General features: G+C 43.3%; 2 protein-coding genes across 2 annotated transcripts; both read right to left on the bottom strand.

Moving 5' to 3' along the window:
* Positions 1-4,992: 4,992 nt before the first annotated feature.
* ACAT1 (acetyl-CoA acetyltransferase 1) lies at positions 4,993-29,770 on the bottom strand. The gene is made up of 12 exons (XM_056561644.1): positions 29,593-29,770; positions 25,289-25,336; positions 23,645-23,762; positions 23,168-23,263; positions 22,988-23,088; positions 19,583-19,726; positions 18,686-18,836; positions 7,810-7,905; positions 6,950-7,063; positions 6,690-6,754; positions 6,248-6,405; positions 4,993-5,716 (listed from the first exon to the last, which is right to left on the bottom strand). Exons 1-12 carry the CDS (start codon positions 29,644-29,646, stop codon positions 5,596-5,598), a joined length of 1,266 nt encoding a protein of 421 aa, XP_056417619.1. The 5' UTR covers positions 29,647-29,770; the 3' UTR covers positions 4,993-5,595.
* Positions 29,771-43,531: 13,761 nt separating this feature from the next.
* On the bottom strand, positions 43,532-119,664 carry CUL5 (cullin 5). The gene is made up of 19 exons (XM_056561643.1): positions 119,520-119,664; positions 101,636-101,745; positions 99,509-99,608; positions 96,154-96,330; positions 95,865-96,006; positions 84,150-84,295; positions 83,987-84,067; positions 81,136-81,229; positions 79,644-79,774; positions 79,162-79,269; positions 76,381-76,445; positions 69,712-69,844; positions 59,713-59,844; positions 57,457-57,580; positions 57,126-57,301; positions 53,780-53,941; positions 53,530-53,648; positions 52,258-52,381; positions 43,532-51,780 (listed from the first exon to the last, which is right to left on the bottom strand). Exons 1-19 carry the CDS (start codon positions 119,541-119,543, stop codon positions 51,586-51,588), a joined length of 2,343 nt encoding a protein of 780 aa, XP_056417618.1. The 5' UTR covers positions 119,544-119,664; the 3' UTR covers positions 43,532-51,585.
* Between the last annotated feature and the right edge of the window lie 24,515 nt (positions 119,665-144,179).

The following is a 144,179-nucleotide window of genomic DNA, read 5'->3' as shown; positions in this document are numbered from 1 at the left end:
TCGGGCAGCAGCTTCCTGGAGAGATGCTCTGCTCATAAAATGCTTGTCAATGATAGCGCTACCGGGAGCTTATGATTGCGCTGTGCGGGGGACATATATACAATTTACCGTGCAACACAATTTCCAACCCGTGGGACACAATTATTTTCCCCATGCGACACATTAGTAAATCAGGGAGAAAAATACACAGAGTAAATGAAGAAACACTCAGAGATAAACCCGACACTCTTAGTAAATGACGGCCATTGAGGCAGTCAATTTAATTTAGTAAATTTTAATTCCTACCACTGAAATTCAGCAGTGTTCTTGGCGCAGCAGAATGCCATTAAATGCAATGGGAGGCTACTGCATTGGTATTTCCGAGCACCCTATGGCTATGTTTACGCTTCCGGAATGTCCACATGGAAAATCTCTGTGCAGACATTCTGGAGAGTACAGGCTCCAGCATATGGCAGCGCTAAGACCACACAGGAATGTGCCATCTCAGACAGCTATGCATTCAGTGCGGTGTCCACAGAAAGAATGAACAGGTTCATTCTTTGTGCGGACATGGAAAATGGAATTTCGAAATTCTGGCCATGTGGTAGAATTCTGCATGTGTGATCATAGCCTAAGGGTATCATTAACCAAAATTAGAAACCTAACTGGGCCCCACTGCAAAATCTGTAACAGGACAGATAAGCATTAGGGTCTCTTCAAATATGAGAAATACTGCTACCTCTGCACAACCTGTAGCTATACCCAATTGAGGGGGGGGGGGGGGCAACCTCTGGGGCACCCAGCGGGACAGGACATCAGGGCTTGATGATGCCTGAGAACTGTACTCTGGTCTTTTCAGCACTCCCATAGGAATAAATGGAGCCCAGACTCGTCTGTCTCGTCTTCGCAAAGAGACCTAAGGGGTTATTTTACCCGTTCCCAGCCACGCAGGAGCGCATCCCTACCTACCAGCAAGATGGCGGCTTCCTCCGTTCCAGGGCTGCACCTTGCTATGCGGCCTGCTGGAGGGCCACGGTCTCCTCTGCACTCTGACCCGGCTACAGTCCCCGTCACTGGCTCGCTGCCTGCTGTCACTCGGCTTGCTGTGACCGCTGCTGCTCCTCTGCCCTCGGGGCCTTTGGCTTGTTCTCCTCTGCAGCCACGGTTAGAAGATTCCAGGGTGCACTGTGCTGGGCAAGATGGCTACACTGGCCAGTCCCCAGCTCCCTGCATGTGGACACGGAGGCGCCATGGCTGAAGAAAGTCCCAGCAAACAGCAGGTGATCCGGAAGCCTTCACTATGGGCTACAATGAGCCCTCTCTTCAGTGGGTCCCTGCCGCCCCTACCCATCTGGCTCCTGCTCCACAGACTGCCTCAGCCTCCCCCCGGAGGGGGGTCCCACCTTGGTCTCCCCAGGCACCACATGCCCCTGTAGGCCCCACTATTAGGCCTTGTCCATGCACCACTGGAGTGGGCTCCCATCGCTGTGCAGAGCCCCTCACCGGCGGTGGCTTTCAATGCTGCCTTCACCCTGCTAAGGGCATCAGCTCACCCTGGCACCTCCATCTCCGCAATGGTCCTCCGGCTCCTCCTGGGATCCTCCTGTCCAGTGCCCTGCTTTTTCTCCAGCTTGGGGGTCTGCTACCCCTCTCTAAACTGCCTTCGTCAGCTATGGGCCCTGTTGCGGAGGCGCCTCTAGTTATGATGGGGGACCCTCCCCTAAGCCTTAGGGGGGCACCCATCTTCAGGACCCCTTCTCCAGACCCTTTGAGTCCTCCTTCACTGGTGCCCTCTCCGATGGGTTCCTCCTCAGCTGCTCACGCTTCCTTGGCTGTGTCAGACTGCCCGATCAATCTGGAGGACATCAGTTCTTTGATTACCTACTAAAGAGGACTTCTCTCCTATGGCTAAACAACTGGTGGCGGAGTGCAAGCAAGAATTCGCTCAACTCCACTCGGAGGTGTCCACATTATCATCTAGGGTGGATGCGGTCTTAACTGCCCAGGACTGTTCTGCTGCTTCTGTTCAAGCTCTTCAGGAAACAGTGCAGAGGCACAGTGACCAGCTTTTCCGTTTAACGTGATTTTTATTGGGTTTTTAGCTTTTCATATTATAGCAGCACTTGAATGAGAGGAAAGTCGTAACAACATTTGCCTGCGTGGTTTGCCTGAGTTGGTTGAACCAGATGAACTGTACCCTGCTTTTTTGGTGATCTTCAATGATCTCTTGGATAGGTCCCCAGATCTGGTCTGCCTAGCTTTTTCTGGGGAGTCAGGCTCCCCTTTTGTTTTCCTGTTTCCCACCTCCCCCTAATAGGTTGGAGACTCCACCGGGTTTCTTTCTCGGTGCTCGTTCTTCTTGGTCTTGGACCATGTCTTGTTTAGAATGTGCTGCGGCAGTAGCTCTGCTGCTACTTTTATGCCTTCTATGTCTTATCCTGTGTTTCTTTTTGTCCCTTTTTGCTTGCTGTCTTTCTTCCAGAGACTCCTGGAGCTCAGTTTGGTATCTGATGGGGAGGAGACTGGCGTACACAAGGGCGCTGGGCTTCCTGACTCTCATGGCGGAGCTTAACATTGCATCCTTTAATGCGAAGGGACTCAACACACCAGCAAAGCGGACGCAGATCTTGCATCATCTTCATAAACGTAAGGCACATATCGCTTGCTTTCAGGAAACCCATTTCAAAGAGGGTCATGCCCCTGTCCTTAGTAATAGACACTATCCGGTTTGGTTCTGTGCCAATAATCTGGTGGCGTGCACTAAGGGGGTTGGCATTGCAATTCATAGGTCCCTTGCCCATCAAGTCATTAGTGTTCTTTTGAACCCACAGGCCAGATATAAAGTCCTGTCCCTATCCCTCAGGGGTAGAACGTTCACTGTTATTAACGCATATGCCCCTAATCAGGGTCAGATTGACATTATGGTTGACCTTGTTGATTTGGCCCTGCCTGGGACACCGGGGACTGTGGTCCTGTGTGGGGACTTGAATTTGACTCTGGATCCCACCCTGGATAATTACACGGATCGTTCCAGTTGGTCCTATGCTGCCTTTAAGCATGTGAAGGGTGCTCTTGCAGTTGACTGATGTCTGGCGCTTGCAGCATCCCTTCGATAGGAATTACAGCTTTTTGTCCTCCCCACACGGATCTTACAGTCGTCTGGATTATGTATTGGTTCTACATAGCGCTCTTCCCTGGGTGATGTCCTCTTCAATTGGAAACATTCACAGTATTCACAGCACTGACCTAATGGCAATTTTCCAATGGTCAAGTGCACCTGCAGCGTGCACTACGCTCAATAGTAAACTAATTGTGGATAGTAGTGCATATTAAAATCTGTATGTACTGCTACATCCTACATGTTTTGCAACGTGAAGTGGCTTTCTCAAGGATGACAAATAGCAAACTCTTTACTGCAAAGATTTTGGCCCTTTACCACTACCCAGCGGCCCGTTTGAAAATTAATGGCTCCCAGTCAGATTCCTTCCCCATATGCAACGGTACGTGGCAGGGTTGCCCCCTCCCCCCCCCGTCTGTATGTCCTGGTAATTGAGCATCTTTTGGCGGAGATTAGTGTGGACCCCAATGTCCATGGTGTGGTTGTTGGTGGCCGCGAATATAAATGTTCTGCGTTTGCGGACAACCTGTTGGTCTATCTTAAGGACTCCATAGTGTTGTTGCCTAATCTTCATGGTATGTATTCAGGAGTTTGGTGCAGCGAGAGAGGGTTTGTTGTCCCTTCGAATTTATCTACATTCCCATTTTCTCTTTCCTAGTGGTGTGTCTTGTGTTTGTGTCCTCTTCTGTTCTTTTTGCTATTAGTGTCACGTTTCGTTTTAGTCCTTTCGTAGTGGTGTGGCGCTATTTTAGTGAATTTCCTATTTGATTATTTCAGGATTGCTTTTCACTTTTCTCTCTAACTGCTGTACATCCCATAGGGCCTTGTGTTGCTCGCTATACCTGCTCTGTTCTCTCCGATGCCACTCCTTTTGGTTCCATTTTGACTTGACTTTTGTTCTGCATGTGTTGAATTTTATAAGCATTTGACGGTTATTATTCTGTTTTATTATTGGCCCACTCTGTTCTTCCTGCCCTGACCCGGGCCAAAAGGGCCTTTGTTTACTTTTTTGCATTCATCTATATGTGTGCTATTGTTTTTCCTTAATAAAACCTTTTGAATTTGAAAAAACCCAAAACAGGAAAAGTAAATAATTCAACTTGGAAAGTCCATTTCAGCAGAGTCCCACTGTTTTTAATGGGATCCTGATGCATTAACGGCTCAAAAATATGACGAGGTATTTAAATTTTTCATATTGAATGACAAAGTAAATAGATAGAGCTATATAATATCTGACATTCTTTTTAAATTAGCCGATACGGCCACTAATTATCGCTGCTTTTTTTTTTTTTTTTTTTAACCTCATTAACGGGGTACTCCGCCCCTAGACATCTTATCCCCTATCCAAAGGATAGGGGATAAGATGTCAGATCGCCGTGGTGCCGCTGCTGGGAAGGCCCGGGATCCCCGCTGCGGCACCCCGCTATCATTACAGCACAGAGCGAGTTCGCTCTGTGCGTAATGACGGGTGATACAGGGGACAGAGCCGCGTGACATCACGGCCCGTCCCCTTAATGCAAGTCTATGGCAGGGGGAGTGACGACCGCCGCGCCCCCTCCCATAGACTTGTATTGAAAGGGGCGGGCCGTGACGTCACGAGGGGCGGGGCCGTGACGTAATGATGCTCCGGCCCCTGTATTGCGCGTCATTACGTGCAGAGCGAACTCGCTCTGTGCAGTAATGATAGCGCAGTGCCGCAGCGAGGATCCTGGGGCTCCCCAGCAGTGGCACCGCGGCGATCTGACATCTTATCTCCTATCCTTTGGATAGGGGATAAGATGTCTAGGGGCGGAGTACCCCTTTAAATGCTCCGTGTGAACACAGCCTGATGCTTGAATCTTCTAGGCATATTTTACTCCAGTTAGTGATAAATTATAGGAAAATAAAAGAGTCTGTTCATTCTTTAAATTTTATTACAGAAACTGCAAGAATATAAATATGGTGACAGTTATAGAAAAAATGGAGGCTGGCTCACAAAATATACATTTTGCTGTTTTGAGTTTCATTTTCCCTTATTGTATTGTAGATTGTTTTTTGATAAACTATTAGCACTTCTATAAAAGCGGTTCAATCTAAAGCAATGGTCTGCAAACTGTGGACCTCAAGCGGTTGTAAAACTACAATTCCCAGCATGCCCGGACAGCCAACGGCTGTCCGGGCATGCTGGGAGTTGTAGTTTTAAAACAGCTGGAGGCACCCTGGTTGGGAAGTTTTAGTTTTACACAGCTCAGCCCCATCCACTTGAATGCGATTAAGCTGTAATACCAGCCAAATTCCATGTACAACAGGTTATTTTTATTTTTTTTATATTATGCTAAGAACAAGCACAGGCCAAGCCCAGGTTCAACTAAGTTCCAATCAGTGTTCCTTAAGCTTGATAGGAGTATAGATAGGTTTCCCATTCCTGGAAAATAAATGTAACAGACACCAAACTGAGGATTATAAAGTGCACAGATTGCGGATGCTCCAATTTACTGTTTGGAATGCGGCGTGCGGTTCTATAACTTTTCGATCAGGATTGCTGAGGCGCCTCCTCCACCATTACAGATACTAGCTAGTCCGTACTGTCCCTTCTTCAATGCGTGGGCCATGTGAGCGACAAGTCTGGCACCGGACATTCTAGAGGAGGAAATATAAAGAGGACAATTAGCCATAAAAAAATAAAAATAAAAATTATATGGCAGGAAAAACACTAGGGTTGAGTAACATGCCGTATTTTGCTGCTGTGCATTTTTCCTACGTAATTAAACAGCATAAAATTCTATTGCAGATAGCACTCACAGCACACCACCTAGCTAGTGGGACACAGCAACATTGACGCGTTTCGAGCGCATGTGCACTCTTGAACACCAAGCGTGCTCAAGAGTGCGCGTGCGCTGGAAACGCGTCCATGTTGCTGTGTCTCACTGGCTAGGTGGTGTGCTGCGAGTGCTATCTGCAATAGAATTTCATGCTGTTTAAAAACAAATAAAAAAATTGATGTTTTACTGGATCCAATTCGAATTCCTTTATAAATTACATATCAAGCTGGGCCAGGCTGAGGATCCGTGCAAGACCATTGGGAGGTGAGCTGAAGATTTTCTTTTCACTGCATTTTTACTACCCATCGAAGTTTAAGCCACAATTTATATAGCCATTTCCTTCACATACCCAATGGGGTGGCCGAGAGACACTGCTCCACCATTGACATTGACTTTTGCAGGGTCAATATCCAGCATTTTTATGTTGGCCAGTACAACAACACTGAATGCTTCATTGATCTCCCACATGGTTATATCTTCTTTCCGTAATCCAGCAGCACTCAAGACCTGTATAAAAAATTTTTTTCAATAAATTATATATTTTATTTATTATATTTTATTTAAATTATATACTATATTATAATATACATTTTATATTGTTATATATATATATATATATATATATATATATATATATATATATTATATATATATATATTATATATATATATAATATATATATATATATTATATATTTATTTATTTATATTGATTAGGACATTGTGACAACTAGGATTGGAGTTTGCAATTAAAAGCAAATGTTTACAATGGAGTCAATTTGAAATGCTCACCTTAGGAACAGCATAAGCCGGTGCAATAGGGAAGTCAATTGGAGCTACAGCAGAGTCAGCAAAAGCTGCAAAAGGGGAGGGAAAATACCAATACTTTATTCAATGTGACACATGAGAACGGGAATTCATATATAATATATAATATAATATATCATATAATATAATATATTACCACACACACACACTATAATATATTCATACATACACACACACACACACACTGTAGCTATTTTTATGCCACATTGCATTTTGCTAAATACCTAGGATCCGTGCCAGAGGCTTGACTTTATATTTGTCTGCTGCTTCTGCCGTCATAAGAACCAAGGCTGCGGCCCCGTCGTTCAGGGTGCTGGCATTAGCTGCAGTAATCGTGCCTGGGAAGAGAGGAAACACAACTGAAGAGCTAGATGCTTCTAGCAGCGATTTAGAGCAGGAATCATATCTCCCTTTGTATCTACACAACACATCAATGCCATCGCAGATCACAATCTGATTAAGTTACAGAAGCCTCCATACAGCGACCGGCTTAGAGACGTGTTGTACGTTTTTATGCAATATATTCCATCCAATTTTATGAAGTTTTTGGGCAGTGCTCTTTTATCCTCCGTGATGGTGAAGTGTGGGATTGAAATCCTGGTTCCTTTAAATGGTCTCTGTACTGTTTAACAAGTTGCAGAAGCAACTTAGAGTAAGAAGCCTACTTGAGTGATCAGGTGACATGCTGCCCACAGCAATTTATGGAAGAGGGGAAGGGAGAGGCAAGTGGTAGCTGGCTGCAGAGTGACACAAAGACTCTAGAAAAGTCTGTGAATCCAGAACTGGAATGAAGTAGGCACTCTATAGTGTCCTCCATGCTGCTTCTGAGGGTGTACTATAGAGATATATGAAGCATAACCTTGTCTGCGTGTTCTGTGCTAATTAAAATTATAGATTGAGAGGGGAAAAAAAAATCCCAGTAACAGTGCTTCTCCTCATGTACAAAACAGCACATCTTATCCTGAAATGCTAATGGAAATGACAATTATTTAAGACTACATAGGAAAGGAAATGTTGCATCATCTCTCTATACATCCATCTCAAATGTACAACCCTCAGTCCCATACTTTGGAGCAGTGCTCACCATTTTCTTTCTGGAAAACAGTCTTTAGTTTTGGAAACTTGCTGAAATCTACCCGCCTGTACTCCTCATCTTCTTGTACCACAACATCAGGTTTCCCTGCAAGAGAAAATTATTCTGAAGATTTACTGTATATCCTACAATGCTTACAATACAATCAATACAGATTGTTAGGACACTGCTTTAAGTTAAAACTTTAAGAAAAAGTAGCAAATATTTTAACAAAAAAATTAAAATAAAATAAATCAAAAAATTAAGATGTGGCGCATTTTAGCCTTAAAAAGGCTTTTTCTAATACACTGCTCAAAAAAAAGAAAATAAAAAGGGAACACTTAAAAGGGGGACATTTTTTTCCCCTTTCTTTCTAATCAACTGGTGCCAGAAAGAAACAAATTTGTAAATTACTTCTATTTAAAAAAAAAAAAAAAAAAAAATCTTAATCCTTCTAGTACTTATTAGCTGCTGAATACTACAGAGAAAATTAAAGATATTAAAGATTTTTTTTTTTTTTTTAATAGAAGTAATTTTACAAATTTGTTTAACTTTCTGGCACCAGTTGATTAATAAAAAAATAAAAAAAAAGTTTTCCACCTGAGTCCCCCTTTAAAACAACACAATGTAACTCCAAGTCAATGACACTTCTGTGAAATCCCACTGTCCACTGAGGAAGCAACACGGATTGACAATCAGTTTCACATGCTGTTGTGCAAATGAAACAGACAACAGGTGGAAAATTATAGGCAATTAGCAAGACACCCCCAATAAAGGAGTGGTTCTGCAGGTGGTGACCACAGACCACTTCTCAGTTCCTATGCTTCCTGACTGATGTTTTGCTCACTTTTGAATGCCGTCGGTGCTTTTACTCTAGTGATAGCATGAGACGGAGTCTATAACCCACAGAAGTGGCTCATGTAGTGCAGCTCATCCAGGATGGCACATCAATGCGAGCTGTGGCAAGAAGGTTTGCTGTGTCTGTCGGCGTAGTGTCCAGAGCATGGAGGCGCTACCAGGAGACATGGAGGAGGCCATAGGAGGGCAACAACCCAGCAGCAGGACCGCTACCTCTACCTTGTGCAAGGAGGAGCACTGCCAAAGCCCTGCAAAATTACCTCCAGCAGGCCGGTCAGGAACAGACTCAATGAGGGTGGTATGAGGGCCTGACTTTTTTTTTTTTTTTTTAAATCAAATATTTTTATTAAACATTTTACAGTTCACAAACAAACGGCAAAACTATAAACCGCAACCCCTCACCCACCCCCCAGCCCCAGGTCCCGTGTCACACCCTCATAGAAGAATAAAGTATAAAACTCCAAAATATAAAAATAGTGCAGGATCTGTCCATTGGGTGCATATATTCAATACAATCCGAACGGAAGAGGTAGAAAAAGAGTAGGGAAAAAAGTGGAGAGAGGCCACAACAGTAGCAAAGGGAGGGTCGCCACCCTTAGAGAAGGTAACAAGAGAGCAGAAAGAGGACTCCACATAGAAACATAAAAAGGGTCGCACAGCAGGAAGATATAATAGCGCACCAGACATATACAGGACCACAAGACATGTAGAACAAAAAAGATAAAGACAATATAGAGCAGAAATAGGCAGATTATCTCGCTCCCCCTAACACTTCAACAGGGGTTCTCCGCAAATATGTGGAAGGCAGACCCGGAGTGTCAATCCAGGGCCCCCAGATAAGCTCAAATTTATGTATGACTTTCCGTTTAAGATATACACCCTTCGCCAACCTAATAACATGGTTCAATTTAGTAATAAGCTTGGATATAGTAGGTGGAGAGGCTCGCAGCCAATGAGAGAGAATTCGACTGGTACCAATGTATAAGCCACCGTCCTCATCCAAACCATCCATATACCCCAAAACACACGACAAGGCAGAAATGGGAAACAGACAACCAAACACTCTCTCGAGCAACTGTCCCACATCAGCCCAAAATTGCGATAGAGCAGTGCAGTCCCATATCATATGAAACAGATTGGCATCAGACATGGAGCCCCTGGGACAACAGGAATCTGGGCGCACCCCAATTCTATGTAAAAATGCTGGGGTGCGATACACCCGATGGAGCAGAAAAATTTGAGATACCCGGTGGGCCTCTGACACAGCAAGGCGCGGGGTCATAGTCAAAATCTGTGCCCATTGTTCATATGATAGGGGACCCACGTCTGCCTTCCATTTTTCTTTAGCATGTAGCGGGATAAACTTCATGGTAAGAAAATAACAATTCCCTATAGAGCATGGATATCACTCCTTTAGTAGAAACCCGACTGAATAATTCATTCACCACTGCCGAGGAACCGATAGTCAATGCACCCGCTCGTGACTGCACATCCAGTGCATGCCGTAGCTGCAGATAAAAAAAATAAGAAAAGTAGTGCGGTAAATGAAATTCCTCTTGCAGCTGAGCAAATGACTTCAGCACCGGTCCATCATACAGTTGGGAGAGGTACAATATCCCATAAGAGTGCCATAGAGTGATATCAGGCAGGGAGTTCAGTTCAGGAAGACCCGGGTTATACTACAACGGTGAGTATGTCACAAAAGCAGGATAATGTAAGAGAGACAAACTTCAACCACACCTTACGGAAGAAGAAAGGTAGGAGGGAAGTCTGGGGGGGCGCGTTTGTGCCGCCATTTCCAAGAGAGAGAGCGGGGTCATGCCCCCAATATGCTGTGCGACCAGAACCCCTGTACGTCCCATGGTATCCAGCCGTGCCCATCCCTTCAGCTGCTGGACCTGTGATGCTAAGAAATAGAACCAGGGGTTAGGGACAGATAAACCACCCGCCTCCTTACCACGTTGTAACGTTTCAAGGCGGATCCTATTTATTTGCCATTCCAAATAAATTCCCGAAATAAGGACTGAATCTTATGAAAATATTTCATGGTAATCCAGATAGGAGTGTTATGCAAAATATACAAAAACTGGGGCATGAGAACCATTTAAGTTACACCTGCCTATCATAGATAAGGGGAGCTTGCGCCAGGTAGCCACCTTTTGGGAACTACGATCTAACAGTGGCACTAGGTTGAGAGGAACATAATCAGAGGCGGAGGCCGTTACACACCTAAATATTTAAAGGAGTACTCTGAAGCAAACTTATCTTATCCCATTGTAAAGCCAGCAATAAGTTATATAACAACCTCAATTACCTCAGTTGTCTTACTTCCACGCATCCCCGACTTTTCCGAAATCCGGAAGTACAGGCTGTCCGTCACAATTATGAATTTCGTTCCCGGGCCGCAGCCATCTTGGTAACGAAACGTCACCTTGTTCAGGATCCTCCCCGCTCTATGCCGGCCCCCCTAGCCACGACTCGATCACTCCCACCATTTGCATATTCATACAATCTTCGTTTGCACAGCCGTCATTCGCTGGGCTGTGCAAACACCTCACTATGCCCCTAGCCTATCAGCGCGAGCCAGACGCGCCTGCGCACTAATCCTTTCCCGGGACCGGACATGTGATCTCTTTAGGCCAATGATATCCCTGATAGTTACGCTGTTGTAACTACCAGGGATATTCTCAAAAATACTTAGTTAGTTTTACATAGCGGGCAAGCTCCTGTGCCAGACGCGCCTGCGCACTGCGCATCCCGGGATCGGTCATCTGTAGTCCAATGATATCCCCGATAGTTACGCTGGTGTAACTACCAGGGATATTCTAGTAGCAAGTTAGTTATCTTCATATTGTAGCCAGGGAATGGAGGGGGAGGGAGACACAGATGATTGGGGTGGGGTTAGGGGCATGGGCGGCGTTACTATTGACATTATTAGGGAGGGGAGAGCAGGAGGGAGGAGAGGGGTTGCGGAGAAGGGAGGCACAGGAACTTGCAGCAAAGCAGCATGGGGGATGACGATTTTTACGTCATCCTCCACACCACCATAACCAGGAAGTGCCATGAAATACCGAGCACCACACCGGGAGAAAGGCTTGACCGATTGGAGTAAAAAGTACATGGCCAGACAGGTACAGCCATGGGGGACATTTGGGGGGTATACATTTTTAAATCAGAGTACTCCTTTAAACCCAGAAACTATGGGGAGCCCAACCCTAGTAATTATAGGCATCAGAGGGAGAGGATCCAGGGGAAGTAGCGTGGACTTATCCCAGTTAATAGCCAGGCCCGAATAACTACCAAAGGATTAATTAAGATTAAATTAAACTGGGCAGTGATTGCGGAGCATCGCCCAAAAAAAGGAGCATGTCATTCGCATACAAAGCAATACGCTCTTCCAAGGTCCCGTAACAAAAGCCCCGGATATCAGGGGAGACTCTTACCAACACCGCCAAAGGCTCTATACCGATGGCAAATAAGAAGGGGGATAACGTGCACCTCTGGCGAGTGCCACGTCCCAACGGGGAAGAACGGGATAACAGGCCATTAGCTCTAATTCTAGCACAAGGGGCAGCATAGAATAATTGAACCAAATTTAAAAATACCGGTCCAAATCCCATGTGACGCATTACACCCCATAAGAAATTCCATTCAACGCTGTCAAAAGCCTTGGCAGTGTCGAGGGAGAGCACAGCCCTGCGAGAAGCATCATCAGGGTGCAGCTGTAAATTTAGATAAAGCCTCCTAATATTATCAGCAATGGACTTATCCGGCATGAATCCCGTCTGATCCCCATGACTCAAAGTCTTAATTACCCTCAATCTATTGGCCAAAACCTTAGCTAGTAGTTTAACATCTGAACACAAGAGAGAAATTGGCCTGTATGAACCCGCAAACAGCAGATTTTTACCCGGCTTCAAAAGCAATACAATAATAGCCATAGGCGTGCGCAGCCTATTGCATTAGGGTGTGCACCCTAAAGCACAAACTCACACCGCGCGTGTATAATTATATATATATATATATATACACACATACACACAGTACAGTTTCCCCCACATTAGGTGTGCAGTACAGTCCTCACTCAGTGCGGTAATCCTGCGAGCCGCGTACCGTCACGTCACGCTCTGGGGCCGGCGTCCTTGAATACAGCGTGACGTCCTGATGGTCATGTGATGGCAGTAACGCGCGGAAATACAAATCCGGAACCAACTGAAGGTGAGCCAGAGCGGAGCGGGGCACAAAAAGGAGCAGGAGGCAGCGCTGTGCGGTACGCCTGACGGACAGGCGCACGGCACAGCGGGGGAGGGTCTGGGCTGGTGAAGGACGGTCGGGCACAGATGGGGGGGTGCTGCGGAGCGTCTTGGTGTCACCCCATTAGGTTGGTGTCACCCTCTAACATAGATCTCGGTAATCCCGCCCCCACAAACTGGTCAATATCAGCAGAGCTGTACGTCAATTTAGAGGAATAAGTCTCCTCATAAAAAAGGAGACTAAAGTAGAATAGTTTGATCATCCTGGAACATCTCCCCGGCAACATCACAGAGACACTGAATACATGCCGAACCAGACTGAGCCCTAATGGTACGAGCTAATAATGGACCCGTACTCTCCCCACTTTCGAAGTAACGTTGTTGAAAAAAAGCGCCTATTGTCCGCCATTCCAATAGGGCCTGCGAAGACTGCCAGTTCCCTCTATTTAAATCAGAGGGGTCGTTGAGGAACTTTCATTCCTCTAGGAGCACCTGTCGCTGTAGGGAGGTTTGAATAGCCCTATTCTTTGATTTACAGGTCGAGATATCTCTAATAAAGATACCCCCGACATACGCTTTTAGGGAATCCCAAACCGTACACATGGAAGCGCTCCCCACGTTAATCTCGAGGAAGGCAACGATGTCAGATTGAATAGTGTCACCCACTGCGGGAACCTGAAGCCAAAACGGGTTTAAGCGCCACAGAGAGCCTCTCGATCTGGGATGGGGGTCAGGAGTGTAACGTATAAGGATTGGAGAGTGATCAGAAAAGGAAGATATTCCACCAAGCTAACTAAGGTGAGAAGCAAATAGTTGCCCAACGCAAAATCAATGCGTGAGAGCGTACCATGAGAACTGGAGTAGCAAGAAAATTGCAAGTCGTTAGGGTGTCTTCGCCTCCACAAGTCTACCCACCCCACCTCCTCCAAAAATTGAGCCAAGCCTGTAGCCCCAGCGGTCCCAGTCCGGCCTCCAGCAGGAAGTCTTTCTATAGTAGGGTCTAATACATTGAGATCCCCCGTCACCAGGAGTGGAGCATCAGGAAGAGAAGAAGTAAAGGACACCGCTCTGCGAAAGGCATCACCCGAGTACGGGGGAGGAATATACAGGGCAACCAACACACAGAGAATATGATTAAACGCGCCATAAAGACACACAAACCTGCCCTCAGGGTCAAGCAAACTGGAAATACAAGAAAAGAAAATGCTGTTATGGATAAGCACACTAACACCCCTAGCATGTGAGGAGAAGGTGGCGTGGAAAGTATGACCGAACCATGGTTTGTTCAGCAAATGGGTAGTATCAGTAGTCAGGTGAGTCTCATAGAGACACAATATGGCCGGCTGATATGGCTTAAGTGCCTGAAAAACTGCTAGACGTTTAGTAGGGTCATTCAGACCCCGTACATTCCACGCCACCAAAGTAAGGTGATTAGCCATAACTCCACCTAAGGAATATAAATGACAACCAAAAGGAGAGAAATACTTAAAGCAAGCAACAGGTAGGTCAGCAAAAGAACCAGGAGGAGACCAGGAAGATACAAAAAGGGCCCAGAACAGGAGCAACAACACTGAGCACAGTCTGCAGTAACAGAAAAGAAATTGGAATCAAAAGTACAAAAGAAAAAAAAGGGCAGAGACCAACAGGAACGGACAGAAACCAAACACACATTAAAGGAAGACATCAGTGCACAAAAAGTCGAGAGGGAACACCCCAGACAAACGACAAACCAAATGATTGAAACTTGCGACAACAGAGGCAAAACAAATAGCCCATGTAGAGTGAGCAGGTAGCATAGGGAACAAATAGGTCACAATTCCAATATTCCTCACTCAGGGCCGAGCATAAAAACCCCTTCCCCTCCCACGAAAAAATAAAAGGGATATTTGGCAACAACATAAGGCACCTAAAGACAAGGAACATATTAAATCCAGCAAAAATAATGAAAATGTCAATAAACAGAAAATAACAGGATTATATGAGGGCAGTCTCATAGTGTCACACCAGACACGGGTCAGTGTGCAGTCTTCAGGAGATCCATGCACGCCCCCTCAACCAGGAGGCCAGTAGAGCAGCCAAGAAAGGATCTCCAGGTCCAGCACGTCTGATCTGGGCCTCATGTCCATCCAGCCACTCTGCAGCCGCCATGGAAGTATCGAACATATGAGTAGTTCCTAGAGCAACCACACTGAGGCGTGCGGGGTAAAGCATAGAGTACATGACATTCAGTGCACGCAGGCGACATTTGACATCAGTGAACTTAGCACGCCGTTTCTGAACTTCCGCTGAAAAATCAGGAAAAATGGAGACACGATGAGCATGAATAGCAAGAGAGTCCATATCCCTGGCCTTGCGTAAAATAACGTCCCGGTCTTTATAGTGGAGAATCCGGATAAGAACAGCCCTTGGCGGAGCACCAGGTGGAAGGGGGCGGGTAGGCACTCTATGAGCGCGCTCTACAGCAAATATAGGGGTCAGAGTCTCCCGGCCAACGTTGTTAAGGAGCCAGCTTTCAAAAAAAACTCCCCATGATTACGACCTTCCGCTTTTTCGGGAACGCCCACCAAGCGTACATTATTCTGTCTGAGTCGGTTCTCCGTGTCATCAGATTTAGCGGCAAGAGCAGACAGTTGAGAAATCACAAGGTGCATGTTCCTCTTTAGCAGTTGTACTTTATCTTCAATATCACCCACCCTCTCCTCCACCGCACTGACTCGCTCAGACACTTTCTGCATGTCATGACGGATGAGATTAACATCCTCACGTAGACTACCAAGCAGTAGTTTGACATCTGCATTGCATTTAGATACGGCCAGGAATACATCCTTCAAGGTAGGACTGGAAGGAGGAGAGGAGGATGCAGGAGCAGGCACACCATTCACACCAGCAGAGGAGGGGTTAATATGGAAAGGAGAGCAGGCAGCAGTGGTATGGGGCTCCAGGAGGGAAGCAGCAGCAGCAGCAGATGAAGGCTGGGGGGGGGGGGGGGGGGGAGAAATGGGAGAGGGGTCCCCAGGTATAGCAAGCAGCATCCCAGCACTGACAGGGTTAATGCAGCAGCTCTGAGCCACGGCAGGCGGTCCAGACCCTCTACTCACTGCGGGCACCGGAATCGCCAGGGGATCCATCTCTGTAGCTGGCCAGTCAGTCCCCTCGCTGTCCGCAGCGCTCCAGGGGCTCCCCGGATCAGACTATATTCATCCATTATATCAGCCGGCTCAGCAGATCCGCGCGCAAAGCGTTGTAGGCACTCTGCGACTGAAGCTGGGCTAGATGGCGCCGGTCCACCCTGTCCCTCCGTCTCCCCGCCCCAGCGATCCCAGGGTCTTCTTATTACGTTTGCGCCCTGTCATGAGGATGGCTGCAGGCTCCAGGCGAGTGCACAGGAGGAAAAAAAAAAATTGCCAAATATCAGGATAACAGAGGATATCCGCGGAGCCCTGAGCTGGTGCGTCCTCTCACATGCCGTGCGTAGCCACGCCCCCACACATCCGACTTTAAACAAAAAGTCGTCAAACACCTGTGAGGTGTTAAGGCTCACTGGACCCCTTGTTACGTGCCTTGAGGGGTGTAGTTTCCAAAATAGTATGCCATGTGGGGGTTTTCTGCTGTTCTGGCACCATAGGGGCTTCCTAAATGTGACATGCCCCCCAAAAACCATTTCAGCAAAATTCACTCTCCAAAATCCCCTTGCCGCCCCTTCCCTTCTGAGCCCTCTACTGCGCCCGCCGAACACTTTACATAGACATATGAGGTATTTCCTTACTCGAGAGAAATTGGGTTACGAATTTTGGGCGGCTTTTTCTCCTATTACCCCTTGTAAAAATTCAAAACCTGGGTCTACAAGAACATGCGAGTGTAAAAAAAGGAAGATTTTGAATTTTCTCCTTCACTTTGCTGCTATTCCTAAAGTTTCTGAATGTCATTTTGAATACTTTGGGGGGTGCAGTTTCTATAATGGGGTCATTTGTGGGGTATTTCTAATATGAAGGCTCTTCAAGTCCACTTCAAAGCTGAACTGATCCCTGAAAAATTCAGATTTTGAAAAATTGCTGTAATACTTTGAAGCCCTCTGGTGTCTTCCAAAAGTAAAAACATGTCAACTTTATAATGCAAACAAAAGTAGACATATTGTATATGTGAATCAATATATAAATGTATAATGTCCATTTTCCTTACAAGCAGAGAGCTTCACAAAGCTGCAAAATTTTCAATTGTTTCATCAAATTTTGGAATTTTCCACCAAGAAATGATGCAGGTATCGCCAAAAATTTACCACTAACATGAAATAGAATATGTCACGAAAACACAATCTCGGAATCAGAATGAAAGGTAAAAGCATCCCAGAGTTATTAATGTTTAAAGTGACAGTGGTCAAATGTGCAAAAAATCAATAAGTAAATAAATAAATTAAAAAACGCTCTGGTCCTTAAAACATACCGTCAGATCCAACAATTATTATTTTTTTATAATATATAAATCACCTAATCCTGACCATGTGCATCAAATTTGTATGTGTCTAGCACCTTTATTTATTTTATTACACTTAATTTAGCTCACCAGTCTATATTCCTCTCAAAGGGAGGGGGCGTGGCCTCACTGTGCAGGTCTCCGCCCCCTCCCTCAGTATGTTGTCTGCTCACATCTCCCCTAGCATTAGCAAAACTACAACTCCCAGCATGTCCTCACTGACAGTAGCGGGACACAAGCTGACAGTGGGAGGATTTTTCCCTGCAGTTGTCTGACTGGCTTGTTTGTATGAAATACTGAAACATTTCTAATGAAAGCGATTGCACTACCTATTGGTTATACATGCTTTACAACATATCACAAGTTTTTGTATCTGACAGTGGCCATTTAAGGTGAAAATGGGCTTGGTCCTAAAAGGGGTTAAAGACTGAATAAAATGTTTTTAGCCACAAAGCTACAGTCAACCCATGTATCAAGTATTGCTGAGGATCAGCATGCCACCCTTCTCCCTCCCCCACCCCTCCCTGCCTTGACTGACTGGCTTCCAGCACAGAACCCTGGACATCATGCATTGTAGGGAAGAGAGGATGAGCGCATGCTGAAGGTGTAGCGCTGCCCCCTTACACTTGAGTTTGAAAGGACAATGCCATTTAAATGACTTTGAAAACAGCCACCACAGCTAAGAGACAAGTATCATTAGACATAAAAATTGTATATTATATAAATAAACACACACACACTTTCCGTGTGCGGAAATGTCTAAACTATTAAAATATGTTAATGATTCAATACGGTGAACAGAGTAAAGTTAAAAAATACTAAAACACCAGAATTGCTCATTATACGTCTCAAAAAAAAAAAAAAAAAAAAAAGAAGGGTCACATTGCACCCCAATAACCTAATATTCCAATTCTGTGAACAGGACATAAATTATTAGTGAGAAAACTCAAGTAGCACAAGGAGTCCACATTTTGGACAGTTAGATCAGCTGGAGAGAATGAGGGTTTTCTCACATGGTGGAATGTCCGGCCGGAACGCCACCAGCTGCCAGCTCCGACACAACAACCTGGTGCTAGGACCATCCTAAAATACGATGTCTCCATAGAGGACAATCCATTTCTGGGTAGATTGCACATAATTGACATGCCAATTCATTCTGTGGAGTCTGGAATAAGACTTTCTGATACAGATGTTTCTGCTGCAGCAATTCTGCCATGTGCACGTGCAGCAGAATCCCATTGAAAGCTACAGAATTTATGAACGGCACCCACTTATTACAATACACAGATTTACCATTACATTCGTACCTTTTTGTGGTATAGTAACTGGTACAATTTCATCTGTCAGTAGCCCAGACTCCCAGGAGGCTTTACTCTTCGTGTACGAACTGATCGCAAAATTGTCCTGTTCTTCCCGACCAATGTTTAGCTTCTGTGCTGTGTTCTCTCCACAGCTTCCCTGCAAGAAAACAGGACACGAGTCCGTATGTTACATAAAATGACAATTGGGCTTTAGCATAATAAAGTCCATGTTCACACACAGTTTTCATGCAAAATTCTAATTGGAAATTCTGTTTTTAATGGAATTCTGCTGCACTGTGCAAATGGTGGAATTTTCGTGGTGAAATTCTGCTGTGTAAACTTGGCCTTGGGTAGTGTAACCGGGAAAAAAAAAAAAAAAAACACACACAAACAGGTCAATCTTAAGTAAAAGAAAAGTCATTTGCTATAATAAAACATGTTTGTAAATGGAAACTGTATTGTATAATTGCATATCATCATATTAAAGGGGTACTCGGCCGAAAAAAAAATCTTATCTCCTCTCCAAAGGATATGATATGATGTCTGATCGCGGGACCAAAGAGATCTCCGGCGGGGTACCCCAGTCATCCGTGCACGGAGCCAACTCTGTTCTGTGCTGGATAACTGGCGACTACAGCCTCCCCCCATAGACATGAATGGAGGGGGCTTGGTGTGACGTCACAAACACGGACGCTCCAAGCTTCAGTGTTCCGGCCGCCGCCACTGCAGACTCCCAGCGGCGGGACCCCCGCAATCAGAAATCTTATCCATTGGATAGGGGATAAGCTGTTTTTTGGCGGAGTTGCCCTTTAATAACCAATGTGAGCTTTGTGATGACCAAATACAGATGGTGCAGTGTGGTCACTGTAGACCATGTACTATATACACTGTACAGCCACCTACCATATGGATTTTGTTGTAGACATCAGTCAGTCCATCTTTCACAATCAGATCTTCCAATTTTACTCCACCATACGGGGTGGCTCCTCTGGTCATGCAGTACGGTACGTTAGACATGCTCTCCATCCCACCAGCTACCATCACATTCTGTAGGGGCAATAAAACAGTTAGAATATAGAATTATAGTTCAAGCGTGTAAAGCTTTCCTGACATGGACAGAGGTGGCAGCAGAGAGCACGGTGGTCAGACTAGAAACAACTACACAACTTCCTCTGGAGCACACAGCAGCTGATAAGTACTGGAAAGATTAAAAGGAGTACTGTGATGCAGGATGAGGGTCTAATCGTGGAGCGTCTGTCCGCTGGGTCAACATCGCTCCTTTCGTGGGGAGAGCCTGGATGCCATACAGGAGACTGGGGGTGGGGGTGTTTGGGTCTAAGCAGTTGGGCTTTTATTAGCTCAAAAAACACTTATATGCAGCCACTGACAGTCTGATAGGCGTTCTCAGGGGTTCGCTATGCCCCGCGGCCGTCACGCCTATCCCATATACATCAGCGCTGGGACCACTGTGATTGACACACAGGTCCCAGCGCATGCGCCCCTTATCTTTCGTATGCGAAGACATTACAGAGCGCTCTGTCTGACACCTCCGTGCGTCCGGGCAATACTGGAGGCAGAGAGTGAGCGCTCTCCGCCTCTAGGGCAGTGTTCTTCAACCTGCGGACCTCCAGATGTTGCAAAACTACAACTCCCAGCTCACATATGAAAGGTAAGGGGCACATGCACTGGGACCTGTGTGTCAATCACACAACGGTCCTAGCGCTGGTGTCCAGGGATAGTTGTGATGGCCGCAGGGCATAGCGAACCCCTGGTCGTGCCTATCTGTCAGTGGCTGCATGTATAAAAAAAAAAAAAAAAAAAAAAAAAAAAAAAAAGGTTTTTGGAGCTAATAAAAAAGACGCAATAAGAGGAAAATAATAATAATAAATAATAATTAAAAAAAATATATACAATAATAAATAATAATAATTTTACAAAATATATATAATAAAAAAAATATAAGAATAATTAATAAAAAAATAATAAATAATAATTAAAACATATATATAATAATAATAAATAATAATTAAAAAAATATATAATAATTAATAATTTAAAAAATATATATAAGAATAAAAAAATAATATAAGAATAATAAATAATAATTAAAAAAAAAATTTATATATATATATTATAATAATAATAATAATAATAATAATAATAATAATAATAATAATAATAATAATAATAATAATAATAATAATAATAATAATAATAATAATAATAATAATAATAATAATAATAATAATAATAATAATAATAATAATAATAATAATAATAATAATAATAATAATAATAATAATAATAATAATAATAATAATAATAATAATAATAATAATAATAATAATAATAATAATAATAATAATAATAATAATAATAATAATAATAATAATAATAATAATAATAATAATAATAATAATAATAATAATAATAATAATAATAATAATAATAATAATAATAATAATAATAATAATAATAATAATAATAATAATAATAATAATAATAATAATAATAATAATAATAATAATAATAATAATAATAATAATAATAATAATAATAATAATAATAATAATAATAATAATAATAATAATAATAATAATAATAATAATAATAATAATAATAATAATAATAATAATAATAATAATAATAATAATAATAATAATAATAATAATAATAATAATAATAATAATAATAATAATAATAATAATAATAATAATAATAATAATAATAATAATAATAATAATAATAATAATAATAATAATAATAATAATAATAATAATAATAATAATAATAATAATAATAATAATAATAATAATAATAATAATAATAATAATAATAATAATAATAATAATAATAATAATAATAATAATAATAATAATAATAATAATAATAATAATAATAATAATAATAATAATAATAATAATAATAATAATAATAATAATAATAATAATAATAATAATAATAATAATAATAATAATAATAATAATAATAATAATAATAATAATAATAATAATAATAATAATAATAATAATAATAATAATAATAATAATAATAATAATAATAATAATAATAATAATAATAATAATAATAATAATAATAATAATAATAATAATAATAATAATAATAATAATAATAATAATAATAATAATAATAATAATAATAATAATAATAATAATAATAATAATAATAATAATAATAATAATAATAATAATAATAATAATAATAATAATAATAATAATAATAATAATAATAATAATAATAATAATAATAATAATAATAATAATAATAATAATAATAATAATAATAATAATAATAATAATAATAATAATAATAATAATAATAATAATAATAATAATAATAATAATAATAATAATAATAATAATAATAATAATAATAATAATAATAATAATAATAATAATAATAATAATAATAATAATAATAATAATAATAATAATAATAATAATAATAATAATAATAATAATAATAATAATAATAATAATAATAATAATAATAATAATAATAATAATAATAATAATAATAATAATAATAATAATAATAATAATAATAATAATAATAATAATAATAATAATAATAATAATAATAATAATAATAATAATAATAATAATAATAATAATAATAATAATAATAATAATAATAATAATAATAATAATAATAATAATAATAATAATAATAATAATAATAATAATAATAATAATAATAATAATAATAATAATAATAATAATAATAATAATAATAATAATAATAATAATAATAATAATAATAATAATAATAATAATAATAATAATAATAATAATAATAATAATAATAATAATAATAATAATAATAATAATAATAATAATAATAATAATAATAATAATAATAATAATAATAATAATAATAATAATAATAATAATAATAATAATAATAATAATAATAATAATAATAATAATAATAATAATAATAATAATAATAATAATAATAATAATAATAATAATAATAATAATAATAATAATAATAATAATAATAATAATAATAATAATAATAATAATAATAATAATAATAATAATAATATCATAATCAACTGGTGCCAGAAGTTAAACAGATTAAAAGTAAAGCGCTAAAGTTTTGAAAACATGACATTACATTTTCCCATCCATGTCACACCCCCTTGTTGGGCAAGACACATTTCCTTTTCCTTTTGGGGCACTATGCATAATAAACTTGTCTCAATAGCACTGTACTGTACTTGTAGCCTAAATTGAGGTGAACCGCCCCCCCCCCCCCATAGAACATCTGGCCCAGTCTTACCTGGTGTCCACACATCAGGCTCTGTGCGGCTAACATAACGGACTTCATCCCAGAGGCGCAGACTTTATTAATGGTGGTGGTAGGTGTAGAGACGGGCAGGCCTGGGGGGTCAGCCAAGAATGACAATCATTATATATGGTTAGCGATTACTGGGAAAGTAAGCATGACTGGGAAATGTACCTGCGCCAAGTGCTGCCTGCCGTGTGGGTGCTTGCCCCTGCCCTGCCTGCAGGACATTGCCCATGTACACCTCATTGACCTCCGCTACAGGAATACCTAGAAGGTTTAGGAAAATAATAATAGTAATAATAATAAATAAATCTCAGCTCAAAAGGCACAAAAGTGAGTAGTAGAGATGAGCGAACTTACAGTAAATTTGATTCGTCACGAACTTCTCGGCTCGGCAGTTGATGACTTATCCTGCATAAATTAGTTCAGCTTTCAGGTGCTCCGGTGGGCTGGAAAAGGTGGATACAGTCCTAGGAGACTCTTTCCTAGGACTGTATCCACCTTTTCCAGCCCACGGGAGCACCGGAAAGCTGAACTAATTTATGCAGGATAAGTCAGCAACCGCCGAGCCGAGAAGTTCGTGACGAATCGAATTTACTGTAAGTTCGCTCATCTCTAGCTACTAGAAAAGAAAGGCCGTGTACATACCCGCTCTGTCAATTGCGGCTTTGATGGCAATGGAGCCGAGCTTTGTGGCGGGAAGAGATGACAGGGACCCCTGGAACGATCCTATTGGGGTTCTAGCCGCACTGGCGATCACCACTTCCTAGAACAACACATAACAGGGGGAGATTTATCAAAACCTGTCTAGAGGGAAAGTTGCTGAGTTGCCCATAGCAACCAATCAGATCGCTTCTTTCATTTCTGAAAAAGGCCTCTGGAAAAATGAAAGAAGCGATCTGATTGGTTGCTATGGGCAACTCAGCAACTTATCCTCTGAACAGGTTTTGATAAATCTCCCCCTCATAAAATAGGTTAATGGCAAAAGGTAGATTTTGGCGATTTTTCTAAATCTTGGGCAGGATGTGAGCACTAATAGAACGGCGTTATCGGGAAAGCTGCGGACGCCGAGCAGGATGTGTGCAGAGATTGGTTAAGAAATGGACGAAGCTGTGAGCGTAAGAGGAGACACAGCCGACCGCTTATGTCAGTGTTTCCCAACCAGGGTGCCTCCAGCTGTTGCAAAACTAAAACTCCCAGCATGCCCAGACAGCCGAAGGCTGTCTGGGCATGCTGGGAGTTGTAGTTTTGCAACAGCTGGAGGCACCCTGGTTGGGAAACATTGGCTTAAGTGAAGTGGACATATGGAACATCTATAGTTTACAGCTACTCACTAATGCCGAGATCGCCAATCTGTGGCAGCACTACAATTCCCAGCATACCATGGATGCCTGTGGTTGTCAGAGCATGCTGGGAGTTGTAGTTTGGCAACAGCTAACATATTTAAAGGAGTAGTCGAGTAGTCCAGTGCTGAAAAACTTATCCCCTATCATAAGGATAGGGGATAAGTTTCAGATCGCGGGGGGGGGGGGGGGGGGGGGGGTCAACACGCCCCCTTCCCGCTGGCTGCCGGGGCCCCGTGCAGGAGATCACGGGGGGCCCCCAGTGGTCGGACCCCCCCCCCCCCCCGCAATCTGAAACTTACCCCCTATCCTTAGGATAGGGGTTACGTTTTTTCAGCACTGGATATCTCCTTTAAACATAATGCAGCAAAGAGCTGCTGTCATTCATGTTCGATAGAGACCAGTCTTTCCAGTAAACCGACCGACGACCTACTTAAAAGGTCATGGGTCAGATGAGGGAGCATAACGCGCATATTCTTCATACCCAGCAGGTACTGGCTGCTATCTGCAGCCGACACCTGCCAGCAAAGACTGACCTCCGATCTCTCTGAGGTCTGTCATATAAGCGCCGTGCAGGCTGCGAGTTGGCAATTGATACAGCTAGCCTTATGGCAGGCCGAGCAATAGAGTGCCAAACTCATAGATCAATGTAATACTTATGCATAACATTGATCTATATAGGCAAAGGGGGCCAAAAAATTAAGTGTTTGACATTATTTCGCCCCCCCCCCCCCCCAAAAAAAAAAAAAAAACATTACTTTATAACATTCCTGATCTCGCGGGGCCAACAGAATAAAAACAAAACATTTCGTTCAAAATGAAATATTTTTGGTCAGACCATTTGAAAAAAATCCTGGCTCCTAGTTTTTTTTTTTTTTTTCTCCCTTCGCTGGCTCCTAGAATGAAAGTCAATTTTCTCAAACCTTGTAATAAGCTAAAAAATACTCACATGTAAGGAGCGCTGTGATGCATAAGGGCGGTGGGTATATTTCAGCACCTAGAAAGGGAACAAAAAAAAAAAAAGAAAAAAAAAACATTTACTAAACAGAACACAGGAAATAAAATAAAGCAACAAAACAAATGAGCATTCAGCAGTGTAAAAGCAAATAGAAAAGAGGAGACTGAAGATCTGTTCCTATGTACGGCTACGTGCACATCTTACCGACACAAACAATGGAGCTGGACGTTCTGTGTCGCAATGGACGCCAACAAGTTCTGACCAATCCTATTGACTTAACCCCTTAAGGACTCAGCGTTTTTCCGTTTTTTTTTGCATTTACATCTTTTCCTCATCACCTTCTAAAAATCATAACGCTTTCAATTTCGCACCTAAAAATCCATATTATGGCTTATTTTTTGCGCCACCAATTCTACTTTGCAGTGACAGTCATTTTACTAAAAAATCCACGACGAAACGGAAAAAAAAATAAATCATTGTGCGACAAAATTGAAGAAAAAAAATGCTATTTTGTAAATTTTGGGGGCTTCCGTTTCTGCACAGTACATTTTTCGGCAAAAATGACACCTTATCTTTATTCTGTAGGTCCATACGGTTAAAATGATACCCTACTTATATAGGTTTGATTTTGTCGTACTTCTGAAAAAAAAAAATAAAATAACTACATGCAGGAAAATTTATGCCCCTATAACTTTTATTTTTCCGCGTCTGAGGGCTCATTTTTTGCACTGTGCCCTGAAGTTTTTAGCGGTACCATTTTTTGTATTGATAGGGCTTATTGATCGCTTTTTATTCACGATATAAAAAGTGACCAAAAATACGCTATTTTGGACTTTAGAATTTTTTGCACGTACACCATTGACCATGCGGTTTAATTAACAATATTTTTTATAATTTGGACATTTACGCACGCGGCGATACCACGTATGTTTATTTACACTTTTTTATGGCAAAAGGGGGGTGATTCAAACTTTTATTAGGGAAGGGGTTAAATTATCTTTATTCACTTTTTTTCGCAGTGCTGTGGCTCCCATAGGGACCTATAACGCTGCACACACTGATCTTTTACCCTGATCCCTCCAAAGCCATAGCTTTGCATGGATCAGCATAATAGTGGGTTGATTGCTCAAGCCTGTAGCTCAGGCTTGGAGCAAGCAAACGCTGACTGGACGTGGCAGAGACAGGTAAGGAGACCTCCCCTCATGTCCTAGCTGATCAGGACATCGCAATTTTATTGCGATAATCCCGATCAGCCTGACTGAGCTGCCGGGAAGCTTTTACTTTCGTTTTGGACGCGGCGATCAACTTTGATCGCCGCGTCTGAAGGGTTAATAGCATGCGGCACAGATCGTTGTGGCTATCATTAGCAGCTGGGATCGACCCGGAGTGATGCGGGGTCATGGCGTGACCCCGTTTTAAATACCGGTAACGGGCGAAGGGCTTACAGGTACGCCCTGCGTCCTTAAGAGGTTAGAGGGGAACAAGTGGAAAACAAATGTTTTCAAATCAACTGGTTCAATTCAATCTAAATTCTTCCAGTACTTATCAGCTGCTGTATGCTCCAGAGAAAATTGTGCAGTTCTTTTCAGTCTGACCACAGTGCTCTCTGCTGACACCTCTGTCCATAGCAGGAGAGTTTTGCTATGGGGACTCTCTTCTACTCTGGACATTTCCTGACATGGACAGAGGTGTCAGCAGAGAGCACTGTGGTCAGACTGAAAACAACTCAACTTCCTGTGGAGCATACAGCAGCTGATAAGTACTGTAAGGATTAAGATTTTTAAATAGAAGTAATTTACAAATCTGTATAACTTTCGGGCACCAGTTGATATGAAAACATCCCCCCCCCCCCCCCCCAGAGTTCCTGTTGAAAAGGAGAAGTCTCAAGCATAAAAACGTATTCCCTACCAGCATGGATCGTAAGGGGGTCCGACCACTGGGAACCCCTGCAATCTCCTGCACGGCCCTCTGCTCTCCTTGGGAGCTGTGCGGACCTTCCCCGTATGAAATTAGCCTAAAACTGCAAGCACTATTTAATTTTCTACGCCATTTGAACGGATTTTAACAAATGGAGCTCAGAAACACCGCAATGTGCACTGCGCAGCAGAATCCCACTGATTTCTACAGGAATCTGCTGCTGCGGAATCTCCTGGTGTCAACACAGCCTTAGGCTAGATTCACACCACGTTTTTGCCTGCGGTCGGGAAACCGCATACGGCCGAAAACGAAGCCGACCGGAGGCTGCGGTTCACTCCGGTCGGCTCATAGACATACATTAAATACGGTTCCTGAATACGGCTGAGTGTGGGCGCCACGATTAAGCCCCGCCCACCCCTCCTCCCAGCTGTATACGGGAACCGTAATTAACAAAACGTAGTGTGAACACAGCCTTAGAGTTCTTTGCACCTGAACCCAACAAGCCGGCCGTCATCTTGTTTTGTAAATAAAGCTGCCAAATTTTTAAACATTTGGCGCAGAAAGACAAAAGCACATTTCACCAGAGGAGAAGGTGGCAGAAAAGTGTCGTGTTTGCGTAAAAAATCTTTGCGCAGCAGGATTTAACACACTTTGGCAATTTTAACAAAAACCATAATGCAGGGTTAAAAAATGATAACCAGACGCGCACGCGGTGACCGATTTATCTCGTGACGAATCGGTCACATGAGCAACAATTCACATTCCAAGAACTTGTCGATTATTTATACTACCCATAGACTTTGTATTAGGGCAGGAACACACGGTGCAGATATTCTGCAGGAAATGTGCCAAAGGCAGAAGTGGATTCAGCTGAAAGCGGAGAAGGTGGGAGTATGACACCTTCCTTTATATTTCCCTATTCCAGTTGCATCCACTTAAAGGGGTACTCCAGTGGAATTTTTTTTTTTCTCATCAACTGGTGTCAGAAAGTTAAACAGATTTGTAAATTACTTCTATTTAAAATTCTTAATCCTTCCAGTACTTAGCTGCTGTATACAACAGGGGAAGTTGTGTAGTTCTTTCCAGTCTCTGCTGACACCTCTGTCTGAGTCAGAAACGGTCCAAATCCCCATAGCAAACCTCTCCTGCTCTGGACAGTTCCTGACATGGACAGAGGTGTCAGCAGAGAGCACTGTGGCCAGACTGGAAAGAATTTCACAACTTCCTACCAGCTGATAAGTGCTGGTAGGATTAAGATTTTTAAAATAGAAGTACGGTAATTTACAAATCTGTTTAACTTTCTAGCACCAGTTGATTTGAACACATTTCTTTTCCTCTGGAGTACCCCTTAAGCATGTTCATTCTTTCGTTGCTAAATTCTGGAATACATATATTTATATATTTTTTTATTTTTTATCATTTTGGCCATTTTACCATGGAACAGAAGAGATTTCAGCAAGGGAAACGTTCTCACTGAACGTACCCTATAGAGCTACTTGATACCATTGTGGTCCCATAAGGCTGGGTCCATAGAGCAGTGTTTCCCCACCAGGGCGACTCCAGCTGTTGCAAAACTACAACTCCCAGCATGCCTGGACAGCCGAAGGCTGTCCGGGCATTCTGGGAGTTGTAGTTTTGCAACAGCTGGAGGCACACTGGTGGGGAAACACTGCTACAGGCACAGGAGTATAGCTGAAGGCTGTCCGGGCATTCTGGGAGTTGTAGTTTTGCAACAGCTGGAGGCACACTGGTGGGGAAACACTGCTACAGGCACAGGAGTATAGCTGAAGGCTGTCCTGGCATTCTGGGAGTTGAAATTCAGCAACAGCTGGAGGCACCCTGGTTGTAAAATCACTGCTCTAGGCACAGAGTATAGCTGGAGGCTGTCAAGACATGCTTGGAGTTGTAGTTTTGTAACAGCTGGAGGCACACTGGTGGGGAAACACTGCTACAGGCACAGGAGTATAGCTGAAGGCTGTCCGGGCATGCTGGGAATTGTAGTTTTGCAACAGCTGGAGGCACCCTGGTTGTAAAAATACTGCTATAGGCACAGAGTATAGCTTAAGGCTGTGAATGCATGCTGGGAGTTGTAGTTTTGCAACAGCTGGAGGCACCCTGGTTGGAAAGACTGCCATAGTGACATGGTTACTCCATAACTTCTAAGAAGAAACTACAACCCCCAGCCTGGAGCTGTCAGGAGTTGCTGGGAATTGTAGTTCCCGACAGTAATACACTGATCACACATCTGCCATACCCCTACAAGGCCACCAGGGCTCATAATGACACCTATCGCCTTCTCTTTATGCAGCAGGTCTATAGACGCCATGTTTCCCGCGGAGCACGGTGCCCACTAAGGCAGCGGCGGCGGAAACACTCACCCGGGAGGCGCCGGAGGACAGGCGGGCGGCAGGACGCGGGATACAGAAGGCCATGACTGCATACACGCCTGTCACACGGAGAGTCACCTTTACAATACGCCAGGACACCGCCCACTAAACTGACCAATCACCGCCCGCGTACAGCCCTGCCCCTGGAATCTATTGGAGCAGCAATGGATGGAGGGCGTGGCTACAACTAAAACGGAAGATGATTGGCGGACGTTTGCCGGTCGTCATGGAGATGGTATCGCTTGGCGGCCATATTTATTACTGGACAACCTTGAACGTGGAGAATGAATGGAGGATCAGGTGACAGTGTGATATAGCAGAGAAACGCATAGTGTGATTTACTACCAGCAGGGACATGGCTACTTGGAGTGATTGATCTAGAACAGTGTTTTCCCTACCAGTGTGCCTCCAGCTGTTGTAAAACTTCAACTCCCAGCATTCCCAGACAGCTGTTGGTTCTATATCAATGTTTTCCCACTAGTGTGTCTCCAGCTGTTGCAAAACTACAACACCCAGCCTGCCCAGACAGCTGTTAGTTCTATACTGAGGCTCTATAGCAATGTTTTCCAACCAGTGTGCCTCCAGCTATTGCAAAACTACAACACCCAGCATGCCTGGAGAGCTGTTGGCTCTATATTGAGGCTTTATATCAATGTTTTCCAACAAGTGTGCCTCCAGCTGTTGCAAAACTACAACTCCCAGCATGCCTGAAGAAGCTGTTGGCTCTATACTGAGGCTCTATATCAATGTTTTCCAACCAGTGTGCCTCCAGCTGTTGTAAAACTACAACTCCCAGCATTCCCAGACAGCTGTTGGCTCTATATCAATGTTTTCCAACCAGTGTGTCTCCAGCTGTTGCAAAACTGGAACACCCAGCATGCCTGGACAGCTGTTGGCTTCTCTACTGAGGCTCTATAGCAATGTTTTCCAACCAGTGTGCCTCCAGCTATTGCAAAACTACAACACCCAGCATGCCTGGACAGCTGTTGGCTCTATATTGAGGCTTTATATCAATGTTTTCCAACAAGTGTGCCTCCAGCTGTTGCAAAACTGCATCACCCAGCATGCCTGGACAGCTATTGGCTCTATATTGAGGCTCTATATCAATGTTTTCCAACCAGTGTGCCTCCAGCTGTTGCAAAACTACAACTCCCAGCATGCCTGAAGAAGCTGTTGGCTCTATACTGAGGCTCTATATCAATGTTTTCCAACCAGTGTGCCTCCAGCTGTTGCAAAACTACAACTCCCAGCATGCCCGGACAGCCAACGGCTGTCCGGGCATGCTGGGAGTTGTAGTTTTGCAACAGCTGGAGGCACACTGGTTGGGAAACACTGATCTAGAACGCATTGAGCCCTAAAATATAACCAGGATTTGGGCACAACCTTGTTAAAGGAGTCATCCCACTATTAGAACCTATCCGCAGCATAGTAGATCAGGTTCATACTGTGTTTTAGCTGTCCATCAGTGGTATCAGGTGTCATCCCACAAAAAAAATGGGATGCGGGCATATACGGTAACGGAGAGCAGTGGGCGCCATTCATTTCAATGGCCCGAACGAAGTCACCTAGATCCTGCGGGGCCTCAAAACAGTCCTGGGACCTGACTGGTCAGAAGAACATGGCTTCAACAGTGTCCTTCTCAGCTCGCTGTCATTCTGCAGAAAAGTATTTTTCTTGGCGCCTGCTGTGACGCCCGCCGCCTCCCCTCCTGCTCAGACCGCGGCGATTGAAAACCTCGGTACCAGGTTGTACCCTCATAACAGTCAGTGCCATACATGGGGCTTATTGAAATAGGTTATAATGCACATCGTGCATCCTAATATGTTCCCTCAAAAGTAGACAATTTTTTCTTTTTTAAAGGGGTACTCCGTTGGAAAACTTTTTTTTTTTTTTTAAATCAACTGGTGCCAGAAAGTTAAACAGATTTGTAAATTACTTCTATTAAAAAAAAAAAAATCGTAATCCTTCCAGTATTTATTAGCTGCTGAATACTACAGAGGAGATTCTTTTCTTTTTGGAACACAGAGCTCTCTGCTGACATCACGAGCACAGTGCTCTCTGCTGACATCACGAGCACAGTGCTCTCTGCTGACATCACAAGGACAGTGCTCTCTGCTGACATCTCTGTCCATTTTAGGAACTGTCCAGAGCAGCATATGTTTGCTATGGGGATTTTCTCCTACTCTGGACAGTTCCTAAAATGGACAGAGATGTCAGCAGAGAGCACTGCGTTCCAAAAAGAAAAGATTTTTTTTCTGTAGTATTCAGCAGCTAATAAGTACTGGAAGGATTAAGATTTTTTTTTATAGAAGTAATTTACAAATCTTTAACTTTCTGGCACCTGTTTATTTAAAAAAAAAATTGTTTTCCACCGGAGTACCGCTTTAACTTTACAAATCACATAATTCATTGAACATCTAATTCAAGGATTTCTCTTGACAAAAAAATAATTTTTATTATAGCAGAAAAACAAGAAAAATGGAGGTCTATGGGATGGAAATGACAATAACTGTTGCAGTTTCATATAGATAAGGAAGATTTATCAAAAGTTGTGTAGAGAAAGAGAAGTGCAGTTGCCCATAGCAACCAGATTGCTTCTGTCTTTAAAAAAAATAATAAAGATCTCTAAACAATGACAGAAGCATTCAGATTGGTTGCTATGGGCAACTGTCACATGTTATGCTTTGAAGTGAAAACTGTAGCAGGTAGTTAAAGTGGTATAAAAAAAATATCAACTGGAATATCAACTGGCTCCAGAAAGCTAAACAGATTTGTAGATTACTTCTATTGAAAAAATCTTAATCCTTCCAATAATTATCAGCTGCTGAAGTTGAGTTGTTCTTTTATGTCTGGAAACAGTGCTCTCTGCTGACACCTCTGCTTGTCTTGGGAACTGCACAGAGTAGAAGGGGTTTGCTATGGGGATTTGCTTCTACTCTGGACAGTTCCCGAGACAGGTGTCATTAGACAGAAAAGAACAACTCAACTTCTGCAGCTCATAAGTACTGAAAGGATTAAGATTTTTTTTAAATAGAAGTCATTTACAAATCTGTTTAACTTTCTGGAGCCAGTTGATGTATAAAAAAAAGTTTTTTCCTGGAATACCCCTATAAGTATATGGATCAACCTCATTCTTTGGGGCTAGGTGATAGGCTGAGTGCACTGTCATGTAAGAAGCCGGCTTCTTACATGACAGTGCACTCAACCTATCACCGGCCGAGGCGAACATCGCTGCAGCCAGTGATAGGCTGACGGCTCTCCGACGTTCACGTCCCAGGAAGCAGGTCCGGACCGACGGGGAAGGTGAGTTAAAGTTTATTTTGTTTATCTTTTGCAGCCTGGGCATAGGGATACACGGTGCAGTATATAGTGTCAGCGCCGGCAGCCTGCAACAAACAGGAGGACGAGGAGGGCAGCGCTTGCGGGTGATATGTGAGTATTTACCTCTATGGGGACAGCGCAGCGCTTGTCTGATAATTAAACCCCTTAATGACCAAGCCGATTTTCACCTTAAGGACCAGGCCAATTTTATTTTTACGTTTTCGTTTTTTCCTCCTCGCCTTCTAAAATCCATAACTCTTTATATTTCCATCTACAGACCCATATAAGGGCTTGTTTTTTGCGTGACCAATTGTACTTTGTAATGAAATCTCTCATTTTACCATAAAATGTACGGCGAACCCCCCCCAAAAAAATTTTTAGAGAGGAAATTTAAACGAAAACCTAAATTTTGCACATTTGGGTGGGTTTCGTTTTCACGCTGTACACTTTACGGTAAAAATGACATCTGTTCTTTATTTTGTGGGTCAATACGAATAAAATGATACCCATGGCTAGATACTTTTATATTTTTGTACCGCTTAACAAAAATCTAAAACTTTTTGTACAAAATCAGTAGTCTAAAATCGCCCTATTTTGACCACCTATGCCTTTTTCATTTTTCCATATATAGGGCAGTATGAGGGCTCATTTTTTGCGCTGTCATCTGTACTTATTTTAGATACCACATTTGCATATATAAAACTTTTAGATCATTTTTTTATAATTTTTTTTTTGAATAAAATGTGACAAAAAAGCTGCATTTTTGGACTTTTTTTTATTTTTTACATTTACGCCATTCACCGTACGGGATCATTAACATTATATTTTGATAGTTCGGACATTTACACACGCGGCGATACCAAATATGTTACGCTTTTTGGGGGCAAAATGGGAAAAACTGACAATTTTCATTTTTATTGGGGGAGGGGATTTTTCACTTTTTTTTTACTTTTTATTTTACACTTTTTATGTCCTCATAGAGGACTATCTATAGCAATCCTTTGATTGCTAATACTGTTCAGTGCTATGTATAGGACATAGCACTGATCAGTATTATCAGTCATCTTCTGGTCTGGTCTGCTTGATCTCAAACCAGAGCAGAAGACCCCGGGAGACGGCCGGAGCCATGTGAGGGGACCTCCGTCCGCCATGCTGGATGATCGGATCGCCGCGGCAGCGCTGTGGGCGATCCGATCATCCAATCAAAGTACCGCACTGCCGTGATCTGTATTGATCACGGCATCTGAGGGATTAATGGCGGACATCCGCACGATCGCACATGTCGGCCATTACGGGACCCGCCCTTACGATGCTCGCGGTCATACACAGGACGTACATTTACCAAGCGAGGACGTACATTTACGTCCATGGTCGTGAAGGGGTTAATCGGGGGGGGAGGGGGCAGAACAGCGCTCGTGGGTCACATATGATTAGTTTCCCAATGTGAGGACAGCGCAGTGCTGGGCTGATAATTCATTCATTCCCAAGGGGGAGGGGCCCAACCGGTATTGCGGTATGGGGAAAAATTCAGAACGTGCAGGACTAAAATTTCGGTATTTGGTATGAACAAGTATACCGCCCAGCCCTAGTGTGAATGCACCCTTAGTGAGGAGCACGTGTCATCTACCGCTAGACTGCACGTGCTCCATTCATTTCTATGGGAGTGCCGAGTGCTGGACTCTGAGATAGCGGTGGGTCCCAGCGGTCAGACCCCCCGCAATTAGTGAGCAGTTCATTTTGGCTGCAGTACCCCTTTAACCCCTTAAGGACCAGACCAATTTTATTTTTGCATTTTCGTTTTTTTCTCCTCGCCTTCTAAAAATCATAACTCTCTTATCTTTCCATCCACAGAACCATACGAGAGCTTGTTTTTTGCGTCACCAATTGTACTTTGTAATTACATCACTTATTTTACCATAAAATGTACGGCGAACCCAAACAATTATTATTTATGTGGGAAAATTGAAAAGAAAACAGCAATTTAGCACATTTTGGAAGGTTTTGTTTTCACACTGTACACTTTCCGGTAAAAATGACATGTTTTCTTTATTCTGTGGGTCAATACGATTATAATGCCAACCATGTTTTATCCTTTTATATAATTTTACCGCTTAAAAAAAATTGCAAACCATTTTAACAAAATTAGCATGTTTGAAATTGCCCTATTTTGACCACCTATAACTTTCTCATTTTTCCGTATATGGGGCGATATGAGGGCTCATTTTTTGCGCCATTATCTGTAGTTTTTATCAGTACCACTTTTGCTTAGGTTTTACATTTTTTTATACATTTTTTTAATAAATTTTTTTTGGAATAAAATGTGACAAAAAAGTAGCAATTTTGGAATTTTTTTACGTTTACGCCATTCACCGTATGGGATGATTAACAATATATTTTAATAGTTCAGACTTTTACGCACGCAGCGATACCAAATATGTGTATTAATTATTTTTTTACGCTTTTTTGGGGGTAAAATGGGAAAAACGGACGTTTTACTTTTTTATTGGGGGAGGGGATTTTTCACATTTTGTTCCTTTTATTTAAATTTTTTAACTTTTTTTTTTTATGTCTTCATAGGGGACTATTCATAGTAATTAGTTGATTGCTAATACTGTTCAGTGCTATGTATAGGACACAGCACTACTCAGTATTATCGATGATCTTCTGCTCTGGTCTGCTCGATCTCAGACCAGAGCAGAAGACCCCGGGAGACAGTCGGAGACAGGTGAGGGGACCTACGGCCGCCATGCTGGATGATCGGACCACCGCGGCAGCGCTGCAGGCGATCCGATTATCCATTCAAAGTACCGCACTGCTGCGATTTGTATTGATCACGGCATCTAAGGGGTTAATGGCAGACATCCGCGCGATTGCGGATGTCCGCCATTACCGGCGTGTCCCTGGCTGCTGATAGCAGCCGGGACCTGCCGGGCATGACGCGAGCACCGCTCTGGTGCTCGCGATCATGGTGGCGCGTAAATGTACATCATGGTGCGCTAAGTACCACTTCACCATGACGTTCATTTATGTCCATTGTCATTAAGGGGTTAAAAGGCAAGAGTTCCTCTTTAATACAGTCTATCATAAATTCCCTGGAAGAAAGCAAAACTTTTGTCTGCTGTGACACCCTTTAGAAAAGTAGGTGAATGGGTGTCTGAAACCACATGCAAAAAGGCACAATACAAAAACAGCAACAACAAAAAAAGTCTTCGGACACAAACTGGCTAATATATATATATATTTTTTTATTTGAAGGAAAATAAATTATACAACTTTAAAAATTAAAACTGAAATATCCGACAGCACTGCCAGACATACCTGCTTCATGTCAAGACTGCACAGCATTATCCATCAGTTTTATGGCGGCAGACCTTTATAATGGTATATACCAACACACGTATATACTGTAGAAAGTCAACAATCTAAGGACTGCTCCACACGCCAGATTACGTACAGTGCGTATTACAGAGAAAGGGGTCATGTTACTGATATTTACAAGGTCACCTGGGAACCATGAACAAAGACTGTGCCCCCCTCCCCTCCTCTGACAGAAAATACAATTTTTTTTCTAGATACATGAACCTGCACTTTGAGAATCTTGCATTCTATCTGGGGGTTGCAAGGAGTTGAAAAGTTTTAAAATAAATAAAGCGGAAGACAAGTGCTACAATACACTATTCGAATAAAAAAAATAAAAATTATATATATATATATATATATATATATATATATATACATACACACACACACACACACACATATATATATATCTGTATTGATTTGTTGCTGTATTTCAGGGGTTACTTATTTAAAGGAGTATTCCAGCGAAAATTAACTTATCCCCTATACACAGAATAAGGGATAAATAGCGGATCACGGGGGGTCCGACCGCTGGCCCCCCAATCCAACCCCCCCGCGATCACCGGGACAGGACCTCGGCGCTCTCAGTGAGCAGCGCTTGTTGTCTACCGCTAGATGGTAAGCGCTCCATTCATTTCTTTGGAAGCGCCGATTACGCCCGAGAGCTGTACTCGAGTCTTTTTGGCGCTCCCATAGGGATAAATAGGGTGCGTGCTGCCCCAGCGGTCGGACCCCCCGCAATCAGCTACTTATCCCCTAATCTGAGGACAAGGGTGGTGCAGTTTTGCCTGTGACGTTTGACACAGAGACATGTCCAAGATTTTGATTGGTCGGGTTATAGTGTTGCGACCCCCATAGTCATTAGAACGAGAGGGGAGAAGCACAATGTAGCGCGCTTTACAGCCTGCTTCACTGAATGGCCCTTTAGACTTGGGCCAGGACAAGTAGCTGCAATCTGGGGAGTGAAGCACGCTACTGTGTGATTCTCCCCACTTGTTCTAATGATAAGGGTCAAAACACTGAGACCCCAACCAATCAAATTTTTTAAACATCAAGAAGATCACACCCTATAATATTAACAATAGCTTGACTAAGGGCTCGTCCACACCTCGTCGCAATCGGCAAATGCTGTGGACATTGCCGTCTCCATAGATGGTAATGCAGTCCCGACGGAATTCTGCCCAAAGAATGAACATGTTCATTCGAGTGGACATACATGTCAAACAATATGTCTCCAGCTGTTGCAATACTACAACTCTCAGCATACCCGGACAGCCAAAGGCTGTCCGGGCATGCTAGGAGTTGTAGTTTTGCAACAGCTGGAGACATATCGTTTGAAAAACACTGACTTAATGTATGGCCATCAATGTGTGATCAGTGGGTGCCCAACAGTGATGGAACCACATTGGGTACTGAGGAAAGAAGATAAATTCCCTAGCAAGTTTTGTTAAATAATAATCATAAAAATATCAGCAGCAGTCACATATACATATATATACACACACACACATACATACGTCACCAATAGGGGCCACGGGCACTGGAACATTGAATAATTTAAAAGGAGATTTTTAAAAGGAGATACATGCATAAAACGTATCCCTTATCCGCAGGATAGGGGATACGTTTTAGATTACGTGGGGGGGGGGGTCCAACCACGGCTCTTCCTGGAAACAGAGCGTCGCCACCCCAGCAGGAAGCGGCAGACGACACGCCCCCTTCCATATATTTCTATGGGAGAGCAGGAAATAGCCGAACAGCTCTTCCAAAGAGATATATGGAGGGGGAGTGTAAGCTGCCGTTTCGTGCGGGGTTCGAACGCCCCCTTCCCATGGAGAGCCGGGGCTCCCGCAGTTCTCCATGAGGAGAAAGTGATTTGACCTATAATCATGATTGAGGTGTTTAATGTAGATTTGACGCCTTTAGGCTGAGCTCGCACACCAAATTTTTTATGCATTTTCACACATTTTTACAGCAAGTTTCCAAAATTGTGGTCTAAATCACATTTTTACCATATCTTGCACAATTGCAGTACTGTCAATTTTTGTCATGATTTGGGATAATCACAGGAAAAAAAAAAAAAAGCAGGAAGAAACACAATGTGTGAACACAGCCTCAAGGGAGGTGTATAGCTTCTTTATAGCTTGATCCCATAAAAATAGCAGATGGAGCTTGGAGGGGTCTGGGAGCTAGTAGGAATCTGGTAGGTGATGATGTCATCCTGTAGTCCACAGGAAGTCAGAGTCTGACATCCTGTTGTGACCATTAGGCACTGGAGAGTCAGACTTGTGATCACATGATCAAATAGAGTAATGAAACACATGACTGCAGCTGAGCTGGAATGAAACAAATGGTACTGTAGGACTAATAAAGGTAAATGTGCATTATATAGGCAAAATGACAAACAAACCCCAAAACACATCAGAGTGCTTCTGTAAGTTTTTTTTTTTTTTATACTAAACCAGTAGTTAGTTACTCACCTTTCCATTGCCGCACTGATCCCCCGTTCAGGCCCACGCTGGCACCTAATCTTCCTTTTGGAGGCGTCATCACATGACTGCCGCAGCTAGTTAGCAGTCAAGTGCTGTTCACCAGGCATCTTGAGCGGTGATGCCTGGAGTATGGACGACTGCTCCAAGACCAGGGTGCCGACTGGAGCCTGAACGAGGAATCCGCGCTGAATCGGAAAGGTGAGTAACGGTGGTTTATTATTTTAAAACATTTAAAATAATTATATATATAAAAAAAATGTAAACAAATATTATACAATATATATATATATATATATATATATACACACACACACACACACACACACACACACACACACACATATATATACACATATGTAACATTTTATAATATTTCCTGCTGCCAGATGCATCTCTTGAACAATCGGATGAATTCTGGTACTGTTCTGTCCGACTAGCTGAAAGGCACCATGAAGGTGCAGCTGCAATACCTTTGTGGCACAGACGTGGCATGACTGCGTGACTCCTTGGCTAGTGAGGCCCTAAGGTAATATATTTAGGATTCAGATTGCTCAAATAGCAATTGCTGAACCAATTGCAGAAAATATTATAAATGCTCTATATAAAGCCACTTTAAAGAACACTTTCTGTACCAGGAGAATGCATATCCCATAGAACAGTGGTCTCTAAACTGTGGACCTCCAGATTTTGCAAAACTACAACTCCCAGCATGTCCGGACAGCCAACGGTTATCCAGGTGGGCTGAGAGTTGTAGTTTTGCACCAGCTGCAGGCACACAAATTGCCCATAGAACATTCACAAAGAATTCTGTTAACATCTCACTATATCAGCCCCCCGCATGGTCTACACATATGGCAGTGCCACCGCGATATGCCGATAACTTTACTCTATCCAATAATAATGCATTACAAAGATTCTAGGAAGCCTTCATGCACCTCAAAGTTTTTATTGTACAGATGAAAAGTCAATAAAACTAAAAAAGGTTAACATGAAAAAGACCGGACATATTCTTGCAAATTTTACACACAGAATCACATTCAAATTATTATTTTTTTTATCGTGTTCTGTACAAGTTTTTACCTTAATTCAGTGCATTGTACATTCACATCTCAGTAGGTGCGGGCACCATTGAGTAGGGGGGGGATAGATAGTAGAGACCTACCTGCATTGACACATGACAGTTCTGTCTATCAGCATCTAACACCTACAAGACACCTGCACAATCGTCAGTGAGATAATGGTAATAAAAAATAATGCATTTTTCTTCCATCCTGGAGACATGTCTATCCTGGACTTAGTTCAAACTTATAGATTTCTATGTAGTGCGATGCACATGACCGGCATAAGCTAGGGCATATGGTCGGAAATACAGTGGTCCCTCAACATACGATGGTAATTCGTTCCAAACGAGCCATCGTTTGTTGATTCCATCGTATGTTGAGGGATTCGTGCAATGTAAAGTATAGGAAGCTGTACTCACCTGTCCCCGCCGCTCGCGATGGTAACCCCGCCGCTCCCGATGGTGACCCCGGGCCTCCGCTGGGCTCTCCTGGTCTTCTCCGGTCCTCTTCTGTCTTCTCCGGTCCTCTCCTGGTCTTCTCCGGTCCTCTGCTGTCTTCCGCAAGGCCTTACTGGGCCTGCGTAGCGACAGCATTACGCCGTTGCGTACGCCATTCCTATTGGATGACGTGCGCAGCAGCGTATTGACGTCATCGGAGAGGGCCGAGAAGACACCGGAGGACCAGCGCTGGACCCGGAGGGCACCCCGGAGCATCGTGGAGGGGTAAGTAATACTTACCGCACCACACGGGGAACATTAAGCTGCTATCCGGCAGCAGCTTAAGCATTTTGCGCTGCCGGATAGCACTTAATGCGATAGCCCCGACATAAAAAAGCATCGTATGTCGATGCTGACACCGACATGCGATGGCCTCTGAGAGGCCATCGTATGTCGATTTGATCATATGTCGGGGCCATCGTAGGTCGGGGGGGGGTCACTGTAGAGGATAGGTGCTGCATAGTAAATAAACAAGAACAATACCTGATTATGTATACTGAGAATAAACTAACTACAAAACAAAAACATAAAAAAGTTATGGTAGCTTTCTTTATCCTTCCATATAACAAAAGCAATAAGGCTCCATGCACATGGGTATAAAACAACTTGGTGCAGGAGCCATACGTTTAGAGCCAAAGATGAGATCAGAATCTCAAAACATTGCCACCCCTGTTCAGGTTATGTGTGGTATTACAACTAGACTTCAATAGAAGTGAACTGCAATACCACATACAACCTAGGGACAGGGATGGTACTATTTTTGAAAAAAAAAATATATATATTTTTTTTAAATCAGCTGTTTTTCCATCACTTTCATGCTGCCTGAACCAGAAGTCATCAGGGCAATCCCATGTGTCTTCTCTCCAGCCCAACAGTTCTGTTGGATAGATCTTTCCCTATACCCAACCAGAAAGAAATCTAATCAATTAAAGAGTGCCTGTCATCAAACCATATTTTCTAAACTAACTGAGATTATATTCCCTAAATACTCCTAAACACCCCCTCATGCCCTTAAATTTTTTTCAGAGCTCTAAAAAGCTGTGTATCATACCTTTTCCATTGCTCACATTGTGTGAGCTCCCGGCAGGAGAAAGTAGGCGTTCCCCAGCAGGCGCAATGTCACTGAAACCTGCGAGAGCTGTGCCCCGCCATGCCTGCATGCACTTCCTGAGTTTGGTCTCCTGCCAGGCTGGTGGGAGACCAAACTAACTGTATGACTTGCGCAGGGAACAGAACAAGAGCCACCTAGTGGACGTTTTTTCAATCACATTAAAAACACAAAAGGTTGAGAATTTTAACAGCAAAGTGTCTTACAATTACATATGAAAGCAATATATTAAAGGTTAGTTTTGTGACGGGTAATCTTCAAGATTGTAGGAGTGAGCAGAAGCCACCAGGGGATCACCCTGAGAACTGGTGGTTTAGGTGATCTTCAAAAATTTCAGAGGATGGGACCCTCTTCTACTCCTGTTTTGACATGACAATGGGTAGACTACCATTCAACGGAGCATCCACGGTCCTTTTTTGAAAGCAGAAGAAAAGCACAGAGGGTAGAAAATGACAATCATTAGGGCAGCGAACTACTAGGGTTTGCAAGAGACCAAGTCTTTCAGATGGTGGCAATATGGCCGCCTTTTTACATCCATACTATGGTTGGAAAACCCAGTACTCCTGCTGATCTGTTGAACCCTCTGGTGGTCTATAATGGTTCCGTAGAATCACAGTAAGTCTTGTCATGCAGCTTTAGGGTCTATTCACACATACAGTATCCTGTGCATATTTGTTGTGCAGGATTTGAAGCTGCAGGTTTGAAACAGTGTTCAATAGTTTCATTTACATTAAAATCTGCAGCTTCAATCCCTCTGCAAAATAGTGTATGTGGGAGTACACCCTTACAGGAGGTATTCAGGCTTACAAAACTGATGGCTTATTCCCATTATTAGCCATCAATATGACAATAGCGAGGGTCCGTCTCCCAGAACCCCTGCCTATCAGCTGTTGGAAGGGGCCGCAGCCTCTTCAATGTTTAGCAGCACTCATACTTGTGTCACCATACTTAGTAACAGCAATACAAGGTACTGTAGCATTGCCCCTTTCAACCTTCCAAAAGCTGATTGGTGGTTCCAGGGGTCAGACCCTGCCGATCTAATACTGATGGACTATCCTTAGGGAGGGGATCAGTTTTAGGGTCTAGTTACAAGACAGAATTTCCACTTGCAGCTGCAAGCGGAAATTCAGAAGTGTGAATGGGAGTGCGGAATCCCATAGAAGTCTATGGGCTTTAATTTGAGGCGGAATTCCGCAAGTGGAAATTCTGCCGTGTGAATAGACCATCATAAGGATAACATAACATCTTTAACACATCTGAAACCAGACTGAGAAAAGGAAACCAAAATGTCCATCTTCACATGGCAGAATTGCATAGCGGAGTCCAGTGGAAAAATTCCGGAAAATTCCAGTGCATCAGAATGCCTTTGTTTTTAATTGGATTCTACTGCTCCATGCACGCGGCAGAATTACCGCAGTGAAAAATACTGCCGAGGAAATTTAAATTCTGGACTACACTGGCACATGCATTGCTGTTATGGAAACTATGCATGTCCAAGTGGTCTTAGGTCCAACTGATTGAGTCGGTGCCTGTCTGGCACGGAATAAGATTCTGCCATGTGAATGGGCCCTTTGGGTAATTTCATATGCAAAACCCCATGTCTTACATTCAGAGTTTACTGCAGATTTATCCCCTGCTCTACTGAAAGCAGTGAAATCTCTCGTGATAATCTGGGGAATTTTCACAACAAAGTTGAAAGTCACAGCATGCCCGTTATTCACATAGAATATGTCTGCAGCATAGGGATAAGATTTGTACAATCTCATTTACATGTCTTCTACTCTGCTGTAGATTTGACCCTATGAAAATCCACCACATGTAAATTTACCCTCGAAGAACTCACCGTGTACCAGACATCTGCTCACCATAGAGGTCTGTCATGGATTGGACATTTCCTGCATGATGATTGCTTGCGCCTGCCTTTAAAGGGGTATTCCGGCCTTATACATCTTATCCCCTATCCAAAAGGATAAGATGTCTGATCGCAGGGGTCCGGCCGCTGGGACCTCCCGGCGTTCTGTGCTGGGCGCTGCCCCCAAGACGTGACATCACGGTCTCGGGAGCAGCGCCCGACAAAGAACGCCAGCTGCTGCACGGAGGTAGCAGGGAGTCCCAGCGGCCAGACCCCTGCGATCAGACAGCTAAGATGTCTAAAGCCAGAATACCCCTTTAACATCAGGTGTGTCTGCCCACCATTGATATCTACAAGTCTAAACAACCAGTGTATTAAAGTACCTATAGATTGAGAAGTATATAATGCTGAAGTGTACAGTTCATCTGTACAAATTGCTAGCACCCCCATATCTTATTTTGTATTAGGGATCGACCAATATAGATTTTTTAGGGCCGATACCAATAATCTGTGAACTTTGAGGCCGATCACTTATAGTTATGGCTTATGTAAAGCTAAAGGGGCCGATCGACAGGTTGATGGATAAAAAAAAAAAAAGATTTTTTTTTGTACTCACCGTAAAATCTCTCACTCGTAGCCTTCATTGGGGACACCTATACTGATGCTCTTGCCACTAGGAGGCGCTAACGCTAGGAAAAGAAGTTTGCTCCTCCCTGGCAGGATATACCCACCCACTGGAAGTGAGGTAATCAGTTTTGTCACAAAGCAGTAGGAGAAGCCAACAAAGAAATATGTCCGAAGGACCCTAGAAAAGATTCTCGGATAAAAAAAAAAAAAAAAAAACGAGAACCGGAAAAGACTATCCGGCCAAAAAATGAAGAAATGGGTGGGTGCGAAGTCCCCCAATGAAGGCTACGAGAAAGATTTTACGATGAGTACAAAAATCTCCTTTTTCGGTCGCTCTTCCTTGGGGGACACCTATACTGATGGGACGTACCAAAGCAGTCCCCTAGGGTGGGAATAACTATCAAACCACTATCAAAAGGGAACAGTCCCGAGACTGAACCCACTTGTCCGTTAGGCCTACAGACAAGACCCCAGGCCAGAGAAAATCGAGGCCTAGAAACAGGGCTCCCGGAAGATCCCCCAGCCATGGAGATGGACTGGGACGCCAAAGTAAGGTACCGTCCTTTGCAGGGACTCTAAACATACGGTCGACTAGGAAGACAGAGGGGCCAGAACCATCCCAGAAGGAGGTAGGAAATCAACTCTCAACAACCAAAACCCCTATCCAGGAGCCCACCGCGAGCACCTGGGAGGTGACATAGCTCAACTGTTGTAATCTGGATGACTGGAACACCCTCCATTTCGAGAGAACATGGACCCCGAAGGAGAAGATGGAAGGGAATAATGGCCAAGAAGAAGCGGAATGTCCGGAAAAGGGGCATCCCGGAAAACACCAGAGCGACAGACATGGGAAATGGAGGTTCCCGAGTTACCTGGAAGATGGACACAGAAGAATAAATGGCCAAGAAAGGAGCGGAAGACCCTGAAAAGGAGTATCCGGAGCACCCGAGCGGCCAACAAGGGAATTGGAGGTTCCCGAGTCTCCAGGAAGACTTACACCCGAAGGGTAAGGAAACCCAACGTCCAAGAAATGCTCCAGGTGACAAAGATCCGTGCAGAGACAGAAGAAGTGCGATACAGAAAGACCGCCCCATAAATAAGATCACAGAGAAATCTGGGCAGGACAGCTACACATGCACGAGACCTCAACCATCACTAAGGCCCAAAGAACCAGGAGGGCCAACCTGGAGAAGAAGGCACGCCAAAGCGTCCCAGGATAGTGGCCAAGACAAGGAGACAAACTGGTCCTGGGCCCTAGCGGTCGGAGCGGAACAAGGCAATCCGGACGGGAACGGAGGGGGAACGAAAGGGAACCCTGCTGGGACTCCCAGGCTCTGGGCACAGAAACGTAACTCTAAAAAACTGTTCAATCAGTGTAGTGCTACTGACACCGTCAAGGGAAGAAGGAACACACCCTACCAGGGAGATTGTGCCAAGGGGGAGGAGAGCAATGGCAGGACCCAAAAGACAGACTGAGGCTAGACCAGCTGTCGCCAAGCCACAAGATAGCAGAAACCCCTCCGACAGAGGTGAGTGCCAAGGCTGCCTGAGCAGCAGTAGATAACCAAGAAACAGGAAGAGAGCCAGGATGCAATAGTGGGCAGTAAGCACACCGGCCGAGACATCGAAAAGCTCTACTGAAGGCTCTCAGCAAAAACAGGGGCCCAGCCAGATATCCCACCTATAAAGTGGGAAGAGAGAGATGACTCCATCTTGGTAGTAGAAAGCGACCAGCAAAATAATCCCCCTAGTGGAGGGGAAAACAAGGGGTGGTGGAGATTAAACTCACACCGACCACGTCAAGCTCCCTGATCCCCGTACCCCTGTGGAAAGAGGATTGTCAAAGTGCACCAGGCACTGTAGGAGCAGGGACCATACTGGGTGGACAAAGCCCCCAGGAACTCTGCGAGAACATATAGAGGAGCCAATTTGTGTCCCCAGAGGGATCGGAATTCTGGACACTGGAGCTGGGCAAAGATGTAAAGACGTGACTACAAATGCAAGGAAGAAGCACACATACACAGCAACCAACAGCGTTGAGAGGAACACCCCATCGGGGTAAAACCAACGGAGCAAGTAAGGCAACCGAGCAGGCGCCTGAGCCACCCTCCACAGGAATCCATGAAGATACCTGCCTGTGACGCCCCAACAGGCCCCATGCAAAAACAGAGGTACTAAACCGGCGCAGACCTGTGCAAACAAGATTACAGGAAGGTCCAAAGCACACCCCACCGACAGAAGGGAAGGTGGGCTCTACACGTGCCGAGGGACATAACATACATAGGGACACATACATGGATACCTCTTGATAGTAGTGAGGAACCAAGATTGCAGACACAAAAGAAATCGCAGACATCCAAGTCCGCAGTATGAAAGACAGGATCAGCACCCAATTGTGTGTCACAACTATGCCCCTAGCAGACCAATGTGGCACTCTTAGAAAGGGGAATAGAGTGCTACAGTTGCTGTGAAAAGCCATGGAACCTGTAGGAAACGCCCACACCCCATTTCCTAATGGTGCCCCACACCAGGACTGCTGTCGCAGATGTAAGAGATGAAGGAGATATGTGGGGCTGGAAACATGCAGAGTCTGAATGGTATAACAGGTTCAATGAACCCACAGAGACACACTTCGTGGAACTTCACATCCAAAGTGAGTCACCAGGATGCAGTGACTGGAGTGGCAGGAAAGGGAGGGGTGACCTGGTGGATTAGAAACCCTGCAGACAAAGTCTGGCTATATGGCATAGGGACCATGGCCACACCTGGTCCCACAGTCAGAAGCACACATTGAAAGTGGGTTACCAGCCTTCAGCCGTGAGAAAGGAAGACATGCAGAGAGGGACCTGGTAAAGCAGGGAACCCTGCGAACCAGTATGTGATGCATTGCATAGGGCACATGGAGCAACATGGGTTGACTTACTCAGAACTAAACCTCAGCAGTGGGATACCTGAACTTTCCTCCACGGAGTAGGAAGTGTATGGTACTTGACCCAACGTAGCAGTAAATCATGGCTGACTGATTCCTGAATGCACAGGATAACTCCTTCGAACCCTCTCACAGAAAGTGGGGTACCGGAGTGCGGCCGATCCGATGGGCAACCTGGTGGTCCTGGAAACCATGCAGATGAAGTCTGGCTGACTGGCATCATCCCTGTGCACTTGCAGGAACCCTAGTCCAGAATCCTCCTACCCAGAAAGGTATGGGAAAACACCGCCAAGCACGTGGCAGCCCAGTGGATAGAGTCCCTGTCACCCTGGAAGATCAGGAGAGGTTGAGGAGCCCTGGATTGCATCCCTGTCGCCCTGAAAAGGGTCGATAGGACACGTAGGGTCATTTCTTCGGACACCGCGCCACAGCAGTGGGACCGAAACTCCTTAAGGGCGACCTAGATGTGTAGAGACCATGAAGACCACTGTCCAGCTTACTGGCACAGGGTCCCCTTGTACTCTTATACTACACCCTTCTGGACTCCTCACATTAGAAGAGGGGTACAGGGACTCAAGCCAAGCATGCGGCAGCCCCATGATGGGAGACCAAGCAGACAACAGTCTGTCTTATCAATAGAGAACACCCCCGGGCGCTGGTGCCCTATTGTCGCATATGGAGGGGCGGGGAGGCCTGGGGCCATGGATAGTATCCCTGCCATCCTGGGAGATCAGGGGAGGCTAAGGAGCCGTGGTTGGTATCCCCGTTGCCCTGCACAAAATCCATTGTACACGCTGGGTCACTCCTTTGGACACCACTTATTAGCATTGGGGAGCCGCAATTCCAGCCGTGGATGCGGCAGCCATGTGATGAGTGACTGGCGGCAGAAGAAACCATGCAGACCACTGTCTGTGGTATTGGGTCCAGTCCATGTCCACGTAGGAACACATGCTTGAAAACCTAACATTAGAAGTGGGGGGGGGGGGGGGTCCAACACTCTAGCCACAGATCCCTAAGACCTATAAAGGACCTGTGGGAGAAAATTGATACCACTGCAGTTTCACAGCACCCTCTATGGAATAAAGACCACAAAGCGGACACTTGATGTCTAAAGACACAAGAGAACTAAACACCTGGGAAAGGCCCTCAGCTAAGGTCAAGGATGCAGATGCATCTGCAGGGGCATCCCACTGGTGTCTCGCCCTGGGGAAGGGGCTGGAATGCGTCTGTGGGCGCGGCAGACATGTCATGGCAGAAATGCCACGCACAATATCCCTGAGCTGGAGAAGAGACATTTGCCTCTTCAGGTGATAAAACAGGGTGGCGGAAGCAAATATTAAAGCAGCCCCAAAAAATAACATTTAATATAAGGTCCTCAGACCGGAAACCCAGCAAGAGTAAACAAGTAAATAGCAGACATCAAAAGACTGCAATAGCTGTCTGCTGCCACAAGGGGAAGCCAAACAAGGGACCAGAAAGTAGAGGCTGCAATCTACTGAATGGCCACAAGAGGGGGGTAAGAACATGGTCTGAGAAACGAAAGATTTATTTATTTGTTTTGTAAATAAAAAGAGCAGGAAGCAGTGCATTGCGCAGGGACCCCGAGGCTAGAACCCGCTGGACCCCCGGGAGAGAAAGGCCGAGAACTGCCGACGGAGCGCCCCCGACCCCTGCAGCGTGCCCAGTCACTGCCGAGCAGGGAGCAGCGGATATCAAGGGTGCTGCGGGTAGATGACGGAGCCGAATGGCTGGGCCTCCAGTCACCCCGGGAACAAGGTGAGGGAGAGGGGCGGAGCATGAGAGGCACATAATGGTGCCAATGAAAGGAAAGTGGAAGTGCGGGCAGCGAAAAAGACGGCCAGCAGAGGAGCAGAGCCGGCTGTCTAAATATGTACAGTACCGCTGTGCGGCAAGAGAATGAGCTGCCGCACAGCCCACCGAGCCCCCACACCCGAAAGCCCCAATAAAAAATGTCAGGGATATCCCCCGACGACAACCCCCAATAATCCTTAGGATTAACCCCTGTCAGGGTAAAAGTGGGGGGGCGGGCATTGGGGTGGGGGGTTTAAGGATTGCTGCAGATGAGGCTGGCGGTAGCTTAACCAGGAGGCCACAAGGTTAGCCCAGCACAGCCACGTGCAATGGTGGCTGAGGAGCCGGCGCTGGAGAAAAGGGACCTCAGGATGGAGAAACCCTAGCGGAGTACAGAAGGGGAGGGGGAGAAAGGGGGGGGGGGATGTTAAACATACTCACCAACAGACTCCATCTTCTCATACTCACCCAGGCATCTTCAACCAGCTTATGGCCATGCTGCATCATACCAGGCTAAGATAGCGGGGGGAGCAGGGGCAGTGGAGGACCCAGACTCAGGGTACAACCTCCAGGCGCTTGCCGTTGGAGAGAAGGAGTTGACAGTACTTTATGTCTGTGCCCCTTCATCGCATATGGGGGAACAGGTAGCGCCATGCTCCTAAACCCCCACCTGAAAAAGGGAAACAAGAGGGAGAGAAAAAAAAACAACTAACTAAACATCACTTACTAGAAAATAATAAAAAAAAAAGACCTGTGTCCTACTGACACTAGCTAAAACTGATTACCTCACTTCCAGTGGGCGGGTATATCCTGCCAGGGAGGAGCCAACTTTTCCCAGTGTCAGCGCCTCCTAGTGGCAAGAGCATATACCCATCAGTATAGGTGTCCCCCAATGAAGAGCAACCAAGAAAAGGACTAATTTCTTGAATAACTATGCAGAAGAGACATTTAAAACTATATAAAAATATTAGGTGCAAATATTTAATTTATTTCGATATACATCCTAGAGCTGATTGTGTTGGCTTTGTGAAAGTCATGACTATGTACAAACACGCGCACACATATATATATATATATATATACACACACATACATATGTACAATATATATATATACAGGCACATGCATATATATACACACATATGTGTGAGTATATGGGAGAAAAAATTAATACACAAAATATATATCTAGACACAGGAGAATGTATCTAGACATATGTATATACAAATGCATACATATACAATACAGTCTTTTTGATGGCAGTCTCTGCTGTAGGAGGCCTTACACATAAGGTAAATTTATCCTATAAAAAGCGGGGAAAGTGCCGCCAACCTATTTTCTTTTGCTTTTCTTTTCAATTACTGGTCAGCATGTTAGTCCTGTGTTAATGTTTTCAGTTTTAGGCCAGTTTCACACCTGGGTATTTCGGATGCAAGTCCTGTCCTGACTTGGGGTCTGACTACCTGAACTGTCAGTTTGGGTCATCAGACCTAAGGTTAGGCAGGGACATGCAGCCATAATACGCCCGTCGTGTAATACGAACCTTATTTAGAGAGTCTATATCTACCATTGGTGTGGAATGGCTGAGTGGTCTAAAGGCAGCCATGTACAGAGTATTAATGTCAGCCTTTGGCAGGACTGCCCGATCATCTGATCAGTATGAGGGCGTCCTGACTTGACATTGGGGGAAGGATCGGGCTGTTTGATTTCAACACATCTGATCCTTTTGCTCTCAGAGGAGATAAGCCAATGCCAGGGAGCAGCTTATTCCCACTCTCCCCATTCAGTACACATGGAAGCTCAGTTGAGCCAAGCGTGCATGTGTATGCGGGAGTCTAGTGTAGTAGCTGCCAGCTGAACTAATATTTGGCCACCAGCCATCTAAAGTGCATGGCCACCTTAAAACTGATCATTACCCCAAGCCAGCTTGCAACCTTACCATGTATCCTTACAATGATCACACCTTTAAAAATTACATATCAAAAGCACTTTTCAAAGAAGCTCTTCTGACTGTCTTAGGAAATACTTGTTTTCCCCATGACATAACAATTCTGGAGCATCTAATCTGTGTTTCCCCGTTCCTCTGTTATACTTCCTGGAAGTGTAAGAATAGTGACAACTGTGTGTTACCACTCCCCTTGTAGGTAACACGCAGTTGTGTACCCCTGCACAGTTTAATATGGTTTACATTGATTGGATTGTATCAAACTGTTTAGGGACACAAGTGTAATAGTAACATCAAACTATCGGTTAAATAATACTTTTCCAGTAGGAAAAAAAGGAGTAACGGCAAAACGCATGGTTCTAAGCATAGATCCCCCACAATTGTTGGTTCATGGGTAATACAAATTTTAACAGACGAGTCAGGAGAGCGGACCAATCCTATTTAATGTATCTACTATTTAATATGAACCTCTTAGTATTAATGATATGCATAAAAAAGTCACAAAAGTCGTGCAGGAGAGAATGACTGCAATTAAATTAATGCAATTGTTTCACGTGAAAGTGCTGTTTTTGGACTTTTGTCTTCCTTCCTTAAACAAAGTCTAACAGTAACAGCGATAGATCAGTGCATGAAATGTGATAATCCCTTCCCCTGGGCAGGGAAAAAAATAAAAATAAGGGGAATAATGAACACTAAAGTTTTATGGTTGAAAGAAAAAAAAAATACTCTACAAGCTCACAAGTTCTTCCAAAACGACTTTCCATTTAAAACAGCATGCTGGTAAAAGCGATGTGAACGATGCTGTCATGCTGGCAGAATGACATTGGCAATATATTTTCGTCCTTTAGTAAGGTAAGGCAGGGGGACTGTAATATTTATGCAGTACAAAGGTCCGCAGTGAGTTTGCTTCTAGCATAAATATTCGAGTTGGCCTGCTCCAGCACTCACGTCAACCAGATATGTTAGGCAGGCTCCATAGATTATGCCATGTATATAAAGGTGTTGATATCGGACTCGTCTCTTCGGATGTACTTGTGTTCTATAAGCCATTCAATTTGTTCTTTTATCATTTTTTTCTGTGGCAAAAACATATTTTTCAAAATTTCTACAAGTTCTGTCTGGAGCTGGGCATTAGTAATTTTCTTCCTCATCTTCATGATCTGAATAATTGCCTCCTAGAAAAAAAAAAAAAAGTGCACATTTTGGTTATTTTTTAGCAATTTAGCCAAACCTGAAATCTTATGTATCAGTTGTGGATAATGTAGTCTTTAAAATGTTATTCTGCTTTTTAAATGTCCTGATTCCCTTAAGAAGTCTGGGATGAGACTTCACCAGTGAATCAGAACACTAAATGAATTGATGGCTGATTCATTGGATTTGACAAATCTAGATGAAATTTAAGTCAAATTCAGCAGGACAGCCAGCTATGTCAAGAAGTTTAACAAAATCAAAGGCAGCAAAACAGTAGGAAACAAAAAAGTATATAGATTCAAAATAAAATTAATTATTGAATAAATAAAATTTTTACATTTTTTTAGTTTTTTCCTATACCAAAAAAAGCAAAAATGTTAGGACATATGGACATAAACTACTGTTTAGGACCCCCCTCTATAAGGCAGGATGGTGCCATATATACAAATAGCAGCACGTACCTGTGTCCTCAGTATTCGCAGTTGCACGATGCCTTCATTTTCTTCCTCCCTCATCCTTTCTGTGGTCAGCTGTAAGCGGCCAATTAGGTTGATCTTTCCTCGTTTCTGAACTTTGCCATTTTTTCTACAAAAAAAAAGTAGTAAAAAAAATGTTCAGTGTAAGAGACAGGAATCCTACAGCAGTGTGTTGCATATATAATGTATACAGAGAAAAAAAAAAAATAAAAAAATATATATTATATATATATACACACACACACACAGTGATGTATCTCAGCACATGTTAACAAATGTTAATATAACGTGTGTGAATATATAATTGACATGTACATATAGACTGTTCCAGCAGTGCACTGTTTAGCTATCGTTTGAGTTAATGTCTTGTGAAGAATGCATTTTCTTTCTTCCACACCGCTGCAGCACAACAACAGCCATGTATGGGGGCTTTGAATCATTGGAGCAGTCCCGGGTGGATCTGCCCTTTCGTTGACAGATGTGTTTCTATACACACAGCTACCAACCAGGACCAATGAGGCAGCAAGATGCGCTGGGGACCACCCCAATGATTCAGAGCCCCATACCTGGTCGTTGTAATAACTATAATAGTGTTTCAGAGTGAATCATACATCACTTTAATGACCTTTGTGGTTTGAGCAGCATGAAACTGATGACAGGTTCCCATGTAATTGATGTAAATCACTCTGAAGATATCGGACCTAGACATCAAAGAGTTGGGCTCATAAATTTCAGTATACAAAGAAATGAGAAGGCAAAGCACTCACCCTTAGTTCAGCAAACGTGGATGGACTGTATTAGGACATCAAAGTGCAGTTAAATCACATGGGAGAAATCTAAAGGACGCGGCAACGGCCCGTTTTGCGGTCAAACACACCGCTTGGTCACGCCTATAGGCGTGACCAAGCGGTGTGTTTGACCGCGAAACGGAGCCGTTGCCGCGTCCTTTAGTTTTCTCCCATGTGATTTAACTGCACTTTGATGTCCTAATACAGTCCCTCCACGTTTTCTGAACTAAGGGTGAGTGCTTTGCCTTCTCATTTCTTCGTATACTGCATTTTGGACATTGTTTTCTGAAGATTGCACCCCCTGCCTCAGCCACACACGGACAATCTCATCACATCCCTCCTAGAGTTATCCCAATTAACCTGTACTCTTGTGTCGAGAGTCTTTCTCCCTGCCTCATGTAAATTTCAAGTGTTTTCCTGATACATAAACACATACTTATAACAGCCAAGCCTTCATTGAGGTACTTACATTAAGCTGAACTCCTGGTTCACAGAAAACAAGGTACCTTCAGTGAAGTCTTTAGGAGAGTTAACTTGTGGTTCATATGATAAAACTTGTCTTTTTAACTTTGGGAAAGCAACTAGTGACTATATAGAGAGGAAAATAGAAACATCAAGTTGCAAAAATACAAAACCAAAATAAGGCACAACATTAAAAGGTGATTTCAAGAATAAAAAAAAAAAAAACATAAAACCCAATAAAAACCCTGAGCACATACCCACAAGGTCCTCCTTAATTCTGCATCAGGTAATTCCGTTGCCAATTTAAGATTTTCAAAACTTATTTTTTCTTTAGGTCTTTGATTCCAGGCAAACAAAACCGCAAGCTGAAATGTGGTCACCTCCAGGTCATACTGACCTACCTCATTCTTAAATGTTATCTGCAAAGATTAAAAACAGCATTTAGTGATCTCATTCTGAGGCCTTCATTCCCTCAGAAACATCATATATATGATACACTGCTCAAAAAATAAAGGGAACACTAAGATAACACATTCTAGATCTGAATGAATGAACTAATCGTATAAAAATACTTTCGTCTTTACATAGTTGAATGTGCGGACAACAAAATCACACAAAAATTATCAATGGAAATCAAATTTATCAACCCATGGAGGTCTGGATATGGAGTCACACTAAAAATCAAAGTGGAAAATCCCACTACAGGCTGATCCAACTTTATGTAATGTCCTTAAAACAAGTCACAATGAGGCTCAGTGTGTGTGGCCTCCACGTGCTCATATGACCTCCCTACAATACCTGGGCATGCTACTTATGAGGTGTCGGATGGTCTCCTGAGGGACGTCCTCCCAGACCTGGACTAAAGCAACTCCTGGACAGTCTGTGGTGCAACGTGGCATTGGTGGATGGAGCGAGACATGATGTCCCAGATGTGCTCAATCGGATTTAGGTCTGGGGAACGGGCGGGCCAGTCCATAGTATCAGTGCCTTCCTCCTGCAGGAACTGCTGACACACTCCAGCCACATGAGGTCTAGCATTGTCTTGCATTAAGGAGGAACCCAGGGCCAACTGCACCAGCCTATGGTCTCACAAGGGGACTGAGGAGCTTATCCCGGTACCTAATGGCAGTCAGGCTACCTCTGGAAAGCACATGGAGGGCTGTGCGGCCCCCCAAAGAAATGCCACCCTACACCATTACTGACCCACCGCCAAACCGGTCATGCTGGAGGATGTTGCAGGCAGCAGAACGTTCTCCACGGCGTCTCCAGACTCTGTCACATGTGCTCAGTGTGAACCTGCTTTCATCTGTGAAGAGCACAGGGCACCAGTGGCAAATTTGCCAATCTCAGTGTTCTCTGGCAAATGCCAAACATCCTGCAAGGTGTTGGGCTGTAAGCACCACCCACCCTCATTCCACCCTCATGGAGTCTGTATCTGACCGTTTGAGTGGACACATGCACATTTGTGGCCTGCTGGAGGTCATTTTGCAGGGCTCTGGCAGTGCTCCTCCTGCTCCTCCTTGCACAAAAGTGGAGGTAGTGGTCCTGCTGCTGGGTTGTTGCCCTCCTACAGCCTCCTCCACGTCTCCTAATGTACTGGCCTTACTCCTGGTAGCGCCTCCATGCTCTGGACACTACACTGACAGACACGGCAAACCTTCTTACCACAGCTCGTATTGATGTGCCATCCTGGATGAGCTGCACTACCTGATCCACTTGTGTGTGTTATAGACTCAGTCTCATGCTACCACTAGAGTAAAAGCACCGCCAGCATTCAAAAGTGACCAAAACATCAGGCAGGAAGCATAGGAACTGAGAAGTGGTCAGTGGTCACCACCTGCAGAACCACTCCTTTATTGGGGTGTCTTGCTAATTGCCTATAATTTCCACCTGTTGACGGTTCCATTTGCACAACAGCATGTGAAATTGATTGTCAATCAGTGTTGCTTCCTGAGTGGACAGTGTGATTTCACAGAAGTGCAATTGACTTGGAGTTTCACTGTGTTGTTTAAGTGTTCCCTTTATTTTTTTGAGCAGTGTATATCTCTATGAAGATAGTTGAACGGCTCTCCCTTAGATATATATGGAGGGGGCGTGGCGGCCGCCGGTCCATCTAAAACATATCCCCTATCCTGTGGATACTAATTCCACATCTTTAAAATAAATAAATAAATAAAATAAAAAATACATAGCTGAACTATACAGATTTAATTAGATACATATGTAGAAATCCTTTTATTACCAGACCTACAAGGGGTCCTAGATTCTCCCAGTATCAAGGATTTAAAGAAAAACCTAGCAACATATATCTGATGTTTGGGGGGGGGGGGAGTGCTATTTAAAACATAACTTTTAATGTTTCTCATAAAATATCACCCAATGTAATCGTGATTCCATCACCAAAAATAAAAATGCGACACAGGATCCATTTGGATCACCACCCATCCTTGAATCAAATGTCTCATATGAATGTCAATTAATCACAAATATCTCATAGATATATATCAAATGTTCTCTACGCGTTTCTACTCCCATTCGGAGCGTCCTCAGGAGAAACTATGGATATAGAGATACTGCACAAATGGAACTGAGTATCACATACAACAATAGAGATATCATATACTCATATAGATGGCAAATATGGATGACAAATGGATGGCATATTGATACTACAGGCCATCCCTAGGGTGTGATCATATCCAGCAATCCAACGGAGACATACAGGTGTAACAATACTCTCCGTGGCTCCAAACACTGTTTGCTGAACGTGATGCCGAAGTCTAACCGGCTGCTCTGCGCTCACCAGGTGGGGGAATATAAGTCAATAGGGGTTTTATATCACGTCACTTTGGTGACTGGGGTTTTGGTGTTAATTATTCTTATTACTCCTTCCCCACGCCGGGCTCTTGTGATTAGATTTATCAAAGTGGCTCATGCCAAAGCTTCCTCTCCAGGACCACACTACTTTAGTGTCTAAAAATTAAGCCTTGTGGAGAGCTTGATATAGTAAATCTGCCCCAAAGTGTTCTCCTTAAAGGGGTACTCCAGTGGAAAACCATTTTGTTCAAAATCAACTGGTGCCAGAAAGTTAAAACAGATTTGTAAAATACTTCTATTAATAAAACGTAATCCTTTCGGTACTTATCAGCTGCTGTATGCTCCAGAGGAAGTTGTGTAGTTCTTTCCAGTCTGACCACAGTGCTCTCTGCTGCCACCTCTGTCCATGTCAGGAACTGTCCAGAGCAGGATAGGTTTGCTATGAGGATCTTCTCCTGCTCTGGACAATTCCTGACATGGACAGAGGGGTCAGCAGAGAACACTGTGGTCAGACAGAAAAGAAATTCAAAAAGAAAAGAACTTTCTGTGGAGCATACAGCTGCTGATACGTACTGGAAGGGTTAAGATTTTTAAATAGAAGTAATTTACAAAATCTGTTTTACTTTCTGGCATCAGTTGATTTATAAAAAAAAAAAAAAAAAAAAAAAAAAAATAATGTTTTCCACCGGGGTACCCCTTTAAGTAAATCATAAAGAGAGTTCTATGCAAACATTTGGCAAGAAAACACACAGATGACCACAGATGTTTCTACCGTTACATACTTACAATGCCATTAGACATCAAATGGTGCCAGTGCAGTTTTCTACCACTGTGGTTTTTCTTATAGAATTCCTCTACTTCAGGGATAAGGTCTTCCAATTCGGTGGGCAAGGACACAAATACTTTTTCAGAGCTTCTTGACCAAGCTCCGGCATTTAAAATTTTAATATTCACAGAATCAGCTGCAATAACAAAGGAAATACATTAGAGAAAAGTAACCATTGTGTATCATTTTGCGGTTCAGTAGCAAATAGAAAACCATCAATGTTCATAGCAGCAAAGCACTGTTTTATGTGACAATGACAACATTCACAGACAGATCTAACATGTCTCCTACCTGGAAGAGCTAATTTATTATTTTTATGCATTTCCTTAAAAGCTTGATTTAAATCTTCAGAAACTTTAATGTCTTGGAACATTCTAGCCAGTTTGTTGACATAATCCGCAGGCATACCTACTTCCTGCAAAAACAAAAGACATCAGAGAGTGATGCTATCTTCAAGTGTGATAACGTTTATTACAGAATAAATCAAAATGAATGGTTTAATGATCCAAAATGAAAAACCAACACTAGAATTTCCTTTCAAAGGGGAACGGGCATCATAAAGATAGTCCCCACTCTGGACCTCCTACAGATCAAACAGAGCATTTTGTTCTTTTTAACATGGACAGCCATGTAAAAGAATTCTTTTTAGGATGATGATGCAGCTGGACATTTCCCCTGCTGGGTGTTGAGATTTACTTCCATTTGTTAATTGAAAATGTACCGCCGCGGCATCGTCAGCTACTCGAGGATATGAGCTTCGCTTAAAGGGGTACTCCGGCTCGAGACCCCTGCAATGTCTGATTGCGGGGGTCCTGCCGCTGGAGACCCCTGCAATCTAGAATGCAGCACCCACCTGTGAGCACTGCAGGAAGCGCTGGAGGCTCCAAGTCTTATGCCTCCCGACCACAGGGATGACGCGACTCCGCTCCGTGTGATGTCACGCCCCGCCCCTCAATGCAAGTCTATGGGAGGGGGCGTGACCATAGACTTGCATTGAGGGGGCGGGGTGTGACTTCCCACAGGGGCGGAGCCGTGACATCACGATACTCATAAGTCTTGGAGCCTCCAATGCTTCCTGCACTGCTCACAGGTGGGTGCTGCATGCTAGACTTCAGGGGTCCCCAGCGGCGGGACCCCCACAATCAGACATCTTATCCCCTATCCTTTGGATATAGGAGTTAAGATGTCTTAGGGCCAGAGTACCCCTTTAACCCCTTAAGGACTCAGCCCATTTTGGCCTTAAGGACTCAGACAATTTAATTTTTACGTTTTCATTTTTTCCTCCTCGCCTTCTAAAAATCATAACTCTTTTATATTTTCATCCACAGACTAGTATGAGGGCTTGTTTTTTGCGCGACCAGTTGTCCTTTGTAATGACATCACTCATTATATCATAAAATGTATGGCGCAACCAAAAAACACTATTTTTGTGGGGAAATTTAAACGAAAAACGCAATTTTGCTAATTTTGGAAGGTTTTGTTTTCACATTATGGTAAAAATGACGTGTGTTCTTTATTCTGAGGGTCAATACGATTAAAATGATATCCATTATTATATATTTTTATATTATTGTTGCGCTTAAAAAAAATCACAAACTTTTTAACCAAATTAGTACATTTATAATCCCTTTATTTTGATGACCTCTAACTTTTTTATTTTTCCGTATAAGTGGCGGTATGGGGGCTCATTTTTTGCTCCATGATCTGTACTTTTTTTTGATACCACATTTGCATATAAAAAACTTTTAATTCATTTTTTATAATTTTTTTTTTAATAAAATGTATTAAAAAAGTAGGAATTTGGGACTTTTTTATTTTTTTTTCGTTCACGCCGTTCACCTTACGGGATCATTAACATTTTATTTTAATAGTTCGGACATTTACGCACACGGCGATACCAAATATGTCTATAAAAATTTGTTTTTATGCTTTTTGGGGGTAAAATAGGAAAAAACGGACGTTTTACTTTTTTATTGGGGGAGGGGATTTTTCACTTTTTTTTTACTTTTACATTTTTTTACATTTCATAGCAATACCATGATTGCTAATACTGATCTGTTCTATGTATAGGACATAGAACAGATCAGTATTATCGGTCATCTCCTGCTCTGGTCTGCTCGATCACAGACCAGAGCAGGAGACGCCGGGAGCCGCACGGAGGAAGGAGAGGGGACCTCCGTGCGGCGTTATGAATGATCGGATCCCCGCAGCAGCGCTGCGGGCGATCCGATCGTTCATTTTAATCGCGAACTGCCGCAGATGCCGGGATCTGTATTGATCCCGGCACCTGAGGGGTTAATGGCGGACGCCCGCGAGATCGCGGGCGTCGGCCATTGCCGGCAGGTCCCTGGCTGCGATCAGCAGCCGGGATCAGCAGCGCATGACACTGGCATCGCTCCGATGCCCGCGGTTATGCTTAGGACGTAAATGTACGTCCTGGTGCATTAAGTACCACCTCACCAGGACGTACATTTACGTCCTGCGTCCTTAAGGGGTTAAAGCACCTACATAAAGTTATATGTTAAAATGTGTTATATTTTACTTTACCCTGAGCCATTCAACCATGTTCTCTTCAATTTCACTATCAGCCGATATGTCCAGGATGAGACGTCTGGTAAGGTGAGCTTTGTGGTATCTCATGAAGACATCTTTGTTCTGAACATACTTCAGGACCAGCAGCTGTAAAAATGCAGAAACACCATTCACTATTTTATCTTTGAACATATGCCTGCCTCCAGGAGGTAGAAAGCAATCTTATACAAGCCAAACTAAAGTCTCCTGCAAAAGATTATGTTACCCATCTGTAGAAAGCTATTTAGGGATTTTTACCCCTAGTCCACGGGGGTTACAAGCAGGGTGAATTTGAGTGGCAGGAGAGGGAATGCTGACCGGGGGCATAGTTGCCAACTGTCCCAACACAGCTACTTCAAAACAGAAGTGGCTGCTAGTAGCAGATGTGCTGTGTGCAGGCACACCCGCTAGATGACACCGGCCAGTGACGTTGTCTGGCAACATGTCCCTCCAAAGAGGAGTTGAGCAGCAGGCAGGAAAAGGAGGAGAATGCGCCACTGCACTTTCGTTTTTTCCTTATCTTCTAAAAATCATAACGCGTTCAATTTTGCACCTACAGACCCATATTAGGGTTTGTTTTTTTGTATCACCAATTGTACTTTGTAATGACATCACTTATTTTATAACAATCTACGGCGAAACAAAAAAACAAATTATTTGTGGGGTGAAATGGAAAAAACAAAAAACAAAACACCATTTTGCTAGTTTTTAGGGCCTCCGTTTCTGCGCAGTACACTTTTTGGTAAAAATGACACATTGGCCCTCATTTACTATTGCAAACCCGATATATATTGTAGGGTTGTGCGCCAGATTCTGTCGCATTGCTCCAGAAATTCTGTCTGCGCCAGATTTTGCGCCAGAATGGAAAATAAACCCGACTAACTCTCCATTTTGCTAAGAAAACCCGAAAAAGGTGCATGGCCACCGGGAAAAGGGTGCGTGATCCCGATATTTTCACAAAAACCCAACATATTTACTAAGGTTTCCACATAAAATGTGGAGGAAAACCAGACAGATCTGTGTAGGGAAACCTTAGTAAATACCGTGGAAAATAAATTGTAGGGAATTAAAACCCACAAAGAAACCTACACAACACATGTAAATGAGGGCCATTATCTTTATTCTGTAGGTCCATAAGGTTACAGGGATACCCAATTTATGTAGGTTTTATTTATTTTACTACTTAAAAAAAAATTATAACTACATGCACCAAAATTAGTATGTTTAAAATTGTGATCTTCTGACTCCTATAACTTTTTTTTTATTTTTCCGCATATGGGGCTATATGAGGGCTTATTTTTGGCGCCGTGGTCTGTAGTTTTTAATCAGTACCATCTTTGTTTTGATGGGACTTTATGATAACTTTTTATTAATATTTATATGGTATATGAAGTGACCAAAAATTCACAATTTTGGACTCTGGTATTTTTTTTTTTTTTTTTACGTGTACACCATCAACCGTGCGGTTTAGCTAACCTTATATTTTAATAATTCGGACATTTACACACACTGCGATGCCACGTATGATTTTTTTAAATTACATTATTTTATTAAATAAATAGGGAAAGGGGGGTGATTCAAACTTATTGGGGGGGGGGGGCTTATTCACATTTATTCTCTTTTTTTTTTTTTAAACACTTTTTATATTATTTTAGCCCCCTTAGGAGGCTATACCATGCTATCTTTTTATTGCATACACTGTTCAAAGCTGAAAAAGAGCTACACGAGCTGACCCCAACATAATGGCCGGAGCATGGATGCAAGTGCTGGACGGCACACCAATTCGATGCAGATAAAAGAGAAGATCCATCTGAAGGATGCTTCAAATCACAGCTTTATTTCAGGCCAGTGCACATAGACAGGTAGACTGACGCGTTTCAAGCACAGGTGCGCTCTTATTCGTATACGGATTATACAGATACACAGGTTTATATAGGGGAAACCATTCCCTCGGGTCACGCCTTGTGGGCCAGAGGAACAGTTAACCCCTCACAGGTACATGTTTCATAATAAAACTTCCAAGTTTATTCAAATCCTCTTAAAAAAATATGTATTAAAGTGATAGAGATACAAGATATAAAAAGTATATGTAAAACAACAACAACAACGACACAAGGTTGGTATACGGCAAAAAAAAAAAAAAAAAAAAAAAAAAAGACAGTGGTCTGAACTACAACAGCTCAAAAATGTAAGATCACATCTTGGCGTCTGTTCAGACCAGACAGAACTTGTGTGGCTAAAGTTAGAATCCTGTGGCGCACTGGTTAGGGTTTTTGATGTACATGTATACATAGAGTAGTGGGTTCGCATCCCGACTAGAGAACTTACAGTAAATTCGATTCGTCACGAACTTCTCGGCTCGGCAGTTGATGACTTTTCCTGCATAAATTAGTTCAGCTTTCCGATGCTCCGGTGGGCTGGAAAAGGTGGATACAGTCCTAGGAGACTCTTTCCTAGGAATGTATCCACCTTTTCCAGCCCACCAGAGCACTTGAAGGCTGAACTAATTTATGCAGGATAAGTCATCAACTGCCGAGCCGAGAAGTTCGTGACGAATCGAATTTACTGTAAGTTCGCTCATCTCTAATCCCGACACTCAGGGAAAACATTTTCTTTATTTTATTTTTATGTGCCGAACCAATTTACTATAACAGTGAAACCTTTATTTGATGACACTTCTCTATGTATGGACAGTTGGACAATGGGCTTATAGGACTACTATATTATATTGAAAGGAGAAGATTCAATATCATTATGTTCAGAAGGACCCTTAGGCATAGACAGTTCGTTGTGGTGCTCACTGGTTCTCTTAATGCCAAAGGGCATGTTAATACACTTTTAATCGGGTGAGTGAGAGGGGAAGGAAATTATGATTGGCTTACAAGATGTGCCATATTCTAGCTTATAGAGTGTTAGGAGATTTGGAAAGGGTTAATCCCCTTTTACTCAGGTAGGTGGAAGGAGAAAAAAAAATGCTGAATTGACATACTGAATGTACCTTATTATTTGAAAAAATTTAACATGGATTATGGACTGCTTGAAAATATGGGATCACTTGTGTTAGTTATAACTAAAAAAGCAGGGGAGGTACTTGGGGATCAGTTGGATGGAGAGGGAGGGTGGAGAATTAAATTAAATATTCATTTTATCACTTCCGTAGCTTCGTTTAGGCCATGTGGCTGTGAAGTTCCAAGCCTATATACCGTATTTTTCGCCATATAAGACGCGCCAGCATATAAGACGTGCCCAATTTTAAAGGAGGAAAATCTAGAAAAAAAAAAAAAAAAAAAAAAGATTCAGAACCAAATACAATGTAAAGTATAAGACAGTGGTCTTCAACCTGCGGACCTCCAGATGTTGCAAAACTACAACTCCCAGCATGCCCGGACAGCCGTTGGCTGTCCGGGCATGCCAGGAGTTGTAGTTTTGCAACATCTGGAGGCCCGCAGGTTGAAGACTACTGGTATAGGGGGTAATACTCACCTGTCCCCACTGCTCCGGACCAGTCACCGCTGCCCTGGATGTCGCCCTCTGTCGCCGCGTCCCGGGGCGTCCCCGTCGCTCCGGAACGTCTCTGCTGCCCAGGATCCTCGCTCTCCGCCATCACGCATGATGCTCCTATTGGATGACGGGACGGCATGCGCGACGACATGATTACGACGAAGGAGAGCGCCGACCATGCAGTGGATACCGGCACGGAGCAGTCATTCACCGATCAGACACCGAGGAGGCAGGTAAGGTCCCTTGCGGTGTCCTGTAAGCTGTTCGGGACGCTGCGATTTCACCGCGGCGGTCCCGAACAGCCCGACTGAGCAGCCAGGTTAGTTTTTAACTTTCACTTCAGACGCGGTGGTCAGCTTTGATCGCCGCGTCTGAAGGGTTAATACAGGATATCACCGCGATCGGTGATGTCCTGTATTAGCCGTGGGTCCTGGCCATTGATGGCCGCAGGGACCGCTGCGATATGACAGGGTTTTAATGTGTATTTGCCGTATAAGACGCACCAACTTTTCCCCCCCAGTTTTGGGGAAGAAAAAGTGCGTCTTATACGGCGAAAAATATGGTTTAACCAAAACATCTCCTTGTTATTCAGTATCTGGATCCGATTTAGATGGTTTTCGGGAATTTTTTCAGTAGGTATATTTTAATTGGATTAAGTATTCCTGGATGCTGGGTACTACAATGACGAGATATATTATGTCGCTGGTAATGTTTTCTGATATTTGCTCTATGCTGGTTTAAACGTACATGTAACTCTTGCGTTGTACGACCCATGTACTGTTTTTTACAAACACATTCAATGATGGAAATTATAAACCTGGAAGGACAATCCATATAGGGCTTAATCGGAAAAATGTCACCAGTTAAATTATTTTTAAAAGTCTTGAGATCAGATTTGATCCCTTTCCCTTATCCCCTTACACCCTTCACTTCAATTCCCTGGTTGGACTTGATGGACGTATGTCTTTTTTCAACCATACTAACTATGTAACTATACTGGAACAGCACAAATAGTGGGAGACTTTGCATTTGAAGGAACCTGCTGGGCGTGTTCTCTCCGAATCTCGTTCTTTCAAGTCAGTTCCTGTATGTCTCCTCAATTTGCTGGTAGCCATTTTGTTTTTCAAAGTAGTCGCTCTTCTATACATGATGCATGGTTTTTCCGGCAGGCTTGATTTCAAAATTGGATCTGCACCCAAAACATACCAATGTTTATTAAGTGTCTTTTGGATTTGCTTGTGCGCACCAGTATGTGTAGTGATGAATTGTGGGTTAAGAAACTGATGGGATTCGATCTGATCTAGGACTATTATATTCTTAGGAAGAGAGTCTTCTTGAGAAAGTATTTTTGTCCTATTATATGTGTCCTTGAGTAGGGTTTCAGGATACCCTTTTTCTAGAAATCTTCTCGTTAGGCTAAGTTTCTATTTGTTTTTTTGTTCTGCGTTTTTTGGTTTGAAAAAAAAGCCTTAAAAAAGGGCAGTGCAATTTCCTGCGTCTGGCGTTTTTTCATTTGTGTGGAAATTGCACCTTGGCAGTTTTTTTTTTTGGTACCCAAAAAAAATAAAAATAAATAAAGGATGCAGTAGTGATGGAAGAAATTTTATTTTTTAACAAAATGCATATACTTTATCACAAAATTTAAATTTTTTTTTTAATAAAGTGTGTTTCACTTTTTTTTCTCTATTTTTTAGTTAGTACTACGACTCCCAGCATGGAACAGACTGTTCCATGCTGGGAGTAGTAGTACCTGTACTAATAGACATGTCGCCCCGGGGTGTCAGTCGTGACACCCGATGCTATCGTCCATAATATAGCAGAGATGCGGAGCGGTTCTATACAGTGCTCGCATCTCTGCTCTATACTCCGGCCAGTGATGTGAATAGAACATCACTTATTCATATTTTCCGCCCAAAGTGGTGATTGGCCGGATGGTTGCAGCCAATCAACTGGAGAGGCTGGAGTGGCCGGCTGGAGTATAGTACAGAGATGCGAGTGCTGTATAGAGCCGATCCATCTCTGCAATAGATAGGATGATCGCAGCGGATGTCAGGAGTGATCTCTGCTGTGATCTGTTCTTACCTGCAGGTACTACTACTCCCAACATGGAGCACACTCTGCTCCCTGCTGGGAGCTGTAGTACCTGCATTAATAGACAGATCGCAGAGAGTGTAATTTCTGACACCTGTTGCGATCTGTCTATTAATGCAGGTACTACAGCTCCCAACATGGAGCAGAGTGTGCTCCATGTTGGGAGTAGTAGTACCTGCAGTTAAGGAAAGATCACAGTATATGTCACTCCTCACACCCGCTGTGATCCTCCTGTATAATGTATAGATGTGGTCGGCTGCTCTTCTCTGGTCCCCTGCACCGATGTATATATACACATATTCATATTTCCCGCAGAGAGCTGTGATTGGCTGGAACCATCTGGCAAATCGCAGCTCTCTGCAGGAAATATGAATAGGTGTATATATACGGCAGTGTAGGGGACCATAGAAGAGCGGCCGGCCGCATCTATACATTATACAGGAGGATCGCAACGGGTGATCTGTCAATTAATACAGGTACTACTACTCCCATAATGGAACAGTGTGTTCCATGCTGGGAGTAGTAGTACTACCTAACAAAATGTAAAAAAGAAAAAAGTGAAACACACACACGCGTGCACTACATTTTTATTATTGTTGGCTACATTTTTAGGTCCCCACACGCCCACATAAATTGATCCCTGTTTTAAAAATTAATAAAAATGTTGTTATAAAAAAGATAAATTTTGTTAGGTACAATTTTTTCCTTCACTACTGTATCTTTTTTTTTAATGGTACCCTACAAAATTTTATTAAAAAAAGGTATCTCCATCACTTTTTTGGATCGCTAAAGTTAAAACCCACATATTGTTTTTCTTTGGTGTTTTTTCACTCCCATAGACTTCTATGGGAGAAAAACGCCACGATTTTGACAAAAAAAATAAAATAAAAAAAATTGCCAGTGGCTCAACACGCTGCGATTTTGGAAAACCGCCAAGGAGCTGAAGAAGGCCAAAGTGAAAAACACCAAGTGGAATAAGAATTTAGCGATTTCTCATTGATTTACAGCTAACATCTGGTCGCAGCATTTTTTGGCTGAAAAATCACCATGACGTCAGAATTGGCGTTTTTCTTGGAGTTAAAAAAAAAAAAAAAAAAAAAAAAAACAAGCAGAAACTTAGCCTAAGAGTGTTGGCTTGAAGTTGGAGTGTATGGTCCCTAGTACAATTTTTATGTACTCTTTTGTACTGGCTAAACGGTACATTTTTATGCCTTCTTTTAAGATGGCCGCTGTTAAAGGGGTAATCAGGTGGAATTTTTTTTTTTTTTTTTAAATCAACTGGTGCGAGAAAGTTAAACAGATTTGTAAATTACTTCTATTAAAAAATCTTTACCCTTCCAGTACTTTTAAGCAGCTGTATGCTACAGAGGAAATTCATTTCTTTTTTAATTTCTTTTTTGTCTTGTTTCTTTGTTGACTCTGCTTCATTCAATATAATATAGTCGTATAATCCCATTGTCCAACTGTCCATACACAGAAGTGTCATCAAATTAAGGTTTCACTGTTATAGTAAAGTGGTTCGGCAAATTAAAATAAAATAAAGAAAATATTTTCCCTGAGTGTCTGGATGCAAACCCACTACTCTATGTATACATGTACATCAAGAACTCTCACCCCTAACCAGTGCGCCACAGGTGCTTCTTTTTATAAGGCATCTCTTTAACTGAGACGTGAGGTCATATCCCTTTATGGAAATAGCAGCGCAACAGCTGTCTGTCAGATCTTTAATCACTATGGGATAGCGATCCTGTTAATTAACAATCTTATGGTCTTTTCATCCCAAAATGTTTTGTATATGATGTATTGTTCTTTTGTTTTAATGTTGCACCACTCCCTAGTGCTTTTTATGTGTTTTACCTTTATTAACATGTTCATTATAGTATTGCAAACGGGTAATGTGAACGGGATGTAAGTCCTTTGACCCTCCTGACGTCATTGTAAGCCCGATCTCCCGGGTTTTTTGAATTGAACATGATATAAATAAGGTGTTTTAGATGTATGGTACCATGACTTGAAAAAGGGACCTGGGACTCCCGAAAAGTGTTGTCGTATTAATAAATATCTGTTTATTATTTGAACACAAGGTGTCCATGATATTCTTCGGGACCCCCACCGCGTGCGCCCCCTATATACCTTTTTTTCACAGCCCTCTGGAATACAGACGGTGGATTCTTACTCTGCATTGGACCTTCGCTTGATGGTTCTGGGTCGGTGGCAGCTGTGGCACATCTTTAACTACTGCATTCATAGATTTTGAGCTCTGAGCCCAACATCACCAGGCAAGTGATTTTCCTTTTAACCCTTTATCATCTATCATTGGGGTAACTGCACTAGGCAGCACCTCTTTTGTTCGGTTTTTGTCTCCTTTTCTTAAAGTTAGAATCCAGAATATTTCTTTGTTAAACAGCTTCTGCCTCTCAAGGGAGGATTAACTCTCTCAATTGCAGAACAGGTTAAAGATGAGAAGGAACCATTATGAAGTTAATCTTCCCTTGAGAGGAGGTGACCACAGGCAGAAGCTGTTTAACAAAAAAAAAATCTGGATTCCAACTTTAGCCACATGAGTTCCATCTGGTCTGAATGCCAAGATGTGATCTTAAATTTTTGATCTGCCATAGTTCAGACCACAGTTTTTTTGCCTTATACCAACCTCATGTCGTTGTTGTATTACATATACGTTTTTACTGTACATCATGTATGTCTATCACTTTAATACATATTTTTTTTAGAAGGATTTGAATAAACTTGGAAGTTTTATTGTGAAACCTGTACCTCTGAGGGGTTAACAGTTCCTCCGGCCCACAAGGCGTGACAAGGCATAACCTGTGTATCTGTATTATCAGTATACCACTAAGCATGCACCTGAGCTTGAAACGCATCATTGTCTACCTGTCTATATCACTGGCCTGAAATAAAGCTGTGATTTAAAGCATCATTGAGCTGAATTTTCTCCTTTTTCTGCACTGTTCAATGCTATGCCATAGGATAGCATTGATCAGTGTTACCAATGCTCTGCTGCTCTAGCCTGCTGCGCAGGCATGGAGCAGTAGATCGTCGATAGGACGACAAGGAGGCAGATGAGGACTCTCCTGTCATCCAGTAAGCTGATCGGGACATTGTGATTCTGTCGCGATAGTCCCAATCAGCTCCGTTGAGCTGCCGGGATAATTTTACTCTTAGTTTAGACGCCGCGCATCGGCCCAATCGGCAGTGCCTGGCATTAGCCGTGGGTCCTGGCTACACGTAGCAACCAGGACCCAAAGGGTTTAACCTGCTCTCAGCTTGTGAGAACGGTTTAAACCCCGTCAGTCGGATCAGGGCGTACAGGTACGGCTTGAGTCCTTAAGGACTCGGGAAGGGGGCGTACCTGTACGCCCTGCGTCCTTAAGGGGTAAAATTTACATTTATCTATTTGATTCCTATTAATATTCTCCCCCATCACAGATACTATTTGTCTACTTTCTGAGTCTGGCTGACTGGTAAATAGAATTTTATTTTCCTCCTCTAAGTAAAATGGCGAGACCCACATTCAGCAGTGAAATGATTTTCAATTTCTAAAACTAATCCACTCTTTCTCCAGGGCTTCCAAATTTCCAGAAGATTTACATCTCTAGATATAAAGCATGTGTCCACAAATCCTTACAGTTAAATACCCAGGTTACACTTCATTGACATTCAGCTGTAATAACAAAATGGAAATATACACACACGCACATATACATATACAGAGTAAAGCAGTGACGGGAATGTTTGGGGATCGCTACATTTAGGTCTAGAGGGAAAGCTAAATGAGATCCCTAGCAAAACAGTACTGTTTACAGGCCTTGATTTTTATGGAATGACAGGAAGGTTGGTAGTAGGGCCTATCATTTCCTACCTGGCCAATCCAGGTTTCAGTTTTGCCAAAGCGTACCTAACAACATCATTTAGTCTGATTTCCAGATTAGGTGTCTGGAAGAAATTTTTCTCCCTAAAATGAGAAAACTGACTTGTACCTCATGTTTTTGCCTTCCTCTGAAGCACTATAGGGTATTAAGCTTAACTAAAAATGGAAGGGCATATGTCTTTTTTTCAGCAATACAAACTATATAACCTCAACTAGTTGCCAGCAACCTTGCCACAATCTTACTGTGACCCATCTGACATGGTTACCATCTGTGTCATTCCCAAAATATACGATGAAGTAATCTTAGATGAGTTAGATACCAGTGAGTTCAGCACACTAAGTTCTTTCAGGACTGGTATGTTTTGTGGTTGTTACATCATACCCATGGAAAAATTTAACTACAATATTCTTTTCACAAACAGAAAACAGAGAAAAAAAAAAAAAGTAAAATCAAAAACACAAATTTGTCTAAAAACATACAAATACCTGACTCTTACCACTTCCTTGAGCTTTGCCTCAATTTCTTCAGAAGTCAGCTTTTTGCTCAGAGGTGTTTTCCGTAACAACATATCACAGTAATTTGCAAGTAACTCAGGACACTTTGATTCTGGCTGTGTTTTCAATCCCACCCTATAGAGAAATGGTTTATTTTAGTGTCACAACAAAGCGTTAAAGAAAATAAAGATTATTAAAAAGAAAATAAAAACATGAAGGTTTTTACACCCCTCAATTCAATTAGTTCTGCAGTGATAGACAACTTATCCTCTATCCGCAGGATAGGGCACATGTGTCTGTTAGCGGGGGGTCTGACCACTAGGACCCCCCGTGATCTCCTGTATGGGGCCCGGCTCTGCAGGAGGCATGTCGGCCATAGCATGTCGCCGCAGCCAACGCGCCCCCTCCATGTATCTCTATGGGAGAGGCAGAGAGGCAGCGTTCGTGCATCCCCACCTTTCCCATAGATCTGAAGGGAAGGGGCGTGTCTTTCGACCTCAGTGAGGCTGGCGACGCGAGCATTAGCCGTGCAGAGCTGCGGCAAAGCTGGGACTCCCCCTCCCCCTCCCCCTCCCCCCCCCCCCCCCCCCCCCCGCGAACAGACACTTATCCCCTATCCTGCAGATAAGGGACAAGTTGTCTATCGCTGTAGAACTCCTTAAAAGGGGTACGCCACTTCTCAGCTTCCGGAACATTCAGTTCCAAAATGCCTCGTGACGTCACGTCCCCTCAATGCAAGTCTATGGGAGGGGGGTGTGACGGCCATTAAGCCCCCTCCCATAGAATTGCATTGAGGGGCAGGGCATGACGTAGCTAGGGGGCGGAGCGTGACATCGCGAGGGGGCCTGGTGACCTCTGAAGCCTGCTCCTGGCGTACGGAACTGGGGGAGTGGAGTACTCCTTTAAGAGTAAATGTGACCACCACCTTTAAGATCCTCTTAATTCTGTAAAAAATGTACATGATTAAAGTGTAACATTTATCAAAGTCCTGTTACTAATAAAATATAATGGCTATGGAAACCACATGGGTTGGCATGGGTGGTGACCCCCTCCCCCCTTCTTTATTTGTAGTCTATTCTATAATTTCTTTTAAAAAATTAGGCAAGAATATAATTTTACATAAGACCTCAGAAAGATTTACACTTCATAATTTTTTATGCTGTAGCTTCCCACAGTAACTGTCATCCAGAGAATGTAGGGGACCACAACTGCACGTGATAAATTAGATAGTAACAAAGCCTATCTGGGTACGCCAAGGCCCAAACAGTAACGCCATGCTGGAGGGCACCTGACAATAGAGCTGGTAGCAATTGTTTAGGGGTTAATAAGATCTGAAATGTAAGTAAAATTACAATTTTTATGTCCGACAAGGAGGCTCATAATATGCTTTCCAAACTTTTACTACTCGTCTTAGCAGCAAGATAGAACATGTACAGGTGACAAAAAATTGAAAGATACAAATCAAACTTGATATACTGGTATAGTCTGAAGGTAACCAATCATAGAGTATACAAGGTGATATAAGGAGTAAAGCCCTAATGACGTCTCCTTTCTTTGCTTCACACATACATATATTTTTTTTTTTTCATTCATAATTCATCTTCCCCAGTCATATAGAACTTTTGTCCCCAGTTTTTCCCCACTCCCCCTCCTTTTACCCCCTCCCTTGTTGTACATTATCATATGGTATTCTTACTCTTTGTTCCTTTCTCCCCTCAGAGTGCTCCGTGTCTCTTCATAGTCACAGCATTTATTCTGCTATAAGGAAAGTTTTATTTCTAAGTTTATTCATATTTATCCCTCCTGCTACTACATAGGACTAATATTTATATATAATTTTATTATTCTAAAAATGTTTCCCTCATTATGTCCTCTGAGGCTATTCAAAAGACCTCCACACAGGGATGATACTTCTCTCCCATTAAAAGGAACAGGAACCTATGGACACATCTCAAATCGAAATGTTGGTTGACCAATCAGTTAACAAGTCTGTACAAACAGCCATAAAGTCTGCCATGTTAACTATTCAAGATTCCATAACAAAAACTGTCTCTATGGCCATTAAGGGTCCCTCTGCAATTGACTGGTGACATTCAATCTCACCCCAGACCCTCAGCCCTTGAGGAAGTCCATTATAAAAGGGCAAGAAAGACTCATTCCAGGGCAAAACCAGACTCTTACGTTACCCAATCCTCTGATTCCTCTGATGAGGATTTTGATGTATCTATTCAATATTCTAGCATTGACGATGGTGAAGTAATCAGATGCACAAGATTTGGCATTAGATGCTAATAAACCAGAATCTATTGTTTTCATGATCCTAACCTTATAAGACACCCTAGGTCTGGAGAATGGACCCCTCAGCCCTCTGTTTCTAAATACCTAGCCATATGGGCTAAGAAACCACTTGATCGGGTGGCAAGAAATAAAATGCAATCTGAATGCATGAGACCCACATTACCTTTTAAAGCATCCGCTACACCTGAAATTGACCCTATATTGGTAAAACTGGCAAAAAGCCAAAAAAGGGTTTGGATAGATCACTACGGGCATGTCAAGACAAATTGTTGCAAAAAAGAAGAAAAACAATGGGCACCGCCAATAAATATACCTGGGTGCAAAAAAGGACCACTAATACAAATATCTAGAAAAAAGGAGAGAAAAAAGCTAGTGGCCATAAATTATTGCACACCATCAAACATAATCATATATAATCATTCTATAATATATGATTATGTTTGATGGTGTGCAATAATTTATGGCCACTAGCTTTTTTCTCTCCTTTTTTCAAGACAAATTGTTGGACCTCCTTGGTCCTCTGACAAAAATACTCGATATGGCTGAGTCTGCATCTTTCTCTGGTTCTCCTGTGGACACAGAAATTTTAAGAGGATGGGCCCAAAAGGCAATCTGCCAATTTGGCAAGGTTAACGCCTCTCTCTGCGCTGAGAGGAAAAGAACCGTACTCATGAAACTTGACCCTAAATTAGCTTACCTTGCTAATTCAGAATCTGAACATTCCAACAAAGGCCTTTTTGGAGAAAATGCTATCAAAGAGATAGGCAAATATGTGGGTATGTTTACCTCTTTAGACAAGGCACAAGCCTCATTAAAGAAAGTTTTCTCCAATCGAGTTTTTGGCAAGGCCGGGAAACACAGGGGCTGTTTTCTCGGCCGACCTTCCTACTCCCGTCAGCCCCCCAGAAACTCTTTCCAATCAGAAAGAGCATCCTTCCCTTCATCCTCTTCTCATTCAGCCCCACCTTTCTTTCCATCAAGAGGACATCCATGGTGTTCCCAAACACAATGTGGATATCCCCGCTCTAGACCACAGGTAGATCTACATGTAAATCAACCTCACACATTCATCCCATCTTCCTTTAGGGGGTCGTCTCCGTCATTTTTTCCAGACCTGGATCTCTATCGAAACCGATTCATGGATCCTCAACACCATATCGGCATACATGGTAGATTTTTTGTCTCCCCCAATCAAATTGTGTCCTCCTTACCAGATTCTTCCCTAGACTATTCCCTTATATCCAAAGAGATCAAAGAACTTGCCATGAAGGGAGCAATTATCAGATCTCCCATCCATTCTCAGGGCTTCACAAGCAATATTTTTCTTGTAAAGACGAAAGACGGAGGACAGAGACCCCTCTTAAATCTTCGTTATCTCAACGAATATGTACGTTACCAAAACTTCAAAATGGAGGACATTCACCTCCTAAGGGACCTTCTTATAGAAAACGATTGGCTGATGAAAATAGACTTAAAAGACACCTATTTTACAGTCCCTATTCACCCCTCTCATCAATCTTACCTTCAATTCATCTGGGAGGAAGTCAGATGGCAATTTACCTGCCTTCCATTCGGATTTTCATCAGCCCCTTGGTGCTTCACCAAATTGATGAAACCTGTAGTCTCCATTTTGAGGAGTCAAGGTGTTCGCTTCATAATTTACTTGGACGATAGCCTCTTCCCCATTACAGTCATCTGAAATGGACTCACTCTCTACTCACCAGCCTAGGTTTTTCCATCAACCTGAAAAAATTCTTCCCATTCTGACCCAGTCAAGGGAAGAAGAATTTTTAGGTTTTTTGGTGAACACCATATCAGCTACTCGCAGTCTTTCCAGGAAACTATATACTATACGGAAATAAATCCGTTCAATTCTCTTCAAACGTACAATTTCTCTGAGAACAATTGCGAGAGTAGTGGTACTTCTATCTGCCTCTATCAAAGCCATCTTTCCAGCTCTCCTCCACTACAGAGCTCTACAGAGACTCAAAGCCTGCCATTTGAGAGAAGGCCTATCATATTCGGACAAAATTACCATTTCCCCAGAAGCCAAAGAAGAACTTCTCTGGTGGCTTCATCACATACACCGTTGGAACGGAAAAACTATATTCCACTGCAGACCAGATGTCATAATATAATCCAATGCCAGTCTTCAAGGTTGGGGCTCTCATTGTGGCTCCGCTTCTACTGGAGACAGTTGGTCATAGGACGAATCTCGTCTTCATAACAATTGCCTGGAATTATTGGCAGGTTTCTTTGCCCTCAAGAGCTTTGTGAAGTTTAGATCGCATTGCTGTATATTGATTTGTATGGACAATATCTCAGCCGTTCAATATATCAATCGCTTAGGTGGCACGGGTTCCAAGACAGGAATATTGTTCTAAAAGCAGAATATCTTCTGTGTCTATACAAATCCGTGGTGGACTGGAATTCCCACTACCTCATGGACTCAAGCGATTGGACTCTGGATCGCTCAATTTTCCAAGCCATCAACAATCTCTGGGGTCCTCTTCATTTAGATCTCTTTGCATCCAGACTCAATCACCAACTTCCATGGTTTTACAGTTGGCGCCAGGATCCGGAAGCCTTAGCAATATATGCCTTTCTTCAAACTTGGCCAAAAGGCACTCTGTACTCCTTCCCTCCTTTTGAAATGATTCCCAGAGTTCTTATGCAAACGATGTCCCTTCAATCGACACTAGTTTTGATAACTCCATGGTGGCCATCCCAAACATGGTTCCCTCAACTTCTGAATCTAGCAATCGATATTCCGAGAATTCTTCCCTCTTTTCCTCCCACCCTCTTGGACCCCAACCGGAATCCTCATCCCCTCATTCTCTCAATCAATGCTCCTGATCGTCTGGCTTATTTTGGGTCATCCTCAATCGATATTGAGGAAGTCACTCAGTGACGGAACGCGTGGAGGTTTTTCGGACCGGGCACATGGGTGGCATTTGCTCCCACTTCATGCAGGCTTTGCCTCCTATCTGCCCTCACATATTTATTTCTTGCTGGCATCTTTAGTTCATTTAATATATTTTTTTTATAAATATTGGTTGCTTGGCACTTTATTCCCAGATGAACCGCATGTCATTGTCTGATATCTATTGTGATACCTCTATACATAGGTTCAATTTGCACATGACACTTTACGGTTAGTTTGTGTGATTTAGGTAAGACGGGGGCATTTTGTACTGCAATTATTCTTATTTTGGTAGGTGAGCCACATCGTTTCAGCCCTGGTCCGGATGAGACATATACCATGTCTCATTTGTGTGGTTTGGCCCGTTATGGGCCTTTTTAAGTGGTTTTAATTTATTTTTCTGTGTCTGTCATTATTGTTGTTTTTTCTGCTATGTCAATCATGTGCTCCTAATAAAGATTGTTATATTTTTGCATTAATTGAATACCCTCGGTGTGCTTCCATTTGTACATTATTTCTGGGTTTGTTGTAGCCGCAATCGATATTGGACTTTCACAATCGGCTAAAGACATTCTCACCGAGGCCTGGGCACCCGGTACCATAAAAGCTTACAGATCAGCTTGGAAATTTTGGGATCATTGGTGCTCTAGACGACATTTGATGCTTTGATGCGCCCCTGAGGAAGTCACGGAAAGTGACGAAATGCGTGGTGACCTAGTTCTTGGGGGGGGGGGGGGGGGGGTGTAGGGGGGGGGACACCCGCTCCCCACATGATAGTGTGATGTATACCTTACTCTCTCTTCTGACTGCATGATTTTTTTCTATATACTTGAACATCATTGCAAACTTCATAGCTGCTTTGTATACATTGCCTTATGTTGAGTATATCTTATACATGATTATTTACTTGGTTTACTGACTGTGCACCTTAACAGGCATTTACTTGTGTATTATCTATAGCTGCAAGTTTTTTTACTATACATAATTGTTCTTGCACTTTATATAGGGGCTGTATTGTCTAGAGAAATTGCACCTTACATATTGTTGAGAGATTAGACGGGTGTCCCTGGAGTTTTTTGGGGTCCCTCTCCATGGCTGAGGGTGGTCATATGCTTTTCATGGACCCCCTTTTTAAGTGTTTTTAATTGCATATGGCTATGTTGTGTATGATTTAATAAAGCTTATCATTTGTACTGTAATTGGTGTGCCATCACTTTTTGCTTTGCTATTTTTCTTGGTTGGTGTATATATTGCTTTAAGGCACTGATAGCACCCAAATCATTATTTTGGAGGTTGAGCCCGCTACCTTATAGCATACTGCTATGACGAGTAGTAAAAGTTTGGAAAGCATATTATTCGCCTCCTGTCTGATAAATATCTATATTTTCCGTCACAAAATGTTAGGAAAATCTTAAATATACTGAGGTAAATAAAACTGTGAAAAGTTTACCCTTTTTGCTTAAGTGGCAGCTCCAGCTTAAATATTGTAGCGTCATTCACAACAGCTTTATATGCCTGAAACAGATGAAATACAATCAAATCAACAGACTATACAGTCACCGTATCATTCCAGACTTCTACAGGAAAATAAGGCATCTGGAAAGCGGACAGACTTTTACCAAATTATAATGAAAAAACTGCAGTTTCATTAGACTTATTTTTGGTGAATCTCACTGGATATTCACTCAACTCTAATGCATTGGTGGTAAGTAGCGCTAATGTCCTTTTAAGGGTGCATTCAAACAAGATCCACTGCAGATGTAAATGGGTGCGGTCAGATACAAAAACTTTTTATATGTTGTTAGTGATGAAAATTTAAGACCTTTTGTAATATGGTCAACATGTTTTGAATATTTAATAAAGAAAATGGCTTATGAAAATCCCACCTCTAGGGGTCCCTATACCTATTGGGACACTAATCAGTCCTGCAGCAGCATCAGGCTTGTCCGTGAGTCATAGACAATAGATGAGTCATGGACAAGGCTGCATGATCAGACAAACCAATCACCTCCCACCACCGTAAGGGAGGGACATGCCCCACCCACCACACACCAATCACCTCCCACCACAAGGAGGGACACGTCCCCTTCCCCTGAGAGGATTTAACACTGAGCTACTTAAAAGAGAGATTTTTTTATAATAAACATAGGTGATTCAGGCATAAGAATAACATGTACATGGTTAAGATTAGGTAACTTTTTTTTTTTCTTTTTGTTAGAGCTGTCAGGTATGCTTTAAAATTGAAAAATGTTCAAGTTCGGATTTGAAGTTGTAACATCAGCAATTACAAGGCAATTCTTATGTACTTTTGACTGCTTTATAAAACACGCAATAGCAAATTTTATGACTTTGCATCCTGTGTGTGTGTGAATACACCCTAAAATTAAATTGGATTATTGCATTCTTAGATAGGCCATTAATATGGTTGTCCATATCTTGGTAACCCCCCCTGCCCCCCCGATGTGCAGCTGATTGATGAGGCTGCAGTACTCAAGCGAGCCCTGTGACCTTTTCATTACTTAACAGGGACAGCTTCATAAATTTGCTTAATATGTTATTGCAATTTATCCAATTGAAAAATGGGAAAAGACAGGTACAACCCCATCAAAGATACTAGAAATGTTATCATTATTACTAGTGTTATGTGTTGAGTTCATGAAGGGGGCGGGCAGAGCAGGCAGTCTGGTGCTGTAGGAGCAGGAAATGATGCCAGAAAAGCAGGTGCCTTCTCTACAGCCCAGTAACAACAGCTGTAGGTATTGCCTGTGGTTTTAACCCCTTAAGGACGCAGGGTTTTTCCAGTTTCGTTTTTACCTCATCACCTTCTAAAAATCATAACGCTTTCAATTTTGCACCTAGAGACCCATATAAGGGCTTATTTTTTGCACCACCAATTGTACTTTGTAAGGAAATCAATCATTTTACCACAAAATTTACGGCGAAACCAGAAAAAAAAATATTTGTGGGGCAAAATTGGAAAAAAAACCCCGCCATTTTGTAACTTTTGGGGGCTCCTGTTTCTAGGCAGTGCACTTTAGCACTTTTTTTGGTAAAAAATGACACCATATCTTTATTCTGTAGGTCCATACGGTTACAAGGATATCCAATTTATATAGGTTTTAATTTTATTTTACTACTTAAATTTTTTTTAACTACATTAACCAAAATTTGCATGTGTAAAATTGTCGTCTTCTGACCCATATAACTTTTTCAGCATATGGGGCAGTATGCGGGCTAATTTTTTGGCGCCGTGATCTGAGGTTTTTATCGGTACCATTTTTGTTTTGATGGGAATTTTTGATCGCTTTTTATACATTTTTTAAGGGTATTCAAAGTGACCAAAAATATGCAATTTTGGACTTTGGATTTTTTTCACATGTACGCCACTGACAATGCGGTTTAATTAACATTATATTTTTATAGTTCAGCCATTTACGCACGCGGCGATACCACATTTGTTTAGGTTTATTTTTGTTTACATTTTTTTTCAAATGGGAAAGGGGGGTGATTCAAACTTTTAATTTTTTTTAAAAAACACTTTAAGTCCCCATAGGGGACTATTACATGATTGCATACACTGTTCAATGCTATGCCATAGCATAGCATAGATCAGTGTTATCGGTGCTCTGCTGCTCCAGCCTGGATCTCGGACGGCGAGGAGCAAGGTAAGAAGCCTCGTGCTGTCCTCTGCGATTTCACCGCAGCGGTCCTGAACAGCCCCACTATACTAAACCGGCAACTGTTTTCTCTTTTTTTAGATGCTGCGATCAACTTTGATCATGGCGTCTAAAGGGTTAATACCGGACATCAGCAAGATCGACGATGTCCGGTATTAGCCACAGGTCCTGGTTGCTGATAGCAACCGTGACCCACCAGGTATGAAGCGCCCCTGAGCGCGCTTCACATAACAGGAGCCGGCGTTAAGGAGTTAAAGGACCATTAGTGCACAGAACATCTTAAACCATTTGAGGACCAGATTGAAAGAATGACCCTAGAACAGTGTTTTTCAAACTGTGTGTCTCCAGCATTTGCAAAACTACAAATCTCAGCATGCCTGGACAGCCAAAGGCTGTCCTGATATGCTTGGGGCTGTAGTTTTGCAACAGCTAGCGACACGCCATTTGGAAAACACTGTTCTAGAAGGTAAATTTTACAAATAATGAGAATTTTACTTGGAATATAAAATACTATATTAAGAGAAATAGAAAGTCATTAAAAAAATTGAGCTTACCTTGTCCCGAGCAGTAAGAAACCTTGGATCATCTTGAAAAGCTTCTTTAACTAATTTGCTAAATCGATTAAACAACGTCAGTAATTGTTCTACGTATTTCTCTGAATCCTTGTGAAGAAAGAAAGAAAAAACAATGAAAAGTAACCCATTATAACCCATATATGGCACATTCTACAGTATGGAGTAGCTGTATTAGTTAAGATACTACACAGATAAGTCTGAGAAAGGGGGAGGGAGGAGGGGAAGAGCGGGAGCAGGGGTGAGAATGGTAATTCAGTGGGCCAAGGTGAGACATAGAAGAGAAAAAAAATGTGCTCAGAAATACTTTTGACTTGATGAAGGGAGGACTCCCGAAAATACAGCAAGTCCAATAAAAGGGCATTACAAGATTCTGATTATGCACATATATGTACACAGAGACAAACTCTTATTATAGCATTGACCGTATGGGAATCAGCACCATGTTTATGAAGGATACTTACAGTAGTAATGGTTTCTGCAGCTGCTACCATGTCCGCTAATCCAGCACTCACAATGTGTTCTTCCAAATCTTTTAACATTGGCTCAATTCCATTAGGAACTTTATCCATCAGGGAAAACATTAAATGCAGTTCTAAGAATAATTGAAAAAAAAACTTATATTTTACACAGTTCGTATAAGAAATATGTACATTTCCATACAAAACACTAATATTTTAAGCACGTTAAGCATTTTTTTTTATATCTGACACCGCTATTCACTATTGCACTCTTAGGGTAGGGTTGCACGTGCTGTATTTTTCTGTGTATTTGCTGCTGTGCATTTCCTACACATGAAAGTCAATGGGTAGCATAATCTTCTGCAGAAAATACACAGCAAAATATGGCACGTGTGACCCTACCCTAATTGGTTCCTTTTTACCTTTGACACAATGATAGTTAAAAGGGCGTTCCAATCTCACAGTTATCCCCTTATTCCCAGGAAAGGGAATAACAAGATGAACAGTGGGGTCAGAACCATACACCTGCCACTGATCCAAAGAATGGGGACAAGGTTAATCCTGGCATTAATAGAGTGTACCTTCCCTGCATGACAAGTGCTACATTCATTTACTACGTGGACATTAAACAAGCAGAGTTCAGCGCTCAGCAATGTTTGGAGGCCCGTAAGGAATGAACAGAGCACTGGTCGCACAGGGCTGGTACATTAACCTAGCAACCGAAAAACCAAACTCATTTCTTTAAAAAAAAAAAAAAAACACAAACAAAAACAGTACCACACCTGTCTGTAGGTTGCATGTAGTATTACAACTTGGCTCAATTCACTTCAATGAAACAGAGCATCAAAACTACACCCAACCCGTAGACAAATGTGGTGTAGTTTTTTGTTTTTTTTCTTTTTTCAAGAAATCTGCTCTATTTCTTATGCTGGATAACCCTTTTAATTCCAGGGACAACTCTGCCTTTGTTGATTACTAAGCTGCTGCCATATAACTCTGGCAGTGAAAAAAAGCCTTAGGCATAAGGAGATTCAACAACGTCATCCTTCCCCGACATCTGCTGTAAAATGGGGACCTGCAAGGTTCCCATACACATTAGATAGTTCATTAGATAGTCTGCCAAAATGGGTGGCTTTGGAGAACCTGCCCCCTGACACATGAGAAAAAAATGCCTCAATGTATTATGAACTCCTGTCAAATTGTCCTGTATTTGGAAACATGACCCTTATCCACTTTGATCTACTGTCTGGCAACACAGGTTTAGATATAGTCCAAATCGCAAACCGCTTTGTGACCAATATAATAATATCAGGATTGTAAGGTATCAGGCCACAGCCTTCCTATAAGACAATTATACCGGACGCCAAAAGTATACTGGTAGTCAAACAAAGCTGTTGGCTCTCCGGGTATATTGGGAGTTTTGCAACAGCTGGAGGCATTCTGGTTGGAAAGCACTCGTCTAGATACATCAATTTGTTTTTGGAGTTCCACTTACTTTCTGTTTCATTGCGCTTGATCATTCCTTGGCACTCAGCTAAAATAGTCTCCTTGAAGGAAGTTACGAGAGCGTTCACACAACACTCCATCAGCTGTAAAGGTAAACATACAAGTCACTGTGCTGAAGGATCACTTTTTTTTAAACTACAATAAAGAGAACAATACATTTTAATTTAAAAAAACAAAAAAAAACACAAAATGAATTTACTTTCTTGGATTATCAAACATACCAGATTACAGAGCCAACATTGGTCACAGACCTTAAAGGGGTACTCCGCCCCTAGACATCTTATCCCCTATCCAAAGGATCGTGCACAGAGTACACTCGCTCTGTGCCTGATGATGGGCAATACAGGGGCCGGATCATCGTGACGTCACAGCCCACATCCTTAAAGGGGTTGTTTGCTGCCCTGACTTTCGGAGCTCCGCTCACAGCGTCCGGAAGTTCATTACTCCGAACGCTGTGTGTGGGCTTCCGTGTTCGCGGTTGCCGGGAGTGACGTCACGCCCGGCCCCTAGCGACGTCTCGCCCGCCCCTTCTACCAAAGTCTATAAGAAGGGGGCGTGGCAGCGGTTGCACCCCCTTCCCATAGACTTTCGTTGAGGGGGTGGGCGAGACGTCGCGAGGGGCCGGGCGTGACGTCACGCCCGGCGACCGCGAACACGTAAGCCCGCACACAGCGTTCGGAGTAATGAACTTCTTGACGCTGTGAGCGGAGCTCCGAAAGTCAGGGCAGCGCACAACCCCTTTAATGCAAGTCTATGGGAGGGGGTGTAATGGCCGCCACACCCCATCCCATAGACTTGTATTGAGGGGGCGGGCCGTGACGTCACGAGAGGCGGAGCCGTGGCGTAACGATGCTCCTGCCCCCGTCATTATGCTCAGAGCGAGTGTGCTCTGTGCAGTAATGATAGCGGGGTGCCGCAGCGGAGATCCTGGCGATCTGAAATCTTATCCCCCTACCCTTTGGATAGGGGATAAGATGCTAGGGGCGGAGTACCCCTTTAAGTTGTCTATTACTACAACACACAGTTGAAGGCGATCGGCACTCTGTTATTGCGGTGCACTTGGCTGAAGCATTCTCAATAAGTAATACATTTGCCCGGCACTGAGGGAACGTGTTTCTCTGCTTTTAATTATTCAACTGCACGTCGTTCACATCACAGGACGTATTTCAACTGTGAAAAAGGCTTTTGGAAGGGCTAAAACACAACCTGTGCTGTGAACAATGTGCAATTAAATAAACAAGCAGTAGAAAAACAAGCTCCGTGAGTGATGTTCATGTTTAACTATTTAGACAACAAGCATTCCAGTTACTTTTGTGAAATATGAATTTCCTGCACTGTTAATGTTTTTGCCATGCAAAATAAATTATATTGTGGAACTGCATTACCTGACATGTTTACAAGCCATTAATAAAGTAAATAAGAACATAGCAAAACTTTACGAAGCATGAATGATAAGTCTTCCAACTGATAGAGGTAAGATAGCCAAAGCAATCTTTTGGCACCTTGTGATCTGTTAAAGGTTTAGTATAGTAAAACATAACTTATCCCCTATCCAAAGTATAGGGGATGAGTTATAAATTGCAGGGGGTCTGACCACTGGTAACCATGCAATCTCAAGAACAGGGCCCTGGCAATATGCCAGAAGTAGCAGTTCGGACCCTCAAAGGAAGCCGTGGCCGACACCCCCCCTTTCATGTATGTCTATGGGATTGGCTGCCGCTCCGTGCGGGGGTTGGCAAACCCCCTTCCAGCAGACTGCCGGGGCCCCATTCAGGAGATCGCAGGGAGTCCCAGTGGCCGGACCCCAAGCGATCTATAAGTTATCCCCTATCCTTTGCATAGGGGAAAAGTTATGTTTCAATACAGAACTCTTAACCACTTAGATGCCACACCTAAGCCTGTGCCATTAAAGAAATGTAATTTCCTAGCAGCAGTCCATAATTCCCTGGTGCCAGCTTTGTAAATGGATAGAAAATGGCATCAATATGTTTATTTATTTATACTCTTTGGGTCCTGTGCCACCCAAAATAATTGGGCAGCACAGTGCATGCTTGGTTATAGCTCTATTCTCTTTCTAAGGGGCTTCTGTACATGGCTGAGCGTTAAACTTGGGAACGATAAGATGTCCCAGACAGTTGGAATGGTGGCAAAGCATGCACTGTGTCACTCCCTTCACTAAACGAACACTTGACTTACGTAGTGTGAATCGGTGGGGGGCCCAGAAGTTGGACCCTCACCTGTAAGCCATTTATCTCCTAACCTAATAGAAATATCTTTTAGAAATGCCGAAAGTTCAGAACACCAACTAACTCAATGTTTTCCAAACAACGTTTCTCCAGCTGTTGCAAAACTACAACTCCAGACAGCCAAAGCTGGGAGTTGTAGTTTTGCAACAGCTGGAGACACATTGTTTGGAAAACACTGAGTTAGTGGGTGAAGATTTGAAAAACAGTGCACTAACTAATTTTATAGATGCTCTACCAACTCTGTCATGATAATATATTCTTGGTTAACAAAACTATAATTAAGGCAGTATTCACACTGCGTTTGTGTTCCTTTTTCACCGTTTCCGTTACAGTACCTATAATTTTGCTGTACACAAAAACATAGCCAACTAAGCTTTTGTATATCCCCCAAAAATACTTTCTTAATAATGTAAATTAATGGGAAAGGCATTCTGCTGTATGGCATACAGCAAAATTACTTTTTAGTTTGCAATGGCTAATGTATAATTTTTTTCCCCTTTTCCAGTATAATTAAGTATAAATCATATATGTTTAAAACGTTAACTAAAACACAGTGTGAACCTAGCTTAAGTAGGAATATATGTGCGTACTTACGGCCTGCACAGAGTTACACTCCCGCCTTGTCTCAAGGTACCGAACTGCTCTTTTCTCCTCTTCCTTAAGTTTAGCATCTGCCTGTTCAGGGTGAAATGATCATTAGAAACCAGAGCCGCTGCTACGTCACATGAGAAATTGGTTGTAACTAATGGTGTCTTACATATTTCATGTAGTTCTGTACACCGTTTTGCTGCAGGTAGGAGGGGGCTTGGGTCCGGTAAAACCTCTCTGTTGAGTCCAAGTAAGCTTTTTCAAAATTATCCCGATAGATCTGGAGTTTGTCTTCTGGATTTGAGCAAAGGTTAACTGCAACCGAATAGATAAAAAACTGAGACTAGTCTACAATATGAGAAGTGAAAGGAAGAAGGAACCACTTCAAACAACGCTATACATTTAAGGTTGTGTATATCATAGGAAAACCATGACAGTTTGTCTCTCATTTAGCATTTACGTTGTCTGGTAATGCAACTCCGGGACTGGGGGGAAGGGAACCTACAACACAGAGGGGGAAAGATAGTGTAGATAGAGATGGGGGACTTATTAATGTACCTGGGGGTGGAGCGGATGGAGGGGTTAGGGATAGGTGTCATAGGAAGAAAAAACATACACCATTGAATTGCATGATAACTAATGCCAGAAGTCTGACCAATAAAACTGACAAACTGGAGTGGTTGATGTCTGATGAGGATTATGACATATTGAGTATAACAGAGACTTGGTTGGACGATAGCTGTGACTGGACGGTCAACATACAGGGATATAGTCTATTCAGGAAGGATCGGACAAAACTGAAAGGGGGAGGAGTTTGTCATTATGTAAAGTCCAGTCTGAAGACCGCACTGCGGGAGAATATTTGGGAGGGAAATGATTATGGGTAGAAATATATGGAGATAAAAATTTAAAAAAATTCTTATAGGGGTTTGCTATAAGCCACCAAACATAATGGAAGAGGCAGAAGATCAATTACTGAGGCATAGAAACATAGAATGTGTCGGCAGATAAGAACCATTTGGCCCATCTAGTCTGCCCAATAATCTGAATCCTATGAATAGCCCCTGTCCCTATCTTATATGGAGGATAGCCTTATGCTTATCCCTATCTTATATGAAGGGTAGCCTTATGCCTATCCCTATCTTATATGAAGGATAGTCTTATGCCTATCCCATGCATGTTTAAACTCCTTCACTGTATTTGCAGTGACCACTTCTGCAGGAAGGCTATTCCATGCATCCACTACTCTCTCAGTAATGTAATACGTCCTGATATTACTGCAGAAACCTTTGCCCCTCTAATTTAAAATGATGTCCTCTTGTGGTAGTTTTTCTTTTAAATATGTTCTCCTCCTTTACCGTGTTGATTCCCTTTATGTATTTAAAAGTCTCTATCATATCCCCTCTGTCTCTTTCTTCTATACATGTTAAGGTCCTTTAACCTTTCCTGGTACGTTTTATCCTGCAATCCATGTACTAGTTTAGTATCTTCTCTGTACTCTCTCTAGAGTATCTATATCCTTCTGGAGATACGGCCTCCAGTACTCCGCACAATACTCCAATTGAGACAAATAAACAAGGCAGCAAATCAGAATGAGGTGATAATAATGGGGACTTTAACTATCCTCATATAAACTGGGAGACTGAGACCTGTGAATCTCATAAAGGAGACCGGTTTCTGACTATAGCTAAGGACAATTATCTGTCCCAAATGGTGCAGAGCCCGACCAGAGGGGGCGCCCTACTAGACTTCATATTAACCAACAGACCTGACAGAGTAACTAATGTGCAAGTAGATGGACACCTAGGAAATAGTGACCATAATATAATACATTATAGCTTGTTCTTCAATAAGGGAACATCTTGAGGGGCCACAAAAACAAAGAACTTTAGGAAAGCAAAGTTTGGTCAACTCAGAGAAGCCCTTAATATAAAATGCGAAAATGTCCTCAAAAACAAGAATACTGACACTAAATGGGAGACTTAAGAATATTTTAAATTCTCACTGTAAGATGTATATATCTTATTATGGATGAATAAAAATTTTAAAGGGGGCAATAAATGACAAAAATAAAGCATTTAAACAACTAAAACAGGACAGCAGTGAAGAAGCATTAAAAAGCTATAGAGAAAAATATTAAATATGTAAATTTTACTTAAGATTTATTGCCAAAGAGAGTAAAACTAACCCAAAAATGTTCTTTAAAATAGCAAAAAGGTGAAAAATGAAAGTGTTGGACCATTAAACAATTATGAGGAAGAAATTATAGATGGGGATCAGGAAAAAGCAAATATATTAAACAAATTCTTCTGCACTGCATTTACTGAGGAAAATGAAATGCCAGGTGAAATACAGCGAGATAAGGTTAACTCCTCAGTACAGGTCACCTGTCTAACCCAGGAAGAAGTACAGTGCCGCCTACAAAAAAAAAATCTAAATTGATAAATCACCAGGTCCAGATAGCATTCACCCCCGTGTTCTAAAGGAATTAAGTAGTGTAATAGAAAGACCCCGATTTTTAATATTCAGGGACTCTATAGTGACAGGGACTGTTCCCCAGGACTGGCGCATGGCAAATGTGGTGCCAATATTTAAAAAGGGGTAAAAAAGGTGACCCCAGGAATTATAGGCCTGTTAGTTTAACCTCTGTTGTATGTAAATTGTTTGAGGGTTTTCTAAGAGATGCTATTTTGGAGTATCTTGATAAAAATAAATGTTTGACTCCATATCAGCATGGCTTTATGAGGGATCGTTCCTGTCAAACTAACCTAATCAGCTTTTATGAGGAGGTGAGCTCCAGACTGGACCAGGGGGCAATTGCTGGATGTCTTATATCTTGATTTTTCCAATGAATTTGATATGGTGCAACATAAAAGGTTGGTGCATAAAATGAGAAGGATGGGGCTGGGGGAAAATGTGTGTAAGTGGGTAAGTAACTGGCTCAATGATGGGAAACAGAGGGTGGTTATTAATGGTACATATTCTGATTGGGTGACTGTTACTAGTGAGACCACAGGGGTCCGTCTTGGGTCCTATTCTATTTAATATATTCATTAATGACCTTGTAGAGGGGTTGAATAACAAAGTATCAATCTTTGAAGATGATACTAAACTCTGTAAAGCGGTAAACACTATAGAGGGCAGTGCACTGTTACAAATGGATCTGGATCGGTTGGAGGTTTGGGCTGGGAAGTGGCAGATGAGGTTCAACACTGATAAATGTAAGGTAATGCACATGGGAAAAAAAATTTCAGGCTGGGATTATGTATTAAAATGGGAGAATAGGGGCATAGATGCCCGCAAAAAGGAAATAATTCTACCGCTGCACAAATCACTAGTCAGACCACACATAGAATACTGTTTACAGTACTGGGCCCCAGTGTACAAGAAATATATAGTGGAGCTGGAGAGGTTTCAAAGACGGGCAACCAGGGTAAAATGGGGAATGGGAGGACTACAGTACCCAGAAAGATTATCAGAATTAGGATTATTTAGTTCAGAAAAAAGAAGGCTTAGGGGAGACCTAATAACTATTTATAAATATATCAGGCGACAGTACAGAGATCTCTCCCATTAACTATTTATACCCAGGACTGTATCTATAACAATGGGGCATCCTCTACATCTAGAGGAAAGAAGGTTTCTACACCAGCACAGGTGGGGATTATTTACTGTAAGAGCAGTGAGACTATTGAACTCTCTGCCAGAGGAGGTGGTCATGGTGAACTCTGTAAAAGAGTTCAAAAGGGGTCTGGATGCATTTTTTGGAGAGTGATAACAATACAAGTTATGGATTCTGGATTTGCAGGGACAGAACGTTGATCCAGTGATTCATTCTGAGGCCATATTTGGAGTCGGGAAGGAATTGTCACCTCTAGTTTGAGGGTTTTTTGCCTTCCTCTAGATCAACTCAGTAGGGACTCGGGGTTCAGGGGTATGGAAATTTAATTTAAAAAAAACTACTTGTCCACGTGACTAAAACGGAGCAAAATCTACTTGTCCCTCATGACGATCCACTTGTCCGGACCAATTTTCCCTTTTACACTCATTTTATTCCTCCTCGCCCTAGAATAGCCGTAACTACCTACTATAATGATACCTTTTAATTTCTCAATAACATTCTCCAAACCAAAAAATTTAAATTTTTTATATATATATATATATATATATATATATATATATATATTATATATATATATATATATATATATATATGAAATCGGTGAAGTGAAATGGAAATAGTTACATAGTTACCAGATTTGTATAGTTTCCGTCATGTTTTACAAATTTTAAAAAAATTCAGAATTTTCCAAATTTTTTAATTGCCATTTTCTCTATCGGCTCCATTGGGGGACACAGACCATGGGTGTATGCTGCTGTCAACAAGAGAAGTTGGCTCCTCCCAGCAGGGTATACCCGCCCACAGGCACCTGAGGTAATCAGTTTTTAGCTTAGTGTCTTAAGGAGGTGGACATGGTCTGGAGTTCTCCAGACCAGGTCTTATGTTTTATTATTTTCCTAGTTAGGGATGTGTTAGTTTTTTATTCCTTTTTTCTTTCATGTTTTCAGGTGGGGATTCAGGAACTGCGGCTCAGTCTCCCCATTGCGATTGAGGGGGCACAGACATTGCGTATATGTGCTGTTAACCCCCTCTCGCCAACGGTGAGCGCCTGGGGTTGTACCTCATGGGTCCGGGTCCCCCTATTTCCCTGCTCGCCGCGCTCACACATGGTAGCTCGGCGTGATGCAGGTGACAGAAAGCTGACTGAAGACTTCATGAGGTAAGTTCTTCTGACTGAGGTGAGTATATTCCCTTTCTCCTAGGTACAGCCTTGCAACCTCTGGAGACCCTCACTTTTTGCCCACTTTTTCTCAGGGGCTGGCCTGGACTGGGTTTTTTTCTATATTTATTGAAAAAACTGGGGTGAGCAGGAGTATTTTTGGACTGGGGCACAACTTTCTTCAGAGGGCACTATACTTTTCACTTTCCTGAACGATGTGTGTGTGGTGTGTGTGTTTCTTTAAGCGGCTGACAGCCGCAGCGTTTTTACTATGCGGGCGCATGAAGCGCCGGCTCACTTTCGCTTTCGGGCAGCAGTCGGCTGCCGGCGGCGTCTCACTCGCTCACTTCCCCACAAGCGCATATGCGAATGACATGTGCGCTCGGGGAGAGGAGCGGGCGTGGGCGCCATTACTGACCTTCTTGTCAGAAGCTGAGGGCGCTATAGCTCCGCCCCCTCTTGTTGGGGCTTCTGAGAGGCACGAATTAGCCTCCAATCAGCGCTGTGCGCGCGTTGTGAGAGGCAGGGGCCAATCAGCAGTGCCCCTGCTCCTGGCCCGCCCCTCTTATGCTTTTGGCCGGCATTTCTCCCTTCTTTGTCTACACTAGAACAGAGTTCTCCTCACAGCAGCTGCTCTGGGGTCACAGACTTGGGCTGCACAGACAACTGGAGCGTTAGTTCATCATTTTGTCTGTAAAAGCTGTAATTCCAAAATGCCTGGTTCTGCTGAACCCATTTTCTCCCTCTAAACAGTTAACTGGAGTGTTAGCCACTCATTACATCTGTAAAAGCTGTATCTCAAAAAAAGTCTGTTTCTGCTGAACCACTTGTTCTGCCTGCTCCACTGCTCCCCCAGACCCCCCTGCTATTCTACCCCAGTTGTCTACCAGACCCGGTGGGTTCGGCCGCCCCTCCAGCCTGGGTTCTCTCCCTCCCCCAGTCTATATCCGACTTGGCTCAGGTCTGCATTGGAGAGGCCCTCCGGAGGGTCCCACTCTTCTCCTACTATACTGATGCTCTCGCAGCTTCATGGGGGTGTTTTTCATCTGACTCATCCTCAGAGTCTTCTGGCAGGCACGGGCGCTCCCCTCACAGGCATCGCTCCGTTACTCCGCCCTGTATCGTGTCGCTCCCCTAGAGGACACTCCCATGGTCGCCGCTCTTGCTCTCCAGACTTGCGTACCTGGTCAGTCTCCCCCTCTTCCAGGGCCACCTCACACGTTCCCAGTCACCTGGAGAACTTGTGGATGCAGTTTCCGATTCGGCCTCTAATTCAGAGGACCAAACAGATATGTCGGACAAAGTGCACTCATTGGTCTCGGCCACAAGAGACACCTTCCATCTAGAGGACCCAGGAACTCCAGAAGTTTCCTTTAATCGTGCCCAACCTCAAGGGTTGCCTCACCTCGTTCCCATTCTCCCGGAGAACTTGTGGATGAGGTTTCTGATTCGGCCTCCGACTCAGAGGACCACACGGATATGCCTGATGTGGTGTACTCATTGGTTTTGGCCATAAGAGACACCTTCCAGCTAAGGACCCAGGAACTTCGAACATGGTCCAGATGTTTCCTCTCATCGTGTCCGACCTCTTCCAGGGCTGCCTCACCTCGTTCCCATTCACCTGGAGAACTTGCGGATGAGGTTTCTGATTCGGCCTCCGACTTAAAGGAACGCACGAATGCCTGATGTGGTGTACTTTAAGGCGCCTACCAGGCCTTTGGCTGATGCGGCTGCATTCAAGATCCAGCCGACATGAAGGTGGAGACTTTGGCAAACTTTGCCTTGAGACAGCAGGATCTTCCTGCTTTTGCTTCGGCCTGGGGGTCAAGGGCCCTTTCAGTGTGGTCTCCCAACTCCGCCAGGGTAGTCTTCAAGATCCCTCTGGAGGATTTATTTAAACTAGCCCGATGCTCCGCAGCTGGAGATTTTCCACTGTGCTGCCTTTGCCACAAGCTACCTGGTAGCCACCGTCCCTCCATGTGGCTTAAAGCCTGGAATGTGGACGCCGCCTTCAGGAAGTGAGGCGTCAGGTGGAAAAGAGTTCTTTATTACCTCTGGATACGGCTCACAGAACAGCTTTCCGTCGTAAGTTCTCCTTCGGGTTCTGCGGACCTTGGGTGCCACACCGGGTACCAATAAGGGGACCAGCTGGGCACCTTCACGGGAAGAGGGCTTCCTCCTTCCGGACCTGTCCCTCCCGGAGGTCGGCTATCCGTTCAGGCTGTTTTGCGGCCCCATCGGGCACCCGTAGGCCTTCATCGATCTGATGGGTCGCCCCCACCCACCGACCTTTCTCGGGTGGTTGGTCACCTCTTACTCTTCCGGGATGCCTGGACTACACACATTCATTGTCCCGGTTCCTTCAGGGGAACATTTTTGAGGTTTATTCCAACCTCTTTGTGGTCCCCAAGAAAGGCATTTCTGTTCGCCCAATCTTTGTTCTCGAGTATCTCAGCCAGCATCTTCTGCTTTCCATCCCGAATGGAGTCTCTCCGTTCGGTGCTGGCGTCCCTGGTTCATGGGGAATTTTAGTTCCTCGGTAGACATCAAGGATGCCTGCCTCCACATCTCATTGTTCCGGTACCTCCGCTTTGCAGTTCCGGACGGTAATTTTCTATTGTGGCTCTCCATTTTGGTCTGGCCACTTCTCTGCGGACCTTTAACAAAGTCCCGGCGCCTGTGATAGCCCCTTTTACGGACAACAGTTTTCCGTGATTCCTTACTTGGACGACCTTCTGATCAGAGTTCCAGCCAGGGCCCAGATCCTGGAGAGTGTTGGTCTCAACCTCCAGACCTTGTCTCTCTTCGGTTGGATGGTCATTCGGGACAAGTCCAACCGCTTTCCTGGGGCTCCAGTTCGACGCGACCTCTGCCTGCTTTCAACTCCGCCGACCAATCCGCTGACTCTCTTATCTAGAGTCCGATGACTTCGGACCCTGCTCCAGTTTCCATTCGCTTTTGCATGGATGTCCTTGGTCGGTTAGCGGCTGCCGTGAAGGCCGTGCCATTTGCCCAGTTTCATCACTGACCGCTTCAATTGGTGATTCTCTTCCGGTGGGACAGGTTTCCATTGTCACTCGACAGTCTTGTCGGTCCCTTCTATGGAGGCTTCGTTTCCCCCCTGCTTTTTCGGGGGCGCTCCTTCCTGCCCCTCCCTGCCAGTCTGTCGGGCTGGGGAGGTGTTTTCAAGGACCGGCCGGTCTTGGGCCTTGGTCCCTCGAGAAGCCCTTTTCCCCTTCAACATGTTGGGGCCTAGGGCAATCCTTTCTTTGCTTGCTTCTTGGGAAATTCCCTTCTGGGCGGAACTCAGTTTTCCGGCCATCTCAGCGCTTTTCATTCCGGGTGTTTCTGGGAGGTGGTCTCTCTCAGCCGGTCCTCAGCCGTCCAAGGCGAATGGTCCCTACATCCGGAGGTGTTTGCAGTGATCTGCAACCTCTGGGGCGCTCTAGGCGTGGACCTCTGCACGTCCCGCCACAACCAAGCGTTCCTCTTTCTTGGTCGGGCTTTGCCCTACCTTATCTGTTTATTGGTCGGGCTTTGCCCTACCTTATCTCTGTTTCCTCCCCTTCCTCTCTTTTCGGGGTCCTGAGGAAACTCACAGCAGAGGGCGTTTCCGCCATTCTCGTGGCCCAGACTGGCCCCGGCGGGCGTGGTACGTCGTCGTGGTCAGGCTCCTGTACTACTTACCTCTGCACCTTCCCTATCGTCCAGACCTCCTATATCAGGTCTCCTGTGCCACCCCTATTTACCGTCTCTGCTTTTGACGGCATGGCGTTTGAGACAGCGGTTCTGAGGACCCGCGGTTTCTCTTCTCAAGTGGTTCACACCATGATGAGGGCTCACAAGCCTTCCTCTGCAAAGGTTTACCACCATACCTGGAGGTCTTATTCTGTTGGTGTGAAACTCAGCCTTTTTCTCCGGTCGTGGTTGGCTTTCGGCCATTTCCATTCTTTTTCAACGTTCTTTGGCGTTCAATTATGCTGTCCGAACCTAGTTCAGGGAGTGGCACAATCTGCCCCTCTTTATCAGTACCCTTTTTTTCCCTTGCGACTTACACTTGGTCTTAGGTGCTCTGCAGGACGCCCCTTTTGACCCTCTCAGGGACATTTCTTTTCGCCTTCTTCCCTGGAAGGTGGCGTTCCTTATTGCTCTTACCTCTGTTAGGAGGGTGTCAGAGCTGGTAGCTCTCTCCTGCCGTTCTCCCTTCCTGGTGGTATACCAGGACAAGTTGTTTTCCGTCCAGGTCTGCCCTTCTTACCCGAGATGGTTTTTTGACTTTTTCATCTCAATGAGAACATCGTCCTACCGTCCTCTTGTCCGGCCCCTTCTCATTCCTGGAAGCGTTTGTTCCACAACCTGGTTGTGGCGAGGGCTGTTCGGACTTGTCTCTCAGTCACTCTTTCCTTTCGGCAGTGTGACCCCCTTTTTTTTCCCGGAAGGTCGTTGTATAGGACAACCTGCTTCTACAACCACCATTTTTCGGTGGATCAGGTCTGCTCTTTTTGGGAGCTTACCGCTGCAAGGGGAAGATCCCACCCTTCAGGGGTTTGGCTCATTCCACCTGTTTTTCGGGGCATCCTGGGCCCTCCACTACGTGGCTTCGGCCTTGCAGTTCACACCGGTTGATACTACTCTGGGCTGTAAGATGTTGCAGACAGCGGTGGTCCAACTGTCCACCTGTCTGATTCTTTACCCACCCAAGGGACGGCTTTGGTATGTCCCATGGTCTGTGTCCCCCAATGGAGCCGATAGAGAAAAGGAGATTTTTATTATGCTTACCGTAAAATCTCTTTCTGGAAGGATCCATTGGGGGGACACAGCTCCCACCCTTTTTTCTGGTGTTCCTATTTCAGTTATCTGTCTGAAGGTGTGTTCAGTTGCCTTTTTTTCTGATTGCTCGGACAGTTTGTGGTCTTCTCTTGACCTGTCTGTCTTCTCCTATTGCTCTGGGACTAAAACTGATTACCTCAGGTGCCTGTGGGCGGGTATACCCTGCTGGGAGGAGCCGACTTCTCTTGTTGCCATAGTGTCGAACCTCCTAGTGACAGCAGCATACACCCATGGTCTGTGTCCCCCAATGGACCCTCGAGAAAGAGATTTAACGGTAAGCATAACAAATCTACTTTTTTGACCCCTGTAGCTTTTTTTTTATTTTCTGGAATATTATAAAAATTGCAATTCTGTGGTTTGGTATTTTTATTTACATTCACGTCATTTACCGTAAGAGATACATAATGTTATATTTTAATAGTTTGTACAATTACGCACACAGCGATACTAAATGTTTATTATTATTATTATGTTTACATGTTTTTATATAGGAAAAGGGGGTGATTTGAACTTTTATCATGGAAGGGGTTAATGTGTCTTTTTTTTTTTAACACTTTATTAGACTTTTAGGAGGAATCATTAGATTCCTCATACAGATCAATAGAGTTCTATTGAACTCCATTGATCTGTGTGCTTTGCGCTCCATTGATAGAGCCTAGTCCAGCCAGGCTCCATCAATGAGAGAGCCACGGGACAGCAGGGAACAGAGGTAAGCCCACCGGCTACCTCTATAGTGGGTCCCCCCTACCCCCTGGCGCTTTTTATTTGGAAAGAGGGAAGGGTTGCTATATTTTTTTTGGACTCACTGTAAAATCTCTTTCTTGTAGCCTTCATTGGGGGACACATGGGTATATGCTCTTGCCACTAGGAGGCGCTGACACTAAGAAAAAAAAAAAGTCGGCTCCTCCCTGGCAGGATATACCCGTCCACTGGAAGTGAGGTAAATCAGTAAATCAGTTTTGTCACAAAGCAGTAGGAGAAGCCAACAAAAAACATGTCCGAAGGACCCTGGAAAGAAATCCCGGAAAAACCCTCAAGAACCAGAAAAGGCTATCCGGAGAAGAATGAAGAAATGGGTGGGTGCTGTGTCCCCCAATGAAGGTGTGTGTGGGGGGGGGGGGGGAATCGCTCTTCATTGGGGGACACAGAGACCATGGGATGTACCAAAGCAGTCCCTGGGGTGGGAAGAACAACACCAGAGGAAGGGAGTCAGTCCGGAGACTGAACCCCAGCTGGCCGTAAGCCTCACTGACGAGACCCTGAGCTAAAAAGGCAACCAAGGCCTGGAACTGAGCATCCGGCAGTTCCCACTGTCCATGAAGATGGACTAGGATGCTAAGGAAGGGACCGTCCGTAGAAAAGACTCTAAACCAACAGACCACAGAAAGACAAGAAGGGGCGATGCGGAGACCTGATAGGCCGGACCAACCTGGAAGGAGGTAGAAAACAAACTTCAAGAAACACATAACCAGACAGAGGGAAAGCCCGGTTGGAAACAAAAAAGGAAAAGGGAACGACAAAAAAAAAACCCATACAGGAGGACCATCCGGAACCAGAGAACCTACCGAGAAAACGCCAGGGAGAGCCGAAGGCGAGCCAGTCAAGGTGAAGACAAAAAACTTCTGGAAAAGAGAGATGGGAACCATCTCCGGAGAGGCATTTGTCCCCCTATGGGATCTTAATGCTTATATGGTATTCTGCAATATTATTGTATTGCAGTGTACTGTAATTTCGGTAATCGACCATTAGTGCCTTTGTATGGAAGGCAGTAATAGTGTATCTGAAATAGTAGCTACAGAGAACTTCAGAGAGCCCCTGGCTGCTATGACCAGAGTGACTTCCTGTCATGTCTCTCTACACTTTTTATGCTCATCATATGTTGTGAATACTTTTTTTTTTTTTTTTTTTTTTTTTTTTACAAGGGGGTGGGGTAAACAGGCCAATCGCTCATGTGAAAAAAAACTGGAAACATTACCAGCCACAGCTCTTACGATGACTGCTCTTTTAGGTGGTTGTGCTACTAAAACTTTTGTAACACACTCACCTGTCTGGGTCTCTGTTCACATGTTAGGGCTCCTATTTGTATTGGGAGTCATAACTCAGTGACACATCATTTGCACGATTGTACAGTGTACCCCAGTGACTTTTAATTGGCGTTTGTTGGGTTGTGACTAGATATCTGCTAGAGTTAAAGAGTGCTGCATTTCCCCAGTCAAAAATGACAAACTGTAACAGTGCCACAATGTGGACTTTGATAAAGCTGTGAGACTTACCATAGGATTCTCTGACCCCAATGACTAGTTGGGAGTCAAATGCTTCCCCTAATCTCTCAGCATGGACCAGCTTCATTGCACTATCCTGAAGCCGATTTTTAATGTTGGAAAATATAGATTCATTCCAGGTGTCCAGCATTAGCTGCAAGGGAAGACAATGCACAAGCAGGTTAGAAGGTAACCTAAAATAAAAAAAAAAAAAAAATCATGTTGAAGAAAAAGTTAAACACTCATTTGAAACCCTTTCAGTCCGGAACAAAGCAAAAATGAAATACAGAGCAAGGCTTACCTTTCTAACAATACTGTCTTCCACATTGGATTTCTTGTTGCTTCCTTGTTTACCCATTAAAGTAATTTCTAGTTGACAAAAGGGCTTGGGTAAGATGTCGCACTGGGTGAAGAACTTGCGCCATTCTACAATGTATGCTTTAAGTAATGCAGTGTCATCCTGGTGACTCAGTACTCTCTTTATGGAGAGAAAAAAAGAAAAGAAAAAGAATTTAAGATAGCCACCCAAAAAAAAAAAAAATCATCAAAACACCCTAATTTTTTGCGATTTGAAAATAATTTTCAAAAATTTATTTATTGAACCTTTTACAAACTTTATAACAGGCAGGGAGGAGAAACCGGAAATGGAAGAGTAGGGTTCAGTAGGACAATACAGCAGAGAGGGATAACCAAAGCTGTATAGTGGAGGACATCCGGCCACCATTACCGCGCTCACTCTTGATCCAAACAGGCAGAAAGAACAAGAGACATGCAATAGAACCATCCAAGGATTCATATGAGAAAAGAGGTGAACTCAGATTACCGGAACAAACCAGGAAAGGGGGATGGGGGACAGTAGGGGGTTGGGCACCCGGAGGAGCATGAATCCTATAGTACACTATGAAGATAAGGGGTAAGGGTTGAGCCTAGTGGATCAAAACCGCCTATGGATTGCTCTGAGTACCATGGGTCCGGTGGGAAAAAAAATGTTTTCAAATCAACTGGATTTGTAAATCACTTCTATTTATAAATCCTAACCCTTCCAGTATATCAGCTGCTGTATACTACAGAGAAGTTTGTGAAGTTCTTTCCAGTCTGACCACAGTGCTCTCTGCTGACACCTCTGTCCGTGTCAGGAACTGTCCAGAGCAGGAGAGGTTTTCTATGGGGATATGATTCTAATCTGGACAGTTCCTGACACAGACTGGGGTGTCAGCAGAGAGTACTGTTGTCAGACAGAAAACAAATTCACAAATGTTTCTGTTTTATACAGCAGCTAATAAGTACTGGAAGGATTAAGATGTTTTAATAGAAGTAATATACTAATCTGTTTAACTTTCAGGCACCAGCTTATTTGAAAACATTTGTTTTCTACTAGTTTCCACCGGCATTCCCCTTTAACCCCTTAAGGTCTCAGCGTTTTTTAGTTTTTGCATTTTCATTTTTTCCTCCTTACCTTTTAAAAAACCATAACCTTTTAAATTTTCCACCTAAAATTCCATATTATGGCTTATTTTTTGCACCACCAATTCTACTTTGCAGTGACATTAGTCATTTTACCCCAAAATCCACTGCGAAACAGAAGGAAAAAAATCATTGTGCGACAAAATTGAAAAAAATTTATAAATTAAAAAAAACACGACATTTTGTAAATTTTGGGGGCTTCTGTTTCTACGCAGTACATTTTTCAGTAAAAATTACACCTTCTCTTTATTCTGTAGGTCCATACAGTTAAAATGATACCCTACTTATATAGGTTTGATTTTGTCGTATCGTAACTACATGCAGGAAAATGTATTAGTATAAAAATGTCCTCTTTTGACCCCTATAACTTAAATTTTTCCGCATATGGGGTGGTAGAAGGGCTCATTTTTTGCGCCATAATCTGAAGTTTTTATTGGTACCATTTTTGTTTTGATCGGACTTTTTCATTGCTCTTTATTCATTTTTTTCAATGGTTTAAAAAGTGATCAAAAATACGATATTTTGGAATTTGGAATTTTTTTAACATGTACGCCATTGACCGTTCGGTTGAATTAACGATATATTTTTTTAGTTTGGACATCTGCGTATGCAGCGATACCACATATTTTTATATTTATTTTTATTTACATAGTTTTTTTTTATGGGAAGGGGGGGGGGTGAGTCTGACTTTTATTAGGGAAGGGGTTAAATCACATTTATTAACACTTCCCCCCCCCCCCCTTTTTTTTTTTTGCAATGTTATAGGTCCCATAGGGGGCTATAACATTGCACACACTGATTTCCTACACTGATCACTGCCATGCATTGACATGGCACTGATCAGTGTTATCGCCACTCGACTTCTCCTGCCTGGATCTCAGGCACGGAGCAGTCATTCGGCGATCGGACACACAGGTAGAGATCCTCTTGGTGTCCTGCAAGCAAAAATAGCAACACCCCTATTCGCAGGTTGTGTGAGGTATTACAACTTGGCTCCATTCACTTCAATGGAACTGAGCTGCAATACCACACAAATTACATGAGTGGGGCTGTTTTTAAGAAATCAGCTCTGTTTTCCTTGTCCTGGATAACCCCTTTAATATTAGGCAAGCTTATCATAAGTCTTCTTGAACATGATTTTAGAAATTATATCTGGATATCACCAGCGCTGGAATGGATTGAATGGAGTATATATCTCTAGCTGCAGCAAAACCAAATCAGCACATGTCCCCGTATGTTGTGCAATAAGTGAAGATACAAAATATATATATTAGTGGTATGCGCTGCTGGAGAGGGTGTGTGGTTAATACAGAGAGAGAAAAGGGAAAAGAATACCTCTTTCTGTAGGACAGAGGGATGTTTCAGTACTGACACTTAACTAGGAAACAGGTGTGCAGAGTAATGCTGGAGGTCAGACTGAAGGCTGGATTGAGCTGAATTAAACGTACAAAAAAGTGGTTGTTTGTTAATGGATGGTCTATAATTCTTACTGTATATACTTATAGATGTACTGCTGGTGTGTTGGTCCCGTACCTTACGCAGCTCAGCAGCAATTGTGTGTGTTGACGCCGTCCGTGTGGCTGGTTGCTATGGGTGATGCCCGTTCAGATTAATAGATTCTTGCCTAGTGCGCGTGTTTCTGAGTTCATGCGTAGCGTTAATAATCCATAGTTGTAGCACTGGTTACCGGTTACCCTCCATACCATCAGTAACTGGTAACCAGTGCTACAACTATGGATTATTAACGCTACGCATGAACTCAGAAACACGCGCACTAGGCAACAATCTATTTATCTGAACGGGCATCACCCATAGCAACCAGCCACACGGACAGCGTCAACACACACAATTGCTGCTGAGCTGCGTAAGGTACGGGACCAACACACCAGCAGTACATCTATAAGTATATACAGTAAGAATTATAGACCATTCATTAACAAACAACCACTTTTTTGTACGTTTAATTCAGCACAATCAAGCCTACAGTCTGACCTCCAGCATTACTCTGCACACCTGTTTCCTAGTAAAGTGTCAGTACTGAAACATCCCTCTGTCCTACAGAAACAGGTATTTCTTTTCCCTTTTCTCTCTCTGTATTAACCACACACCCTCTCCAGCAGCGCATACCACTAAAATATATATTTTGTATGATTTTAGAAATGACAATATGAAAAAATAGTAAAAGCACTCACTGCTTGAGCTTGCTTGATAAAATCTAAAATATCTTCCTTTAAAGCCTGGTGAATTTTCGCTGGACCTTTATCATCCCATAGGCATACTGCGTGCACATCCCTGTAACACAACATATGGAAAACATTCTCAACATTTTTTATTGTTTTTATATTTCAGATGCATTTGAAGTAATATAAACATGTTATCAGGGTACGGTCCCACGTAGCTCTTACATACGATCCCACATATTGCTTAGCGCAAAATCTGCTGCGTATTCTGCGATGAGCATACACACAGGGCGCGCCGGTGTAACAGTGACAAGCGGCCCCGCCTCCAAACCCCAGATGGCCCTGTGTGTATGCTCATTGGGTAATATGCAGAGTATTTCCCGCTGTGCAGCAGACTATGTGCAGTGTCAAATACGCCGTGTAAGCACCAGGTAGGACCTAACCCTAAAGGCGCATATAACCTATTAAGTATTTGGCTCTTGGCATATGCTAACTTGATCTACACACCAGTTTTTCCCCACCAGCGTGCCTCCAGCAGTTGCAAAACTACAAATCCCAGTATGCCTGGACAGCCAAAAGCTGGGTGTTGTAGTTTTTCAACTGCTGGAGTCACACTGGTGGGGAAACACTGCTCTACACAGTCACATGATATAACGTACAGAAAAAGAAAAAAAAAAGATTTTCAGGGACATTTCACAAGGACGGCATGCAGTGTTTAGTCTGGATACATGAGAGAGAAGGCATTTTTATATTAAAGAAAAAAAAATCCCATAAATCCTCTAGATATCAGAGATTGTTTTGAACAGAATAATAACATGACTGCCTGCAAGTAACAGAGATTAGGACATTCCATCCGAATCAGGATTATCTTGCCTAAGAAAATAGGTCCTTAGTAAAATCCTCAGGCTGGGTTTGCTTCATGTTTTTCCTCTTCAGTTTTATACACAGTAGGGGCCCATTCACACTACCAATTTTTCGGAGCAGAATTTCGCTAGAAAAATACAGTGCAGCAGCCTCACGTTGTTCTCAATGGGATTCTGCAGCACCGTTCACACTACGGAAATTCCATGGTGGATGTTCCACCATGGAAATTCCGGACTCCAGACCCATGATCATTCTTTCGAGGAATCCGCTCTGAAATGAACTGCTGTCTATTGAGAAGGCACATTTCAAAGCGGTCCTAGCGCCGGCTTGCTTTGCTGAAGCCCCCTTCAGATGGAATCTCTCTGGGCGGATAGTCTGTAGTGTGAATGAGCCCTTACTGTGTCCAAGCAAAACAAAGGGAATAGAATTGTATCCAATAAAAAACATAACCCTTACATGACAATGTACCTATTTCTATATACCATACTTATTGGTGTATAACACGCACCCTCACTTTCAAAAGTAAATTTGAGTAAAAAAATAAAAAAAAAATTAATAAAATTACATGGAAGCTCTGAACGTCCCCCTTTATCAGCCTCTGTACCACATAATTTCCCCCCCTCTGATCCCCTCCTGTGCCACACATCTTTCCCCTCACTGATTCCCCATGTACCACATCTTTCCCCCCCACCTCTCCCTCTGATCCATCGCTTGTTTTTTGTTTTTCTCAGGCTCCAGTGGTGTCTGGGGCTGCCTGCGTACTACCTAGTGACGTCCCTGACGCCGCACAGAGAACGTCACTCATCAGTGTGCAGTCAGCCCCAGACGCCACCGGAACCTGAGCCTACCGGACCAGCAGGCCAGGATAGGGAAGAAAGTGGTGGATCAGAGGAGGAGGTGGGGAGGAAAGACGTCCCGGCAGCCGTCGCTGGTAACTGATTTAAAGTTACTGCAGCGCCGGCTGCTTCTTCAAGATCTGCAGTCCGACTGGGCCATTTTAAAACAGTCACCAGCGGCAGCTACCGGGACCAGAGTAAGATTTATTGGCGTATAACAAAGGCTTTAGCTTAATATTTTAGTTTAAAAAGTGCGCGTTATAGGCCAATAAATACAGTAAAAAGGGGTTTCATATTTCAGCTTTTTCTCCCCCTATACTTTCTAATGTAGAAGAATGTAATCTATAAAATGTTCATTCTTGATTACCGTATATATTTTTTTTTGTGTTTTACCACTAAAGCATATAAGCATACAATATGGAGTAATAAGAACACTTACGAGAACAGATCAAACCACTGCTGCTTTGTGACAGACTCCTGGCGTAATAGCTTCAGAACTATAGGTCTCATGAAATCCCATTTGTCCTCAAACTGAAGGGAACCTTTATTCTGAAATAAATAAATGCAACATAATTCAATTACATTTGGTAATATTTGCTAGGATGCAGATCTTGTCTTTAAGGGGCTATTTGCACTGAGATTGCAGTATACGCTGTCTGAAGTCCTCTATACCTCCAAGTGATGATACTTTGTAGCCATGGAGTGCCAAACATCACCCATAAACTACCATGTTAAAAAAATGTATACAGTGCGGTAGGGCTGGGCGGTATGACCAAATGTGTGTATCGCGGTATTTTTGTAACTTTTGGCAGTTCCACGGTATATAACACACACATTATATTATAATATATATATATATATATATATATATATATATATATATATATATATATATATATATATACACACACACACACACAACACATATATAACAAGTCAGAGCACAAGTGACACTGCTGGGTCCGGACAGATCCCATTGACTTGAATGGGGACCGACAGGTGTCTGGTATTTTATAGGAAAATAAATCCATCCTTTTAACGGACTGACTGATGAAGCTCCCTTTAGTGGACATGGTGGAAAGGTGAATAAGCCTGTAAAAAGTACCTATCATTTTAAACAGACTTCTGACACATAGTGACAGGTCATAGGTTTGTACTAGTGAGGTTCCAAGTGCTGAGAGTGAGTGGTAAACAGTTACAATGGAAGTCTATGGGATTTCCAGTATATGGAATGACTGTAAGTCCAATAGATTTACATTGTAATTCTGTATACCATTATAACATGCAGAAAGGGGAGCAGTGTATGCAGCCTTGCACTTCTACCCCTTTATTGTAGCCGTCAGTGGGGGGTCTCAGTGCCCGGACCCCACAAACTTACAAACTTCTGACATGTCAGAAATTAGTTAAAATGATAGGTACACAAGGTCAGGAGAGCGACTAAACAGATTCACTCACATAATGATGTTCCCTCTGATCCCCCTCAGTGGCACAATCAGACCTTCACACACCTTATGGGTCCCTTGGATGTGCGGTTCTAGAAGGATGCTGGCCTGCTGAAAACTCTCCAGCTCCAGACAGAATTTGGTCTTCCCAGAGAGAGAATATATTATATTATATTATATTTATATATATATATATATATATATATATATATATATATATATATATATATATATATATATATATATTTATTATTATTATTATTATTATTTTTTTTTTTTTTTTTTTTTTTTTAAGTACCTGCAACTCAATGTACATGCACTCCCTCCTGGAACCCCAATCAGCATGTACACTGATGGGGTTTCTAAAGTTAGAGGGTCCTCAGGGTCTCGTGCCCATTCTTTACACACACCTTAGCCAGGCTAAAATTATCCATACGCCCTTACCTGCTGTACAATATTGGCAGTCTTTCATCCCTTAGGATGAGATCCTCTCCTCTCACACATCGGTCTCCCTAGCTGCCAATAAATTTATTTTATACATACAGTCAGGTCCATAAATATTGGGTTCAAACAAGAAGAAGGGATGATCCAGCGTGGGTCAATAGAAATCCAGACTTTATTAGAACTCACAGTAAAAGCAACCAGCAGATCAGACGCGTTTCAGGCGCATGCGCCCTTCGTCAGTGATGTCATCCATCTGCACAGGTGTCAGTTAAATACCGACCAGGTAGTGGGTGGAGAGTTAACCACCAATTAAACTACACTTGGACCGCTGACAACGGTGCAGAGGAGGATACTAATACAAAACATAGACAGAATGTTAGTAAAAGTACAAGAAGCTAAAAACAATACACTAATATGCAATTTTGCACAAATGGCTTGTACAACAGAGGAAAATAACATGGTGATAATAAAATGTACACCAGTTATAATCCGCTGTGAAAGTGGAACAAGCGTGTGTGTGACTGCGGCGCTAATAATGGAACAGCACTTCTCTCTTAAAATTCAAACCCTTCGGTGCACTAGTGCCCAAAGTGAATTGCCAGAATGCCTCACGTTCCAACAATTTTCGCCGCACACAACCACCACGGGGTCCTATGTGAACACGTTCTATAGCATAAATTTGAAAATAATTAATGTGGCCACCATGTACAGTTTTAAAATGTAAAAGAGAGAATTGCTGTTCCATTATTAGCGCCGCAGTCACACACACACGCTTGTTCCACTTTCACAGCGGATTATAACTGGTGTACATTTTATTATCACCATGTTATTTTCCTCTGTTGTACAAGCCATTTGTGCAAAATTGCATATTAGTGTATTGTTTTTAGCTTCTTGTACTTTTACTAACATTCTGTCTATGTTTTGTATTAGTATCCTCCTCTGCACCGTTGTCAGCGGTCCAAGTGTAGTTTAATTGGTGGTTAACTCTCCACCCACTACCTGGTCGGTATTTAACTGACACCTGTGCAGATGGATGACATCACTGACGAAGGGCGCATGCGCCTGAAACGCGTCTGATCTGCTGGTTGCTTTTACTGCTTTTACTGTGAGTTCTAATAAAGTCTGGATTTCTATTGACCCACGCTGGATCATCCCTTCTTCTTGTTTGAATCCATGTGCACCGGGCTGGGTGCGGATCCGTGTCGGGGGCGCATTGGTGGAGCGAGCTGGATTTTTCTGAACTATACTTGCCATAAATATTGGGACATCGACACAATTTTAACTTTTTTGGTTCTATACACCATCACAATGGATTTGAAATTAAACGAACAAGATGTGCTTTAACTGCAGACCGTCAGCTTTAATTTGAGGGCAATATAAACCCAAATCAGGTGAATGGTGTAGGAATTAGAACAGTTTGCATATGTGCCTCCCACTTGTTAAGGTATCAAAAGTAACGGGACATAATAATAATCATAAATCAAATTTTCACTTTTTAATACTTTGTTGCAAGTCCTTTGCAGTCAATTACAGCCTGAAGTCTGGAACGCATAGACATCAGCAGACGTTGCTGGGTTTCATCCCTGGTGATGCTCTGCCGCCTCTACGGCAACTGTCTTCAGTTCCTGCTTGTTCCTGGGGCATTTTCCCTTCAGTTTTGTCTTCAGCAAGTGAAATGCTCAATCGGATTCAGGTCAGGTGATTGACTTGGCCATTGCAAAACATTCCACTTTTTTCCCTTAATAAACCCTTTGGTTGCTTTTGCAGTTTTCTTTGGGTCATTGTCTGTCTGCACTGTGAAGTGAAGTCCAATGAGTTCTCAAACATTTTGCTGAATATGTGAAGATAATATTCCCCCGAAACACTTCAGAATTAATCCCGCTGCTTTTATCAGCAGTCACATTATAAATAAAACAAGAGAAGCAGTTCCATTGGCACCATACATCCCCACTATGCCATGACACTCCCACCACCATGCTGCACTGATGAGGTGTACGCTTAGGATCATGTTCCTTTCCTTCTCTATACTCTTCTCTTTCCATCACTCTGGTACAAGTTGATCTTGGTCTCCTCTGTCCATAGGATGTTGTTTCAGAACTGTGAAGGCTTTTTTAGATGTCGTTTGGCAAACTCTAATCTGGCCTTCCTGTTTTTGAGGCTCCCATAGACTTGCATTGAGGGGGCGGGGCGTGATGTCACATGGAGGCGGAGTCGTGACGTCACAATCTTCCGTCCCCGTGGTCGGGAGGAATTAGCCTGAGAGCCTCCAGCGCTTCTGGAAGCAGTTACAGGTGGGTGCTGCTTGCTATATTGCGGGGGTCGCCAGCAGCAGGACCCCAGAGATCTGACATCTTATCCTCTATCCTTTGGATAGGGGATAAGATGTCTAGGGGCAGAGTACCCCTTTAATATTTAATATTTCCCCTTGTGGCGAAAGACTATTTTTTGTAGTTTTATTTTTTTTTTTTAAATGTGAAAGGGGATGTGTTTTGAAGTATTGATTATTTTCTATGTTTAAAAACATTTTTAATACCTTTTTCCCTTGATAGAGGACTTAAAAGAGTACTCCATCGCTCAGCGCTGGGAACAAAATGTTCAGCGCTGAACGCTTAGAGCCGGCGCCAGGAGCTCATGATGTTATAGCCCGCCCCCTCATGACATCACACCCCCCCCTCAATGCCGTCACACCCCCTTGCATAGATTTGCATTGAGGGGGCGGGGCTATGACGTCACATGCTCCCGGCGTCTGCTCTAAGCGTTCGGGAACATTTTGTTCCAAACCCTGAGCAGCGGAGAACCCCTTTAACTATGTGATTGCTTGTACAATACAATGCAATATTAATGTATTACAATGAATGGATTAACGTTTCTTCTAATGGATTAGATGCCACAGTCATCATTAAAAGCAGCATCAAAGTGGTACAACAGCAACGATTGGCATTGTCTGCAATTCTAGCGTCTGCTAGTGGGTGTCAGCTGTAATACCCAGCCAGCAACCACTGTGTATGGAGTGGGCTCAGTGCCTATACCCATTCTAGATGTACTGCCTGACATTTTGGCTTTTATGTATGGGCGCACATTTTGTTATGAGGATACAATTCTGTTCTACTCATGTAAACACAGGATTACAGCAGCCAGTGTGGTCAAGCAGCCAGCTTACATATGGTTTTATTTCAAGTCAGTGTGGTTTCTAAATGACTTGTAATGTCTGCAGTTTTTTTCTTTTCCCAGATAAAACTGTGCAGACAATAACAATCATTTAGAAACAGTTATTTGGGCTGAAACCACATGTCTGCTTGGTTTTCTGCATCGCCCCCAGTACATATGTCCATACCCTAAAGACCTATTCACATTAGCAGAAGAGTTTAGCAGAACAGCCCCCACTTTGAGGGGTTTTGTTTTTACATAGTGAAAAAGTTGTCTTTATTCTGTAGGTCAATACGGAATGATACCCATGTTTAAATGCTTTTCCATTACTGTACTCCAGTATAAAAAAAAAAGTGTGATATCAAATGTGTGTGTGTATCCGAATCAGGTGAACGGTGTAGGAATTACAACAGTTTGCATAGGTGCCTCCCACTTGTTAATTGACCAAAAGTAATGGTACAATTGGTTTCTAAGCTGTTCCATGGCCAGGTGTGTGTTATTCCCTTTTTTACCCAATTACATTGAGCAGTTAAAAGGTCCACAGTTTATTTCAAGTGTGCTATTTGCATTTGGAATCTGTTGCTGTAAACTCTCAAGATGAGATCCAAAGAGCTGCCACTATCAGTGAAGCAAGCCATCATTAGGCTGAAAAACAAACAAACAAACCCATCAGAGAGATGGCCAAAACAACTGTTAGAAACATTCTTAAAAAGAAGGAACGCACCGGTGAGCTCAGCAACACCAAAAGACCCGGAAGACCAAGGAAAACAACTGTGGTGGATGAGAGAAGAATTCTATCCCTGGTGAAGAAAACCCCTTCACAACAGTTGGCCAGATCAAGAACACTCTCCAGGAGGTAGGTGTATGTGGGGGCAGGACTATTGGGTTAAGAGTTGTTTTTCTAACTTGATAAATGGGAAAAGGAGGGAGGGATGGGGGTTTAATTGTTCTTATCTCAGATTGAAAATTGCTATAAGCTGTGTTTCTCAGTCTGAGCCAAAACTTGTATGCGCTCGGGAAATTATCCGAACATAGTAACTAGGGGGGACATTTATCAATGTTTGCTTATGTATTCCATTTTTTAGTTATTTTTTTCTTACAATTTTTTTTTTTGCTTATGTGCGACTTATTTATTAACTGCTTTCAGCCTGTTGATACATTTCTTTCACTTAAGCAATTTTTATTTTTTTGCTTTGGTAGTGGCTTTTTCTGCTCCATGTCTGAGGTGGAGTAAATTTAGTAGGTTTTTCATGCGATGTGACTTTTTTGCGACTTTCGCACTTGATAAATCTCTGACCACTACAAGTCAAAAATCACTTTTTGCTTTGGTAAGCAAGATTTTTATTTTTTGCTTAGGACACTGAACATGCAAAAAGTCGCACAGGCGATTTTTTTGCAACAATTTTAAGCAAAAAAAAAAAAAACTACTAAATGCTTAGATAAATGTCCCCCTAGCTGACTACTCTCGGGCCATCAAAATAAATCGGACCAGTGCCTGTCCAAGCACAGACACGTCCACATATAATTGTGACATTTTCTGGACGTATCTATGCGCCAGAGGCACCAATCGTGGTGTGAACGAGCCCTTATTCTGCACACTAGGAAATCTTTACTGTAGATCAAAAACTAAATAAATCTTTCATCCAGCATCAGGAACCTTTTCAACACTTTTTATACCATGTCAAATCTGCTTAGAGCATGAAATGTCTGAAATAGAAACCAGACAGCAATGCAAGTAGCTTAGCAATGCGCTGCTATCCTCTTCTATAAATAAGTATAGCAGGCCACTCGCTTACAGACGGTATTAACTCACATGTGTGACCTATCTAACATTTGTATTATTTGGTCTTCTGGGATAGACACACAAGTTTCGTGTAGCAGCCATTTTTACTCAATAGGAATAGTGAAGGGATATTCGGCTAGAGTAAAGCCGGCCATACACTGTAGATAGCCAAATACCTAGTTTGCTGGTGCTGTCGAAAATAGCCTAAGGTCCTCTAAAGTGTATGGGGTACTCTCATTTCCGAAAGTTATCTCCTATGCATAGATGTTGAACCCCCACTAATCTGCTAGTTATTTCACATCCTATGGACAATATTAGAAAGCTCTATAGAGAAGGGAGCAAGCAGCTCAGAGAAGGCAAGGAAACTGAGTACAGACCGCTACCAAAAATATTTAGCAGCCAACAAATCTCCAAACCCCATTTTTTGGTGTAAATATACTGAAAATGTCGACAGTATGATTAAACAGCATATGAATTCCTGATGTTTCCAACAAGTATGAACATGCTGGAAAAAGTGGACATGGGTCAGAGTTTAGAAAAGCATAAATGGTTTGTTGGAACTACAGAAATTCAGTGAAGATTGAGCTAAACTTTCTACAGCAAAAGCAAGGCATTTTTTTTAATCACATTTATTTCCCTTTTCAAAAAACATTTTATGATCACAAAGGAAAGTAACATGTCCTGGTGGTTACTGTTCTGAGCTTCTGGTTCCTGGAACGACCACAGATTTTCTTGCCTGTGGCTGCATTGCACAGACACACAGACCACTAAGCAATAGACACCGTAAGGGTGCTTTCACACTACGATTGTAGTGTACGGTTGCTGGATCCGGTTGGCGAAAACTGGCCGCTCCCGTATCCCAGCTGGATCCAGCCTGAACCCCACTCATTTCAATTAGCCGACCGGAGTCAAACGCTGACTCCGGTTGTCTCATTTTTCCCCGAATACGGTTTTCTGACCGGACCTAGAACCGTGGTATGCCACGGTTTTAGGTAAGGTCAGAAAATTGTATATGGGGCAAAAATGAGACAACCGGAGTCAGCGTTTGACTCCGGTCGGCTAATTGAAATGAGTGGGGTTCAGGCTGGATCCAGCTGGGATACTGGAGCGGCCAGTTTTCGCCAACCGGATCCAGCAACCGTACACTACAATCGTAGTGTGAAAGCACCCTAACAGGAGGAATCTAATGATTCCTCCTAAAAATACTGAAAGTTAGAGATATCAGATACACATTTTTTTTTCTAGCTAAAGATACATTATATGAGAAAATTATGTGCACTAAATAAAAGTACAGGTTGGCCTACAAATAAATAACCCCTAATACAACTTTGTCAGTGGAGAAATTAAAAAGGTTTGGGTCTTAACCTCTTAAGGACGCAGGGCGTATCCATACGCCCGTGGGAATTCCGGTCCCCACCGCTAGCCGGTTGGGGACCGGAGCCGGATGCCTGCTGAAATCATTCAGCAGGCATCCCGGCATATCGCCCAGGGGGGTCATTATGCCCCCCCATGTCGGCGATCGCTGGACAATTCAGTCCAGCGATCTGCGGCGATTCCGGGTCAATCGGGTCTCCAGTGACCCGGTGACCCGGAATTACTGGCTGTTCTGGGCCGTCTCTGACGGCCCCGAACAGCCAGAGCCTGCAGGGGTGAGGTGGCACTGGTGCCACCTCACGATCGCCCTGATTCGTCGGCCAGATTACCGGCCGACCAATCAGGGCGCCTGCTGCGGGTGTCACTCCCGCACCCGCTCTGCCCCTCTTCCGGAGGGCGTGAGCGGGAAGACGACCCCGGGTGCTGGGGACCCCGATCCCCGGCGTCCATGTTGGGATCGGGGCCCCAGGAGCGACGACGGCGGCGAGGGACAGCCTGCGATGGAGCAGCAGCAGGAGGTGAGTTACAGCCTCCTGCTGTTGCTTAGCAACAGCTCCCAGCATGCAAAAAGGGCATGCTGGGAGCTGTAGTGATGCAACAGCAGGAGGCAGACCACCACAACTCCCAGCATTCCCTTATGGGCATGCTGGGACTTATGGTTTTGCAACAGCTGGAGGCACATTTTTTTCTATGGAAAAGTGTACCTTCAGCTGTTGTATAACTACAACTCCCAGCTTGCACAAACAGCTAAAGTGCATGCTGGGAGTTGTAGTGGTGCATCTGCTGGTTGCATAACTACAACTCCCAGCATGCCCGTTGGCTGTCGGTGACTGCTGAGAGTTGTAGTTTTGCAACAGCTGAAGGCACACTGGTTGTGAAACTTAGAGTTTTTTTTTTTTTACCTAACTCAGTGTTTCACGACCGCTGTGCCTCCAGCTGTTGCAAACTACAACTCCCAGCAATCACCTTACACCATGCACGTACATGCTGGGAGTTGTAGTTTTGCAACAGCTGGAGGCACACTGGTTTTGAAACACTGAGTAAGGTCACAAACTCCGTGATACATAACCAGTGTGCCTACAGCTGTTGCAAAACTAAAACTCTTAGCATGTACAGTCTGTCAGCGCATGCTGAGAGTTTGCTGTAGTTTTGCAACAGCTGGAGGTCCCCCCCCCTGTGAATGTACAGGGTACACTCACATGGGCGGAGGCTTACAGTAAGTATCGGGCTGCAAGTTTGAGCTGCAGCAAATTTTCTGCAACAGCTCAAACTGCCAGCGAGAAACTACTGTGAACCCCCGCCCGTGCGACTGTACCCTAAAAACACTACACTATACTAACACAAAAAATAAAATAAAAAGTAAAAAACACTGCATATACACATACCCCTACACAGCCCCCCTCCCCTACCCAATAAAAATGAAAAACGTCTGGTACGCCACGGTTTCCAAAACGGAGCCTCCAGCTGTTGCAAAACAACAACTCCCAGTATTGTCGGACAGCCGTTGACTGTCCAGGCATGCTGTGAGTTTTGCAACAGCTGGAGGCACCCTGTTTGGGAATCACTGGCGTAGAATACCCCTATGTCCACTAGGGATGTAAGAAAAAAATCGATTCTCGCGATAATCGCGATTTTTCATTTGCCGATACAGAATCGATTCAAAATATTTTTGAATCGATTCTTTTAGGGATGTGGAATTTTTAATAAAACGCACTTTATCTTACCTGCCAACGAGCCCGCGGAGCTCCGGTACAGTCCGGTACAGGTGTTCGGTCCCCGGGCTGTATTCTTCTTACTTCCTGTTAGTCCGGCACGTCACATGGAGCTTCAGCCTATCACCAGCGGAGGCGGGACATCGCTGCGGCTGGTGATAGGCTGAAGCTCCATGTGACGTGCCGGACTAACAGGAAGTAAGAAGAATACAGCCCGGGGACCGAACACCTGTACCGGAGCTCCGCGGGCTCGTTGGCAGGTAAGATAAAGTGCGTTTTATTTTATTTTGCAGCCCGGACGGGATAACATGAGAAAAGTGCACGCCGGAGTACTAGATCGCCGCTGTCAAAGCTGACAGCGGCGTCTATTGGGATCTATGAATGCTCCCAGGTGGGCGATATATCGCGATGTATCGTCACCTAGACGGTATCGCGATATATCGCGATATATCGAATCGCCACACTGGTATCGCGATTCGAATCGAATCGCCAAATTCTTGGCGATTCACACCCCTAATGTCCACCCCTATGCAATCCCTAATTTAGGCCTCAAATGCGCATGGCGCTCTCACTTTGGAGCCCTGTCGTATTTCAAGGTAACAGTTAAGGGTCACATATGGGGTATCGCCGTACTCGGGAGAAATTGGGCTTCAAATTTTGGGGGGTATTTTCTGCTTTTACCCTTTTTAAAAATGTAAAGTTTTTGGGGAAAAAAGCATTTTAGGTAAAAAATTTTTATTTTTTATTTTACATATGCAATAGTCGTGAAATGCCTGTGGGATATTAAGGTTCACTTTACCACTTGTTACGTTCCCCAAGGGGTCTAGTTTCCAAAATGGTATGCCATGTGTTTTTTTTTTGCTGTCCTGGCACCATAGGGGCTTCCTAAATGCGGCATGCCCCCAGAGCAAAATTTCCTTAAAAAAAAGCCAAATGTGACTCCTTCTCTTCTGAGACCTGTAGTGCGCCAGCAGAGCACTTTTCACCCCCATATGGGGTGTTTTCTGAATCGGGAGAAATAGCACAGCAGTCATCCCCGATGAGACCTGTTCCCTGCTGGATCTTGCCCTAAGGTCCGGGTAGAGTGAAGGCCGAGGTGCACAAGTGCCCTGGGAGTGGTGACCCCAGGGTGCCAGATTTCACTTGGGATTGGCAACCCCACTTGAATGAACGCATGTAGCACGCACTTTTTCTCTCACTCTTCTGGGCACTCACCCTTAGTATCCCGGCCTTCCGGCTACGATCGGGGAATTTTTATAGATCCGGTCGGATGTCCGGGCAGTATTACACACTGCGCACATCCACTTACTACTTTATTATTTTTGTCACTGTGTCCACTTTTTGTGTTCGTTTGTCCACAACGATTTGGTGCGGTGCGGTAGCCCTTCTGGGTGTCCCTCCTGCCGGTCTAGGGGAGGTGTGTGTGGCCATCAGGTTCCTCACATCCCTGCTCTACCCAGTGGCATCCTTGCTTCGGCAGGATGCCAAACCGGTTTTACTGGTTCCTTGGTGACAACCTGGTTAACGCCTAGTTGTCCACCGGGAACACCTTCGGTCCCTGAGTAGCTTCGGCGAAAGGGGACATTGTACCTGGAACCTTGCAGGTGCCTTTTGGCCCGGAGGCGAAGGGTTTGGTTTGTTGGGGGGCCTCTCTCCTTTTGGAGAAGGGCTTGCGATAGACTGCATCCTTGTGCACGTTTTTTTTTGTGTGAACACTTGCACTTTTTACTTGCATTTGGGTGATTTGAGAGCACGTACCTCGTCTTTCAATAAAAAAAAAAAAATTTCCCCATAGAAATGCTCCGTTGTGAACTGTTTCCTCCGGGTCTCGCCATGAGGCTGAGAGGGTCTAGGGCCGAGCTACTTTAGTGCTATCATTAGCAGCCGGGACCGACGCGGTGTGATGAGGGGTCACGGAGTAAAATTCTCAACCTTTATATGTTTTTAATGTGATTGGAAATATGGCATATGGCCAGTAGGTGGCTCTGTTTTGTTTCCTGCACAAGTCAAAGGTCTCCCCCCCCCCCCCCCCCCCGGACCTGCAGGATGTTAGGAGTAGTTAGTGAATATAATCATAGTTAGTTTAGAAAATATGGTCTGATGACAGGTACTCTTTAACTGATGCCAGAAAGTTAAAACAGATTTGTAAATTACTTCTATAAAAATAAAATCAATCCTTCCAGTGCTCATCCGCTGCGGTATACTACAGAGGAAGTTATGTAGTTCTTTTTAGTCTGACCACAGTGCTCTCTGTTGAAACTTCTGTCCATTTTAGGAACTGTCCAGAGCAGGAGAGGTTTGCTATGGGGATTTGCTCCTACTCTGGACAGTTCCTAATATGGACAGAGGTGTCAGCCGAGAGCACTGTGGTCAGACAGAAAGTCATGGTGTGAACCTAGACTAAGGGTGCATGCACACCATGTTTTTGCTATACAGTTCCCGTATACAGTTTCAAGTTAAAAAAAACGTTTGGAACTGTATAGAAAACTGTATGCATTGACTTAACATTGTAAACCGTATGTCAAACGCATCATCCGGTTAAGTCCGTTTTGCGTCTTATATGGTTTCGTCTGGTTTTTACCCGTACCCAAAACCGTAGTCTACCACGTTTTTTGGTCTGGGTAAAAAACTGTAAAACCATATACGTTTTTTTTAACCCCTTAAGGACTCAGGGTTTTTCAGTTTTTGAACTTTCGTTTTTTTCCTCCTTACCTTTTAAAAATCATAACCCTTTCAATTTTCCACCTAAAAATCCATATTATGGCTTATTTTTTGCATCACCAATTCTACTTTGCAGTGACATCAGTCATTTTCCCCAAAAATTCACGGTGAAACGGAAAAAAAAAATCATTGTGCGACAAAATCGAAGAAAAAAACGCCATTTGGTAACTTTTCGGGGCTTCCGTTTCTACGCAGTGCATATTTCGGTAAAAACGACACCTTATCATTATTCTGTAGGTCCATTTGGTTAAAATGATACCCTACTTATATAGGTTGGATATTGTCGGACTTCTGGAAAAAATCATAACTACATGCAGGAAAATGTATACGTTTAAAAATGTAATTTTCTGACCCCCTATAACTTTTTTATTTTTCCACGTACAGGGCGGTATGAGGACTCATTTTTTGCGACGTGATCTGAAGTTTTTTTCGGTATGATTTTTGTTTTGATTGGACTTTTTGATCACTTTTTATTCATTTTTTAATGGTATAAAAAGTGACCAAAAATCAGCTTTTTTGGAATTTTTTTGCGCGTATGCCATTGACCGTGCAGTTTAATTAATGATATATTTTTATAGTTCGGACATTTATGCACGCAGCAATACCACATGTTTATTTTATTTTTTATTTACACTTTTATTTTTTTTTATAGGAAAAGGGGGGTGATTCAAACTTTTTTTTAGGGAAGGGGTTAAATGACCTTTACTAACACTTTTTTTTTTTTTACTTTTTTTTTTTGCAGTGTTATAGGTCATAGGGACCTATAACACTGCACACACTGATCTCTCATCCTGATCACAGGCGTGTATTAACACGCCGGTGATTAGTGTTATCGGCGCTTGACTGCTCCTGCCTGGATCTCAGGCACGGAGCAGTCATTCGTCGATCGGACACCGAGGAGGCAGGTAAGGGCCCTCCCGGTGTCCTGTCAGCTGTTCGGGACGCCCCGATTTCACCGCGGCAGTCCCGAACAGCCTGACTGACTAGCCGGGATAGTTTCACTTTAGAATTGGCGCTTCTAAAAAGGGTTAATACCGCACATTGCCACGATCGGCGATGTGTGGTATTAGCCGCGGGTCCCGGCCGTTTATGAGCGCCGGGACCGACGCGATGTGATGCGGGGTCGCAGCGCGACCCCGCTTCATATCGCGGGAGCCGGTGCAGGACTTAAATATACGTCCTGTGTCGTTAACGGGTTAAACATGGGAGTCAATGGGAACCATACAGAACTGTATGTGCTTACGGTTCCATCCGGTTTTCACCATACGGTTTTTGACTTTGCACATTTTTATTTCTTGGAATTTCAAACAAGTGAAACTTTATTCAAAATGGAGTGAAAGGTTAAAAACGTATACTTTTTTTCTTAAAAAACTGATGCAACCGGACATCATTCTTCAAACCGTATACGGGTTATAATTTGTACACACGTTTTGATACAGTTTAGTCCGGTTTTGAGGAATCCGTTTTTCATCAAAAACCTGATACGGGAACTGTACTGCAAAAACATGGTGTGCATGCAGCCTAACTCTCAGGCTCCAAGATTGCCTGGGAAGTTTGTATGTATCCTGTCACGCGAACAAAGGGGTACTCCAATATATAAAAACATATCCCCCTATCCATAGCACCATCCCGCCCCCCCCCCCCCCAAGCATTCAACCCAATCGATGGCCGATACGGGACCCTTTCTCAGCCGGTGATTGGCTGAGGAGGCCTTCACTTCTGTTCAGCAACAGCACGCTTGAAAAAAGAAGCAGGGTTTATGGTCAAGGCAGTCTAAACCCCGCCCCCCCCCTCCCCCTCCCGTGACTGGACACTTAGCCTCTATTTTGTGAATAGGGGGATACGTTTTTAGAAAGTGGAGTACCCTTTTAATGCTTTTAAGGGGTACTCCGGTGGAAAAACATTTTTTTTAAATGAACTGGTGCCAAAAAGTTAAACCGATTTTTAAATTACTTCTATTAAAAAATCTTTATCCTTCCAGTACTTATTAGCAGCTGAATGCTACAGAGGAAATTTTTAACTTTTTTACTTTCTTTTTTTGTCTTGTCCACGTTGCTCTCTGCTGACACCTCTGTCCGAGTCAGGAACTGTCCAGAGTAGCATAGGTTTGCTATGAGGATTTTTTCCCCTGGTCTGGACAGTTACTGAAACAGGCATCAGGTGTCAGCAGAGAGCACTGTGGACAAGACAAAAAAGAAATTGAAAAAGCAAAGAATTTCCTCTGTAGCATACAGCTGCTAATAAATACTGGAAGGATTAAGATTTTTTAATAGAAGTAATTTACAAATCTGTTTAACTTTCTGGCACCAGTTGATAAAAAACAAAAACGTTTTCCACCGAAGTACCCCTTTTACTCCTTAATGACGCAGGACGTATATTTATGTCCTGCGTCGGCTCCCGCCATATAACACAGGGGCGGTGATATCGGGTCGATCCCGGCGGCCCTCAACGGCCGGGACCCTCGGCTTACTACATGCCAGTGATCAGTGTCTGCAGTGTTATAGCCCCCTATTGGTGCTATAACGCTGCAAAAAAAATTAAAAAAAAAGTGAAAAAGAATTAAAAAAAAAGTGAATAAAGATCAGTTTACCCCTTCCCTAATAAAAGTTTGAATCACCCCCCTTTTCCCATTAAAAAAAAAAAAAAAAAAAAAAAAAACTGTAAATAAAAACATATGAGGTATCGCCACGTGCGGAAATGTCTGAATTATAAAAATATATCGTTAATTAAATCGAACGGTCAATGGCGTACATGTAAAAAATTTCTAAAGTCCAAAATAGTGCATTTTTGGTCACTTTTCATACCATTAAAAAATGAATGAAAAGCGATCGAAAAGTCAGATCAAAACAAAAATGGTACCGATAAAAACTTCAGATCACGGCGCAAAAAATGAGCCACCCCGTACGTGGAATAATAAAAAAGTTATAGGGGTCAGAAGAGGACATTTTTTAAACGTATACATTTTCCTGCATGTAGTTATGATTTTTTCCCGAAGTACGACAAAATCAAACCTATATAAGTAGGGTATCATTTTAACCCTATGGACCTACAGAATAATGATAAGGTGTCATTTTTACCGAAAAATGTACTGCGTAGAAACGGAAGCCCCCAAAAGTTACAAAATTGTGGTTTTTTTTATTCAATTTTGTCGCACAATGATTTTATTTCCCGTTTGGCCGTGGATTTTTGGGTAAACTGCAAAGTAGAATTGGTGGTGCAAAAAATAAGCCAAAGGGTTATAATTTTTGAAAAGGTAACGAGAAAAAAACATGAATGCAAAAACTGAAAAACGCTGAGTCCGTAACCCCTTAAGGACTCAGGGTATTTCAGTTTTTGCACTTTCGTTTTTTCCTCCTTATCTTTTAAAAATCATAACCCTTTCAATTTTCCACCTAAAAATCCATATTATGGCTTATTTTTTGCATCACCAATTCTACTTTGCAGTGACCTTTAATTTAGCTCACTAGTCTGAATTCCTGTCAAAGGGAGGGGGCGTGGCCTCACTGTGCAGGTCTCCGCCCCCTCCCTCAGTATGCTGTCTGCTCACATCTCCCCTAGCATTAGCAAAACTACAACTCCCAGCTTGTCCTCACTGACAGTAGCGGGACACAAGCTGACAGTGGGAGGATTTTTCCCTGCGCTCACAGCTGTCAATCAAGGAAGTGTGTCCATGACATAGGCAATGACGCATGGACACAGCAGGACTAGTATGTGTCCAAGCAGGCAGGGGGGGAGGTAGTTTGACTGGCTTTTTCAGTATGAAATACTGAAAATTTTCTAACGAAAGTGATTGCAAAACCTATTGGTTATACATGCTTTACAACATATCACAAGTTTTTGTATCTGACAGTGCCCATTTAAGGGGTACTCCGGTGAAAACCTTTTTTCTTTTAAATCAACTGGTGCCAGAAAGTTAAACAGATTTGTAAATTACTACTATTAAAAAAAATCTTAATCCTTCCTGTACTTATTAGCTGCTGAATACTACAGTGGAAATTCTTTTCCATTTGAAACAGAGCTCTCTGCTGACATCATGAGTACAGTGCTCTCTGCTGACATCTCTGTCCATTTTAACAACTGCCCAGAGTAAAAGGAAATCCCCATAGCAAACATATGCTGTTCTGGACAGTTCCTAAAATTGACAGAGATGTCAGCAGAGAGCACTGTGCTCATGATGTCAACAGAGAGCTCTGTGTTTCAAAAAGAAAATAATTTCCGCTGTAGTATTCAGCAGCTAAAAAGTACTCGAAGGATTACGATTTTTTAATAGAAGTAATTTACAAATCTGTTTAACTTTCTGGCACCAGGTGATTTAAAAAAAAAAAGTTTTTCACCGGAGTACCCCTTTAAGGGGTTATTATTCACAGTAGAAAAAAATAAATAAAAAAAATGCATTTCGAGTCTATACCAGACTCTTCATCAGGTACTGCACAGGGGGAAGGGATTTCGAGGCGCGCTTCTACAATGAAGCCTGACAGGAGGAGATACAGTGACCCCCTGACCTACGATGGCCCCGACATACGATAATTTCAACATGCGATGGCCTCTCAGAGGCAGCATCAACATACAATGCTTTTTTATGTCGGGGCGCAGCGCAGACTGCTTCAGCTGCCACCGGATAGCCGTTTACGGTGCCCCGTGAGCTCCGGTGATGGTCACTTACCTGTCCTTGGGTTCCGGCGCGTCCTCTTCGGGATCCTCTGCATCGTCGGCGCTCTCCATCGACTTCATCATGTCGCTGCGCACGCCGTCCCATCATCCAATAGGAGCGGCGTGCGTAGCGACGTGATGGCGGCGACGTGAGAGCGCGGATGCCGGGGAAGCAGAGGCCTTGCCGGAGCGTCGGGGACACCCTAGGGATGCGACGACAGCGATGGACGGCGGTGACGAGCGATGACGGTCCGGAGTGGCGGGGACAGATGAGTACAACTTTCTCTTACAGTGGTCTACAACCTGCGGACCTCCAGATGTTGCAAAACTACAACAGCTGTCTGGGCATGCTGGGTGTTGTAGTTTTGCAACATCTGGAGGTCCGCAGGTTGTAGACCACTGTCCTATACTTTACATTGCACAGATCCCTTAACATACGATGGTTTCAACAAACGATGGTCCGTTTGGAACGGATTACCATCGTATGTTGAGGGACCACTGTACCGGGAAACGTAACTGGAAGACACGCTGCAAAACTACAACTCCCAGCATGCTGGGAGTTGTAGTTTTCCAACAGCTGGGAGGTCCACAGTTTGGAGACCAATGCCGCCACCCCAATTCGTTGCACATCCGGGGGTCCAGAGGTAAGACCCCTATTGATTATATAAAGATGATGTATCCTAGCAACATACTATCACTTTAAGAAACGTGAATAGTCCTGACTGGAGTATCATTGGTGGTGTCATGGCTGACACTATATACCCGGCAGCCATGACTACGAGCAGTGACAGGCGGGGGGGGGGGGGGGAGGTGATGTCATGCTGGGCTGCAGAGCTCACACACACACGGTGTCAGGTAGCTGTGTGCTCGGCTCAGGCCGGTGTTCCTGTCAGTGACAGCAGCCGGAGACGGACGTGACAGCGCAGGGAACAAACGCAGCTCTCCCACCCCCACGTCCCCACAGGCTCCATTCACACTGCAAGAAACGTGTCCACACCCCGGACACGGGAGAGCGGCGCGGCACATCAAGAAAGGGGAGGGCTCCCTTACCTTTAACAGATGAGACGTCGCCATGTTCCCTGAACTTGTCCTCCCGCCGGATCCCGCGAGATCTCCCTCCGCTCGACGTCACATCCCGCGGGATCTACAGGAGGGCTTCGGGGTTCGGTCACGTGACTTCCGCGTAAAGGCTTCGAGCTGTCAGTCACGACCACTCGCCTCCCACCCATTGGTCCGGGCGTGGCCTTTAGGGGTGGGGACAGAGCTTATAAATACAGACCAACCGGCGAGTGCGCGTCATTGCAAATGGTGGCGGGCTGATGTGTGCTACGCTGGTTTTTGGTGGCGTTAGGCCTTATATTGGGCTTTATTTACCGAATTTAGGGAAAAATATGTGTATACTAAAGAATGTTCTCATGCTGGGGGGCAGCTGCTGAGGTGTTAATATAACGGGAGGCCTCCATTATACCGTACGAAGATGGAGGAGCTTTTTAGGCTTATGGAGATTTCCTGTCAGGGTGCTAAGTCGCGGTTCACGCTGCGTATTTTGACACCGTTTGACCGTCTCGTTAAAGTGTGTTCAACTTTGCTATACGCCGAAACGCAGTCAAAAACTGTGTACGCTACGATCCATTTTTTATTTTTTTTATTAATAAAATGTATACACTAAACAGATAGCGATAGATTTGACCGCACCCTGAGAAATATCAGTGGCTGCTAAGTTTGCAAAGGGTTAAAAAAAAAGCAATAGGCAGCCATTTTATCAGTTGCAAGGGGTGGTGCTCAGCTATTGCACCTCTGGCCTCACCAGCAGTTAAGTCAAATCCAAAGCTCCGGAACGAATCAAAAGTATTACTAAGTTACCTCATGCAGTTACACGGACGGAAAAAGGTTGAATTTATCAATAACTTTTCGCCATTGTAAAACATAAAAAAATCGTATCAGGGCCCATACCAAATTTGTGCAAAAAATTTCCATACTTTAAACATTTTCTGATATTTTATCTGCACCACTGGATTAATACTGCTACTCCAAACTACTGTAAAAGCTTTGAATAGATTGCGGGGTCTCTGAAGTAAAAATGGCGCTAAATGTAACGCAGATCAGTGTCTGCATAGCAGATGTTAAAATTTTTTGACTGAAAACAATTCACCGTGCAGCAAATATATTAGGAGTGCTAGTTTTTATAAATTCAGTGCAAATTACTCTCAAAGGGAAGGTGTCAACAGAAAATAATTTATTTAAATCAGATTTATGTGGTAACTAGAAATGAGCGAACTTTTCAAAAATTTGATTCGGCCGATTTGCCGAATTTTCCGAAAAAGTTTTTCGATCCAAATTTTTTCGCGGCGAATCTATATTAAAAAAGGCTATTTCTAGCCTACATACAGCCTCTATAGGCGTATAGAACACTTTGCTGTGTTCTAAAACGCATATGGAGTGTGCTGGGGTGGTGAAATAATACTGTTATTCAGAATAACATGCAGATTACCGGCATCACTTTTAGAATCACTGCCGCACAGTAGCACAATGACAGAGCCTGGTGGTGGCAACAGTGTCAGGAGACCATATAGTGACTGAATGACAGCGTGGAGGTGTTGGCAGCATGAGGAGATCATATAGTGGCTGATTGGCACAACGTGGAGGTGTTGGCAGCATGAGGAGATCATATAGTGGCTGATTGGCACAACGTGGAGGTGTTGGCAGCATGAGGAAACCATATAGTGGCTGAATGACACAGCGTGGAGGTGTTGGCAGCATGAGGAGACCATATAGTGGCTGAAGGACACAGCGTGGAGGTGTTGGCAGCATGAGGAGACCATATAGTGGATGAATGGCACAGCCTGGAGTTGCCAGCAGCATGAGTAGGCACTAGGCCTTCACAATCCCTAAAATTAAAAGATGAATTAAGAAATTTAAACCGAAGATTTTGGATAGCGGGTGCTACCTATGATAACATTTTTATTACCCAGGCCCTGCATCGGCATCAGTAAACCATATATTGCCTGAATAACACAGGTTGGAGTTGGCTGATGCATGAGTACATACCAGGGCTTCACCATCCCTAAGACAAAACACAACAATCTTAGAAATTTTTGAAGAAGGTTTTGGATAGCGGGTGCTACCTATGAGAAAATTTGAAATTCCCAGGGCCTGCAGCAGCATCAGTAAACCATATATTGCCTGACTGACACAGCCTGGAGTTGGCTGATGCATGAGTACACAGCAGGGCTTCACAATCTCCCCCCCCCCCCCCAAAAAAAACAAAACACTACAATTTTAGACATTTTGGAAAAAGATTTTGGATAGCGGATGCTACCTATGAGAACATTTGAAATTCCCAGAGCCAGGCCCAGCAGCGGCATCAGTAAACCATATATTGCCTGAATGACACAGCCTGGAGTTGGCTGATGCACGAGTACACAGCAGGGCTTTACAATCCCCCCCCCCCAAAAAACACAATTTTAGAAATTTTTTTAAAAGATTTTGGATAGCGGGTGCTACCTATGAGAAAATTTGAAATTCCCAGGCCCAGCAGCACCATCATTTTTTTTTATTTTAAATTTAAAACAAACTTTGAGTGTCCCGGACCCCAGCGTGTGGGTACGAAGGACCAAATCCAACAAGCCCCCACAGGGCTCATGTGGCCGTGAGATGTAGGCGCAACGTCTCCATTGCCCTGACCGGCCATTGTTTCCAAGACTTTTCGCCAAGGCAAACCATGTGAAGAACAGCGTGACACCGGCGTGCCCTTTACACATGGTATGCTGAAGGGCCACTGAGACTTGTCCGGGCAGTGGAGGCTTAAGACACAGTTGAGGATGTGGAGGCGGAGTAGCACACTGTCACAGGACCAACGGGCTGACAGAGTGTAACAGGAAGCAGCATTGAGTACACACCAGTGCTTCACAATCCCAATGAAAAAACAACAATTTTTTTTAATTTTTGAAGAAGATTTAGGACAGCGGGTGCTACCTATATATTGCCTGAATGACACAGCCTGGAGTTGGCTGATGCATGAGTACACACCAGGGCTTCACAATCCCACCAAAAAAACACAACAATAGTAGAAATTTATGAAGAAGACTTTTGGATAGCGGGTGCTACCTATGAGAAAATTTGAAATTCCCAGGCCCAGCAGCGCCATCAGTAAACCATATATTGCCTGAATGACATGAGTACGCACCAAAGCTTCACAATCCCTAATAAAAAAGACAAACATTTTTGACGAAAAATTTTGATGGAAATTTAAGACAGCGGGTGCTACCTATATATTACCTGAATGACGCAGCTTGGAGTTAGCTGCAGCATGAGGAGACCATTGAAATGTCTGATTTTTTTATTTGAAATTTAAATCAAAATTTGTGTCCTGGACCCCGCCATGTGGGTACAATGGACCTAATCTCACAAGCACCCACAGGGCTTATGTGGCCGTGAGATGTAGGCACAACGTCTCCATAGCCCTGACCGGCCATTTTTTGTTTTTGTACATTTGTTTAACCCCTTAAGGACTGAGCCCTTTTTCACCTTAAGGACTCGGTCATTTTTTGCAAATCTGACCACTGTCACTTTAAACATTAATAACTCTGGAATGCTTTTAGTTATCATTCTGATTCCGAGATTGTTTTTTCGTGACATAGTCTACTTTAACATAGTGGTAAAATTTTGTGGTAATTTGCATCCTTTCTTGGTGAAAAATCCCAAAATTTGAAGAAAAATTTGAAAATGTTGCATTTTTCTAACTTTGAAGCTCTCTGCTTGTAAGGAAAATGGATATTCCAAATAATTTTTTTTTTAAATTCACATATACAATAAGTCTACTTTATGTTTGCATCATAAAATTGACGTGTTTTTACTTTTGGAAAACAAAATTTTGAAACTCGCTTTTTTTCAGGGACCAGTTCAGGTTTGAAGTGGATTTGAAGGGTCTTCATATTAGAAATACCCCACAAATTACCCCATTATAAAAACTGCACCCCCCAAAGTATTCAAAATTACATTCAGTAAGCGTTTTAACCCTTTAGGTGTTTCACAGGAATAGCAGCAAAGTGAAGGAGAAAATTCACCATCTTCATTTTTTACACTCGCATGTTCTTGTAGACCCAATTTTTGAATTTTTGCAAGGGGTAAAAAGGAGAACATTTTTACTTGTATTTGAAACCCAATTTTTCTCGAGTAAGCACATACCTCATATGTCTGTTAATTGTTCGGCGGGCGCAGTAGAGGGCTCAGAAGGGAAGGAGCGACAAATGGTTTTTGGGGGGCACGTCACCTTTAGGAAGCCCCTATGGTGCCAGAACAGCAAAAAAAAAAACACATGGCATACCATTTTGGAAACTAGACCCCTCGGGGAACATAACAAGGGGTAAAGTAAACCTTAATACCCCACAGGTGATTCACAACTTTTGCATATGTAAAAAAAAAAAAAAAACAATTTTTTACCTAAAATGCTTGGTTTCCCAAAAGTTTTACATTTTTAAAAAGGGTAATAGCAGAAAATACCCCACAAAATTTGAAGCCCAATTTCTCCCGCTTCAGAAAACACCCCATATGGGGGTGAAAAGTGCTCTGCTGGCGCACTACAGGTCTCAGAAGAGAAGGAGTCACATTTGGCTTTTTTGAAGGAAATTTTGCTCTGGGGGCATGCCGCATTTAGGAAGGCCCCTATGGTGCCAGGACAGCAAAAAAAAAAAACACATGGCATACCATTTTGGAAACTAGACCCCTCGGGGAACGTAACAAGGGTTAAAGTGAACCTTAATACCCTACAGGTGTTTCAAGACTTTTGCATATGTAAAAAAAAAATAAAAAAATTTACCTAAAATGCTTGGTTTCCCTAAAAAATTTTCATTTTTACAAAGGGTTAAAGCAGAAAATACCCCCCAAAATTTGAAGCCCAATTTCTCCCGATTCAGAAAACACCCCATATGGGCGTGAAAAGTGCTCTGCTGGCACACTACAGGTCTCAGAAGAGAAGGAGTCACATTTGGCTTTTTGAAAGCAAATTTTTCTCTGGGGGCATGCCGCATTTAGGAAGCCCCTATGGTGCCAGAACAGCAAAAAAAAAAAAAAAACACATGGCATACTATTTTGGAAACTAGACCCCTCGGGGAACGTAACAAGGGGTTAAGTGAACCTTAATACCCCACAGGCGTTTCACGACTTTTGCATATGTAAACAAATTTTTTTTTTTTTACCTAAAATGCTTCTTTTCCCAAAAATTTTACATTTTTAAAAAGCGTAAAAGCAGAAAATACCCCCCAAAATTTGTAACACAATTTCTCCCGAGTACGGCGATACCCCATATGTGACCCTAAACTGTTGCCTTGAAATACGACAGGGCTCCACAATGAGAGAGCGCCATGCGCATTTGAGGCCTAAATTAGGGATTGCATAGGGGTGGACATAGGGGAATTCTACGCCAGTGATTCCCAAACAGGGTGCCTCCAGCTGTTGTAAAACTCCCAGCATGTCTGGACAGTCAGTGGCTGTCTGGTAATACTGGGAGTAGTTTTGCAACAGCTGGAGGCTCCGTTTTGGAAACCGTGACGTACCAGACGTTTTTCATTTTTATTGGGGAGGGGAGGGGGGCTGTGTAGGGGTATGTCTATATGTAGTGTTTTTTACTTTTTATTTTATTTTGTGTTAGTGTAGTGTAGTGTTTTTAAGGTACAGTCGCACGGGCGGGGGTTCACAGTAGTTTCTCGCTGGCAGTTTGAGCTGCGGCAGAAAATTTGCCGCAGCTCAAACTTGCAGCCCGATACTTACTGTAAACCTCCGCCCATGTGAGTGTACCCTGTACATTCACATGGGGGGGGACCTCCAGCTGTTGCAAAACTACAACTCCCAGCATGCGCTGACAGACTGTACATGCTGAGAGTTTTAGTTTTGCAACAGCTGTAGGCACACTGGTTATGTATCACTGAGTTTGTGACCTTACTCAGTGTTTCAAAACCAGTGTGCCTCCAGCTGTTGCAAAACTACAACTCCCAGCATGTACGGTGTAAGGTGACTGCTGGGAGTTGTAGTTTGCAACAGCTGGAGGCACACCGGTCGTGAAACACTGTTAGGTAAAAAAAAAAACGAGTTTCACAACCAATTTGCCTTCAGCTGTTGCAAAACTACAACTCTCAGCAGTCACCGACAGCCAATGGGCATGCTGGGAGTTGTAGTTATGCAACCAGCAGATGCACCACTACAACTCCCAGCATGCACTTTAGCTGTTTGTGCAAGTTGGGAGTTGTAGTTATACAACAGCTGAAGGTATACTTTTCCATAGAAAAAATGTGCCTCCAGCTGTTGCAAAACCATAAGTCCCAGCATGCCCATAAGGGAATGCTGGGAGTTGTGGTGGTCTTCCTCCTGCTGTTGCATAACTACATCTTCTAGCATGCCCTTTTTGCATGCTGGGAGCTGTTGCTAAGCAACAGCAGGAGGCTGTCACTCACCTCCTGCTGCTGCTCCGTTGCAGGACAGTCCCTCGCCGCGGCCGTCGCTCCTGGGGCCCCGATCCCAACAGGGATGCCGGGGATCGGGGGTCCCCAGCACCCGGGGTCTTCATCCCGCACCCGCTCACGTCCTCCTCACCCCTGCTGGCTCTGGCTGTTCGGGGCCATCAGAGACGGCCCCGATCAGCCAGTAATTCCGGGTCACTGGAGACCCGATTGACCCAGAATCGCCACAGATCGCTGGACTGAATTGTCCAGCGATCTGCGCCCATAGCCGACATGGGGGGGCATAATGACCCCCCTGGGCGATATGCCGGGATGCCTGCTGAATGATTTCAGCAGGCATCCGGCTCCGGTCCCCAACCGGCGTATGGATACGCCCTGCGTCCTTAAGGACTCGGAATGCAGGGCGTATCCATACGCCCTGCGTCCTTAAGAGGTGTCAGGATCGGCAGGCTGGAGGTGGATCCTCTGTGTCAGAGAGGGATTGGCATGGACCGTGTCGGTGGACCGGTTCTAAGTTGCTACTGGTTTTCACCAGAGCCCGCCGCACAGCGGGATGGTCTTGCAGCGGCGGTAGCAACCAGGTCATATCCACCGGCAACGGCTCAACCTCTCTGATTGCTGTGATAGGCGCGGTACAAGGGATTAAACAAGCAAGGTCGGACGTAGCAGAAGGTCAGGGCAGGCAGCAAGGATCGTAGTCAGGGGCAACGGCAAGAGGTCTGGAACACTGGCTAGGGATACACAAGGAACGCTTTCACTGGCACAATGGCAACAAGATCCGGCAAGGAAGTGCAGGGGAAGTGAGGTAATATAGGGAAGTGCACAGGTGAACACACTAATTAAAAACCATGCGCCAATCAGTGGCGCACCGGCCCTTTAAATCGCAAAGAACCGGCGCGCGTCGGGACAGCACAGACGGGGAGCGAGTCCGGTAAGCGGGTCGGGATGCGCACCGCGAGCGGGCGCGTCACGCATCGCGAATCGCATCCTGGCTAGGGACATTATCGCAGCGCACCCGGTCAGCGGGTCTGACCGGGGCGCTGCAAACAGGAGAACGCTGTGAGCGCTCCGGGGAGGAGCGGGGACCCGGAGCGCTCGGCGTAACAAGAGGTTAAGAATAAGCGCATATCCAAGAGTCCAGAAGACTCTATAATGCGGGACGATGGACCACCAAAAGACATTTTTTATGAAACAAAGAAGCAGAGTTCATCCCTCTCCGTATTATTTTTGAAAATTTTAATAAAAAAATCACACGCAACAAGCATTCAATGGTGTAATGGTTATTATGCTGGAAAATTCAAGTTTATTACTGTGAAAATTATCAGAAAATTTGAAAAAAACACTACCCAAGAGTGTTTATTAACCCCATACATTGCACCATGAATGTTGAAATTTTAATTAAGCATGTATGTATGTATTTCAAAAATCCTAAAATTAAAGGCCCAAGCCCAGAAGCATCATGAAGTCAAGTAGTTCCTGAAAGACACAGGAGCAGTCGGGAGTAGGCATCAGCAGTACCCAAGAGACTTTCATAACCCCTTACATTGCACAATCAATCGTGAGATCGAGCAATAACAGGTATGTTATGCCCTCAGATGTCCGGGGCTGCACGTGCGCTACACTGAACGGACCAGCGTGTGTCTATCCTTCACCGACAGGTGCGGGTAACCCTCTGAACCCTGTTCGTGATAGGTATCAGGGATTGCAATTATTTGCCAGGAAAGAAGAATCCCAACTAAGTGCGGGTCATAAGCTCGGGTTCATTAAGTCCCTGCCCTTTGTACACACCGCATGTCTCTACTGCCGATTGGATGGTTTAGTGAGGTCCTCGGATCGGCGCCGGCGGGGTTTGAGAATGCCCTGGCAGAGCGCCGAGAATTTAAAGATCATTGTTGAAATTTGCATTAAGCATGTATTAGCTACTGCTAAACATCCAAAAATTAAAAGCCTGAGGCATCAGGGAGGCAAGTAGTTCCTGAAAGACACAGGATGAGTCAGGAGCAGGCATTCGCAGTACCCAAGAGGATTTCAAAACCCCTTACATTTAAAGATCAATGTTGAAATTTGCATTAAGCATGTATTTAGCTACTGATAAACATCCAAAAAATTAAAGGCTCAAGGCCAGAAGCACCCGTGAGGCAAGTAGTTCCTGAAAGACACAGGATGAGTCAGGAGCAGGCATTCGCAGTACCCAAGAGGGTTTCATAACCCCTTACATTTAAAGATTAATGTGGAAATTTGCATTAAGCATGTATTTAGCTACTGCTAAACATCCAAAAATTGAAGGCCTGAGGCATCAGGGAGGCAAGTAGTTCCTGAAAGACACAGAATGAGCCAAGAGCAGTCATTCGCAGTACCCAAGAGGGTTTCATAACCAACCCCTTACATTAAAAGATCAATGTTGAAATTTGCATTAAGCATGTATTTAGCTACTGCTAAACATCAAAAAATTGAAGGCCCAAGGCCTGAGGCATTAGGGAGGCAAGTAGTTCCTGAAAGGCACAGAATGAGTCAGGAGCAGTACCAAAGAGGGTTTCATAACCCCTTACATTTAAAGATCAATGTTGACATTTGCATTAAGCATGTATTTAGCTACTGCTAAACTTCAAAAAATTAAAGGCCCAAGGCCAGAAGCATCAGTGAGGCAAGTAGTTCCTGAAAGACACAGGATGAGCCAGGAGCAGGCAATAGCAGTACAAAAGAGGGTTTCATAACCCTAATTGATAACCCAAGAGGGTTTCATAACCAACCATAATTGGGAAATGTTGGTGTAGCAGCATGGTCAATGCCACTCTAGCATTGGTGGCTGGAAATCCTGGCTGATCCATCCCTGATTCATCTTGACAAACGTCAGTCTCTCCCCTTTTTTAGTGGACAGACGAGTTCGCCTTGGGGTGACTATGGCCCCGGCCGCACTAAACACCCGCTCTGATGGCACACTGCTGGCCGGGCGGGACAGCTTTTCCAGGGCAAACTCTGCTAGTTGCGGCCATAAATCAAGTTTGGCTGCCTAGAAGTCCAGCGGATCTTCAATGGTTGTTGGCATGGTCATGTCAAGGTATGCCACCACCTGCTGGTTCAGGTCCTGCTCCATGTCTACCTGCTGCTGATGAGTTGCTTCACTATGCAGGGGAAGAAAGCTACTCATCAGCGACTGTAGACTCAGGCTGCTGCTGATTGAGCTGGTACTGCTCCTGCCACCCCTCCCCAGCAGTCATGGCAGTGGAAGGTGAGCGTAGAGGGCCCCCCGAGTCAGACCTGCGAGTGGATGGACCATGTGGCCGATAGGCATCGGCCAATTGACTATGTAGAATCTCTCTGTAGTAGGTCAGTTTGTCCTCCCTCTCAGTGGGTGTAAGAAAGGCCCCCATTCTGGGAAGTTAGCGAGGGTCTAATAAGGTGGAGATCCAGAAGTCATCCCGCTGACGAATTTTGACAATTCAGGGGTCACTACGCAAGCAACTGAGCATGCATCTTGCCATTTGCGCCAGTGAATTGGAGGGACTACCTGCCTCCATCTCCACTGCATACTGGGTGTGTCTGGGTCCTCTGTCTCGCCTTCCTCATAACCCTGCAGCTCCTCTGGCTGCTCCTGCTCCTCCTGTCCGATGACTAGAAACACCGGCCATCTCATCCAACCTAAACTGTTCTCCGCTCTGCCCCTCATCATCCTCCTCCTCCAGTTCAGCCCCCACAGGGCTCATGTAGCCTTGAGATGTAGGCGCAACGTCTCCATTGCCGTGACCAGCCATAGTTTCAATAATTTGTTGTAGGAAATGTAGGAGTGGAATTACGTAGTTCATGGCGTAATCCAAGCGACTTACAAATAATGTGGCTTCCTCAAAGGGCCTCAGCAAACGGCAGGTGTCATATATGAGCTGCCACTGGTTTCCATTGAAGTTACACAGGGGAGTACTCCTATCTGCTTGGATCATCAAGAAATTTGTGATGGCTTTTCTTTGTTCGTATAGTCTGTCCAACATATGGTGGGTGGAATTCCAACGTGTGGCAACGTCACAAATAAGGCTATGTTGTGGGATACTGTTCTGACGCTGCAGCTCAAGGAAGGTGTGCTTGGCGGTATACGAGTGGCTGAAGTGCATGCACAGTTTCCTTGCCATTTTCAGGATGTTTTGCAAATGGGGCGAAGACTTGAGAAAGTGCTTGACAATAAGATTCAACACGTGTGCCATGCAGGGCGCATGTTTTACACTTCCTTGTCGCAGCGCGGACACGATGTTCTTCTCATTGTCGGTCACCATGGTTCCCATTTCCAGATTTCGTGGAGTAAGCCATACTCTGATTTCTTTACGAATTAACTTTAGCAGTTCCTCCCCTGTGTGACTCGGTTCGCCAAGGCAAACCATGTGAAGAACAGCTTGACACCGCCGTGCCCTACACACATGGTACGATGAAGGGCCACCGAGATTTGGACATGCAGTGGAGGCCGAGGACACGGTGGAGGATGAGGAGGCGGCGTCGCACACTGTAACAGGACCAACTGCATGGGAGCGAGAGCGTGGAGGAGGAAGTGGTTTGAAGTTTCCAAGTTGCTGTTGTGGCTGTGCAGGAACCACATTTACCCAGTGGGCCGTAAAAGACAAGTATTGTCCCTGCCCGTAGTTACAGCTCTACACGTCGGCGCTGCCGTGCACTTTTGAACACACCGACAGGCTCAAGGACTGGCCCACCTTCTCTTGTACAAACTTATGCAGGGCTGGTACTGCCTTCTTCGCAAAGAAATGACGGCTTGGGACTCTCCACCTCAGCTCGGCACAAGCCATCAATTCTCTGAAAGGTGCAGAGTCCACCACTTGAAAAGGGAGGGACTGCAACACCAGCAACTTGGGCAGGGGGCAGATGGCCACTGGGTGATGCAGCAGGCTGGACCACTACATCGGAGCCACGGTTCTCCCAGGCCGCTTTATGGTGGCGAAGCATGTGTTGACGAAGGGCCGTGGTGCCGACATTGGGACCCTGGCCACGCTTCAACTTCTGCCGACAGATCTTGCATGTGACTATGAAAAACTTCCACACTGCCGAGTAGCTGATTTTCCTACCAGCAGTCTGCACTAATTGACTGCTACTGGCGCAGTCTCTAGGAACCCCTTTTCCACTACCTCCCGGAAAGGTAGGCCACGAAGCAGGTGGTCTCCCCGGGCACGTTTGGCTCCTGAATTTCCACTACTGCCACCACGCTGACTGCCAACCGTGCTACCGCCTTGATGCCTCAAGGGTAGCCTGCAACTCTCTTCTCCTGATGATGATGAAGCCCCTTCTGCACCCGGCTCCCAATTGCGATCGGCTTCATCATCATCAACAGGTGTGTGCACGTCACTGATGTCCACCTCAGGTTCCCAAACAGTGTCTGCTTCAGGAACCTGAACACTTGCAGCACCGTCTCCCACATCACTCTCTGCATCACTACTTGGCCGCCTATCCTGTCCAGTAGCTGCTGACTGTCCTCTATTAGATCGTTCTCAGTAAATAGTGGAGCTGAACCCACAGCATAAGATACTTCTTTAGGAGAGGGAACAGCATAGGACAAAGGAAATGGGAGGACAGGGACTGCTCCCGGGCCATGCCAACTGAGGGTTGTGTATGAGGAACCCACCGACTGTTGACTGGGGGTGTCAGATGTCACTTGTGATGATGTGGATGAGCGTGTTAACCAATCGACGACGGCAGATGGGTTGCTGGTGGAGACACGACCGTTGGCTGATAACGGGAGCTCAGGCCTCTCGCTGCGACTCCTGCTGCCACTCGCCCCAAGTCTGCTGCCAACTCTGCCTTAAGTATTTAGGCCTCTGCCACTCCTCTGTGCACGTCCTGGCACTTCTCTGCCTGACATACGTAGTGCGTTTATGAGGGTATTACAATACGCTACACTACTCTTTAAACAGTATTTGTCTAGAACAGCAGCAGGTGATTACTTACGGCTGTCCTTTCACAGTATGTAGGCCCTTTACAGATTAACAGGTACAAGATGGTACACTACTTGGATGTACCTATGCGGTATGCACTGATGAGGGCAGTAAGATGCGCAACTATACGCAGAAAAAACTCTGTATTTTTGTAAAACACCAACCGGTGAATACTATTGTTTGGACTTGCACAGTATGTAGCCCCTTGACAGATTAACAGGTACAAAATGGTACAAATGCACTACAGTCCACTGAACAATCACGTATTTCTGAACAGCAGCAGGACCCAACAGTGCAGTACCACAAAAAAACTAAAAATACAGGGATTAAACCCTAAGTCACACAATTCTGAGCAGCAAAAGATTTGTGGAGCAAAAAAAAAAAACTACATTGGGCTGAAAAATTAGGAGATAAGATGCTTCAGAAAGTTCAGGCAGCTTGGAGATCTGTATGAGGCAGCTGACAGCTATCTGCCCCCCTCTGCTGCAATGCTCAATAACGTGAATAGGAGGTTTAGCTATTAATGACCCTTCTCAGTGTGAACAGCAAAGCACTCTGCACTCCTGTCTTTCCCCAATGCTGATGCGACTAGCAGTTGCAGTGTAATGCTGTGGTATGAGCTATTCACACACACACAGTCCCGTCCTCTCTATCTGAGTGCATAGATGAAATGAAGAGAGGCAAGATGGCCGCCGATTATATAGGGGCTGTGACATCACAGGGGTCAGTGAACACTGATAGGCTGCATCTCACATGTGATTCAGGGTCAGCCCGCCTACCTTCATTCCCGCCGCTGTTTCCTGCCCTCCCATAATCCCCTGCTCCATGTACTCACATGTGGATCAGCCATCTTAGGTCTCCAATAGCCTGGAAAGCTGTAAAATGGAGTTTAATGAAGCGATTTGCACGATAGAATCGCGGCGATATTCGTATTCGTTGTGAATCGAATTTTTCATGAAATTCGTAACGGATTCGGGTTCATCAGCTTCGGTTTGCTCATCTCTAATCATATATATGCTCAATAACACTCTTTTTGAAAGCTCTCCTGGTCTTTCCTACATACTGTTTCCTACATACTTTCCTACATACTGTTTCAATAAACCACCCCCTCAGTCTCACAGTTCGCAAGAATCGCGAATCTCATAAATCTTCTCGGTTACCCCACTGAAAAAGGTTTTAGTCTGTAATACAGATGCACAAGCCCTGCATCTCCCGCATCAGAAAGTACCGAGAGGACGTCTCTCAAGCCAAGTACCTTCTCTTTTTATACCCTGGAAGTGACTACGTACTAGTCTGTCTCTCAGTGATCTGCCCTTCCTAAAGGTAATAGAGGGGTATGCGAGTAACATGTCACTTATGTCCTCATTGTGCAATAGGACGGGCCAATGCCTCCTCAGGATCGCCTGCACCCTATCCACCTGATTATTGAAGGTGCCAATCAGTCGTATCTGACTGTCTCCCTTCTCCTTCTCTCTAGGAGTCAGGAGATCCCGCCTGTCCGAAGAGAAGGCTCTCTTGTAGGCTGAGGATAATGTTTGGATTGGATAGCCTCTCTGTAGGAATCTATTACGTAGATCTTTTGCTTGACACTTAAAGGATTCTAATGACAAACAGTTGCGACGAACTCGCAATATTGCCCCATTGGGATACTTCTTTTAAGAGGATACTCCATTGTAATTTTTTCTTCTTTTAGCAGAAGATTCATAAATCTGAAAGAGCTTATCATGGATTCCTGCTCCCACTTTATAAGGAGGCTAGCTGACCGTGACCTCTCAGCTGGTAAAATATTAATCCTAAAACCCTTTGGTATTATATTATTTTTCAAATAATTTTCCAGGGATTGGACCTCCCAAAAAGATATTAAATTATCCTTATAAGCTTCATATAGTTCCTTAAATAAAGCTTTTAACGACACAACAGAACCATCCTCCTTATCTGTCTCCTGTTCAGAAAACACGTCCACAGCATTCGCTGTCCATTTTTTAAAATCTACAGACCCAGTGAGAAAGCCTGCCATATCAACCAACCAATCACTGAAACCATGGACCAACTAATCCAATTTAGCTAATTTATCGGTCGGGGATATATTGAGGTAGGAGTCAGCTTTATCTGATAGCTACCTCTATGCCTAGCAAATTCCATTATCAGTATGGGCTGCGTTAGATCTGTTATTTTGTTATCATTAGGATCAGGCACCTCTTTTCCCGTCCGGCTTATTGTAGCATTGTGAGAGTCACTTTTGGCTATATGGTCCTCCATACATTGAAGATTAATTAAGGTAATAATGTATTACCGTTTCTTTATCTGGGATATTAATTTTGTATGGCTGCAGATTTGTATTGACTGTTTGTCTGTTTATTTATGGTGTAGATCCTTGTGGGAGCCTTAGTAACCTATTTATCATCTTTATGACATTTGTCAGTTGGACATACAAATGGAGGTAAAGTGGATTTATTGATATACTGATTGAATAATACTTTACTTCAAGCACTTACTTATAGCCTATTAATTTTACATATATTGATTTTCTAGCCAATAGGGGCCATTTTTGAGAAGGGAAAATAATTGTGTTTATTTGTATGGGTAAATACAGATGTACTACTGTCTGGCATCCAGGTATTTATTACAATTATTCCATTCTATTAACATTATAATAAATGATGGTCCCTATTCATTAGGAATGTGTTTGATATGTGCTTTAAGTGTGCTTTGGCTTTTGTATTTAACTTATTTGGTCTGCTATGCTTTTTGTGCATACATATGTATGTCCAGCTGCTGTCTCCTGTTTTTGCTTTTGCATTTTAGGTTCTAACACTATCCCTGGAGGATATACATTAAGTTTCTAGGGCTTATTGGATGTCAAGGCACCATTGGAGACCTCCCACAAAGAAAGAATCTATCTCTGCACCATTGTTTACATCTCAAGTCTGCTTGCTATGTGTTTTGTGTCTGTCTATTGTTCATCATACAACTAATTCCATTCTATGTAACACCTATATCTCCACTTTGTGTCTTGGGCCTATGTTGTAACCCCTGATGAACCGTAGACACATCAAATCTATGGGGAAACGCGTCGGGTGTAAAATAGGGGATTGACCCTGAGTAGAGTCTCCTTAAATTGAGACCCTTGACTCTGTATTCATTTTTTAGCCATTTTATTATAGGTTTTAAATTGTCTTTAATAAAAGTTGTTAAATTTTAGCTATTTTTAGTTGGTGGTTGGTTAATATCTTGTACTGCCCCCTTTGGCAAGTATCACAATTTGTAAACGGTTTTGTAGTCACCCAAGAGTCTTTTAATTCTTGTTTGAGGTATCTTTGCTCATTCTTCCTTACAAATGTCTTCCAGTTCTTTGAGATTTCTGGGCTGTCTGTCACACACTCCTCTTTTAAGCTCTATCCATAGATTTTCAATTATGTTGAGGTCAGGAGATTGTGAAGGCCATTGCAAAACCTTCAGTTTATTCCTCTTGATGTAATCCCCCGTGGATTTCGAGGTGTGTTTAGGATCATTATCCATTTGTAGAAGCCATCCTCTCTTTAACTTCAGCTTTTTCACAGATGGCATCAAGTAAGCATCCAAAATTTGCTGAAATTTTATTGAATCCATTTTTCCTTGTGTTTGAAGGCTGAAGATCCACCGCAGTTCACACCGGTGTAGCGCTTCGGTGCGATTTCCACCTCTTCTAGGTGGTGGAATGTGGTCAACAATTGTGAACCTCAAATCTCGTTCAGTATGACCACACTCGGTGAAATGTTTAGAGACGGGGAGGTCGAGTCTACCCTTGCGAATCGTGTAGCGGTGTTGGTTAAACCCCACACGAAACTCACTGGTAGTCTCTGCATGGACAAAAAAGGACATATACAACATAACGAAGTACAAGTCAAATAATGTTTGATATTATACACCTTACCCGTGACTGGATGTACAAACGCGGGTCCCTTAATCATTTTAGAGCAGTTTACACAATGACAGTAGGGGAAACATCCCCTGCTTTTAACTGTTAGATACCTTTGACCAGAAGGAGTCTTAATGGAGCAATCGGCCTTCACCAATTTGTCGCGCAAATTGGGGGCACGCTTATAAGACATTAGTGGTGGTAAACCAAATTCGGGAATCTCAGGAAATGCATGGTATAATAAATGCAAATGTTGCTTTACTATACCTGCAATAGCCATAGATTGGTCATTAAATTGTGACACAAAGGCCACGCATTTTTCAGAAGATTTAGTAGAGGAATAATAGATCAATACTTCACTCTTGCAGCGTGATACCAATGTGCGTGAATAGCCTCTCTGCAGGAAGTTAGTGGCTTCAGTAGTTGAATATACCTTACCTGGACGATTGGCTCCTCGAAGCATCCTCTCAGGCGATACTTACCAAACATCTTCACATAGTTCTCTCTTTCACTGTCTCGATTGGTTGATAAATTGGGAGAAGTCAAGTATCCAGCCAGCAACTTCAGTCAAGTTCCTAGTTTTCATCGTTGACTCCTCCCAGATAACACTACTCAAGTAAGGAAAGAGTGCAAAGGCAGAATTCCACTTATGAGGATTTTGGGGTCATGTTAACAAACGCGGAAGCGGTTCCATGGTCACTCCTGTTAAATAAAGATTTGTAAAAACTACAGGTTGATATTGAATACATTTACATTTTTTTTTATTTTTTTAAACCTAAAAAATCTTTATATAGGTGGTGTATCGCTTCAGTCAGTCCCCTAGCAGTAGGCAGCTGATTATAGAGGTTTGTAAAAGAAAAAATATTTTTTTAATATTAGTCTTGAGTCATGTCATGTTCTTGGTATCTTTCACCGAATGTAAAGGGATTTTGATATAACTCTGTAGGTGTTGAGATATCAGAAATGCACTTACCTTGGACTCTCTTATTTTATACAATGATGGTTAGTTGGGGGTGGGGTAGAGGGCTTGACCTGAGGCAGCCGTAAAATCTCAAACAGCCTTGGTAAAATGGTGCATTAAATCTGCATGAGGTGTCAACACTGAGAATTTCATCCTCTGATGTTATTTGGGATGCTGTTCCAACATGGTCACATGGGCACAACACTTGTGTTGACTTCCAGATGTTGTCTATTTGCCTATTATAAATAAAGTGGTTATAAATCAGTTTTCTGTTTTGCATTACAATATATTTAGCTTCAGGTTGGGTTGGATATGAATGTAGATTACTTCCTTTTACAGGTGTGCAGATGGGGGTAGAAGCAGAGCAGATGTAGTAGATAGGTAAAGCTTCCTATATGTAATACCTCGGGTTAAGATATAAATTTACCCTTTATCTGTCCTTAGTGCCAGAATATGCCTTGGTTTGGGTTTTGGGTACCCACTTAGGGACATAAGGCTAAGACTAATGTTAGTGTTTTGCCAAGTTGTATGGCACTATTTCATGTGAATGTAGCAGGCACTATAGTATTCGACACGTAGACAGATCAATGTGGCAGATGTTCTAAGACTATGTTCACATGTATGTTTGGGAATTCTCCCAAGGATTTTGTGTTTTAATGTGAAGAATAGCACAGCATGCACCTTTACTTAGGTAACTTTCTTCTTTTCTCCTTGTGATATTAACATAGTAACATCGCACCTGTGAGGCCAGGCACCCATAATAGCCAACTCAGGTGGGGCTTGCAGCTTGCCTCCCTCCTCCCATTGCATGTGTGCGTAGTAACACTGGAGGGTATCTGGAAGGAAGTTGTGAGCCAGCCGAATGCTGCCGTAATTGCCCACTGGCCCCTGTTCTGTTTATCAAGCACAGGTAGGACTAGCGTTAGGTCTCGCACCAAAATGAGAAACCTTGGCGTTGGTGTGCGGGCTCTGGTGTGTCCTTCATATAAGGATACACTGGCGAATGTCTCAATTTTAACATCAGTGTTGAGGGATAGCCAATGTATTGTTTACATCTACCACAGTAGTGCACCCATATTCTTGTATTGTATTCTAATTGTTACATATCCACACCGTTTATCTGGTGTAGGATTCTATTGTGGCACTTGTAGTCCGCTGCAGGCATCCTCCATTGTATGCATTTTTATGCTGGGGATCGCCCTTAGCAACGGACTACAAGGGCAGGATCTGCTCCCCCAGTATAAATGCACAACCGCATTTGGGGTTGAGCACTTCCAGCCATTTGAGACCACGTTTTTTGTTGTTTGTTTAACATAGTAACATAGTTCATAAGGTTGAAAAAGACCAGAGTCCACCAAGTTCAACCTATACCCCTAATAAGTCCCTACTGAATATTGTAATAGAGATAATACGTAGATGGGTTCCTCTCAAGAAGGCGCTGGTACCCGGGGATGAAGATAAAGTTCTTTATTGGCAACGCGTTTCGATCCCGAACGAAGATCCCGGTTCGGGATCGAAACGCGTTGCCAATAAAGAACTTTATCTTCATCCCCGGGTACCAGCGCCTTCTTGAGAGGAACCCATCTACGTATTATCTCTATTGCTACTTATCGGACTAACGAGCGTCACACCGGGCTTGTTCCTCGTGGCAGCGGTTTCCCTTGATCTTCCATACACAGACGCTACTGTAGGTGTTGTGCTCTGAGCGCAACACCAAGGGGTAAGAACCCATCTTTACGTTAACCCTTATCATTGTAAAACGGTCCTCACTAGGGGCGCACCTCCTGTGTTTTTTTTTCGTTCTTATTACTGAATATTGTAGGAATACATTGCTGATCACGTGCTACATTTTCCTTTGTCACTGACCACAGTCTGATACAATCCAGTCAGAGGTTACCACAATTTATTGGCTTCTGCTTATGGACTTCGTTCCATGTATCTGTATAGTATGTACTTCCTGGTCTAGGGTGTACCAGGTGCGGATGGCCTCATAATCTGGCATCCTGGTCAGTTGTGGCATAGGATCGACAAACCAATCCTAATACAACAGGTCAGAAGAAATACACCTTATTACTTATCAACATTTTTATCATCATTCTTCTTATTATATTACATATTACTTATGAGAATAAACTGACCTCAGGGATGACTAGTCCTGGGTATCTAACTAAATATATTTGAGTTGGCAGAAAAGATCAGAGAGGAGACAAATAGAGGAAATCTGTCATCAGTGTCACCTGCACTAACCTGTCGGTACAGACAGGTAGTGCAGGTGACGCTGATGATAATGATACTTACCTGGTCCCATTTTGCGCTGTTCTCTGGCTATCCTCTTTGGTATATTCAGCTTTGTGCCCGACTTGGAACATGGGCGGAGCTTAGTGACATCACCGCTGCTGTTCTCTGCTGGGTCTCGCTGCTAGCGAACAGTAGCAGTGATGTCACTATGCTCCACTCATGCTCAAAGTGGGGCCCAAAGCTGAAGAGGATAGATTAAAGAACCACAGCACGGAACAGGACCAGGTAAGCCTTAGGCTGGATCCTCACATTTTTTGCCTGTGTGGCACACTACTAGAGGCATCGGCCCATGATAGGGGCATGATGGAAAAGAGAGACACAAGACCTTTCTATTCTCAGTCATAAAACCCCGGCAATATATTGGGGAGCCCATGGTATGGGGGTGTCCTAATTCTCCCACAATAGTAGATATCAGGGAATTAAAGGATCTGATATGTGTAGCCTAGCTTAACCAGAAGTCATTAGCATTATACATAAGTGTTATATATAAAAGGTAAATGAAGGAAAACAGAAAACCAACCTCAGCATCTTCTGCAATGTGCTGCATTACGGTGTCCATTTTAGGACAGCATCAGCCGTCAGCCAGACCTCGCTCATCTTTCAGTCAAAACGGCGTCCCGCCACCTCCCCCAGACAAATCGCTGTCAGTTTTCAGCCGTACCTCCCTCATCCTTCAGCCAAAACGGCGTCCCGCCTCCTCCCTCAGACAAATCGTTGTCAGTTTTAAGCCGTACCTCCCTCATCCTTCAGCGAAAACTGCGTCCCGCATCCCGCCTCCTCTGAAACTGCGTCCCGCCTCCTCCTTCAGGCAAAACCTTTGTCAACCTAAACTCTCTCATGCCTCAGACTAAAATGAATGTGCTGAGTCATCACAGCTTCGGCAGACCTGCTAGCACAGACAGTGTGTGATTGGCTGGCAGCAAAGATACTGTGATTGGTTGATGGGAGCGCAAAGATACTGTGATTGGTTGATGGGAGCGTAGGTGTGTGCAGTCCCGCTCCACTGTTTAGACACATTTCTTTACAAACCCAAATCCTCTCATGTACCCAGCTTTCCCCTATTCCTGCAAAACAAACCTGCGCTCTCAGCTTTTCCCCTATTCCTGCAAAACCTACAGTTATGTAGTCAGCTGTAGGTTTATCAGGAATTGTTAAAAGCTGAGTACATAACTGTAGGTTTTGCAGCAATAGGGGAAAAGCCGAGAGCGCAGATTTGTTTTGCAAGGATAGGGGAAAGCTGGGTACATGAGAGGATTAGGCTTTGTAAAGAAATGTCTAAACAGTGGAGCGGGACTACACACACCTACGCTCCCATCAACCAATCACAGTGAGTGCAGGTTTGTTATGCAGGAATAGGGGAAAGCTGGGTACATGAGAGGATTAGGGTTTGTAAAGAAATGTGTGTAAACAGTGGAGCGGGACTGCACACACCTACGCTCAGGAAGCTGGGTACATGACAGGATTAGCGCAGGTTTGTTTTGCAGGAATAGGGGAAAGCTGGGTACATGAGAGGATTAGGGTTTGTAAAGAAATGTGTGTAAACAGTGGAGCGGGACTGCACACACCTATGCTCCCATCAACCAATCACAGTATCTTTGCTGGCAGCAGCCAATCACACACTGTCTGTTCTAGCAGGTCTGCCGAAGCTCTGCTGACTCAGCACTTTCATTTTCATCTGAGGTATGACAGACTTAAGGATGACAAAGGTTTTGCCTGACGGAGGAGGGAGGAGGCGGGACGCCGTTTTGTCTGAAGGATGAGCGAGGGAGGAGGCAGGACGTCGTTTGGGCTGAAGGATGAGCGAGGTACAGCTTGACGGCTGATGCTGTCCTAAAATGGACACCATCCGGCATAGATACCCTGGAGCTGATAGGAGTAGCTGTAGTCAACAAAGCTTGCTGTTATATTTTCAGATGAAAAACTATCACTCTGAGTATAATGGGAGACAATCGAGAGGTCCTTTATCTCCCATTATACTTGGTTGAAAAATGATGTGGTGTTCTGGGCTTTAGCATACTTTTCCCCCCATTGTACCTTTTTATATGGTGCATCGCTTCAGACAGTCCCCTGGCAGCAGGCAGCTGATCATAGATGTTTCTGGGGAAAAAAAAAAATAGTTTTTTAATTATCTATGACGAGCTCGGTATCCTCAACTGATCACAAGAGGATTCTGATATAACTGAGTGTAGAGTTGTCAGAAATAACCTGCACTTACCTTGGACTTTCTTATTTCATATACTGATGGTTGGTAGGTGGAATGGTGGAGGGTGCTCCTTATTGTTTGTGCTTCTCTCATACAACTTGACTTGAGGTGGCGATAAAATCTCATCTGGGAAGTCTCCCAAGGATTTTGCGTCTTTTCATAGTAATGCATTGCTGATTATATGCTACATTTCCCTTTGTCATTGACCACGGTCTGTCAATTTATTGGCTTCTACTTATAGATCCGTTCCATGTATCTGTATAGTACGTACCTCGCAGTCTAACTTGTATCTGTACACATCAGCAATGATACATTGAAACGGGCTAATCCTCGGGAGAGATGGGATAATTCCAGTGCTCGAAAGTGACCTCCACAAATATTGCCTGAGGAAGGGGTTTGTTGTTTGGGAAAAAACCTGATTCTTACCTGATCTGCTTGTGGAGGTCACTTTCGAGCTGCTGGAATTATCTCATCTAACCTGGAGGATTTGCCCATTTCATTGTATCATTGCTGATAGGAAGGCAGCTGAAAGCCCTGGCCATTATCCCACACGCCTTTCTATGTTGTCCTGGGTTTGCACAACCATCCTTGTAAGCGCCAAAATACATTGAGCATTCACTCATTTTAGCGGTATTATGCTTTGACGTGCTTTTCATTTTCTTTTTAGCTAAAGTGTACCAGGGGTGGATGGCCTCATAATCCAGCATACCGATCAGTTCTGGCATTGGACCAACAGACCAATCCTAATACAACAGGGCAGAAGAAATAAACCTTATTAGATATCATTATTATCATAATTCTTTTTATTATATTACATATTTGTATTATTATCATAATTCTTTTTATTATATTACATATTTGTATCAGAAAAAAATTCTCCTTAGGGATGATAAATCCTGGATATTTCACCAAGTATCTTGGTGTTGGTTAAAAAGATGAGAGGAGGCATTAATACAGATTCTGTGTATTACATAGTAGAGTGTTGTCTGGAATATACTGTTGGCCAAGATCATGAAAATAAAGAGGGTTGTTTTTACCCAGAAAACTCTTATTAACTATCCACATAAAGGTGGGCTTCATTCCTGGGGGTCCTGAGTCCTTCCTGCTCACCCCAAAGTAAGAATGAAGTGAGGGTTAAGCATGTCCTCTGCCTCTCCATTTATAGACTACTAGAGGAATTTGCCCATGTTAGGAGCATGATAGAGGAGACAGACACAAGACACTTCTGCCCTCGGTCATAAACCCAGGAAATAGTTTAGGGAGCTCAGTGTATGGGGACATCCTGATTCTCTTACAATATTAGATACTAGCTAAGTACCCGGCTTTGCCCGGTTTTTCCTACCTAATCCTTGTGGGGGAGGAAAAGCAACATAGGAGGAAGTACTTGTCCTCATATCCCATCCTCATATCCCTTTCCTTATATCCCATCCTCATATGCTGATCTTATATCCCGAACTCATATCCCAACCTCATATCCCAACCTCATATGCAGTCCTTATATCCCGACTTAATATCCAGTCCTCATTGTAATGTCCGTTTATTTGTTTTTGTACTTTTCTGCTTAGGTGTGTATTCACATACTAGGATGTTCTGAGTAGTTTGCTATTCTCCCTGGATAGGGAGTAGTTAATGTTCTGAACCAATGATAACTTGGGTAGGGTTATTTAAACCAGAGTTCTCCTGCATTTTTTGCTGGTTATTTGTGCAATACACTTCCATGTCTGCTTGATCATGCACCTTGTATTTATCTTGTGATATTATCTGAGTTTTAGCCATGGTTAAATAGTCTCGTTTATATAGCTTTTAGTCTGCTTGAATTTATTGGACATCTGTCGGTTTTTAGGATTATGTATCTGTTCTATTTAGTCTGTGTTCACACTGTCTGAGTCTTGCTTGTTACCTCTGCTCTGTATGTTATAATTTCTGTTTGGTGTCCTGGAGTCTATTCAAGCTCATCCAGTTCTAGTCTAGTGTGTAATAATTCCTGTTTGGTATCAGGAATAGAGCTGTGGCCAAGGGGGTGCTGGGACCCAAGAACATGCATTGTGCTGCTGAATGTCCTGACCAGAGACCTAAGGGCTGATGGTGGATATGGTGCTGAAGTCATCAGATCCTGATGTTATGACTTCTGATGAAGAACTATCACTCTGGGTATATTGGGAGACAAAGGAGAGGTTCAGGGTTACCATATGTGCTGTTGTTATAAGGTAGGTATATAAGAAAGAGGGCCGTCCACACAATAAATGTGTAACAAAAGTGCAACCGTTGGGCCAAAACAATAGTGGTAATACAGCTGTGGCCGCAGGGGTGCTCGGACATGTTGAGAAAATATAGAAGAGCTTATAAAAATCAAGTGTTTTGCCTGTATTTTTAAGGTTCTGATGTGAACATAGCCTTAGACAATGCTGATAGTCTTGGATGTCCGTAGGTCAATGTGTGAAATTACCTCAAAGCCCATTGTAGTTTCAGGCCTAGATGTTTCCCTCTCCGTTGCTCTCCTAGTCAGGGAAATAGAGATGAGGTAGGGGAAATTTAGGGATAGAATTTTACCATCTAAACATCCATAAACAGAAGAAAACTAATGGACAGTAAAGCTGTAATAGTCTGACTTATGTATCTATCCTACTAATCTACCCACTACTGTACAACATACTCAGCTCTGCTACATTATTTACATTAAACAAATCAAATTAAAAATAAAACAATATTAATACAACTTTGAATTTTGCATTTAGAAAAAAAATAGTAAATGTAGACAAGTGCAATAGTTTTAAAAGGAGGCCTTAAAGTACAATATAACAAACACTGCCAAACAATAAGAACGCTATACTAGAAGTGAACCTTCCTGGCTACTGCTAAGGCTACATTCACTACAAAGTCTACATTCACTTTTAGGAAATCCATGAAAAAGTCATGTTCAAATGTGACATTGATGCCCTCAAATAGATTTAATACATTTTAGACATTAATGC

This window comes from Hyla sarda, chromosome 2, assembly GCF_029499605.1.
Source record: "Hyla sarda isolate aHylSar1 chromosome 2, aHylSar1.hap1, whole genome shotgun sequence".
Lineage (NCBI taxonomy): Eukaryota > Metazoa > Chordata > Amphibia > Anura > Hylidae > Hyla > Hyla sarda.
This window is presented reverse-complemented; position numbering and strand designations above follow the sequence as displayed.

What these genes read in the sequence shown, in the direction of transcription:
- ACAT1 (XM_056561644.1), bottom strand. Translation starts at nt 29,646, where the DNA reads ATGGCCTTCTGTATCCCGCGTCCTGCCGCCCGCCTGTCCTCCGGCGCC. An exon ending in CATCACAGCGCTCCTTACAT is followed by an intron (nt 23,763 to 25,288) that starts GTGAGTATTTTT and finishes GTGTTGTTCTAG; the next exon opens with GAAGTGGTGATCGCCAGTGC. An exon ending in AGTTACTATACCACAAAAAG is followed by an intron (nt 7,906 to 18,685) that starts GTACGAATGTAA and finishes TTTCTCTTGCAG; the next exon opens with GGAAACCTGATGTTGTGGTA.
- CUL5 (XM_056561643.1), bottom strand. Translation starts at nt 119,543, where the DNA reads ATGGCGACGTCTCATCTGTTAAAG. An exon ending in TACAGAACTACATGAAATAT is followed by an intron (nt 84,068 to 84,149) that starts GTAAGACACCAT and finishes CACCCTGAACAG; the next exon opens with GCAGATGCTAAACTTAAGGA. An exon ending in CTGCCACTTAAGCAAAAAGG is followed by an intron (nt 69,845 to 76,380) that starts GTAAACTTTTCA and finishes ATTTCTCTATAG; the next exon opens with GGTGGGATTGAAAACACAGC.